Below are 144179 nucleotides of genomic sequence, written 5' to 3'. Positions count from 1 at the left end.
AAAGTAAAATTAACATAGAGTATTCATGACATAAAAATGGCAAAAGAAAGGAAATTACAAGAGAAATAAAGAAGAGAAAGACAAGAGAAGCATGAAAACATAAAGAAAACTACATTAAAACAATAATTAAAGAGAAATTAACTAAACCTAACTTATTTCTAGAGAGAGGGGGGAGCTTCTCTTTCTAGAGAAATAAAGCAAAAACATAGAAAACCTAAACCTAATTGCCCCCCCTTCATTCCTCTTCACTTTGGCCTTAAAATAGCTTCAGAAAATGAGTTGGACTGGGTTTTGGAGGCCCATAATTCGCCCCAAGCAATTTGCATTAATGAGCTCACGTGCATGCACGCGTGCGTACGCACGACCTACTGTGCGTACGCACGTTTGTGCGAAATTCCTATCATGCATACGCACGACATTTGGTGCGTACGCATCCTTGCACGATGTCACCGTTGTGCGTACACACGTATCACTGTGAGTACGGACCTTTGCTGCAGCTTCCAAACTCCATTTTCTTTATAATTTCTCCCTTTTTGGATGCTCTTTCCTCACTTCTTCAACCCAAACTTGCCTTAAAAACCTAAAATCACTCAACAAATACATCAAGGCATCAAATGGAATTAAAGTGAATTAAAATTGACTAAATTAAGCACAAAAGAGCATGTTTTCACTTTCAAGCACAATTTAGGAAGAAATCTCAAAAGCATACTATTTAGATGAATAAATGTGGGTTTGTGTGATGAAATCCCCTCAAATCAAACCAAAATATATCATAAAATATGGACTCATCACACGCCCATTGAAATTCTTCATGGGCTCTCTCTGGGAAGTAAAACTGGCGTGCCACGCCCATAATATTCCTTCAACTTTCCTTTCTAGAGATGATAGCTGGCGTGCCACGTCCAATAGTTGGCGTGCCATGCCCAGTCAAAGATAGTGGCGGTTGCATGAAGTGGCACGCCCAGCACACACGCCCAGCTCCTTTTCTTGCTTTCTTCCTCTTTTGTTGCTTTTTTCAGTTGCAATCAAAGCAAGACTCATTTCAAAGCAATGCCCTATAAATTTAGCATATAGTTCTTGTAAATGCATCAAATGAATGAGGAATAATCACCTCTATGACCCTTTTTGATGAGAAAAAGAGGTAGATGATGCAAGTCATCAGCTGTGCGTATGCACAAGTAGAAAAATCAGCAAGTGTGCGTACGCATACATCTGTGCATAGGCACAGGTGCCAGCACGTGACTTCATTAAAATGTCACTTGGCTTGCGATTTTGGGGGATCTCTTGGCCCAATTTTTGGAGTGCTGAGGCCTTTTGGGAGTGCTATATCAAAGGGGAATGAAGACATATCAAGGCATTAGTTTTTCTTAGGTAGCATTAGTTTAGAAAGCTTCCAAACATAGATAATTAGGAGTAGGAGCAGTGTAGAGTAGAGAATTCTCTCTTAAGGTTTATGTAGTTTTAATTTTAGCATTTTATAACAAGCTTTGATCTTGGATTTTACTCATCTTTTGTAAGTACTCTTTAATTTCACTACTTTTGCTTTTATTTCCTTATGGTTCAAGTTACTTTGTTTGTATATGCAATTTTGCTTTCTTGAAGTTTTGATTGATGCATTTAATGTTTTATGCTTTATAATTGCTTGATTGCTTGTTTATTGTTGATATTGTGAATATTTTGGTTATAGTTTTCATTTTCCTTTGCAATTTCTCATGTTTTGGTTATATGCCCACCAAGTGTTTGTGAAAATGCCACTTGGTAATTTTGAGTAGATTTTCCACAGCTTGGCTTGGGATTTGAGTTCCTAGGATACTAGAGTCATAATATCCGACATTTAGTGGTAATTCTTGGGTAGTTAGTTGACTCTTGTTTCCATTGACGCTAGCTTTTTACCAATTAATTTGGTAAGTTAGCTAGGACTTATGGATTAAGGTCAATTATGCTTGCTTGACTTACTCCTCGATGTTAGGGGTTGACAAAGCAAGATTGACTCATCATAGTTGCCATAGTTGTGGTTATGACGATGATAGAATTCCTTAATTCTCATTCCCAAGTCATGGCTCTTTTATGCATTTATAGCATTTTCACTAGTTTTGACCTTGTTTCCTTTTAATAGCATTAATTCCAATTTTGATAATCTCTTAGTTCTTTTATTTCTTGGTTCTTTGACATTTTCCATTTTATACTTTAAAACCCCTTTTCCTCACAACCGAACATGTGACATTTCAATTACATTCTGAGGGAGAACGACCCGAGATTTCATTACTCTCGGTATTATTTTTAATTTGAAAAATTAAACTTTGATGGTGGGAGTTGGTTATTGGTTTGGTCTATACTTGCAACGAAAGTTATTTTGAGTGGAAAAATCCAAACCGGTGTAATTCCTACCTATCACCTAGCCTCTCAGGACTAGTGGGTCCCACAGCATCTTTACCTACCCCATTTCTTCCCTCTTTCTTTCACGCTTTCCCATACACTCATCCTTATAAACCCTGGCCCAATCACATCAATATCACTTTCCTAAAACCATCATAACTCCCACCAACCCCCACCCACTTCAAAATCAAATTTCTCTCCCATTTACCCCACCCATGACCGAACCCAACCCTAGCCCACTCCTAAAAACACCCCTCATTCTAACACTTCATACACACACCATTCATACACCCTCCATCTCCATCTATTTTCTTCTTCTTCTACTCCATTCTTCTCTTTTCTTTATTATTGCTCGAGGACGAGCAAAGCTTTTAAGTTTGGTATGGGAAAGTGTTGCTTTTTACTTTCCATTACCACTTATGGCACCCAAGGTTGGAGAACCCTCTAGAAAGAGGAAAGGAAAGGTCATAGCCACCACCTCAAAATCTTGGGAGATGGAGAGATTCATCACCAAAGCCCACCAAGACCACTTCTATGAAGTAGTCGCAGAGAAGAAGGTGATCCCTGAGGTCCCTTTCAGGCTCAAGAAGAATGAGTATCCGGAAATTCAAAGAGGGATCCAGAGAAGAGGTTGGGAAGTCCTAACCAATTCCATCTAACAAGTTAGGATCTTAATGGTGCAAGAGTTCTATACTAATGCATGGGTCACGAAAAACTATGACACTAGTGTGAATCCAAATCCTAAGAATTGGAGCACCATGGTCTGAGGGAGAATCTTGGACTTTAGCCTGAAAAGTGTGAGGTTGGCATTCAACTTGCCCTTGATGCAAGGAGACCCACATCATTACACTAAGAGAGTCAACTTTGATTAGAGACTGGATCAAGTGCTCTCAGACATCTGTGTAGAAGGAGCACAGTGGAAAAGGGATTTCCAAGGCAAGCCTACTCAACTAAAAAGGCTTGATCTTAAGCCCGTAGCTAGAAGATGGTTGGAATTCATCTAACGCTCTATCATCCCTACTAGCAATCGGTCATAAGTGACCATTGACAGAGCCATCATGATTCATTGCATCATGATTGGAAGTGAGGTGGATGTACATGAGGTGATTCCTCAAGAATTGTACAAGATAGCTGAAAGCCCTCCACCAAAGCAAGGTTGGCACTCCCTCACCTTATTTGTCACCTATGCAATTCAGCTGGAATTGTCATAGAAGGAGACATCTTCATTGAGGAGGATAAGCCCATCACTAAGAAATGGATGGAGCAAACTAGATAGCATGCACAGGAGCCTGTGCAGCCACTTTAACATGAGATCCCTGAGATGCCTTAAGGGATGTATTTTTCTCCTCAAAGCTATTAGGATCAATGGCATGCCTCTGTGGAAGAATTAAGCTCTAACATGAATTATTTGAGGATGGAGCATCAAGAGCATTCCACCATCCTCAATGAAATTAGAGAAGATCAAAGGGCTATAAGGGAAGAACAACAAAGACAAAGGAGTGACATTGAAGAGATCAAGCACTACATTGGATCCTCAAGGAGAAGTAGTAGCCGCCACCATTAAGTGGATTCGTTCTCTTAATCCCCTTTTTTTATGTTATTTTTCTATTTTCTATATGTTTTATTGTCTGTTCTCTTGTTCTTGTTGCATTATCATCTATGTCTTTAAGTTATAAAATGTTTCATATGTCTCTCACCATTACTTAAAAGAAAATTTTATTTGGAAAGCAATGAGACATACATAAATTTCAAGTTTATAATAAGAAAAGTCAATTATTTTGATGTGGTGGCATTGTTTTTGTTTTCTGAATCTATGTATAAATAGCACATATTTGAAATTGAAATTAAGAATATTGGCTCTTGAAAGAATGATAAAAAAGGAAAAGTATTATTGGTAATCTAAAAAATCCAAAAAGTGATTCTTGAAGCCAGAAAAAACAGCAAAATGAAAAAGAAAAAGCATGTTGTAATAAAAGAAAAAAATGCATGCGAAAAAAAATGGCGAAAAAAAATAAATAGAAAAAGCAAGCAGAAAAAGCCAATAGCTCTTTAAACCAAAAGGCAAGATCAAGGATCTAAAGATCCAAAGAATATGCTTAAGAACTCTGGACACCTTTATCTGGGGATTCTAGCATAGCTGAATCAAAATCCGAAAGGGTTCACCCAGTTAAGTGTCTGTGGCATTTATGTATCCAGTGGTAATATTGGAAAACAAAGTGCTTAGGGCCACGGCCAAGACTCTAAAAGCTGTGTTCAAGAATAAAAAAGAACTAAACTAGGAGAGTTAATAATATCATCTGGATTCTAAGTTCCCAAAGAGACAAACACTTCCTAGTTTTAATGGATAGTGAGATTCCAAAACTATTCAGAAGCAAAAAGCTACTAAGTCCCGCTCATCTAATTGAAACTGAGCTTTATTGAAAACTCAGAGATTTATTGTATCTTACTCTTCTGTTTATCCTACTTTGTTTTTGGTTGCTTGGGGACAAGCAACAGTTTAAGTTTGGTGTCCTGATAAGCGGATATTTTATACGCTTTTTGGTATCATTTTCATATAGTTTTTGTATGTTTTGTTTAAGTTTTATTAAGTTTTCACAGGTTTTAGTGCAAAATTCACATTTTTGGATTATACTTTGTACAAAAACACACAAACTCATAGTAAAATCCAAAAATGTGAATTTACCACTAAAACCTATAAAAACTCAATAAAAACTAAACAAAACATACTAAAAACTATATGAAAATGATGCCAAAAAGCGTATAAAATATCCACAACAATGATAGCATTGGCAGTGGCTAGGAAAGGTCTTACAAGGATGAGAGAGTCATCTTCATCCTCTCCAATATCCAAGACTATGAAGTTTGCAGGGATGTAGTGGTTTTCAACTTTTACCAAGACATCCTCTACTAAGCCATATGGCTTCTTCATTGTCTTGTCTGCCATCTCTGGTGAGATGTTTGCAGCTTTCACCTCAATCATGCCCAACTTCTCCAATAAAGAGAGTAGCATGAGGTTCATGCTTGACCCTAGGTCACACAGAGCCTTCTCAAAGGTCATAGTGCCTATGGTGCAAGGAATCAGAAAGCGTCCAGGATCTGGAAGCTTCTGAGGTAGCTTCTGCTGAACCAAAGCTGGGAGTTCTTTGGAAAGTAGTGGAGGTTTGATAAACCCATATTTTATGATATATTTTGTGCTTAATCTGAGTGATTTATTCAATCCTTCACCCACTTATTCATATTAATTGCATGGTTTTACTTTTCCTTCCTTATTATGTGATGTATGTGAAAAACATGTTTCCTATGCTTTAAAAATTATTTTAATTACCTTTATTTCCATTCGATGTCCTGATTAGTGTGTTGAGTAGTTTCAGATCTTCTAAGGCAGGAATGACTTAAAGGATGGAAAGGAAACATACAATAATGGAAGGAAAGTACAAAACAGAGTTTTTGAAGAAACTGGCAGCCAAGCGACCGCATGGGCGACGCGGCCTCATGCCAGCGCGAAAAGGAATTGACGCGGCCGCATGACTGACGCGACAGCGCGCCTCAAGCGAAACATATATGACGCGGTCGCATGACTGACGCGACCGCGTGACAAGGAAAACTCCGAATGACGCGACCGCGTGACCCACGCGGACGCGTGACAGAGGCCACGTACCAGAAATTGCAGAAAATGCTCATAGCGAATTCTGAAGCCCTTTTTGGCCCAAATCCAAGTCCAGAAGGCATGGACTAGAGGTTATGAAGTGGGGGAATGCATCCATTCAAGGAGTCTCCACTTTAGTTAGTTTTCATAATTTAGATTTAGTTTAGAGAGAGGTTCTCTCCTCTCTCTCCTCTCTTTAGGATTAGTATTTAGAATTAGGATTTTATTAGCTTTCAGGATTATCTCTTTATCAGGTTCAATATTCCCTTTCAGTTACTTTTGCAATTTAATTTATGAATTCTTCCATGTTACAGATTACTCTTTTGAATTAATGTTAATTGAGGTATTTTCGTTTAATATTGCTTTCTTTTATTTACATTATTGTTATTCCCATCTGAAGACATTTTTATTCTAGTAGATTTACTTTTCACCTTTTGGTCTTGGTTAAGAAATCAGTAACTCAGGAGTTATCAAACTCAAACATGGTTGATAATTGTCATCTTTGTTAATTAAATTGAACTTCAATAATCCCAATCTTTTCTTAGGAAATAAATAGGATCCGAAGATCAAACCAATTAATCCCTTGACCTTCCTTTATCTTAGTAAAGGTTAACAAAGTAGAATTAAGATTCAATTATCATCATCATTGATAAGGATAATTAGGATAGGACCTCTAATTTCTCATACCTTGCCAAAACTTTATTTACAGTCATTTATTTATTTTACTTGCCATTTAAATTGCTTGTTCTTCATTTACTTTATTTACTAATTAAACCATTCGCTTCTCATTCTCAAAACCCCAATTTACAATCTCCATAACCAATAATAAGAACATACTTCTCTGCATTTCCTTGAGAAGACGACCCGAGGTTTGAATACTTCGGTTATCAATTTATTTAGGGGTTTGTTACTTGTGACAACCAAACGTTTGTACGAAGGGATTTCTGTTGGTTTAGAGACTATATCTATAACGCGACTCTTTTTATAAAGTTCTTTACTGGCAAAAATCTCAATGTCAAAATGGCGCCGTTGCCGGGGAACTGCAATCGTGTGCCTTATTATTGGTTATTGTAAATAGTTTTCTTTTACTTGTTTATTTGTTTTTATTTTCCCCTTTTTATTTCTATTAGCTACTATGAATTCTCACCCCTTTCACTTTGAGTTTGGTTCTAATGTTATTGAAAGGAATGGAAGTTATAATAGGAACATGCATCAAGGTCAGAACAATCAAAGATGGATGGAGCCAAGAGGATCTGATCAACCCTTTAGGCAACAACACCCTCCAAGATATCATGGACAAAGACCATTCTACAATGCATACCAAGCCAATAGACATGGTAGACAACCTTGTAATTACCCACAAGCCCCACCATGTGCTTATAGACCATCCTCTCAACATAACTTCAACCACCACACTCACAAGCTCCTTTTCACCATTCACCACCGTATGATCCTCATCTACCCCAATTCCAGTCCAATTACTCCCAAACATCACCACTTCCCCATGTACCATATCCAAATCTATCACCCCGAGAATCAGAGGTTCGCCTCAAGGAAACAGTAGATCAACTTCAAACAACCATCCATCAACTGGAGCAAGCAGTAAGTCTATTATCTTCTAGACGTTCGAATATTCAAGCACCTCCCACAACCCCATGTGGACAATCTAACGAAGAGCGTAGCATGAAGGAGATACTAGAAACTTCAGCGGATAAGACAGAGCATGGCTTCATCCTAGAACAAGTAGAGGAAGCTATCATTATTAAAGAAGAAGAGTTGGTTGAAGACTTAGGAGACGCTGAACCTCCATGGGAATCCAAATTTGTGGAGCATTCTGTCAAGAATGTTACAATTGATGCTAAGGAGGATTATGCGCAATCCCCAGAGCAAGTCTTTCATGAAGAACTAGACAGAATAACCCAAGAAGCAAGTCTCCTTGATAATGATAATCTCAAGTCAAGTTCTTCTAGTAATGAGCTTGCATCCGCAAGTGAATTCTCTGAGATCGAAGAATCTTCCCCGAGTGAATACGAAGATGATACGGAGGTAGATTTCTCTCAACCTCCAGTCTATGACTTAAGTGATGAGGAAGACATAGATGGCTTTGATCAGGACATGGATACATTTGAAGAATCTTTCAAAGAAGTGGAGAAATTCACAGAAGAGCACAAGGGAGTAGAACTCACAGAACCACTGGAACCACCTATCCCAAGGCCACTACCACCCAATACAAGTTTCAAGTGGGTACAATCCTTAACCTTTAACTGTGTTTTTCCACTTGAATATGGTTTGCTTGAAACAGATGGCCAGCTTAGAGCTTTTTGTGGCTTTAAGAATAAAAGGGAAATGGCTCGTACTCAGAGCTGGTGCATAAGGTTCAATAAGGTTCCACGCTTCGACTCGAAGTGCACGGATTGGCATCATGAGCAATCGGATGGATCTCAGAAAACGTTTGGTTATTCTGGTGAGAATCTAATTTCTAAACTGCCCGGATGGAAAAATATAGATCAAGCCGAAGGCGGATTTAAAAGCAAAGTTTGGGATCCTGGAATCTATGCTGACAATCATCACCCCGGGAGCCTGACAATCTGATTGAAGCTGCTCAGGAGCTTTACATGCCTAGTTTGGGACCCCGGAGGCTATTGGCATTCCAAGCATTAGTGGAGATTTCTGGATGAATTTAAGCATAAGCCGCCATAACAGGAAGCTCATCCAAGGTCCAACTTAAGGACTTTAACTAAATGTGCTAGGTGGGAGACAACCTACCATGGTATGATCGTTCCTTTTTCAAATTTTTTTAGTTTTATTTGTTTTCAAGTCTTATTTCATTTTATTATATTGAACCTGGAGTTTTGCATCTCATTCATATTAATCATTGCATTCTGCATACTGCATAAAAAAAAAAGGGGTGCGCGACGCGACCGCATCATTCATGCGATCGCATCAAGTTGCGAAAAATACTTCCCACGCGACCGCGTCATTCACGCGGCCGCGTGATCTGGAGATCGGCGTAAAGATCCAACGTCCAGAAAGTTAGGCTGGAATCGTGCGGCCATTGTGCGTTTCGCACAAATGACCCATGCGATCGTATCCCTGACACGATCACATTACTTGCACAACATCAATCCCACGCGACAGCGTGAGCGACGCGATCGCGTCGCATGGATTACACAACACCCCAAAAGGAGACAGAGAGTTGCGCTGAAACGACGCTGGATTCGTGCGTTTAGCACAATTTTCAGCGACACGATCGCATGCCCCAGGCGATCGCGTCATTCACTCTTTTAGCTATCCCATGCGATCGCGCCACTCACGTGATCGTGTCGACCCCCATTTCACTCCAACCACGCGACCGCGTGCCCCACGCGATCGCGTGCCCCACGCGATCGCGTGGATTCAAATTTATAACCCCCCAGTCACGCGAACCCTAACATTCACGCCCCCCCAAACCCCTCTCCTCCCTCTCTTCTTCTCCGATCACACCACCACCACCCATCCACTATCACCGAATGACCGCCACCCCGCCGACCACCCAGACCCCGCCGCCACCCACCCCCTTCCTTTCTTCCCCCCCTCTTTCTTCTTCTTCCTTCTTCCTCCTCCCTCCACCGCCACTGCCCTCCTCCGTGATCACCACCACCACGCCGCCGTCACCGCCCAGCGCCACCCATGCCCCCTTCCTTCCCCTATCCCCCTACCCCCATTACCCCTACCTTTCCCTCCCTGCCCCTGAACAGCAGCCACCGCCGCTGCGCCACCCTCCTTCGCCGCGCCAGACCCCACCGCCACCATCCCTATCCACCTCTCTGCCCCACTCTCCTTAATTCGCCTACCAGGTTTCGACGAATGCCGCCCTTCTATCCATTCGTAGTTAATTCATATTTTTTCTATTTATGTTCATATTTAGGCTAGTTAGATATGCATGTTGTAGTGGATTCTAGGTTGTTAGGTAGCCTAGAATGTGGTTAGTGGATTTAGGCCTGTTTAATTGCACTCTTCGTGTTTCTTGTTTTAACAATTTGTAATTCTGCTGTTGCTGTGAAGTTTCGTAATGTTCATATGCTGCTCTTCAAGTTCATGCTGCTATGCTCTTTCTTATTCATACTATTTAATTGCAGCTTTAATTTTGATTCATAAGAACTATTCTGTTGCTATTTATTTTCTGGGACAATCCAATTTTAGCCGGAATGCTGTCCAAATTTCTGTAAAATGTTTCCATTCATATCTTGGTTTTGGTATTTTCAGCTGTGCTTTCCTTAGATTTAACCAAACCAATTCATGAATGCAAGGGCACTTCAGTTCATATTTTAGCCATTTAGTTTAGTTGCAATTCTAACTTATTAGTTATAGAAATTGTGGATTAATTAGTATAGTTTACCCTTTTTAGCATAAGATAGCTTAGTTTAAATTGAAAAATATAAAAAGGGAGTAAACTAGAAACTTGAACATAATAGAAACAACCCACACCTTGTATATATAGTATTATATGTTAGTTAGTTAACAACATTTCATCAAGGAGAAACAAAAACTTTAAAGCCATTCAAAATAAATTTTACATTGAGAATAATGGGAACTTTTAATTTTACTTGCATGACATACATAACTGATAAATGATTTTTGAGCTAGAGAACACACAACCTGTGAGTTTTGAGCTTAATTGTATGGTTACATTCAAACCATAATTTTTATTCCTGTGTGTTCCGCCCTTCTTTTTTTCTAATGTTCTTTACTTTGTTTTAATCTATATGTCCGATTATAGAATAGAAATACATACCAAGAGAGTGATTGAGGCCATTGTTTAATTTTAGCTCACTTATCCCAAATTAGCCTACCATTTACATCACCCTTGTTAGCCCTCTTGAGCCTTTAAATCCCCTCTTATTCTATAAGCCACAATACTAGCCTTAAGCAGAAAAACAAAATAAAAATCCCAAGTTGAATCCTTGGTTAGCTTAAGATAGAAATTGTGTAATTGTTTAAGTGTGGGAAACCTATTCGGAACATGGATAATAAAAACAAAAGGTAGAAAAGTTGAAAAGAATAAAATTATTCAAATAAAAGTTTTGGGAAGTATGCTCATGTGAAATCAAAATAATTGAATTACCATGTGCATTAAAAAAAAGTGTTATTTTTTAGTATTGGAATAAAGGGGACACAAAAGAATTCCCCAAATGTGAAATAAAGCAATGCACATGGGATAAAAAAAATAATAAACATTGAAATATGAGCATGTAACATCAAAAGTGAGAAAATATAGGAAAATAGGTAAAGAAGCTTTGCTTTACAAAGTATGTATGTTAGGTGAGATCTTAGACTAATTAAAGATTCACTTATTAGCTCACTTAGCCTTATACATATACCTTTACCTTTACCTTGGCCCCATTACAACCTTAACTAAAGACCTCATGATTTTTGGTATGTCTATATTCTATAATTGTTGATTTGTTAGATGAAGAACAAAGTTATAGAAAGTAAGAATAAAAAGAAGAATAGAGTGATTAACCCAATAAACACTGAGTGACTAGAGAGTAAACACAAAATCCAGTGAGGGTTCAATAGCTTATTAACATATATCTCTGCTGAAATTATTAATTGTCTTGCAAGTTTATAAAATGTTTTTCTCTCCCATTTCAATTGTAAAGGCACTTAATCAACTATCTAAGGTTTGGCTATATATATATATATATATATATATATATATATATATATATATATATGACTCCTTGAGAATGTGAATTAATTCAACTACATGCAAGCTTTATATACAAGTGAATAAAAATTAGAATTGCATGATGCATCTAGGTAGTTGCATTTAAATTAGATTGCATTGCATGGCATTCCACCAATTTAACCTAACATTACTCTTGGACTTAGCATGAGGACATGCCATTGTTTAAGTGTGGAGAGGTTGATAAACCCATATTTTATGATATATTTTGTGCTTAATCAGAGTGATTTATTCAATCCTTCACCCACTTATTCATATTAATTGCATGGTTTTACTTTCCCTTCCTTATTATGTGATGTATGTGAAAAACATGTTTCCTATGCTTTAAAAATTATTTTAATTACCTTTATTTCCATTCGATGCCATGATTAGTGTGTTGAGTAGTTTTAAATCTTCTAAGGCAGGAATGACTTAAAGGATGGAAAGGAAACTTACAAAAATGGAAGGAAAGCACAAAACAGAGGTTTTGAAGAAACTGGCAGCCACGCGATCGCATGGGCAACGCGGCCGTATGCCAGCGCGAAAAGGAATTGATGCGGCCGCATGACTGACGCGACCGCGCGCCTCAAGCGAAACACATATGACGCGGCCGCATGACTAACGCGACCGCGTGACAAGGAAAACTCCGAATGACGCGATCGCGTGACCCACGCGGACGCGTGACAGAGGCCACGCACCAGAAATTACAGAAAATGCTCATAGCGAATTCTGAAGCCCTTTTTGGCCCAAATCCAAGTTCAGAAGGCATAGACCAGAGGTTATGAAGTGGGAGAATGCATCCATTCAAGGAGTCTCCACTTTAGTTAGTTTTCTCTCCTCTCTCTCCTCTCTTTAGGATTAGTATTTAGAATTAGGATTTTATTAGCTTTCAGGATTATCTCTTTATCAGGTTCAATATTCCCTTTCATTTACTTTTGCAATTTAATTTATGAATTCTTCCATGTTACAGATTACTCTTTTGAATTAATGTTAATTGAGGTATTTCAGTTTAATATTGCTTTCTTTTATTTACATTATTGTTATTCCCATCTGAAGACATTTTTATTCCAGTAGATTTACTTTTCTCCTTTTGGTCTTGGTTAAGAAATCATTAACTCAGGAGTTATCAAACTCAAACATGGTTGATAATTGTCATCTTTGTTAATTAAATTGAACTTCAATAATCCCAATCTTTTCTTAGGAAATAAATAGGATCCGAAGATCAAACTAATTAATCCCTTGATCTTCCTTTATCTTAGTAAAGGTTAACAAAGTAGAATTAAGATTCAATTATCATCATCATTGATAAGGATAATTAGGATATGACCTCTAATTTCTCATACCTTGCCAAAAGTTTATTTACAGTCATTTATTTATTTTACTTGCCATTTAAATTGCTTGTTCTTCATTTACTTTATTTGCTAATTAAACCATTCGCTCCTCATTCTCAAAACCCCAATTTACAATCTCCATAACCAATAATAAGAACATACTTCCCTGCAGTTCCTTGAGAAGACGACCCGAGGTTTGAATACTTCGGTTATCAATTTATTTAGGGGTTTGTTACTTGTGACAACCAAACGTTTGTACGAAGGGATTTCTGTTGGTTTAGAGACTATATCTACAATGCGACTGTTTTTATAAAATTCTTTACTGGTAAAAATTTCAACGTCAAGGTTCTTCCTTCAGAGGCTTTGTACCAAATAACTTGGCATTCAGCTTCATAAGAGCTCCTAGGTACTGAGGAACTTGCTCTTCTCTAGTGTCCTCATCCTCATCAGAGGATGAGTAGTCATCAGAACTCATACGCTGTAGAAGTCCATTCAAAGGAACCTCTATGGATTTTACATGAGCATGGGCTTCCTTGAGTTCAGGGATAGAGGATTCTTGAGTGGGACTTAAGCACTCAAAGGGTGTGCTTTTACTGGCGTTCAATGCCAGCTTTGATAGTTCTTTGGGCGTTGAACGCCCTTATTGGCATTAAACGCCAGTCCCTTTAGTATTTTGGGTTGGAAAACTCTAGATTCCAACTTTCCAATGCCATTGGAATCACCTCATTTGGAGCTTTGTAGCTCAAGTTATTCTTGTTTGAAGTAGACACGGTCAGGCTGCCATGTGCTAGCATTAGAGCTGGCGTTAGTGGGGCTAACGCTGCCATTTAATGCCATAAGTCCTTCCTTCAGCATTGTCACTGGCGTTAGTGTGCTAACGCTGCCACTAACGCTGCCTTGTTCTTGATGTTGGCGTTAATGTGGGCGTTAGTGTGTGAATGTTGCCACTAATGCCACAGCCTCCTTGCTTTCCTCTACTTCTTCTTTTCTCTGCTTCACCTTTCAAACTCCTTTCTTCTTTCATGCTTGTTTTGTGGTTTTTACTTCCATTTCCACCAATTTCCACAAATTCAAACCAAATCAAAGAATTGAAATTAATCTATGATTTAAGCACAAAAGTATTCAATAATTAAGCAAGATTAGTGAAAATTAAAGGTGAAAAAGAATAAAAAAATATAACATGATGTGCAATCATGATCTGGCTGGCGTTGAACGCCAGCTTGGGAATTCAACTTGGGAGGTTGGTCTTGTTTGGGCGTTGAACGACAGAAATGGAGTAAGTTGGGCGTTCAATGCCCATTTTGGGTAGTTCTTTCCAAAAACAGTATAAACTATTATATATTGATGGAAAGCTCTGAAAGTCAGCTTTCCAACGCCATTGAGAGTGCCTCAATTGGACCTCTGTTGCTCCAGATATGATCATTGGAATACACAGAGGTTCGGATCTGACAGCATCTGTTTTCCTTTCTTTGCCTCTGAATCAGACTTTGCGAAATTTGCCAAATTCACCGAAAAATCACCTAAAATAATAGAAAAACCACAAAATCTCATTGTAGCATCTAGAAAATGATTTTTGCACTAAAACCTACTAAAACATAGTAAAACTTAACAAAATATACTAAAAACACTAAGAAAATAGTACCAAAAAAGGTATAAAATATCTGCTCATCAGAACACCAAAAAGTGTATAAAACATAATTTAAACTGTTGCTTGTCCTCAAGCAACCAAAAACAAAGTAGGACTAAAGAGAATAGAAAAATATAATAAGTCTCAGAGTTGTCATTGAAGCTCGGTTCCAAATACTGAATGGTGCTATTAGCTCTTTACTTCTAAACAGTTTTGGCATCTCACTTTCCTTTGAAGCTCAGAAGTATTGGTATCCCTTGGAACTAGAATCCGGATGATATTATTGATTCTCTTTTTTTAGCACTTCTTCATTCTTGAACACAGCTTCTTTTGGTGCTTTGCACCTTTTGAGCCTAGCTGTGACTCTAAGTGTTTTGTTTTCCCGTATTACCACCAGCTACATAGACACCATAGTTACATAACTGGGATATCCCTTTGGATTCGAATTTAGCTTTGCTTAAATTTCCAGACAGTGGTGCCCAGAGTTCTTAAGCATATTCTTTAGCTTTGGATCATGACTTTAACTGTTCAGTCTCAAGCTTTTTACTTGACACCTTCACACCACAAGCATATAGTTAGGGATAGCAGCTCATTTGAGATTTTTAGGCCAATTTCTGACCCTCCTAAACATTGATGCTCAAAGCCTTGGATCCTTGCTCCTGTCTTTTTCTTTTTGTGCTTTTCTTCTTTTCTTTTTTTTTATTATTTTTTTCTTTTTGCTGCTTTTTCTTGCTTCAAGAATCAATATTTTTTATTTTTCAGATAACCAATAATACTTCTCTGAATCCTTTGTTCTTCAAGAATCAATACACTCCACTTCAATATCAAATATGAACAGTTAATTCATACATTCAAAAAATAAAGATAAGGCCACCACATCTTAAGTAATTGGAATAATTCGTGATATAACTCGAAATCTTATGCATTTTACTACGTCTTTTTCAAAAGTTTTCTTTTTAAGATTAGTAGGCAATTCATGAGACATCTTATACCAAAAAAAATTTAAAAATAAACTACTAAAGATAAATCATAAGAGTAATCATGCAAAAGCTAGAATAGAAAATAGAAAATAGAATAAAATACTGAAAACAAAAAGGAAGGGAGAATGAAACTCAACTACCTTAGTGCTGATGGTTAACTTTTCTATCTTTAAGGCTGTTGATAAACCACTATTTTATGGTTTATCTTGTGCTAATTTGAGTGGTTTTTATCAACTCTGTACTCACTTATTCATATGATTTGCATGATTTTACAATCCCTTCTTAGTTTTGTTCTATGGTTGAAAACTTGCTTCCTAAGCCTTTAATTTGTGTATTTTAATTCCCCTTTTATACCATTCGATGTCGTGATCCGTGTGTTAAGTGTTTCAGGCTTTACAGGGAAGGAATGGCTTAGAAGATGGAGAGGAAGCTTGCAAAAATGGAAGGAACACAAGAAACTAAGGAGATGACCAGCGAGCATCGACGCGCACGCATGGCTCATGCGTGCGCGCGATTTGGAGAAATTCACAGCGACGCGTGCGTGTACCTGACGCGTATGCGTGGAAGCGAATTTGCACAGTGACGCGTGCGCGTACCTGATGCGTACGCGTGACATGCTCAATCTGCAAAAATTTCAAAAAGCGCTGGGGGCGATTTCAGGCCGAGTTTGGACCCAGTTTTCAGCCTAGAAACACAGACTAGAGCCAGGGAACAGCAGAGACTCGAGAGACATTCACATTACGCATAGTTTTAGTTTAGTTTTTGAATCTTAGAGATAATTCTACTCCTTCCTCTAAGGTTCTTTACATTCATAGTTTTAGAGATTATTGCTTTTGCTTTTGGATATTGAGAAGAATCATTACCTCCGTTGAAGTTTCATTATTCTAGTTTTATTTTCTTATTCCTTTACTTTTTACTGCCCATTAACCCTGTTTGGATAAGTATGTTGCATTTTGGGATTTATTAATGCAATGAAGCTTTTTTACTTTTAATTGATTTTTAATTATTGTTTATCATGCCTTCCTTTTATCCCTTTTTAATTCTGTGAAAGTTATATTTATGTTAATGGAGTAGTTTCCTAACTTGATTGGGAGTTGATTAAAAGGAGAACCTTGAGTTGAAATACTCAAGTGTTAATCCTAATTGAAAGTTGATGACTGACAACTCTAGTCTCTAACTCTAATGCTTTCTTAGGAAAGGATTAGGACTTGTGATATAGTTGGTTAATTAGTTACTTGACTTTCCCTTATTAATTAAGGGATGACCAAGTAGAACAACAACCTTTTATTATTACACTTGGGAAAAATCCAACAAGGATAGAAATTTCAATTAATCATCTCCCGGTCAAGACCTTTACTTGAATTATATAAATTCTCTCGTTAATTTCCGTTGCTTAATTTTACAATTATTTATTTTTTTGTTTCTCAAACTCAAAATATCTGGGAAAACCTCTGACCAATAAGCTGCACTCTTTTGTCAACTCGTTGGGAGACGACCCGGGATTCATACTCCCAGTATTTTATTCTTAAATCTGTGATAACTCTTCTAAATTGATAAGCGGATTTTTGCTGGTTAAGAACTTTACTTGCAACGTATTTCTTATATTAATTTCTTAATCGGCCAATTTCTGCCACGTCAATTATTGGCACCGTTGTCGGGGAGTTACAATAGTATGCTAAATTATTGGTTGGAATTTATTTATTTGCATTTTATTTTATTTATTTTATTACCATAAGCTGTAGGTTTCTTTCGTTGAATGACGCGTTCACTGCCTGATCTGAGCTTAGCCGCATTTGACCCTGAAATTGAAATAACTCTTTCACATATTAGGCAAGCTCGGCATCAGTTAGCCTTTGAGGGTGGTGAAGTGATTGTTGTCAGTTCACCAAACTCATCTGAGGGCGAATCTGAACCGCCATTTGAGGAAGAAACAAGCTCCTTTTCTACTAATTCGGTTGATTTACGTGCAGGTAACATGGCAGCACCCAGGAGGATTACTCTCCAGGAGGCAGGAGCTTCAGACTTCACCCTACAACTGTATCACGCGCGTTACCCAAATCTGGCTGCAGATTTTGAACTGAAGACTGCGCTAATCAACTTGATACCTAAGTTTCATGGCTTACCTGCTCAGGAGCCTATAAAGCACCTCAGGGATTTTCAGACAGCCTGTTCTACTGTTAAGCATCATGGTGTAGATGAAACTTCTATTCCGCTAATTGCCTTTCCATTTTCTCTTGAGGGAAAGGCGAGGGAGTGGTATTACTCCCAACCTGAAGCAACTGTTACCAACTGGGACATGCTCAGGAGTGAATTTTTGGAAAAATAGTTTCCGGCTAAGGTTATAGATAGACTGAAGAAGGAGATCTCCTGTATTATCCAAGGTGAATCAGAAACCCTTTATGAGTATTGGGAGCGCTTCAAGAATCTTCTGGACGCATGCCCCCACCACATGATTGACAAGCTAGTGTTGATCAGCTACTTCACACAAGGCATGAAGCCTCAGGATAAGACTACATTGGATGGTGCTAGTAATGGTTCTCTGAAAAAGTACAAGATCGCAGATGAAGCGTGGCAACTGATCAGCGACCTAGCTGAGTCCACCCGAAATCACAGGCACAGGAACAACCACCCCAAGGCTGTTGCAGAGGTTTCCTCTAGCATTGAGACTACTGCTCTTACACAGAGTCTGTGTGAGATGACCAACCTACTGAAGCAGATACATCTGGGCCAACAACAATCTCAACCCCCTCACCATAACATAGTCAACAACCGGTCCCTCAGAGAGTATGCGAAATATGTACTGATTATAGTCATTACACTGATGAGTGTCCACAGCTCCAACAAGAGGACAACACCTTGGCAGCTACTCACAATTTTATGACGGCCCAAATCAAGGATACTATCAACAAGGTAGCAACTATAACCAAGGTGGGAACTATAACCAAGGTTGGCAAGACCACTCCAACCAGGGGTGGAGAGATAATCCCAACCAAGGCTGGAGGGACAACCATAATAGAAGAGGCAGAGACAACCTGGGAAATCAGAGTTGGAATAATAACAACAATCAGAATAACCAGTATCAGCAGAACCAAAACCAGCCTTACAAAACACCTCATCTAAGGCAGTCCCAAGGACCTCAGCACAACCAACAGCAGACCCCTCAGATTACTTATCACCCCTCTTCTTCTAATGATGAATTGCTTCAGTCTATTGAGCAAAGACAAAAGACCATGGAGAGCACGCTTAGCTCCACCTTAAACGGTCTGACCTCTGCTGTACAAGCTCTTACCTCACAGATTAGATCAATGAACAACTTCAACAACCAGCCTTCAAGCTCTAGTGGAATTCCTTCTCAACCCTTACCCAACCCCAAGGGTGGCATCAATGCCATCACTTTGAGGTCAGGAACCACACTGCAAGAGAGGAATCCTGAGGAGCCAAGCCTATCAGAATACGCCCCAGTTGAGGATATGGTAGAAGTGGAGGATGTTGAAGAGGAAGATGAAGTACAAGACATGGTTGAAGGAGAAACAGCTCAACCAAGGAATGGATTATCAAAGGAAGCTGAAGATGTAAGAGACACCATTCCTATCCCATTCCCACACCTTGTAAGGAAATCCAGAAAGCAGATGGAACTTGATCCCAAAATGGTAGAAATCTTCGAAAAGGTAGAGGTAACTGTTCCCCCTTTTGATGTTATTCAGCAAGTACCTAAATATGCGAAGTTTCTAAAGAATTTGTGCATACATAAGGATAAAATTAATGAATTAGAAACTATTCCTTTAGGTAGTTCCATATCTGCTTTAATGGGGAATATACCTGAAAAATGTAGTGACCCAGGTCCATGCATGGTTAACTGTACCATCGGGGGTGTAATATTTTCTGACTGCATGTGTGATTTAGGAGCGTGCGTGAGTATTATTCCTTTGTCTATATATGATGCTTTGAGGCTCCCTCCCTTAAAAAGGTTGGCAGCTCGTTTTGTATTAGCAGATAAAAGCATTATTACAGTGATCGGGGGTGTAATATTTTCTGACTGCATGTGTGATTTAGGAGCGTGCGTGAGTATTATTCCTTTGTCTATATATGATGCTTTGAGGCTCCCTCCCTTAAAAAGGTTGGCAGATCGTTTTGTATTAGCAGATAAAAGCGTTATTACAGTGGTTGGAATTGCTGAGGACGTGCTGGTAAGCATCAAGGGGCTTACATTTCCCATTGACTTCTATATCTTGGAGATGCCCCAAAATAACTCAGGAAGACCGTCATCCATCTTGCTTGGAAGACTATTCCTGAAGACCTCAAAATTTAAGTTGGATGCATTCTCAGGAACTTATTCCTTTGAGATAGACGGCCGAGCGGTGAGCTTCAACCTGAATGAAGCCATGAAGCACCCTCCGGAACACCATTCTATCTTTCAGTGCGACATCATTGATGAGACTGTAGCTGCAGTTCACCAAGAAGAACTGGAAGAGATGCACATAGAGCATGGTCCAAGTGTGGGAAAACCCTCTGAACACAATGAGGACGCTTTGCTATTATCATTAGCTCCAGAAGATCCAGTGCCCAGTCAGGAGCAGAGATTGGAGTTAAAGCCCCTTCCATCCCACCTCAAGTATGTTTACCTTGAGGATAATCAGAAGCTCCCAGTCATCAATGCAAGGGAACTTACTTCCCAACAAGAGGAGCAGTTGCTTGGTGTGCTGAGAAAACACAAGAAAGAAATTGGGTGGAGCTTGGTGGATATAGTAGGCATCAGCCCTCAAGTTTGTGAGCACAGAATATTTTTAGAAGAGGAAGTGATAAACCACTATTTTATGGTTTATCTTGTGCTCAATAGAGTAGTTTTTATCAAGTCTTTAGACACTTATTCATACAAAATGCATGGTTTTATAATTTCCTTCCTGATTTTGTGCTATGATTGAGAACATGCTTCTTTGGCCTTAAAAATTGCTAATTATTAATTTCCTCTTATTACCATTGGATGCCTTGATATGTGTGTTAAGTGATTTCAGAGTTTATAGGGCAGGAATGGCTTAGAGGATGGAAAGGAAGCATGTAAAAGTGGAAGGAATACAAGAAACTGAAGGAACTGCTAAAGCTGTCCAGCCTGACCTCTTAGTACTAAATCGACCATAACTTGAGCTACAGAGGTCCAAATGAGGCAGTTCTAGTTACGTTGGAAAGGTAACATCTGGGAATTTGCAACGATATATAATTTGCTATAGCTGCTCCGAAGATAGGCAACGCGCACGCATGGATCACGCGCACGCATGACCTGGAGAAAAATCAATCCACGCATATGCGTGGACGACGCGTACGCGTGACTTTGCCGCATGCTGGACGTATCAGAAATCGCTAGGGGCAATTTCTGGGCTACTTCTGACCCAGTTTTTGGCCCAGAAAATATATATTAGAGGCTATAACGTGGGGGAATCCATTCATTCATAAATACAACTTTCATATACATAATTTTAGGTTTTAGATGTAGTTTTCTAGAGAGAGATGCTCTCTCGTCTCTCTTAGGTTTTAGGATTTAGGATTCCAAGTTTTATGCTGTTGAGTTGGATATTACAAAGAGATACTACCTCCATTGAAGACTTTATCATTCTAGTTTGTTTTTTGTTTCCTTACTCTTTTAATCCCTATTTACTTTGTTCAGAGTTACAATTGGATTATTTTCATGGATTGTTAATGTAAAGAGTACTTTTCCATTTAAATCTATTATTTGTTTAATTGTTTCCAATTGAATTTTAATTACCATGTTCCCGTTTTACTCCCTTTATATGGTGTAATGGAATTCATGTTGGCTTTGGTTGAGTAATTGGTGACACTTGAGTTATCAAACTCCTTGTTGATTGAAAATTAAAATTTGCTGGTTGATTTGGATCTCTCTAAAGCTAGTCTTTCCTTAGGAGTTGACTAGGACTTGAGGAGTCCCATTAATTAGTCCACTTGACTTTCCTTTATTTAGTAAGGGTTAACTAAGTGGGAGCAATAAGCAATTCTCATCACAATTGATAAGGATAACTAGGATGGGATTTCCAGTTCTCATACCTTGCTAAGAGTTTTTCTAATTATTAATTCACTTTCTTGCTAATTTATTTCCTTGTTCCCTATTTTAAAAACCCAAAAAGATACTTTTCCATAACCAATAATAAATCATACTTCCTTGCAATTCCTTGAGAGACGACCAAACTTGTGACAACCAAACTTTTGCACGAAAGGATTCTCTATTGGTTTAGAAACTATACTTACAACGTGATTATTCTTATAAAATTCTTTACTAGCAAGAATCAGTTCGTCAAAATGGCACCGTTGCCGGGGAATTGCAAACGTGTGCCTTATTGTTGGTTATTGTAAATATTTGCTTTTTCGTTTCTTTGTTAGTGTTTCTAGTTTCAGGAGTTTATTTTTTTTAATTTTTATTAGTTTTTATTTCTTTAGCTACTATGAATTCTCACCCCTCTAGTTTCACGTTTGGTTCCAATGTTGTTGTAAGGAATGGAAGCTATAATGAGAACAGGCATCAAGGTTGGAAGAATCAAAGATGGGAGGAGCCACAAGGATTTGATCAACCCTCTTGGAAATAACCCCCTCCAATGCACTATAACCAACAACTATTCTGTGATGCATACCAAGACAATAGTTATGGTGGACCCTTTCGTGACAAACCACCTCCACCAAATTACTATGGTTAAGAGCCATTCCAGGGAGTGTACTAAGATGATGAATATGGTCCTTGTAGTTACCAACAAGCCCCACCATATGCTTATGAACCACCTCCCCAACACACCTTTGAACCACCATACTCGCAAGCCCCTTTACACCATTCACCTCCATATGACCCTAACCCATATCCACCATACCAACCACCCTATGAACCGTATGAACCATACATAGAGCCACCCCAATTCTAACTCAATTACTCCCAAGAACCACCACCTTCATATACACCATGATAGCCGAGCACAACAAGAATCAAAGGATCATCTCAAGGAAATAGTGGATCAATTTCATACAACCCTTCATCAATTGGAGCAAGCGATAATTCGATTAGCTTTCCAATATTCGGACACTCAAGGAACTCCCACGGCTTCATGTGGAGAATCTACTAAAGAACGCAGCATGAAGGAAAAGCTAGAAACTCCGGTAGATAGTGAGCAGCATAACTTTGTATTAGAATAATTGGAGGAAGCCGTAATCGTTGAAGAGGAAGAAGTGGTTGAAGACTTAGGAGATGCGGAACCTCCATGGGAAAGTCTAGTCATAGAGCCTCCTTCCAAGATGTTTGATGTTGATGCTGAGGAGGGTGTACAACCTCCAAGGAATATCATGGTTGAGGCCTTTGAAGAGGTTGATCAAGAGATGGAGATTAAAGAAAAAGAAGCACAACCCCCACACCCTTGGTAAGCCTTGAAAAAGAGAATGAATTGGAAGAAGGCTACCAAGAGGAAGATGTTGAAATTGAAGAAGCCTGCAAAGAGGTGGAAGTTGTTAAGGGAGAGGACAAGGGAATGGAGCTTGAAATCACCTTGCCAAAGCTGTTGGAGACCTCTTTTACAAAGCCATTACCATCTAATACAACATTCAAGTGGGTAAAATACTTATCCTTAACCTTTGCTTTCCCACTTGAATATGGGCTACTTGAAACAGATGGTCAGCTTAGAGCTCTTTGTGGCATTAAGCGTAAGAGGAAGATGGTTAGTGGTTGGAGTTGTCATGCAAGGTTCAATATGGTTGCATGCTCCAAACTGAAGTGTAGGGGTTGGTGTAGAGCTCGAATGAATGGGTCTAGGAAGCTATTTGGATGCCTTAGTGAGAATTCGGATTGCTTACCACCCGGATGGAATCATCATGTTCCACTTGAAGATGGGTGCTGATAAACCACTATTTTATGGTTTATCTTGTGCTCAATTGAGTGGTTTTTATCAACTTTTTACCCACTTATTCATACTATTTGCATGGTTTTACATTTGCCTTCCTAATTATGTGCTTTGATTGAAAACATGCTTCTTTGGCCTTAAGTTCCCTATGTTTAAATCCTCTCTTATTACCATTTGATACCTTGATATGTGTGTTAAGTGATTTTAGAGATTACAGGACAAGAATGACTCAGAGGATAGAAAGGAAGCATGCAAAAGTGGAAGGAATACTAGAAGTTGGAGAAATTGCTAAGCTGTCCAGCCTGACCTCTTCGCACTCAAACAGCTATAACTTTAGCCATAGAGGTCCAAACGGCGCGGTTCTAGTTGCGTTGGAAAGCTAATGTCTGGGGCTTCGATTTGATATATAATTTTCCATAGTTTCCCAGACGCTAGGTGACACGGTCGCGTGATCTATGCGGACATGTCGCAGTGGCGAAAAACCAGCGTGGCAGATTTCATCTCCAGCGATTTCTGGGCTATTTTCGACCCGGTTTGCGGCCCAGAAAACACAAATTAGAGGCTATAAAGTGGGAGAATGCATCCATATATGAAAAAAGCTTTCATAATACACAATTTTAGGATTAGATGTAGTTTTAGAGAGAGAGGTTCTCTCCTCTCTCTTAGGATTAGGATTAGGATTAGGATTTAGGATTTCTCTTAGTTTTAAGAGTGACTCTCAATCCCAGGTTCAATGTTCTTCTACTTTTATTTATTCTATTATTTTATTTTAGTTTGTTAATGTTGGTTTATGAACTCCAGGTTAGAGTTGATTTCTTTATTTAATATAATTTAAGGTATTTCAGACTTATGATTGCTCTCTTTAATTTATTAATGCTCTCGGTTTATCCAAATTATTTTCATTCAAGTAGACTTTCTTCCCTTTTGGCTTTGGTTGAGTCATTGGAGACACTTGAGTTATCAAACTCATTGTTGATTGAAAATTGGAATTCTTCAAGAATTAATTCGAGTTCCAATAACTATAGCCTTTCCCAAGGAAAGACTAGGACCTGAGGAATAAAAATTAATTCATCCACTTAACTTACCTTCATAGTTAGAGGTTAACAAAGTGGGAGAAAAATCCAATTCTTATTACAATTGATAAGGATAACCAGGATAGGAGTTCCTGTTTTCATACCTTGCCAAGAGTTTATTTTATAGTTATTTATTTATTTTATTCTTCTTATGCAACATACTGCTCCCTTACTTTCTAAAACCCCTAATTTACAAAACTCATAACCAATAATAAGAACATACCTCCCTGCAATTCCTTGAGAAGACGACCCGAGGTTTAAATACTCGGTTATCAATTTTAAAAGGGGTTTGCTACTTGTGACAACCAAAACGTTTGTATGAAAGGACTTTTTGAAGGTTTAGAAACTATACTTGCAACGATGATTTATCCGCAAATTTCTAGACCACGCAAAAGTTCTCTCATCAAAATGGCGCCGTTGCCGGGGAATTGCAAATGTGTGCCTTATTATTTGTTAATGTAAATATTTTCTTTTGCTTGTTTATTTGTTTTTATTTTTGTTTTTATTTTTTGCTTTTTCGTAAATTAAGAGGTTATTGGTTTTGATTTAGTTATTAACAATTTTTCAAAAAATTTTTTCTTGGTATTCATCTTGATCTTCAAGTTGTTCTTCATGTTCATCTTGACCTTCAAGTTGTTCTTAGTTGTTTTCTTCGTTTTGATCTAAAAATTTTAAGTTTGGTGTCATTTTATTATTTTTCTCTTTCCTCATTAAATTCAAAAATTCAAAATTTAAAACTCAAATTTCAAATTTCAAATTTCAATTTTCAAAATTCAAATTTAAAAATTTAAAATTCAAATTTCAAATTTCAAAAAATAAAAAAAATTTTCAGATTTCTATTTTAAAATTTTTATCTTATCTCATCGTAGTTTTAAATTTCAAAATTCAAATCTTTTTCAAAAATCATATCTTTTTCAAAATCTTATCTTATCTTATTTCAAAATCAAATTTCAAATTTCAATATTTAAATTCTAAAATTCAAAATCAAAATTTAAAATTTTAAAAATCAAACATTTTCAAAATTTAAATCTTTTTCAAATTTTTATCTTATATTGTTGACTTTTTCAAAATTCAATTTTCAAACTTTAAAAATTCAAATTTAAAAAATTTTCAAATTTCAAATTTCAAAATTCAAATTTCAAATTTCAAATTTCAAAATTCAAAATTTAATTTTCAAATTCAAAATTTAAATAACCTTTTAATTTAAATTTATTTTTATTTTCATTTTTAATATTTATTTGTTACTATGAACTCTCACCCCTTTGGCTATGAGTCTGGTTACAATTATGTTGCAGGAAGAGGAAACTATAATGAAAATAGACATCAAGGTTGGAAGAATCAAAGATGGGAGGAGCCACAAGGATTTGATCAACCCTCTTGGCAACAACCCCCTCCAATGTACTATAACCAACAACCATTCTGTGATGCATACCAAGATGATAGATATGATGGACCCCCATCATATGCCTATGAACCTCCTCAACACAACTTTAAACCACCACACTCACAAGTTAACTACAACCATTCACCTCCATATGACCCTAACCCGTATCCGCCATACCAACCACCTTATGAGCCAAATGAACCATACACAGAACCACCACCTTTCCGACACAACTACTCTCATGAACCACCAGCTCAATATTCACCATCTCCATATCATTATCAAGATGAACCACCTTCCTATTATGAACCCTCTCTCCCAACCAATGAATCCTCATATCCACCCCAACCTCTAATGGATGACAGACTTCGTGTTATTCTTCAAAGGCAAGAAAGGATGAATAAGAGTGTGCAAAATTTTGCGGCCACTTTAGGCGAGTTAGTAAATATAATAGCTTCCCAATATCTGAGTACTCAAAGAACTCCCATGGCTACATGTGGAAAATCAAAAGAAGAGCAAAGCATGAAGGAAACACTAGAAACTTCGGTGGACAATGAGAAACATGGCTTTGTATTGGAACAAGTGGAGGAAGCCATAATAGTTGCAGAGGAAGAAGTGGTTGAAGACTTAGGAGATGCTGAACCTCCATGGGAAAGTCAGGTTATAAAACCTCCTTCCAAGGCGATTGAAATTGATGCTGAGGAGGGTGTACAACCTCCAATGCATATCATGACTAAGGACTTATAAGAGGTCGATCAAGAGATGGAGATTAAAGAAGAAGAAGCACAGCCTCCCATGCCCTCGGTAAGCAATAAAGAAGAGATTAAATTGGAGAAAAGCTACCAAGAGGAAGAGGTTGAAATTAAAGAAGTTTGCAATGAGGTGGAAATTGTCAAAGAGCACAAGGGGGTGGAGCTTGAAATCACCTTGCCAAAGTTATTGCAGACCCCTCCCCCTAAGTTGCCATCATCCTTCACAACGTTCAAGTGGGTAAAATTCATATCCCTTAGCTTTCTAATCCCACTTGAATATGGGCTACTGGAGACGAATGGTCAACTTAGAGCTCTTTGTGGCATTAAGAGTAAGAGGAAGATGGCCAGTGGTAAGAATTGTCCTACAAGGTTCATTATGGTTGGAAGCTTTAAGTTTAAACGCAAAGGTTGGTATGAAGCTCAACTGAATGGGTCTAGGAAGCTGTTTGGATGTCTCAGTGAGAATTCCGACTGTTCACCACCCAAGTGGAAAAATGATGATCAACAAGAAAATGGGTGCAAAGGCAAGGTCTGGGACCCCGGAATTCAATCTAGAAATTAGCACTCTTTGGGCCTTGTCACTTGCTTTAACTTACTTGAAGGCTTTCTGCGCCTAGTTTGGGATCCCGGAGGCCATTGGCATTCCAAACACTGGTGGAGATTTTTGTATGAATTCAAGCATAAGCCACCATAACAGAAAGCTCACCAAATGTCCAACTTAAGGACTCTAACTAAAAGTGCTAGGTGGGAGACAACCCACCATGGTATGATCGTTCCTTTTTCATTTTTATTTAGTTTTATTTGTTTTCGAGTTTTATTTTATTTTATTGTGTTGAACCTGGAGTTGTGCATAACATTCATATTAGCATTGCATTCTGCATTTTTCATGTATAAAAAAAAAATCACGCGATGCGACCGCCTCATTGACGCGTCCGCGTCGCAAGGAGATGGGAGACAATAATAATATGAACAGAGAGTTACGCAGGAGCAGGGCTGGAGGCGTGCCAATGGCACAAATTGTCCCACGCGACCGTGTCGCCGACACGACCGCATCATATGGGAATAATGGCCTCCCACGTGACCGCGTGACCAGGATTTCGACGTCAAAGTGGAGCACACCCGAAAGTTGTGCTAGAGTGGTGCTGGACTGGCGCTGGACGCGCAGTCCCTCTCACGCGATCGCGTGCCCCACGCGACCGCGTCATATCCTTCTAAAAGCCCACTCACGCGATCGCATGCCCCATGCGATCGCGTCACCCAATATTTGGCAATTAATGGTTTTGAACAGAGAGTTGTGCGAGCGTGAGGCTGCCCTCGCGCCAGTAGCATAAACTGTGTCACGCGACCGCGTGACTGACGCAACCGCGTCAATCCGTATAAGTGCTAGTCACGTGACCGCGTGCCTCACGCGTCCGCGTCGCTTGTGCCGCACAGCTTATCCTAATTTGCCAAATATCTTATCTTTTCTTCCCCAATCCTAATTTTTCCTCCCTCCTCTCTTACTTACTTCTTCTTCCCTTCTTTCCCTTCTCATTCTTCTTATCTTTTATTTTATTTTACTTAATTTATTTGCATATTTCATTCATTGCATTTTAATTTAGTGCATATTTTTATTTTCTTTTCTAAATTTATTATTTTTCCTTTGGTGTTGAATTTTCTTATTTCACTGTTGCATCTTCTCTTGAAATATTTTGGGTGCCTAGTAACTTGTTTTATTCTGATTGGGTAACATTATTTAAATCAATGCTAATCTTTTATGATACTCGTACTTCTCTTGCATTGATATGAACTTATACTATCTTGCATTACCCACATTCTCCTCTCCTTTGTTGCAAATTCTGCACCACTGGTATGCCATGGCTTCTATTATTTTCTCACGTACATGTTGAAGCTTCCATGTAATTGAGACCCTTATCATTTGGCATTAACCCACCTATACTTCATTTATTTTCTTATCTTTACTTCTGGGTATTACTGTTCTTCTTTTTCTCTTCTTTCAGGCTGGCCACCGAAGACGAAAAAAGGGAGAAACTTCTAAAAAGGGAGACAGACAAGTCCATCTGCACAATCCTTGAAGAAAAGCATCAGTTGGAACAACCCGTCCACCTGCACATCTCAGCATGCACCGAGGACGGTGCAATCTTTAAGTATAGGGAGGTCGATACCGATCTCCATGGGTTAGTATTTTCTTATCAACACCAATATTTTAATTTCTTTATTAATTGCTGCATTTGCATATTTAATTGCATATTTGTTTGATTTTATGCATTTAGTCACTACTTGGTTAAAGTAATAAATTTCTTTTTAGGACTCTATTTTTGAAAAATTTCACTAATTTAAATTGAAAAAAAAATTATGTTAAAACTTGTTTGGAAGTTGTATTTGGAACATGATTTTTGAGCTAAAGAACACACAATCTGTGAGATTTGAGCTTATTTATATGGTTACACTATTTAACCATAAATATTTTATTCTTGTGTGTTTTCTTCCCTATGATTGTAATCTATATTTTGTTCCAATCTATATGTCCATTATTTAGTGTATTTACATGCTTGCATATGATTGAGGCCATTATTTAATTTTTACTCACTTATCCCAAATAAGCTTACCCTTTCAATCACCTTTGTTTGCCACCTTGAGCCTTTTTAACCCCATTTATTCTATATTTTACCACATCACTAGCCTTAAGCAGAAAAACAAATTAAATACCCCAATTGAATCTTTGGTTAGCTTAAGATAGAGATTGTGCATCAACTAAGTGTGGGAAAATTGTGGGAACATGGGTTAATAAGGGAATGTATCATGTTTCTGATTTATTTGAATATTGGGAATTTGGGAACCTACTCATGAAAAAAACCAAAATAGAAAAATAATGGAAAATCCATGTGCATTGATAAGTTATGTTTATTTCTCTATAAAAAAAAAAGAGAGAGAAAAATCCAAAAATATTCAATAAATAAGTAAATAAATAAGGGGACAAAAATTACCCCAATGCTAAGTTAATAAAAAGATCAATGCACATGTGATAAAAGTAAAGAAATATAAAAAATTTGGTACATGAGTATGGAAATCATACAAAAGTGGGAATTATGGGTAGTTAGGCATGAATTTAACAGTATATAGAGTATATGTATATTAGGTGAGAGCTTAGGTTAGTCTAAGATTCATATTATAGCTCACTTGGCCATACATGTACCCTTACCTTTACCTCAACCCCATTACAATCCTGAAAAGACCTCATGATGTTTGCATTAGTATGCTAAATATTTGTTGATTGGTTAGATGAAGAACAAAGTTTAGAAAGCATGATTAGAGAAGAGTAGAGTGAATTACCCTATACACTTGAGAGACTAGAGTGATATACACTACCAGTGAGGGTTCAATGCTTGATTCTATGTTCCCTGCTTTCATGAGCTATCTTCTTACAAGTTTACTTGTCCTTTATTGTATAAATTGAATTAGTGAAATCTGAATTATGTTTGTCTTGGAGAACTTATTTATTTTTTAACCAAGTAGGAAGAAACATTTTACATATAGTTGCATTCATATAGATAGGTTGCATTTCATATTAATTTACCATTCCTCTTCATCTTTATAGCTTCTCTTGAGCTTAGCATGAGGACATGCTAATGTTTAAGTGTGGGGAGGTTGATAAACCATTATTTTATGGTTTATCTTGCGCTCAATTGAGTGGTTTTTATCAACTCTTTACCCACTTATTCATACTATTTGCATGGTTTTACATTTGCCTTCCTAATTATGTGCTTTGATTGAAAACATGCTTCTTTGGCCTTAAGTTCCCTATGTTTAAATCCTCTCTTATTATCATTAGATGCCTTGATATGTGTGTTAAGTGATTTTAGAGATTACAGGGCAGGAATGGCTCAAAGGATGGAAAGGAAGCATGCAAAAGTGGAAGGAATACTAGAAGTTGGTGAAATTGCTAAGTTGTCCAGCCTGACCTCTTCGCACTCAAACGGCTATAACTTTAGCCATAGAGGTCCAAACGGTGCGGTTCCAGTTGCGTTGCAAAGCTAACGTCTGGGGCTTCAATTTGATATATAATGTTCCATAGTTGCCCTGACGCTAGGCAATGCGATCGCGTGATCCACACGGACGCGTCGCAGTAGCAAAAAACCAGCGTGGCAGATTTCATCTCCAGTGATTTCTGGGCTGTTTTTGACCCAGTTTGCGGCCCAGAAAACACAGATTAGAGATTATAAAGTGGAAAAATGCATCCATACATGAAAAAAGCTTTCATAATACACAATTTTAGGATTAGATGTAGTTTTAGAGAGAGAGGTTCTCTCCTCTCTCTTAGGATTAGGATTAGGATTAGGATTTAGGATTTCTCTTAGTTTTAGGAGTGACTCTCAATCCCAGGTTCAATGTTCTTCTACTTTTATTTATTTTATTATTTTATTTTAGTTTGTTAATGTTGGTTTATGAACTCCATGTTAGAGTTGATTTCTTTATTTAATATAATTTGAGGTATTTCAGACTTATGATTGCTCTCTTTAATTTATTAATGCTCTCAGTTTATCCAAATTATTTTCATTCAAGTAGACTTTCTTCCCTTTTGGCTTTGGTTGAGTCATTGGAGACACTTGAGTTATCAAACTCATTGTTGATTGAAAATTGGAATTCTTCAAGAATTAATTCGAGTTTCAATAACTCTAGCCTTTCCCAAGGAAAGACTAGGACTTGAGGAATAAAAATTAATTCATCCACTTAACTTACCTTCATAGTTAGAGGTTAACAAAGTGGGAAAAAAATCCAATTCTCATTACAATTGATAAGGATAACCAGGATAGGACTTCTTGTTTTCATCCCTTGCCAAGAGTTTATTTTATAGTTATTTATTTATTTTATTCTTCTTATGCAACATACTGCTCCCTTACTTTCTAAAACCTCTAATTTACAAAACTCATAACCAATAATAAGAACATACCTCCCTGCAATTCCTTGAGAAGACGACCCGAGGTTTAAATACTCGGTTATATATTTTAAAAGGGGTTTGTTACTTGTGACAACCAAAACGTTTGTATGAAAGGACTTTTTGAAGGTTTAGAAACTATACTTGCAACGAGGATTTATCCGCAAATTTCTAGACCACGCAAAGTTCTCTCATTAGGTGCAGAAACAAGATTTGGGATCCGGGCATACATGGGGATCCACTTTGGGAGCCCAAAGCTTGTGAAGAACTCCCTCAAGGCTTGGAAAATTCAGTTGAGAATGATGAAGATTATTGGAAGTCCAAGAATTGGTGGCAGTTTCAAGATGAGTTCAAGCACAAGCCTCCATGACAAAGAGCTTGCCAAATGTCTAACTTAAGGACTTTAACTAAAAGTGCTAGGTGGGAGACAACCCACCATGGTATATTCTTTTCTTTTTGTTCTTAGTTTTATTTTATTTTATTTTTATTCGTGTTCATTCATAATTTTTGCATAGTCATCTGCATTGTGCATTTTGCATTCTGCAAAAAAAAGGGGGGATCAACGCGCACGCGTTGTATGTGTCTGCGCAACTAGACAGAGAGTTGCGCGAGAGACGCACGGAGGGGTGCGTGGAGCACAAGTTACCCCACGCGTACGCATCCCCTGCAGAAAATTTAACCCATGCATAAGCATCGGCAACCCGTACTGGTGCACGAAATTGTGATCTCTGATAATGGCGCTGAAAACTTGGTATGCGCGATCGTGATTCACACTTTTATTCACAACTCCGATGCAACTAACCAGCAAGTGCACTGGGTCATCCAAGTAATACCTTACGTGAGTAAGGGTCAATCCCACGAAGATTGTCGGCTTGAAGCAAGCTATGGTCATCTTGTAAATCTCAGTCAGGCGAATTCAAATGGTTATGGAGAATTGATAATTAAAAGATAAATAAAACATAAAATAGGATAGAGGTACTTATGCAATTCATTGGTAGGAATTTCAGATAAGCATATGGAGATGCTTTGTTCCTCCTGAACTTCTGCTTTCCTATTGCCTTCATCCAATCATTCATCTCCTTTCCATGGCAAGCTGTATGTTGGGGGATCACCATTGTCAATGGCTACCATCCGTCCTCTCAGTGAAAATGGTCCAAAATGCGCTGTCACAGCACCGCTAATCATCTGTCGGTTCCCACTCATGCTGGAATAGGATCCATTGATCCTTTTGCGTCTGTCACTATGCCCAACACTCGTGAGTTTGAAGCTCGTCACAGTCATCCCATCCTAGATCCTACTCGAAATACCACAGATAAGGTTTAGACTTTCCACATCTGAAGAATGCTGCCCATGGAGTCTAGCCTATACCACGAAGACTCTAATATCTCAGACTCGGTCCCCTGTATTAGATATCTAAGAGATATGCATTCAAGCTTGTTTTCATGTAGAACGGAAGTGTTTGTCAAGCACGCATTCATAGGTGAGAATGGTGATGAGTGTCACATAATCATCACATTCATCATGTTTTTGGGTGCGAATGAATATCTTAGAACAAGAATAAGCATGAATTGAATAGAAAAACAGTTGTACTTTACATTAATTCATGAGGAACAGCAGAGCTCCACACCTTAATCTATGGGGTGTAGAAACTCCACCGTTGAAAATACATAAGTTAAAATAGTCTAGGCATGGCCGTGAGGCCAGCCTCCAATGTCTAAGAACTAAACGTTCCAAAGATGAACAAAAAGATGAAAATACAATAGCAAAAGGTCCTATTTATAATGAACTAGTGGCCTAGGGTTTATAGAAATGAGTAAATGATGCAGAAATCCACTTCCGGGCCCACTTGGTGTGTGCTTGGGCTGAGCATTGAAGCTTCCACGTGCATAGGCTTCTCTTGGAGTTAAACGCCATCTTTTGTGCCAGTTTGGGCGTTTAACTCCAGCTTTTCTGCCAGTTCTGGCGTTTTACGCCAGAAAAGGGTCTCTGACCGGCGTTTTGACGCCAATTTGGACCATCAAATCTCGGGCAAAGTATGGACTATTATATATTGCTGGAAAGCCCAAGATATCTACTTTACAACGCAATTGAGAGCGCACCAATTGGACTTCTGTAGCTCCAGAAAATCTACTTCGAATGCAGGGAGGTCAGAATCCAATAGCATCTACAGTCCTTTTTCAGCCTCTGAATCAGATTTTTGCTCAGGCCCCTCAATTTCAACCAGAAAATACCTAAAATCACAGAAAAACACACAAACTAATGTAAAGTCCAGAAATTTGATTTTTATTTAAAAACTAATAAAAATATAACAAAAAATAACTAAAACATACTAAAAACATACTAAAAACAATGCCAAAAAGCGTATAAATTATCCGCTCATCACGTACGCATGGGGATGAAAATCGACGTAAAGAGCACCTGAACAGAGAGTTGTGCTGCCCTTACGATGGAACTGTGCTAGGGGCACAAAATCACCCACGCGTGCGCGTCATTTTCCTTTCAGACCACCCACGCGTGCGCGTCGCATGACAAATACAGTTCTCACGCGCATGCGTGCCTTGAGCGTCCGCGTCGCGTCCCGCTTTTCATTCCCTTCTCCTTTCTTCCTTCATTCTTCTTATTGCATTTAATTACTTTTCTTTCTTCAAAATTTTTTTTTAGTTATTCCCATTTTTATTTCTTTTCTTTTTCTTCATGCATTTTTATGTTAGTGTTGCAGCTTTATTTGGGTCTTATATTATTATACTTGAGCTTGTGGATATCATCAAGAGTGATTTGACAATTAATATTAATTTTTGGATTGCATGCATGTTTGGAATTCGTGCTTTCGCTAACGTATTTTACATGCATACCTAGTATTTGTGAAAAGCCCGTATAGCATTATGAATTCTTAATTATTCTATCCTTTCACTCTAATGCCTGTTTTTAACAAAACTCTTACAAAATTTTATTAATTAAATATAATTGTCAATACAAATGTTATTGTTAGTTTGTTATGACTGATAATATATTTTGGCTTTTAATGCTTGATCTATGCTACTCATGCCTTTGCCACCATGCCAATAAACATCTTGCATTTAATTGCCTCAATATATCATGCAATATTTCCATTGATGTCCTAATTACATGGAGTCGCGACCATGTGTTAACGACATTCTTCTTTACCTTGGCATGATTATCACTCGTACTACTGGTACACGAAATCGTGATCGCACACTTTTCACATAACTCCGTGCAGCTGACCAGCAAGTGCACTGGGTCGTCCAAGTAATACCTTATGTGAGTAAGGGTCGATTCCACGGAGATTGTCGACTTGAAGCAAGCTATGGTCATCCTTGTAAATCTCAGTCAGGCAAATTCAAATAGTTTTGAGGTTTTGATGATTAAATTATAATTAAAACATAAAATAAGATAGAAATACTTATGTAATTCATTGGTAGGATTTTAGATAAGCGTATGGAGATGCTTATTGCTTCTGAACCTCTGCTTTCCTATTGCTTTCATCCAATCATTCATACTCATTTCCATGGCAAGCTTATGTTGGGGGATCACCGTTGTCAATGGCTACCATCCGTCCTCTCAGTGAAAATGGTCCAAATGCACTGTCACCGCACGGCTAATCATATGTCGGTTCTCACTCATGTTGGAATAGGATCCATTGATCCTTTTGCGTCTGTCACTACGCCCAACACTCGCGAGTTTGAAGCTCGTCACAGTCATCCCATCCCAAATCCTACTCGGAATACCATAGACAAGGTTTAGACTTTCTGGATCTCAGGAATGCTGCCAGTTTGGGCGTTTAACTCCAGCTTTTATGCCAGTTCTGGCGGTTAACGCCAGAATAGGGTAGAAAGTTGGCGTTTAGACGCCAGTTTGTGCTATCAAAAGTCTGGCAAAGTATGGACTATTACATATTGCTGGAAAGCCCAGGATGTCTACTTTCCAAAGCAATTGAGAGCGCGGAAATTGGGCTTTTGTAGCTCCAGAAAATCTATTTCGAGTGCAGGGAGGTCAGAATCCAACAGCATCTGCAGTCCTTTTTCAGCCTCTGAATCAGATTTTTGCTCAGGTCCCTCAATTTCAGCCAGAAAATACCTGAAATCACAGAAAAACACACAAACTCATAGTAAAGTCTAGAAATGTGAATTTTTCATAAAAACTAATAAAAATATACTAAAAAGTAACTAAAACATACTAAAAACTACTTAAAAACAATGCCAAAAAGCGTATAAATTATCCGCTCATCACAATACCAAACTTAAATTGTTGCTTGTCCTCAAGCAACTAAAAACAAAGTAGGATAAAAAGAAGAGAGTATACAATAAATTCCGAAAACATCTGTGAAGATCAGTCTTAATTAGATGAGCGGGGCTATTAGCTTTTTGCTTCTGAACAGTTTTGGCATCTCACTTTATCCTTTGAAGTTCAGAATGATTGGCATCTATAGGAACTCAGAATTCAGATAGTGTTATTGATTCTCCTAGTTTAGTATGTTGATTCTTGAACACAGCTACTTTATGAGTCTTGGCCGTGGCCCTAAGCATTTTGTTTTCTAGTATTACCACAGGATACATAAATACCAGAGACACATAACTGGGTGAACCTTTTCAGATTGTGGCTCAGCTTTGCTAGAGTCCCCAATTAGAGGTGTCCAGAGCTCCTAAGCACACTCTTTTTGCTTTGGACCACAGCTGTAACCGTTCAGTCTCAATCGTTTCACTTGACACCTTTACGCCACAAGCACATGGTTAGGGACAGCTTGGTTTAGCCGCTCAGGCCAGGATTTTAGTTTTTTAGGCCCTCCTATCCATTAATGCTCAAAGCCTTGGATCCTTTTTATTTTACCCTTGCCTTTTGGTTTAAAGGGTTACTGGCTTTTTCTGCTTGCTTTTTCTTTTTCTTTCTTTTTCTTTTATTTTTCGCCTTTTTTTTCGCAAACTTTGTATTCACTGCTTTTTCTTGCTTCAATAATCAATTTTATGATTTTTCAGATTATCAATAACATTTCTCCTTTTTCATTATTCTTTCAAGAGCTAACAAATTTAACATTCATAAACAACAATATAAAAAATATGCACTGTTCAAGCATTCATTCAGAAAACAAAAAGTATTGCCACCACATCAAAATAATTAAACTCTTTTAAAATTTGAAATTCATGTACCTCTTTTTCTTTTGCAATTAAAAACATTTTTCATTTAAGAAAGGTGATGGATTCATAGGACATTCATAGCTTTAAGGCATAGACACTTAGACACTAGTGATCATGTAATAAGACACAAACATAAATAAAACATAAAGCATAATTTTCGAAAAACAGAAAAATAAGAATAAGAAAATTGAAGAACGGGTCCACCTTAGTGATGGCGGCTTGTTCTTCCTCTTGAAGATCTTATGGAGTGCTTGAGCTCCTCAATGTCTCTTCCTTGCCTTTGTTGCTCCTCCCTCACGACTCTTTGGTCTCCTCAAATTTTATGGAGGAGGATGGAATGCTCTTGGTGCTCCACCCTTAGTTGTCCCATGTTGGAACTTAATTCTTCTAGGGAGGTGTTAATTTGCTCCCAATAGTTTTGTGGAGGAAAGTGCATTCCTTGAGGTATCTCAGGGATTTCATGATGAGGAATTTCCTCATGCTCTTGTTGAGGTCCATGAGTGGGCTCTCTTGCTTGCTCCATCCTTTTCTTAGTGATGGGCTTCTCCTCATCAATGAGGATGTCTTTCTCTATGTCAATTCCAGCTGAATTGCAGAGGTGACAAATGAGATGAGGGAAGGCTAACCTTGCCAAAGTAGAGGACTTATCCGCCACCTTGTAGAGTTCTAGGGATATAACCTCATGAACTTCTACTTCCTCTCTATTCATGATGCTATGGATTATGATAGCCCGGTCTATAGTAACTTCAGACCAGTTGCTAGTAGGAATGATTGAGCGTTGGATGAACTCCAACCATCCCCTAGCCACGGGCTTGAGGTCAAGCCTTCTTAGTTGAACCGGCTTGCCTCTTGAGTCTCTCTTCCATTGAGTGCCTTCCATACAAATGTCTCTAAGGACTTGGTCCAACCTTTGATTAAAGTTGACCCTTCTAGTGTAGGGGCATGCATCTCCTTGCATCATTGGCAAGTTGAATGCTAACCTTACATTTTTTGGACTGAAATCTAAGTATTTCCCTCGGACCATTGTAAGCCACTTCTTTGGGTCCGGGTTCACACTTTGATCATGGTTTTTGGTGATCGATGCATTGGCATAGAGCTCTTGAACCATTAAGATCCCGACTTGTTGAATGGGATTGGTGAGAATTTCCCAACCTCTTCTTCGAATCTCATGTCGGATCTCCGGATATTCACTCTTTTTGAGCTTGAAAGGGACCTCAGGGATCACCTTCTTCTTGGCCACAACTTCATAAAAGTGGTCTTGATGGACCTTTGAGATGAATCTCTCCATCTCCCATGACTCGGAGGTGGAAGCTTTTGCCTTCCTTTCCTCTTTCTAGAGGTTTCTCCAGCCTTTGGTGCCATAAATGATTATGGAAAAACAAAAACCAACGCTTTTACCACACCAAACTTAGAAGGTTTGCTCATCCTCGAGAAAAAGAAGAAAAAAGAGAGTAGAAGAAGAAGAAATAGAGGAGATAGAAGGGGTTTAGTGGTTCGGCCAAGGGGGAGAAGTAGTGTTTGTGATATGTGAAAATGAAGGAGTGAATAGGGGTTTATATAGGAGTGGAAAGAGAGGGTAGGTTTCGTGTATTAGGGGTTAGGTTTGGGAGGGAAATGGTTTAAATTTGAATTGTAAGGTTGGTGGGGTTTTTAGGGAAGAGTGGGTGGAGCTGATTGGTGAAGAAGTGATAAGAAAGAGAAATAGAGGTAATTAGTGAGGGGTATCTGGGGAAGGGTGTTTATGGGAAGGTGTGAAGAAGAGAGAAAGAGTTGAGGTAGGTGGGGATCCTGTGGGGTCCATAGATCCTGAGGTGTCAAGGACTTCTCATCCCTGCACCATTTTGGCATGTAAACGCCCCCTTGAGTGCCAATCATGGCGTTAAACGTCAGGTTGCAGCCCGTTTCTGGCGTTTAACGCCAGTCTAATGCCCTTTTCTGGTGTTAAATGCCAGCTTTGTGCTCTTTTCTGGCATTAAACGCCAGTCTGGTGCCCTTTTCTGGCGTTAAATGCCCAGAATAGTGCCAGACTTGGCGTTTAACGCCCATTCTGCTACCCTTACTGGCGTTTAAACGCCAGTAAGATCGTCCTCCAGGGTGTGCTGTTTTTAATGCTGTTTTTCATTCTATTTTTGCTTTTTCAGTTTTTTTGTGACTTCACATGATCATCAACCTAAAGAAAACATGAAATAATAATAGAAAATTTAACATAGATAAGTAAAAATTGGGTTGCCTCCCAACAAGTGCTTCTTTAATGTCAATAGCTTGACAGTGGGCTCTCATGGAGCCTCACAGATACTCAGAGCATGATGATGGCCTCCCAACACCAAACTTAGAGTTTGAATGTGGGGGATCTGTTTGACTCTGCATTGAGAGAAGCTTTTCATGCTTCCTCTCCATGGTTACAGAGGGAGATCCTTGAGCCTTAGACACAAGGTAGTCCTCATTCACTTGAATGACTAACTCTCCTCTGTCAACATCAGTCACAGCTTTTGCTGTGGCTAGGGAGGGTCTGCCAAGGATGATAGATTCATCCATATTCTTCCCAATGTCCAGGATTATGAAGTCAGCAGGGATGTAAAGGCCTTCAACCTTTACCAAGACATCCTCTACAAGTCCATAAGCCTGTTTCCTTGAATTGTCTGCCATCTCTAGTGAGATTCTTACAGCTTGCACTTCAAGGATACCTAGTTTCTCCATTACAGAGAGGGGCATGAGGTTTATACTTGACTCTAGGTCACACAGAGCCTTCTCAAAGGTCATGGTTCCTATGGTACAAGGTATTAAGAATTTTCGGGGTCCGGTTTCTTCTGAGGTAATTTCTGCCTAACCAAGGTATTCAGTTCATTGATGAGCAATGGAGGTTCATCCTCCCAAGTCTCATTACAAATAACTTGGCATTCAGCTTCATGATTGCTCCAAGGTACTTAGCAACTTGCTCTTTAGCAATATCTTCATCCTCTTCAGAGGAAGAATACTCATCAGAGCTCATGAATGGCAGAAGGAAGTTTAGTGGAATCTCTATGGTCTCTATATGAGCCTCAGATTCCTCTGGTTCCTCATTAGGGAACTCCTTGGAGGCCAGTGGACATCCATTGTGGTCTTCCTCAGTGGCAATCACTGCCTTTCCCTCCTCCATGCATTCGGCCATGTGGGATGTGTTTATGGCCTTGCACTCTCTCTTGGGATTATCTTCTGTATTGCTTGGGAGAGTACTAGGAGGTAGTTCAATAACTTTCTTACTCAGATGACCCACTTGTGCCTCCAAATTTCTAATGGAGGACTTTGTTTCAGTCATGAAACTTAGTGTGGTTTTAGATAGAGCAGAGACTATGGTTGCTAAGCTAGAGAGACTCTGCTCAAAATTCTCTGTCTGTTGCTGAGAAGATGATGGAATAGGTTTGCTGTTGCTAAACCTATTTCTTCCACCATTATTGTTGTTGAAGCCTTGTTGAGGCTTCTGTTGGTCCTTCCATGAGAGATTTGGATGATTTCTCCATGAAGGATTATAGGTGTTTCCATAGGGTTCTCCTATGTAATTCACCTCTTCCATTGCAGGATTCTCAGGATCATAAGCTTCTTCTTCAGAAGAAGGTTCCTTAGTACTACCGGATGTAGCTTGCATTCTAGACAGACTCTGAGAAATCATATTGACTTGTTTGAGTCAATATTTTATTTTGAGCCAATATGGCATTCAGAGTATCAATCTCAAGAACTCCCTTCTTCTGAGGCGTCTCATTATTCATAGGATTCCTTTCAGCAGTGTACATGAATTGGTTATTTACAACCATTTCAATGAGTTCCTAAGCTTCTTTAGGAGTCTTCTTTAGATGAAGAGATCTACCAGCAGAGTTGTCCAATGACATCTTGGACAGTTTAAATAGACCATCATAGAATATGCATATGATGCTCCATTCTGAAAGCATGCCAGAAGGACACCTTCTGATCAATTGTTTGTATCTTTCCCAAGCTTCATAGAGGGATTCGCCTTCCTTCTGTCTGAAGGTATGGATTTCTACTCTAAGACAGTGTTGAAGTTCCTCCAGAAACATATTTTCAGCAGGTTTGGTCTGCCTAGAGTACTAATCAGTGATGTGGCACTCATTTCTGCAATAAACAGCTTTACTCTGCTATGGTCCGATATAGAATTAGCCACAAAGTGGTAACTCCATATCATCCATAGACAAATGGGCAGGCTAAAGTCTCAAATAGAGAACTAAAACGAATCTTGGACTGGACTGTAAGTACCCGTAGAAAGGATTGGGCAAGCAGTCTGGATGATGCTCTATGGGGATACAGAACTACATTCAAAACTCCTATAGGGACCTCTCCATACCAGCTTGTGTATGGAAAATCCTGTCACCGACCAGTGGAACTGGAACACAAGGCCTACTGGACAACCAGATTCCTAAACCTTGATGCCAAGTTAGCTGGAGAAAAAAGATTGCTTTAGTTGAATGAGCTAGAGGAATTCAGACTCAATGCTTTCGAAAATGCAAAAACCTACAAGGAGAAAGCAAAAAAGTGGCATAACAAGAAGCTGTCATCTAGAGTCTTTGAGCTAGGACAGAAGGTTCTATTGTTCAACTCTAGGCTCAGATTATTCCCCGGGAAATTGAAATCCCGGTGGAGGGGACCATATATGATTACAGGTGTGTCACCATATGGATATGTAGAGCTTCATGATATTTACTCTGACAAAAAGTTCATTGTTAATGGGCAGAGAGTCAAACACTACCTTGAAGGCAATGTTGAGCAAGAATGCTCGAGACTGATACTAGATTAAAGCTCAGTAAAGGTCCAGCTAAAGACAATAAAGAAGCGCTTGCTGGGAGGCAACCCAGCCATTAGCAAAGTTTATTTGTTATTTAAATAATAATTATAGGAGTTTGATATAAATTATCTTCAAGGTTAATTGTCAATTGCAGGAGTTCACAGAGTTATAGAAGGATTCAGAGCATAAAGCAGAGAAAAGGAGCTCATTGGCACGAAAACGCCAGTAAGGGATATTTTGGGCGTTAAACGCCAGAATGGGCACCATTCTGGGCGTTTAATGCCAGAGATGTAGCATCCTGGGTGTTTAGAAAAATGCCCAGTGATAAAAGATTTCTGGCATTTAACGCCAGCCAGGGTACCTGGCTAGGCGTTAAACGCCCACAATGGCCATCAAATGGGCGTTAAACGCCAGAATGGATACCATTCTGGGCGTTTAACGGCAGAAAAGACAGGGGGAGGAGATTTTGTTTCCACTTCAAATTTTTTCAAACTTTCATGTTTTAATTCATAATTTTCTCCATAAACATGTTAAAAATTCTCATCACTCACATTCAATTTTCAAAAATTCAATAATCTTCTAAATCCTTTTCAATTATCTTCTCAATTCCTTTCCAAATCTTTTTCAACTCATCATATCTTCTTCTAATTCTTAGATGCATCAACAAATTTTCAGATTTAACTTCTTTATATCTTTTTCATATCTTTTGAATTTTAAAATCTCATCTTTTTCATATCATGATTCATTTTTTTACCAATCATATCTTTCTATCATATCTTTTTCAAAATTTTTGAAACCCCACCCCTCCACTCTTAAATACACGTTCGGCCATCCCCATCTCTCCACCATTCGAACTTGACTCTCCTCCTATTCCTCTCCTTTCCTTTCTTTTGCTTGAGGACAAGTAAACCTCTGAGTTTGGTGTGTTTTTCTGTGACCACTGAGCTAAGACTCATTAAGATCATGGCTCCTAAGGGAAAACAAACCACTTCAAGAGGCAAGAAAGAGAATACTCCAAAGCCACTTTGGAATCAAAAGAGGTTCTTAACCAAAGAACATGCAGACCATTACCACAAAATAATGGGTCTGAGGTCAGTGATCCCGGAAGTTAAATTCGATCTGAAAGAAGACGAATATCCGGAGATCCAAAAGCATATTCGAAACAGAGGCTGGGAAATTCTAGCTAATCCTAAAATAAAGGTGGGAAGAAACATGATTCAGGAATTCTACTCAAATCTGTGGCTGACTGTAAGTAGAGAATGACTGGAACCACCTTCCATACCTTTCGAACTATGGTTAGAGGGAGGATTATTTACTTCCACCTTGACAAAATAAGAGAGGTCTTCAAGCTATCTCAACTACAAGATGATCCAGAATCCTTTAATAGGAGAATGGTGAGAGTAGATAAAGGGTTGGACCAAGTTCTAGAGGACATATGCCTCCCTGGAACTAAGTGGATAACCAACACAAAAGGTGTCCCAAACCAACTCAAGAGAGGAGATCTCAAACCAGTCGCTAGGGGCTGGTTGGACTTTATTGGGCATTCTATACTGCCCACTAGCAACCGCTCTGAGGTCACTGTCAAAAGAGAAGTGATGATTCATTGCATTATGCTAGGGAATGAAATGGAGATTCATCATCTGATTTCTTGTGAGATCTACACAATTGCAGATAAGAACTCCACTGAAGCCAAATTGGCTTACCCAAGCTTAATCTCTCTGCTATGTAAAGATGCTGGGGTGAAGATGGTAGTAGATGAGTACATCCCAGTTGAGCACCCAATCACCAAGAAGTCAATGGAAGGACAACAAGTGCAAGATAACCCCATTAAAAGGAGGGCGCAAGAGTTCCTCCCAGAAATTCCTCAGATTGACTACTAGACCCGCCAAGAAGCATCTGTCACCAAGCTGCAAGAAGCTATGTATCAACTTAAGGAAGAACAGCAAAATCAAAATAGCATGCTCTGCAAACTGCTTAAGGAGCAAGAAAAGCAGGGGCGTGAGCTACAAGAGCTGAAGCGCCAGAAGCTCTCCCCTGAAGAGCCAGGCACCTCACAACTTGAAGGAATACTTGCCTCCCCCAATGCAGGTTGTTGAGTCCTAACTCTGTGATAACTTTTGTTATTAGAGATCTATTTTAAGAGTCATCTATTTTTATGTTTTTTTATTTTCTGTCTTCTATTATTATTGGTCTGCTTTTATGTTTATTTTAAGTCTTAATTTTAATTCATGATTAATAAAATTTAGAGTCTATGCCTTAAAGCTATGAATGTCCTATGAATCCTTCACCTTTTTTAAATGAAAAAATGGTTTTAATTACAAAAGAACAAGAAGTACATGATTTCGAATTATATCTTGAAATTAGTTTAATTATTTTGATGTGGTGACAATACCTTTTGTTTTCTGAATGAATGCTTAAACAGTGCATATTTTTGAATTTATTGTTTATGAATGTTAAAAATTATTGTCTCTTAAAAGAATAATGAAAAAGGAGAAATGTGATTGATAATCTGAAAAATCATAAAATTGATTTTTGAAGCAAGAAAAGGCAGTGAAAAAAAAGAGAGAGAGAAGAAAAAGAAAAAGCAAGCAGAAAAAGCCAATATCCCTTAAAACCAAAAGGCAAGGGTAAAAAGGATCCAAGGCTTTGAGCATTAATGGATAGGAGGGCCCAAGGAAACAAAATCCAGGCCTAAGCGGCTAAATCAAGTTGTCACTAACCATGTGCTTGTGTCATGAAGGTCCAAGTAAAAAGCTTGAGACTGAGTGGTTAAAGTCATGATCCATAGCAAAAAGAGTGTGCTTAAGAACTCTGGACACCTCTAACTGGGGACTTTAGCAAAGCTAAGTCACAATCTGAAAAGGTTTATCCAGTTATGTGTCTGTGGCATTTATGTATCCGGTGGTAATACTTGAAAACAAAGTGCTTAGGGTCACAGCCAAGACTCATAAAGTAACTGTGTTCAAGAATCAACATACTAAACTAAGATGATCAATAACACTATCTGAATTCTGAGTCCCTATAGATGCCAATCATTCTGAGCTTCAAAGGATAAAGTGAGATGCCAAAACTGTTCAGAAGCAAAAAGCTACTAGTCCCGCTCATCTAATTGGAACTAAGTTTCATTGATATTTTGGAATTTATAGTATATTCTCTTCTTTTTATCCTATTTGATTTTTAGTTGCTTGGGGACAAGCAACAATTTAAGTTTGGTGTTGTGATGAGCGGATAATTTATACGCTTTTTGGCATCGTTTTTAGGTAATTTTAATACGATTTAGCCACTTTTTAGTATATTTTTATTAGTTTTTAAGAAAAATTCACATTTCTAGACTTTACTATGAGTTTGTGTGTTTTTCTGTGATTTTAGGTATTTTCTGGCTGAAATTGAGAGACATGAGCAAAAATCTAATTCAGAGGCTGAAAAAGGACGGCAGATGCTGTTGGATTCTGACCTCCCTGCACTCGAAATGGATTTTCTGGAGTTACAGAAGCCAAATTGGCGCGCTCTCAAATGCGTTGGAAAGTTGACATCCTGGGATTTCCAGAAATATATAATAGTCCAAACTTTGCTCAAGATTTGGTAGCGCAAACTGGCGTTTAAACGCCAGCTCCTTACCCTTTTCTGGCGTTAAACGCCAGAACTGGCATAAAAGTTGGAGTTAAACGCCCAAACTGGCACAAAAGGTAGAGTTCAATGCCAGGAATAGCCTATGCACATGGAAGCTTCAGTGCTCAGCCCAAACACACACCAAGTAGGCCCCAGAAGTGGATTTCTGCACCATCTATCTTAGCTTACTCATTTTTTGTAAACCTAGGTCACTTGTTCATTATAAAAACTGCTTTTTGAGATTCATTTTGTACCTCATGACATTTTTTACATCTGAATTTTGTATCTTTTATGGCATGAGTCTCTAAACTCCATGGCTGGGGGTGAGGAGCTCTGTTGTGTCTTGACGGATTAATGCAATTACTACTGTTTTCCATTAAATCACGCTTGTTTCTATTCTAAGATATTCACTCGCACTTCAACATGATAAATGTGATGATCCGTGACACTCATCACCATTCTCAACTTATGAACGCGTGCCTGACAACCACTTCCATTCTACCTTAGATTGAGTGTGTATCTCTTGGGTTCCTGGTTCATGAGTTCGATTGCATCTCCTGACAACAGAGCATGTGAATCCATTAGACTAGAGTCTTTGTGGTATAAGCTAGAATCAATTGGCAGCATTCTTGAGATCCGGAAAGTCTAAACCTTGTCTGTGGTATTCCGAGTAGGATCCGGGAAGGGATGACTGTGACGAGCTTCAAACTCACAAATGTTGGGCGTAGTGACAGACGCAAAAGGATCAATGGATCCTATTCTGACATAAGTGAGAACCGACAGATGATTAGCCATGCGGTGACAGCGCATTTGGACCATTTTTACTGAGAGGATGGATGGTAGCCATTGACAACAGTGATCCACCAACATACAGCTTGCCATGGAAGGAGCCTTGCGTGCGTGAAGAAGAAGACAGTAGGAAAGTAGAGACTCAGAAGACTGAGCATCTCCAAAACCTCAACCTATTCTCCATTACTGCATAACAAGTATTATTTAATCCATGTTCTTTTACTCATTCCAATTGAAACTGAGAATTATTATTAGCATCCTGACTAAGTTTTACAAAATAACCATAGCCTGTTTCAAACCGACAATCTCCGTGGGATCGACCCTTACTCACGTAAGGTATTACTTAGACGACCCAGTGCACTTGCTGGTTAGTTGTGCGGAATTGCATAAGTGTGATTGTGATTTCGTGCACCAAGTTTTTGGCGCCGTTTCCGGGGATTGTTCGATTTTGGACAACTGACGGTTTATTTTGTTGCTTAGATTAGGAAAAATTTTTCTTTTTGGTTTAGAGTCTTCCGTTTGAGTTTAGCTTTATATTTTAAGTTTGGTGTCAATTGCATAAGTTTATTTTTATTTCATTTTTTTGAATTATTAGTATTCAAAGTATAAAAATTTTTAAGTTTGGTGTCCTCTGTGTTTTAGTTTTCTTAAAAATTTTTCAAAAGTTGCTTTTGGTGTTCATCTTAATATTCAAAGTTTTCCTGATTTTTTTCCTTGTTTTGATCTAAAAATTCTATGTTTGGTGTCATTTTATTGTTTTTCTCTTGCCTCATTAAATTCAAAAATATTTTTTCTCTTTATTTTAATTGATTTTCGAATTCTACCTTTAAAAATTCAGATTTTAATTTTAAAACTTCTTATTTTATCTTATCTTAGTTTTGGAATTTCAAAATTCAAATCTTTTTCAAAAATCATATCCAAGGTTTTTCAAATTTTCTTAATTAATCAATTATTCTAGTTGTCGAAATTTTTATTTTCCATTTATTTTATTTTATTTTATTCGGTTTCTTTTAATTAAATAAAATAAAAATATAAATATAATCTATTTTCAATTCATATCAATTCCCTTTTCTCCATCATGGACATAAGTGGAAATGAATAGTCCAGAAGGACTCTGGGGTCATATGCTAACCCCATTACCGCTGCATATGGGAGTAGTATCTGTATACCTCCCGTCAAAGCTAGCAGTTTTGAGCTAAATCCTCAGCTCATTGTCATGGTGCAGCAAAATTGCCAGTATTCCGGTCTTCCACAGGAAGAACCTACTGAGTTTCTGGCACAGTTCTTGTAAATTGCTGACACAGTACGTGACAAGAAAGTAGATCAGGATGTCTACAGATTATTACTGTTTCCATTTGCTGTAAAAGATCAAGCTAAGAGGTGGTTAAAAAACTAACCCACAGCAAGCATAAGAACATGGAAACAGTTATCAGACAAATTCCTGAAATAATATTTCCCTCCAAAAAAGGATGACACAGCTAAGGCTGGACATCCAAGGCTTTAAACAAGAGGATGATGAATCCCTTTATAATGCCTGGGAGAGGTACAGAGGGATGCTAAGGAAATGCCCCTCTGAAATATTTTCAGAGTGGGTGCAGTTAGACATCTTCTACTACGGGCTTATAGAAAAAGCTCAAATATCTCTAGATCACTCAGCTGGTAGATCTATACATATGAGAAAAACAATTGAAGAGACTCAAGAGCTCATTGATACAGTTGCTAGAAATCAGTATCGGTACTTAAGCAGTGAGTCCTCCCCGAAAGAAGAGGCTAAAACAGTATCCACTGAACTTAGTCCTCAAGAACAAGTTGCTGAACTCAATCAGCAATTGCTTTTTATAACAAAACAGTTCGCAAAATTCAAGGAGATGCTCCAAGATACTAAAAATGCTAACCACAATATGGAAGCACAATTGGATCAGGCAAGACAACATCTATCTAAATTGATAACAGAAGAATGCCAAGCTGTTCAATTAAGGAGTAGGAAGACATTGAATAATTCAACTCAAGGTAGCAGAAAGCCAAGAAAGGAACAACTAACAGAGGATGACCAAACCACTGCTCAAAATCCCTCTGAGGACAGTAAGAGCCCAGAGAGGAATACTTCTGGTGTTCAAACGCCAGAAAAGGGTGAAAAATTAGCGTCAAACGCCCAGTGGATACCCACTACTGGCGTTCAAATGCCAGAAAGGGGGTGAAAAACTGGCGTTAAACGCCTATTCCATGCCCAGTTTTGGCGTTCAAACACCAAAAAAGGGTGGAAATTTGCCTTTAAACGCCCATCCAACCCCTAATCCTGGTGTTCAAACGAAAATGAGGGATCAGACACCTGCAAGTGCTGATTGTAACCCTCCTAAGAAGGCTTCTCTAACCACCTCTGTAGGAAATAAACCTGCAACAACTAAGGGTGAGGAATACAAAGCCAATATGCCTTATCCTCAGAAACTCCGCCAAGCGGAATAGGATAAACAATTTGCCCGCTTTGTAGACTATCTCAGGACTCTTGAAATAAAGATCCCATTTGCAGAGGCACTTGAGCAAATACCCTCTTATGCTAAGTTCATGAAAGAGATCTTAAGTCATAAGAAGGATTGGAGAGAAACTGCAAAAGTTTTTCTCACTGAAGAATGCAGTGCAGTCATTCTAAAAAGCTTACCAGAGAAGGTTAAAGATCCCGAAAGCTTTATGATACCATGCACATTAGATGGTGCTTGTACTAAGACAGCTCTATGTGACCTTGGGGCAAGTATCAATCTAATACCTGCATCCACTATCAGAAAGCTTGGCTTGACTGAAGAAGTCAAACCAACCCGAATATGCCTCCAACTTGCTAATGGCTCAATTAAATATCCATCAGGCATAATTGAGGACATGATCTCAAACCAGTCGCTAGGGGCTGGTTGGACTTTATTGGGTATTCTATACTGCCCACTAGCAACCGCTCTGAGGTCACTGTCAAAAGAGAAGTGATGATTCATTGCATTATGCTAGGGAATGAAATGGAGATTCATCATCTGATTTCTTGTGAGATCTACACAATTGCAGATAAGAACTCCACTGAAGCCAAATTGGCTTACCCAAGCTTAATCTCTCTGCTATGTAAAGATGCTGGGGTGAAGATGGTAGTAGATGAGTACATCCCAGTTGAGCACCCAATCACCAAGAAGTCAATGGAAGGACAACAAGTGCAAGATAACCCCATTAAAAGGAGGGCACAAGAGTTCCTCCCAGAAACTCCTCAGATTGACTACTAGACCCGCCTAGAAGCATCTGTCACCAAGCTGCAAGAAGCTATGTATCAACTTAAGGAAGAACAGCAAAATCAAAATAGCATGCTCTGCAAACAGCTTAAGGAGCAAGAAAAGCAAGGGCGTGAGCTACAAGAGCTGAAGCGCCAGAAGCTCTCCCCTGAAGAGCCAGGCACCTCAGAACTTGAAGGAATACTTGCCTCCCCCAATGCAGGTTGTTGAGTCCTAACTCTGTGATAACTTTTGTTATTAGAGATCTATTTTAAGAGTCATCTATTTTTATGTTTTTTTATTTTCTGTCTTCTATTATTATTGGTCTGCTTTTATGTTTATTTTAAGTCTTAATTTTAATTCATGATTAATAAAATTTAGAGTCTATGCCTTAAAGCTATGAATGTCCTATGAATCCTTCACCTTTCTTAAATGAAAAAATGGTTTTAATTACAAAAGAACAAGAAGTACATGATTTCGAATTATATCTTGAAATTAGTTTAATTATTTTGATGTGGTGACAATACCTTTTGTTTTCTGAATGAATGCTTAAACAGTGCATATTTTTGAATTTATTGTTTATGAATGTTAAAAATTATTGTCTCTTAAAAGAATAATGAAAAAGGAGAAATGTTATTGATAATATGAAAAATCATAAAATTGATTTTTGAAGCAAGAAAAGGCAGTGAAAAAAAAGAGAGAGAGAAGAAAAAGAAAAAGCAAGCAGAAAAAGCCAATATCCCTTAAAACCAAAAGGCAAGGGTAAAAAGGATCCAAGGCTTTGAGCATTAATGGATAGGAGGGCCCAAGGAAACAAAATCCAGGCCTAAGCGGCTAAATCAAGTTGTCACTAACCATGTGCTTGTGTCATGAAGGTCCAAGTAAAAAGCTTGAGACTGAGTGGTTAAAGTCATGATCCATAGCAAAAAGAGTGTGCTTAAGAACTCTGGACACCTCTAACTGGGGACTTTAGCAAAGCTAAGTCACAAATTGAAAAGGTTTATCCAGTTATGTGTCTGTGGCATTTATGTATCCGGTGGTAATACTGGAAAACAAAGTGCTTAGGGTCACGGCTAAGACTCATAAAGTAACTGTGTTCAAGAATCAACATTCTAAACTAAGATAATCAATAACACTATCTGAATTCTGAGTCCCTATAGATGCCAATCATTCTGAGCTTCAAAGGATAAAGTGAGATGCCAAAACTGTTCAGAAGCAAAAAGCTACTAGTCCCGCTCATCTAATTGGAACTAAGTTTCATTGATATTTTGGAATTTATAGTATATTCTCTTCTTTTTATCCTATTTGATTTTTAGTTGCTTGGGGACAAGCAACAATTTAAGTTTGGTGTTGTGATGAGCGGATAATTTATACGCTTTTTGGCATCGTTTTTAGGTAGTTTTAATACGATTTAGCCACTTTTTAGTATATTTTTATTAGTTTTTAAGAAAAATTCACATTTCTGGACTTTACTATGAGTTTGTGTGTTTTTCTGTGATTTTAGGTATTTTCTGGATGAAATTGAGAGACATGAGCAAAAATCTAATTCAGAGGCTGAAAAAGGACGGCAGATGCTGTTGGATTCTGACCTCCCTGCACTCGAAATGGATTTTCTGGAGTTACAGAAGCCAAATTGGCGCGCTCTCAAATGCGTTGGAAAGTTGACATCCTGGGATTTCCAGCAATATATAATAGTCCAAACTTTGCTCAAGATTTGGTAGCGCAAACTGGCGTTTAAACGCCAGCTCCTTACCCTTTTCTGGCGTTAAACGCCAGAACTGGCATAAAAGTTGGAGTTAAACGCCCAAACTGGCACAAAAGGTAGAGTTCAATGCCAGGAATAGCCTATGCACATGGAAGCTTCAGTGCTCAGCCCAAACACACACCAAGTAGGCCCCAGAAGTGGATTTCTGCACCATCTATCTTAGCTTACTCATTTTTTGTAAACCTAGGTCACTTGTTCATTATAAAAACTGCTTTTTGAGATTCATTTTGTACCTCATGACATTTTTTACATCTAAATTTTGTATCTTTTATGGCATGAGTCTCTAAACTCCATGGTTGGGGGTGAGGAGCTCTGTTGTGTCTTGACGGATTAATGCAATTACTACTGTTTTCCATTAAATCACGCTTGTTTCTATTCTAAGATATTCACTCGCACTTCAACATGATAAATGTGATGATCCGTGACACTCATCACCATTCTCAACCTATGAACGCGTGCCTGACAACCACTTCCATTCTACCTTAGATTGAGTGTGTATCTCTTGGGTTCCTGGTTCATGAGTTCGATTGCATCTCCTGACAACAGAGCATGTGAATCCATTAGACTAGAGTCTTTGTGGTATAAGCTAGAATCAATTGGCAGCATTCTTGAGATCCGGAAAGTCTAAACCTTGTCTGTGGTATTCCGAGTAGGATCCGGGAAGGGATGACTGTGACGAGCTTCAAACTCACAAATGTTGGGCGTAGTGACAGACGGAAAAGGATCAATGGATCCTATTCTGACATAAGTGAGAACCGACAGATGATTAGCCATGCGGTGACAGCGCATTTGGACCATTTTCACTGAGAGGATGGATGGTAGCCATTGACAACAGTGATCCACCAACATACAGCTTGCCATGGAAGGAGCCTTGCGTGCGTGAAGAAGAAGACAGTAGGAAAGTAGAGACTCAGAAGACTGAGCATCTCCAAAACCTCAACCTATTCTCCATTACTGCATAACAAGTATTATTTAATCCATGTTCTTTTACTCATTCCAATTGAAACTGAGAATTATTATTAGCATCCTGACTAAGTTTTACAAAATAACCATAGCCTGTTTCAAACCGACAATCTCCGTGGGATCGACCCTTACTCACGTAAGGTATTACTTAGACGACCCAGTGCACTTGCTGGTTAGTTGTGCGGAATTGCATAAGTGTGATTGTGATTTCGTGCACCAAGTTTTTGGCGCCGTTGCCGGGGATTGTTCGAGTTTGGACAACTGACGGTTTATTTTGTTGCTTAGATTAGGAAAAATTTTTCTTTTTGGTTTAGAGTCTTCCGTTTGAGTTTAGCTTTATATTTTAAGTTTGGTGTCAATTGCATAAGTTTATTTTTATTTCATTTTTTTGAATTATTAGTGTTCAAAGTATAAAAATTTTTAAGTTTGGTGTCCTCTGTGTTTTAGTTTTCTTAAAAATTTTTCAAAAGTTGCTTTTGGTGTTCATCTTAATATTCAAAGTTTTCCTGATTGTTTTCTTTGTTTTGATCTAAAAATTCTATGTTTGGTGTCATTTTATTGTTTTTCTCTTGCCTCATTAAATTCAAAAATATTTTTTCTCTTTATTTTAATTGATTTTCGAATTCTACCTTTAAAAATTCAGATTTTAATTTTAAAACTTCTTATTTTATCTTATCTTAGTTTTGGAATTTCAAAATTCAAATCTTTTTCAAAAATCATATCCAAGGTTTTTCAAATTTTCTTAATTAATCAATTATTCTAGTTGTCGAAATTTTTATTTTCCATTTATTTTATTTTTTTTATTCGGTTTCTTTTAATTAAATAAAATAAAAATATAAATATAATATATTTTCAATTCATATCAATTCCCTTTTCTCCATCATGGACATAAGTGGAAATGAACAGTCCAGAAGGACTCTGGGGTCATATGCTAACCCCATTACCGCTGCATATGGGAGTAGTATCTGTATACCTCCCGTCAAAGCTAGCAGTTTTGAGCTAAATCCTCAGCTCATTGTCATGGTGCAGCAAAATTGCCAGTATTCCGGTCTTCCACAGGAAGAACCTACTGAGTTTCTGGCACAGTTCTTGTAAATTGCTGACACAGTACGTGACAAGAAAGTAGATCAGGATGTCTACAGATTATTACTGTTTCCATTTGCTGTAAAAGATCAAGCTAAGAGGTGGTTAAAAAACTAACCCACAGCAAGCATAAGAACATGGAAACAGTTATCAGACAAATTCCTGAAATAATATTTCCCTCCAAAAAAGGATGACACAGCTAAGGCTGGACATCCAAGGCTTTAAACAAGAGGATGATGAATCCCTTTATAACGCCTGGGAGAGGTACAGAGGGATGCTAAGGAAATGCCCCTCTGAAATATTTTCAGAGTGGGTGCAGTTAGACATCTTCTACTACGGGCTTATAGAAAAAGCTCAAATATCTCTAGATCACTCAGCTGGTAGATCTATACATATGAGAAAAACAATTGAAGAGACTCAAGAGCTCATTGATACAGTTGCTAGAAATCAGCATCGGTACTTAAGCAGTGAGTCCTCCCCGAAAGAAGAGGCTAAAACAGTATCCACTGAACTTAGTCCTCAAGAACAAGTTGTTGAACTCAATCAGCAATTGCTTATTATAACAAAACAGTTCGCAAAATTCAAGGAGATGCTCCAAGATACTAAAAATGCTAACCACAATATGGAAGCACAATTGGATCAGGCAAGACAACAGCTATCTAAATTGATAACTGAAGAATGCCAAGCTGTTCAATTAAGGAGTAGGAAGACATTGAATAATTCAACTCAAGGTAGCAGAAAGCCAAGAAAGGAACAACTAACAGAGGATGACCAAACCACTGCTCAAAATCCCTCTGAGGACAGTAAGAGCCCAGAGAGGAATACTTCTGGTGTTCAAACGCTAGAAAAGGGTGAAAAATTAGCGTCAAACGCCCAGTGGATACTCACTACTGGCGTTCAAATGCCGAAAAGGGGGTGAAAAACTGGCGTTAAACGCCTATTCCATGCCCAGTTTTGGCGTTCAAACGCCAAAAATGGGTGGAAATTTGGCTTTAAACGCCCATCCAACCCCTAATCCTGGTGTTCAAACGAAAATGAGGGATCAGACACCTGCAAGTGCTGATTGTAACCCTCCTAAGAAGGCTTCTCTAACCACCTCTGTAGGAAATAAACCTGCAGCAACTAAGGGTGAGGAATACAAAGCCAATATGCCTTATCCTCAGAAACTCCGCCAAGCGAAATAGGATAAACAATTTGCCCGCTTTGTAGACTATCTCAGGACTCTTGAAATAAAGATCCCATTTGCAGAGGCACTTGAGCAAATACCCTCTTATGCTAAGTTCATGAAAGAGATCTTAAGTCATAAGAAGGATTGGAGAGAAACTGCAAAAGTTTTTCTCACTGAAGAATGCAGTGCAGTCATTCTGAAAAGCTTACCAGAGAAGGTTAAAGATCCCGAAAGCTTTATGATACCATGCACATTAGATGGTGCTTGTACTAAGACAGCTCTATGTGACCTTGGGGCAAGTATCAATCTAATACCTGCATCCACTATCAGAAAGCTTGGCTTGACTGAAGAAGTCAAACCAACCCGAATATGCCTCCAACTTACTAATGGCTCAATTAAATATCCATCAGGCATAATTGAGGACATGATTGTCAAGGTTGGGCCATTTGCCTTTTCCACTGACTTTGTAGTGCTAGAAATAGAGTCGCACAAGAGTGCAACTCTCATTCTAGGAAGACCCTTCCTAGCAACTGGACGAACTCTCATTGATGTACAAAAAGGAAAAGTGACCCTGAGAGTCAATGAGGATGAGTTCAAGTTAAATGCTGTCAAAGCTATGCAACATCCAGACACATCAAATGACTGCATGAGCATTGATATTATGGACTCCTTGGTGGAAGAGATCAATATGACTGAGAGTCTTGAATCAGAGCTAGAGGACATCTTTAAAGATGTTCAGCCTGATCTGGAGGAACCAGAGGAAACAGAAGAACCTCTGAAAATTCCTCAGGAAGAGGAGAGACCTCCTAAACCCGAGCTCAAACCACTACCACCATCCCTGAAATATGCATTTCTGGGAGAGGATGACACTTTTCCTGTGATCATAAGCTCTGCCTTAGAGCCACAGGAAGAGAAAGCACTACTTCAGGTGCTAAGGACACACAAGACAACTCTTGGGTGGTCTATAAGTGACCTTAAGGGCATTAGCCCAGCCAGATGCATGCACAAGATCCTATTGGAGGATGATGCCAAGCCAGTGGTTCAACCACAGAGGTAGTTAAATCCGGGCATGAAGGAAGTGGTGTAGAAAGAGGTTACTCAATTACTAGAGGCTGGGATTATCTATCCTATTTCTGATAGCCCCTGGGTGACCCCTGTCCAAGTCGTCCCAAAGAAGGGAGGAATGACAGTGATTCATAATGAAAAAAATGAACTGGTTCCTACAAGAATAGTTACAGGGTGGCGTATGTGTATTGACTACAAAAGGCTCAATACAGCTACCAGAAAGGATCATTTTCCTTTACCATTCATAGACCAGATGCTAGAGCGACTAGCAGGTCATGAATACTAATGCTTTTTGGATGGCTATTCAGGTTACAACCAAATTGCAGTAGATCCTCAAGACCAAGAGAAAACAGCATTCACGTGTCCATCTGGAGTATTTGCCTATAGAAGGATGCCATTTGGTCTGTGCAATGCACCTGCAACATTTCAGAGATGCATGCTCTCTATCTTCCCTGATATGGTGGAGAAATTTCTGAAAGTCTTCATGGATGACTTCTCAGTTTTTGGAGATTCATTCAGCTCCTGTCTTGATCATCTAGCACTTGTTCTGAAAAGGTGCCAAGAGACTAACCTAGTTTTAAACTAGGAAAAATGCCACTTTATGGTGACTGAAGGAATTGTCCTTGGGCATAAAATTTCAAACAAGGGAATAGAGGTGGATCAAGCTAAGGTCGAGGTAATTGAAAAATTACCACCACCTACCAATGTTAAGGCAATCAGAAGCTTTCTAGGACATGCAGGATTCTACAGGAGGTTTATAAAGGATTTTTAAAAAACCGCAAAACCTCTGAGTAATCTGCTAACTGCTAATGCACCATTTGTCTTTGACACAGAGTTTTTGCAGGCCTTCGAGACTCTGAAGGCTAAGCTGGTCACATCACCTGTTATTTCTGCACCAAACTGGACATTACCATTCGAGTTAATGTGTGATGCCAGTGATCATGCTATTGGTATAGTATTAGGACAAAGGCATAACAAGCTTCTACACGTCATATACTATGCCAGCCATGTTCTAAATGACGCGCAGAAGAATTACACAACCACAGAAGAAGAGCTGCTTGCAGTGGTCTATGCCATTGACAAGTTTAGATCCTATTTAGTAGGATCAAAAGTGATTGTGTACACTGACCACGCTGCTCTTAAATATCTACTCATGAGGCAGGATTCAAAACCCGGGCTCATAAGATGGGTGTTGCTTCTACAAGAGTTTGATATAGAAATAAGAGACAGAAAAGGGACAGAGAACCAGGTAGCTGATCACCTGTTCCGGATAGAACCAGTAGCAGGGGCATCCTTCCCTCCTACTGAGATCTCTGAGACCTTTCCGGATGAGCAACTCTTTGCCATTCAGGAAGTACCATGGTTTGCAGACATTGCAAACTATAAAGCTGTGAGATTCATACCCAAGGAGTACAGCAGGCAGCAAACGAAAAAATCAATTTCTGACGCAAAGTACTACTTGTGGGATGAGCCATATCTATTTAAAGATGTGCAGACGGAGTAATCTATAGATGTGTACCTAAAGAAGAGGCACAGAAGATCCTATGGCACTACCATGGATCATAATATGGAGGACATTTCGGAGGTAAGCGAACAGCCACTAAAGTCCTCCAATGTGGCTTCTACTGGCCTACTCTCTATAGAGATTCTCGAGAGTTTGTGCGTAACTGTGACAGTTGCCAGAGAGCTGATAACCTGCCTCATGGTTATGCCATGCCTCAACAAGAGATCTTAGAGATTGAGTTGTTTGATGTATGGGGTATTGACTTTATGGGGCCTTTCCCACCATCATACTCAAACACTTATATTCTGGTGGCAGTAGACTATGTATCTAAATGGGTAGAGGCAATTGTAACACCCACTAATGATACTAAGACAGTGCTGAAGTTCCTCCATAAGCATATCTTCAGTAGGTGGTGCAAGAAATTGTGATCTCCAGGCTCGAACAAATCCTGGTAATGGCTCCAAAGCTTGGTGCTCTGATCTTAATTCATAATTGTCACAACTTCGATACAACTAACCAGCAAGTGCACTGGGTCGTCCAAGTAATACCTTACGTGAGTAAGGGTCGAATCCCACGGAGATTGTTGGTATGAAGCAAGCTATGGTCACCTTGTAAATCTCAGTTAGGTAGATATAAATTGATAATGGAGTTTTTGAATAATAATTAATAAAATAGGGATAGAGGCACTTATGTAATTCATTGGTGAGAATTTCAGATAAGCGAATGGAGATGCTTTTCGTTCCTCTGAACCTCTGCTTTCCTGCTATCTTCATCCAGTCAGTCTTACTCCTTTCCATGGCTGGCTTTATGCAAGGGCATCACCGTTGTTAGTGGCTACATCCCCTCCTCTCAGTGAAAGATATGCTCACATGCTCTGTCACAGCACGGCCAATCATCTGTCGGTTCTCGATCATGCTGGAATAGGATTCACCCTCCTTTTGCGTCTGTCACTAACGCCCAGCACTCGCGAGTTTGAAGCTCGTCACAGTCATTCAATCATTGAATCCTACTCAGAATACCACAGACAAGGTTTAGACCTTCCGGATTCTCTTGAATGCCGCCATCATTCTAGCTTACGCCACGAAGATTCTGGTTAGGAGATCTAAGAGATATTCATTCTAGCTTTATTCATGTAGAACGGAAGTGTTTGTCAGGCACGCGTTCATAAGGGAGAAGGATGATGAGCGTCACACATAATCATCACCTTCATCACGTTCTTGGGTGCGAATGGATATCTTAGAAGAGAAATAAGAAGAATTGAATAGAAAACAGTAGTACTTTGCATTAATCTTTGAGGAACAGCAGAGCTCCACACCTTAATCTATGGAGTGTAGAAACTCTACCGTTGAAAATACATAAGTGAAAGGTCCAGGCATGGCCGAGATGGCCAGCCCCCTAAAACGTGATCAAAGGATCATAAGGTAATCCAAAGATGCCTAATACAATAGTAAGAGGTCCTATTTATAATAAACTAGCTACTAGGGTTTACATGAGTAAGTATTTGATGTATAAATCCACTTCCGGGGCCCACTTGGTGTGTGTTTGGGCTGAGCTTAAGTGTTGCACGTGCAGAGGCCATTTGTGGAGTTGAACGCCAGTTTTTGTGCCAGTTTGGGCGTTCAACTCTGGTTTTGGATCCTTTTCTGGCGCTGGACGCCAGATTTGGGTAGAAAGCTGGCGTTGAACGCCAGTTTACGTCGTCTATTCTTGGCCAAAGTATGGACTATTATATATTTCTGGAAAGCCCTAGATGTCTACTTTCCAACGCAATTGGAAGCGCGCCATTTCGAGTTCTGTAGCTCCAGAAAATCCACTTTGAGTGCAGGGAGGTCAGAATCCAACAGCATCAGCAGTCCTTTTTCAACCTCTGAATCTGATTTTTGCTCAAGTCCCTCAATTTCAGCCAGAAAATACCTGAAATCACAGAAAAACACACAAACTCATAGTAAAGTCCAGAAATGTGAATTTAACACAAAATCTATTAAAAACATCCCTAAAAGTAACTAGATCCTACTAAAAACATACTAAAAACAATGTCAAAAAGCGTATAAATTATCCGCTCATCACAACACCAAACTTAAATTGTTGCTTGTCCCCAAGCAACTGAAAATCAAAATAGGATAAAAAGAATAGAATATACTATAAATTCCAAACTATCAATGAAACAGAGCTTCAATCATATGAGCGGGACTTATAGCTTTTTGCCTCTTGAATAGTTTTGGCATCTCACTTTATCCATTGAGGTTCAGAATGATTGGCATCTATAGGAACTCAGAGTTCAGATAGTGTTATTGATTCTCCTAGTTCAGTATGATGATTCTTGAACACAGCTATTTTATGAGTCTTGGCCGTGGCCCTAAGCACTTTGTTTTCCAGTATTACCACCGGATACATAAATGCCACAGACACATAATTGGGTGAACCTTTTCAGATTGTGACTCAGCTTTGCTAAAGTCCCCAATTAGAGGTGTCCAAGGTTCTTAAGCACACTCTTTTTTTTGCTTTGGACCTTGACTTTAACCGCTCAGTCTCAAGTTTTCACTTGACACCTACACGCCACAAGCACATGGTTAGGGACAACTTGGTTTAGCCGCTTAGACCAGGATTTTATTCCTTTAGGCCCTCCTATCCACTGATGCTCAAAGCCTTGGGATCCTTTTTATTTGCCCTTGCCTTTTGGTTTTAAGGGTTATTGGCTTTTTGCTCTTGCCTCTTGGTTTTTAGAGCTTTTGGCTTTTTCTGCTTGCTTTTTCTTTCTATTTTTTTTTTCGCCTATTTTTTTTTTCTGCAAGCTTTGCTCTTTGCTGCTTTTTCTTGCTTCAAGAATCATTTTTATGATTTTTCAGATTATCAAATAACATGTCTCCTAGTCATCATTCTTTCAAGAGCCAACATATTTAACATTCTTAAACAACAACTTCAAAAGACATATGCACTGTTCAAGCATACATTCAGAAAACAAGAAGCATTATCACCACATCAATACAATTAAACTAAGTTCAAGGATAAATTCAAAACTCATGTACTTCTTGTTCTTTTGAATTAAAACAGTTTTTATTTTAAGAGAGGTGATGGATTCATAGGACATTCATAACTTTAAGACAGAGTTACTAACTACTAATGATCATGTAATGAAGACACAAACATAGATAAGCACATAACATAGAAAATGAAAAACAGAGAAAGTAAGAACAAGGAATGAGTCCACCTTAGTGATGTCCTTGAGCTCTTCTATGTCTCTTCCTTGCCTTGGCTGCTCCTCCTTCATTGCTTTTAGATCTTCTCTGATTTCATGAAGGATGATGGAGTGCTCTTGATGTTCCACCCTTAGTTGCTTCCAATAATTGTGTGGAAGAAAATGTATCCCCTGAGGTATCTCAGGGATCTCTTGATTTGCAGTCAAATGTTCTACCACTGAGCTATAGACCCTTGATGGAAGCTTTTGTCTTCCCTTTCCTCTTTCTAGAGGTTTCTCTGGCCTTAGGTGCCATCAATGGTTATGGAAAAAACAAAAGAGCTATGCTTTTACCACACCAAACTTAGAATGTTGCTCGCCCTCGAGCAAAAGAAGAAAGAATAGAAGAAGAAGAAGAGGATATGGAGGAGATGGATGGAGGTGTGTATTCGGCCATATGGGTGGGATTGGGTGGGAGAGAGATGTTGAATTTTGAAGGTAGTGGTTGTATGGATGTGAGTGGTAAATGGAAAAAAAGAAGGGATGATCATGAATGGAAAGAGAGATGATGAGGTAGGTGGGGATTCTGTGGGGTCCACAGATCTTGAGGTGTCAAGGCATTTACATCCCTGCACCAATTTAGGCATGCAAAATGCCCTTGCACACAACTCTGGGCGTTCAGCGCCAGGTTGGTGCCCATTTTGGGCGTTCAACGCCCCTTTGCTGCCATTTCTGGCGTTGAACGCCAGAACCATGCTTGTTCTGGGCGTTCAGCGCCAGGATGCTCCCATTTTGGGCGTTCAGCGCCAGAACTATGCTCTGTTCTGGCGTTTGAACGCCAGACAGATGCTCCTCCAGGGTGTGATTTTTCTTCTGCTGTTTTTGATTCCGTTTTCAATTTTTATATTTATTTTGTGACTCCACATGATCATGAACCTAAGAAAACATGAAAAACAATAAAAATAAGAATTAGATAAACATTGGGTTGCCTCCCAACAAGCGCTTCTTTAATGTCAATAGCTTGAAGTGAGCTCTCATGGAGCCTCACAGATGTGCAGAGCTTTGTTGAGACTCTCCAACACCAAACTTAGAGTTTGGATATGGGAGTTCAACACCAAACTTAGAGTTTGGTTGTGGCCTCCCAACACCAAACTTAGAGTTTGACTGTGGGGGCTCTAGTTGACTCTGCTTGGAGAGAAGCTTTTTCTGCTTCCTCCCCATGGTTGCAGAGGGAGATCCTTGAGTTTCAAACACAAGGGAGTTCTCATTCCATTGAAGGAATATTTCACCTCTGTCAACATCAATCACAGCTCTTGCTGTGGCCAGGAAAGGTCTTCCTAGGATGATGGATTCATCCTCTTCCTTTCCAGTATCCAGGACTATGAAATCAGCAGGGATGTAAAGGCCTTCAACCTTTACTAACACGTCCTCTACTTGTCCATAAGCCTGTTTTCTAGAGCTGTCTGCCATCTCTAATGAGATTTTAGCAGCTTGCACCCCATAGATTCCCAGTTTCTCTATTACAGAGAGGGGCATGAGGTTTATTCCTGAACCAAGGTCACACAGAGCCTTAAAGATCATGGTGCCTATGGTACAGGGTATTATGAACTTTCCAGGATCCTGTCTCTTCTGAGGCAATGTCAGTTGATCCAGATCACTTAGTTCATTGATGAACAAGGGAGGTTCAACTTCCCAAGTATCAATGCCAAATAATTTGGCATTTAGCTTCATGATTGCACCAAGAAACTTGGCAGTTTTCTCTTCAGTAACATCCTCATTCTCTTCAGAAGAGGAATACTCATCAGAGCTCATGAAGGGCATAAGGAGGTTCAATGGGATCTCTATGGTCTCTAGATGGGCCCCAGAGTCCTTTGGTTCCTCAGAAGGAAGCTCCTTATTGATCACTGGACGTCCCAGGAGGTCTTCCTCCTTGGGATTCACGTCCTCTCCTCTCCTCACAGGTTTGGCCATGGCGCTTATGTCAATGGCCTTGCACTCTCCTTTTGGGTTCTCTTCTGTATTGCTTGGGAGAGTACTAGGAGGGATTTCAGTGATCCTTTTACTCAACTGGCCCACTTGTGCTTCCAGATTTCTAATGGAAGATCTTGTTTCATTCATGAAACTTACAGTGGCCTTAGATAGATCAGAGACTAGATTTGCTAAATTAGAAGCATTTTGTTCAGAGTTCTCTGTCTGTTGCTGAGTGGATGATGGAAAAGGCTTGCTATTGCTAAACCTGTTTCTTCCACCATTATTAAAGCCTTGTTGGGGCTTTTGATCCTTCCATGAGAAATTTGGATGATTTCTCCATGTTGAGTTATAGGTGTTTCCATAAGGTTCACCTAAGTAATTTAACTCTGCTATTGCAGGGTTCTCAGGATCATAGGCTTCTTCTTCAGAAGATGCCTCTTGAGTACTGTTGGATGCAGCTTGCATTCCATGCAGACTCTGAGAAATCATATTGACTTGCTGAGTCAATATTTTGTTCTGAGCCAATATGGCATTCAGAGTATCAACTTCAAGAACTCCCTTCTTCATAGGCGTCCCATTGTTCACAGGATTCTTTTCAGAAGTATACATGAACTGGTTATTTGCAACCATGTCAATGAGTTCTTGAGCTTCTGCAGGCGTTTTCTTTAGGTGAATGGATCCACCTGCAGAAGTGTCCAATGACATCTTTGATAGCTCAGATAAACCATCATAGAATATATCCAGGATGGTCCATTCTGAAAGCATGTCAGAAGGACACTTTTTGGTCAACTGTTTGTATCTTTCCCAAGCTTCATAGAGGGATTCACCTTCTTTCTGTCTGAAGGTTTGAACATCAGCTCTAAGCTTGCTCAGCTTTTGAGGAGGAAAGTACTTGGCTAAGAAAGCTGTGACCAGCTTATCCCAAGAGTTCAGGCTGTCTTTGGGTTGAGAATCCAACCATAATCTAGCTCTGTCTCTTACAGCAAAAGGGAAAAGCATGAGCCTGTAGACTTCAGGATCTACTCCATTAGTCTTAACAGTATCACATATCTGCAAGAATTCAGTTAAGAACTGAAAAGGATCTTCAGATGGAAGTCCATGAAACTTGCAGTTCTGCTGCATCAGAGAAACTAACTGAGGTTTCAGCTCAAAATTGTTTGCTCCAATGGCAGGAATGGAGATGCTTCTTCCATGTAAATTGGAATTAGGTGCAGTAAAGTCACCAAGCATCTTCCTTACATTATTATTATTTTTGGCTGCCATCTCCTTTTCCTGTTTGAAAATTTCTGAAAGGTTATCTCTGGATTGTTGTATTTTGGCTTCTCTTAATTTTCTCTTCAGAGTCCTTTCAGGTTTTGGATCTGCTTCCACAAGAATGTTCTTATCCTTGCTCCTGCTCATATGACAAAGAAGAAGGCACAGAAAAGTAATAATAATAATGGAGATCCTTTATACCACAGTATAGGGATTCCTGTGTGAGTGGAAGAAGAGGGGGAGACAAAGAATGTAATATAATGGAAGAAACACAACTGTGAGGATGGAGGAGAGGTGAGATGAGATGTTAGGATATGAATGAATAAATAGAATTAGATGGGGGAGGGATAATTTTCGAAAATTATTTTGAAAAAGAGTTAGTGATTTTCGAAAATGATTTTTGAAAAATGTTAGTAATTTTTCGAAAATTTTTGAAATCAAAAATGAAAAATAGAAATAATTAGTTAATTAAAAAGAAATTTTTGAAAAAGAGGGAAGATATTTTCGAAAATGAGAGAGAGAGAGTTAGTTAGGTGGTTTTGAAAAAGTTAAGAAACAAACAAAAAGTTAGTTAGTTAGTTGAAACAAATTTTGAAAAGATAAGAAGTTAGGAAGTTAGAAAAGATATTTGAAAAGATATTTTTGAAAAAGATAAGATAAGAAGATATTTTTGAAAAGATATGATTGAAATTAGTTTTTGAAAAAAGAGTTGATTTTTAAAATCACAATTAATGACTTGATTCACAAGAAATCACAAGATATGATTCTAGAACTCAAAGTTTGAATCTTTCTTAACAAGCAAGTAACAAACTTCAAATTTTTGAATCAAAACATTAATTGATTATGTTATTTTCGAAAATTTGATTTAAAAATAAGAAAAAGATTTTTGAAAAATATTTTTAGAATTTTCGAAAATAACTAAGAAATTTGAAAAAGATTTGATTTTTGAAAAAGATTTTCAAAAAGATAAGATTTTCAAATTGAAAATTTGATTTGACTCATGAGAAACAACTTGATTTTAAAAATTTTTTAAAAAGTCAACTCAAATTTTCGAATTTGATGAGAGAAAAAGGGAAAGATATTTCTTTGATTTTTTGAATTTTTATGAAAACATGAAAAATATGCAATGCATGAAATTTTTAGATCAAAACAATGAATGCATGCAAGAATGCTATGAATGTCAAGATGAACACCAAGAACACTTTGAATGTCATGATGAACATCAAGAACATATTTTTGAAAAATTTTTAATGCAAAGAAAACATGCAAGACACCAAACTTAGAATTCTTTAATGCTTAGACACTAAGAATTCAAGAATGCATATGATAAACATGAAAAGACACAAAACAAAAATTCATCAAGATCAAACGAGAAGACTTACCAAGAACAACTTGAAGATCATGAAGAACACTATGAATGCATGATATTTTCGAAAAAATGCAAGATGCATATGCAAGTGACACCAAACTTATGATATGACTCAAGACTCAAACAAGAAACAGAAAATATTTTTGATTTTTATGATTTTCTAAATTTTTTGTATTTTTATTTATTATTTTTTTTTTCGAAAATTATTGTGAAAAATAAAAATAAGGATTTCAAAATTTTTAATATGAGTTCCAGGAATCTTGCCATGTTAGTTTTAAAGCTCCAATCAAAGGGTCAGGCATGGCTTAATAGCCAGCCAAGCTTTAGCATATAATTACATGGACTGGAGTGATTAGTTGGATGCCAATCCCAAAGTAGTTTGGGTATGGCTTTACAGCCAGATAGGCTTCAACATGCTTCATGAAACACTAGAATTCATTCTTAAAAATTCTGAAGAAAAATAATATTTTTGAAAACATTTTTTTTTTTTAAAAACAAGTGAGAAAATTTTGAAATATTTTTGAAAAATTTTTGAAAAGAAAACAAAAAGAAAATTACCTAATCTGAGCAACAAGATGAACCGTCAGTTGTCCAAACTCAAACAATCCCCGGCAACGGCGCCAAAAACTTGGTGCACGAAATTGTGATCTCCAGGCTCGAACAAATCCTGGTAATGGCTCCAAAGCTTGGTGCTCTGATCTTAATTCATAATTGTCACAACTTCGATACAACTAACCAGCAAGTGCACTGGGTCGTCCAAGTAATACCTTACGTGAGTAAGGGTCGAATCCCACGGAGATTGTTGGTATGAAGCAAGTTATGGTCACCTTGTAAATCTCAGTTAGGCAGATATAAATTGATAATGGAGTTTTTGAATAATAATTAATAAAATAGGGATAGAGGCACTTATGTAATTCATTGGTGAGAATTTTAGATAAGCGAATGGAGATGCTTTTCGTTCCTCTGAACCTCTGCTTTCCTGCTATCTTCATCCAGTCAGTCTTACTCCTTTCCATGGCTGGCTTTATGCAAGGGCATCACCGTTGTCAGTGGCTACATCCCCTCCTCTCAGTGAAAGATATGCTCACATGCTCTGTCACAGCACGGCCAATCATCTGTCGGTTCTCGATCATGCTGGAATAGGATTCACCCTCCTTTTGCGTCTGTCACTAACGCCCAGCACTCGCGAGTTTGAAGCTCGTCACAGTCATTCAATCATTGAATCCTACTCAGAATACCACAGACAAGGTTTAGACCTTCCGGATTCTCTTGAATGCCGCCATCATTCTAGCTTACGCCACGAAGATTCTGGTTAGGAGATCTAAGAGATATTCATTCTAGCTTTATTCATGTAGAACGGAAGTGTTTGTCAGGCACGCGTTCATAAGGGAGAAGGATGATGAGCGTCACACATAATCATCACCTTCATCACGTTCTTGGGTGCGAATGGATATCTTAGAAGAGAAATAAGAAGAATTGAATAGAAAACAGTAGTACTTTGCATTAATCTTTGAGGAACAGCAGAGCTCCACACCTTAATCTATGGAGTGTAGAAACTCTACCGTTGAAAATACATAAGTGAAAGGTCCAGGCATGGCCGAGATGGCCAGCCCCCTAAAACGTGATCAAAGGATCATAAGGTAATCCAAAGATGCCTAATACAATAGTAAGATGTCCTATTTATAATAAACTAGCTACTAGGGTTTACATGAGTAAGTATTTGATGTATAAATCCACTTCCGGGGCCCACTTGGTGTGTGTTTGGGCTGAGCTTAAGTGTTGCACGTGCAGAGGCCATTTGTGGAGTTGAACGCCAGTTTTTGTGCCAGTTTGGGCGTTCAACTCTGGTTTTGGATCCTTTTCTGGCGCTGGACGCCAGATTTGGGTAGAAAGCTGGCGTTGAACGCCAGTTTACGTCGTCTATTCTTGGCCAAAGTATGGACTATTATATATTGCTGGAAAGCCCTGGATGTCTACTTTCCAACGCAATTGGAAGCGCGCCATTTCGAGTTCTGTAGCTCCAGAAAATCCACTTTGAGTGCAGGAAGGTCAGAATCCAACAGCATCAGCAGTCCTTTTTCAACCTCTGAATCTGATTTTTGCTCAAGTCCCTCAATTTCAGCCAGAAAATACCTGAAATCACAGAAAAACACACAAACTCATAGTAAAGTCCAGAAATGTGAATTTAACACAAAATCTATTAAAAACATCCCTAAAAATAACTAGATCCTACTAAAAACATACTAAAAACAATGTCAAAAAGCGTATAAATTATCCGCTCATCAGTAGGTTTGGTGTGCCTAGAGTACTAATTAGTGATGGGGGCACTCATTTCTGCAATAAACAGCTTTACTCTGCTTTGGTCCGATATGGAATTAGCCACAAAGTGGCAACTCCATATCATCCACAAACAAATGGACAGGCTGAAGTCTCAAATAGAGAACTAAAATGAATCCTGGAACGGACTGTAAGTACCCATAGAAAGGATTGGGCAAGGAGTCTGGATGATGCTCTATGGGCATACAGAACTGCATTCATAATTCCTATAGAGACCTCTCCATACTAGCTTGTGTATGGAAAAGCATGTCACCTGCCAGTGGAACTGGAACACAAGGCCTACTGGGCAACCAGATTCCTAAACCTTGATACCAAGTTAGCTGGAGAAGAAAGATTGCTCTAGTTGAATGAGCTAGAGGAAAAGACTATGGGAGACGACCTAGGATTTATACTCCCAGTATTTTATTCTTAAATCTATGATAACTCTTCTAAATTGATAAGCGGATTTTTGCTGGTTAAGAACTGTACTTGCAACGTATTTCTTATATTAATTTCTTAATCGGCCAATTTTTGCCACGTCAGCTGTGTTCTTCTATGAAGATGATTCACCTCCCTTTGGTGCTATTGATAATACTATACACCTAGAGCTTGCTCTACATCCCCAAACCTAAAAAGTTTGCTTGTCCCTAAGCAAAGAAAACTTGGTCCCCTCTTGGCGTTGAACGCCAGAACTGCTTCCCTTACGGCGTTGAACGCCCAAGCTTTCTTCTCCCTTTTGGCGTTGAACGCCAGTAAGGGGCATCCTCCAGGGTGTTTTGTTTCTCTCCTATGTGTTCCTATTTCTGTTCTAATGGCTACATATGATCACAAACGTTAGAAAAACTAAGAGAATTATGAAAAATAAGAGAAAATAAAATAATATGAAATCAAACTAAAATAACTGAAAGAAAGAAGAAAAGACTATGGGATACTTATGGTTGGGTTGCCTCCCAAAAAGTGTTTCTTTAATGTCATTAGCTTGACACTTGATTGTTGAATTTCTTCCTCTTCTTCCAGTTGGTTAAAAGACATGACTCTATGGGAGAAGAGGAGAAGATTAATCCCTTCAGATTTGAATTCCTCCTAACAAGGTTTCTGGTATTGTTATCAGCTTGATTCTCTTTGTGTGTTAGGGTAGGGGTTGTATTGTTTCTCCATCTCCTATGCAACTTTCTCTTGGGACCTTCCTCCTTGGTGGGTAGTGATTTCCCAATACCAAACGTAGGGTTGATGTCTGGGGAAACTGTATGAGTTTCCACCAAGGGAGGAGGATTCAGTATTGTACTCTGCATGCAAGTACCTCCTTTGTCAGGGGGTCTTGGAGATTTAAAGACCTTGAAAACCATGTGATCCTTATGTAACCTCAGCACCAATTCGCCTCTCTCAGCATCAATGAGATTTCGTCTAATAGAGAGAGACGTTTGCTCCAAAACCTCAGTAAAAGGAACACTGATTTGTAGCTTTTGAAAGACTTCCAAGATATGTGAACAGTGCTCGTCCTTGGTCTCCTTTTAGGGCTTCTGAGGGTGTGGTGCTTCAAGCTCTTGAATAGGTGTCATAGAGAAGGCATGTGACAGTGTAACCTCGGGCTTTTCTGGAGCTTTTCTCTCTTCTGACACTTTAGTAGCTTGTACTTCCTCTATTATGATGGCCTTGCATTCTATGCTTGGGGTAGGCACTGTGTCACTAGGAAGAGTGAGAGGTCTCTTAAGTTTCTTGGGAAGGTTCCTCTGAATAACTACACTGCACTCCTTAGTAAGCACCACTGTATCTACTTCTTTCCAATCCCTCTTGTTATTCAGTATTTCCTTCATGAACATAGCATATGAAGGCATTATTCAGAGCCTCTACAAAGGAGATTTTGATCTCCAGCTTCTTGAAAACTTCTAAGAACTTGGCGAATTAATTAGCTTTTTCTGCTTTTTGGAGTCTTTGAGGGCGTGGTAACTTGGCCTTGTACTCAAGGGCCATGAGTGGTGCAGGGTAAGCACCCCTAGGGACTGAGGAAGGGTGGTCAAACTATCTAGGGGAGGTGTCTCCCGAATTGATGTGTCTGTTGTCCCCCCTTTCTGGGCGTTGAACGCCCTTGGTGATTCCTTATTGGCATTCAACGCCAGGGTTTCTCCCTTCTGGGCGTTGGACACCCTTGTTATCCCTATATGGTGTTCAGGGCCCTTAATGGTGCTTTGAGTTGTAGCTTGTTCATCTTCTGCCATTTCCTCTTCCCCCTGCTTCCCACTGTTCTGGGGCTGGTTGTTCAGGTTCCTTCCACTCCTCAATTGGATGGCTTAGCACTCTTCTCTTATCTATTCAAACAAATGCTATTTAGTCTGGTTTAATCGTGCTTCTATATTCTTGTTGGAGGTTTGGGTCTCCTGCAACACTTCTTTCAAACTTAGTAACTATTGTGTGAGGGAATGTTGCTGTTGGGTTAATGATTCACTTTGTTCCGGAGGGTTAGATTCATTAGACACTGTCTTGACCTCTCCTTTCATTGAAGTCTCACCAGATGAGTATAGATGCTGGTTGTTAGCGACTGTCTCAATGAGTTCTTGAGCTTCTTCAATTGTCTTCTTCATGTGTTTTGAACCACCAGCAAAGTTATCCAGGGACATCTTGGCATGTCTGTGAGTCCATAATAGAAAATATCCAACTTAACCCAATCTAAAAACATTTCCGTCGGGCATTTTCTAAGCATCAGCTTGTACCTCTCCTAAGCATCATAGAGGGACTCGCTTTCTCCTTGCTTAAAGGTCTGGATATCTATCCCAAGTGTTCAAACTCCCCTTGGACTGGTTGCAAAGCCAATTCTTTGCTTGGTCCCTTACAGCAAATGGGAAAAGCATCAGCCAGTAGACTTCAAGATTTACTCCATTGGTCTTTACAGTATCACAGATCTACAGGAAGTTAGAGACGAATTTATTGGGGTCTTCCTGTGGGAGTCCATGAAACTGACAATTTTGTTGCACTAGGAAGATCAGCTCTGGGTTGAGCTCAAAAGGATATACTCCAATAGGAGGTATACTAATGCTGCTTCCATAGAGATCAGGGTTGAGAGTTGAGAAAAATCCTAGGGTTCTTCTGAGTTGCGCACCTCCATCTAGATACATAGTGATTCTAGTGTTCCTGCACAGTCAAGAAACAAAGAAAGGTGGGGAGTCTCTATGTCAAAATCTAGAGAACTCCCAGTGAGATACCCAAAAGATAATTTTTTTTAAAAGAAATTCTGAATATAAATAAATAAGAAAAAATAGAAAAATAATAATTAGAAATTTCGAAAATTAAAAAGAAAAAGTCAATTAAAGATTTTGAATTTCAAAATTAAAGAAGGAAAAACTAACAAAATGCTAAACTTTTAAAATTTGAATTTTAAAATAAAGATAGGATATAAAAATTTAAGAATCAAGGGAAAAAGATAAGATAAAGATCAAAGATTAAGATAAGATATGATTTAAAAAAATTTTAGAAAGAAAATTAATTAAAAAGAAAAAGAGAAAATTTGAAACTTTTATAATTTAAAAAGAAGAACGAAATATTAAAAGACATTAGACTTTTAAAATTGAAATAAGATAAAGTAAGATTTGATTTTGAAAATTTTTGAAAATTAAAAAGAAAGAGTCAATCAAAGATTTTAAAATTTAAATTCGGAAAGAAAAAGTCAAACAAGATAAGATTAGATTTTAAAAATTTAAGACAGAATATTTGATTTGAAAAATTTTGAAATTAATAAGAGAAAGTCAAAGAAAGATTTTGAAATTCAAATTTTAAAGAAAGAAAAATTGTAACACCCTACCATAGAGAGTCTTATACTTAAGTCATAATTCAGAGACGATAAGGTATTACGACCTCTAAAAATTAAAATTTAGTACATATAGTAGTGTGAATAAAGATTATAACTAGGAGACTTTGAAGAGAAGAGGTAAAACAAAATCGCAACTCGAAAGCGCAACACTCCGATCGAAAACGTGATGAACAAGGATAAACCAACGCAAGATTATATATACAAAGGAGTGCCAAAAATAGGAATATCAAAACTCAAAATCTGGTTGCAAAGTTAACCAGTCCGAGCATAGCAATATATACAAGTAAATAAAATAGGAAACCCCAAAGGAAACCCAAAGGGACATAAATACAAGAAAACCTATCCTCCAAAATTCCCTCTAAGAGGAGTCATCACAGTTTGTATTATTTAATGAAGATAAAAGTATCCAAGCAAAACATATAAACCAAAATAGAGTCCGAAGAACAAAGGATCTTTGCTAATCCAGAAGTCTCCAGTATGCCTCAGTGAGAAACCTCACGTCCTACATCTGAAAACCACAAAATCCGCTTGGGTGAGAACCAGAGGTTCTTAGCATGGTAACAGTTCCCACATATTTAACATGTAATATCAGAGGAAAGCCGAAGGCAATCCTAGAACTTCCATCAGATAAATCAGAGCTTATAAACAAACTAAACCAAAAATGGCAACTGACTAAAGATTCTTCAATCTAACTAATACTTCCCGTTCCAAATCCTTCAAACCTCCCAACCACCAACAGGAGTATAATATGGCAAACACAGTTATATCAGACAAGAGATATACAAATAGGAACAGATAAGGCATTTAGACAATTCGCAGGTAATATACAGTCAAATAGGCAATCTCAAACAATTCACATAATATCCATATGATGAATGTCTGTCCCTAATGGCTGATGATATCATCTGTCGGTTATATAGCCAACCCGACAAGTCCTGGTAGCTAACCATTGGACTGTCCCTCTATCGCGCATCCCCAACTCGAGTTATACTTGATCATCATCGTGATCATAAACATAATCCATATCCAACACCCTCACTGGTGTATATTCACGGGGGAGAGCTCATCCGGAACTTTCACAGTGTCCGGCCACCCTTACGACATAGGGTCAATAGAGTATCGAGTCTCCACCTGGAGCACATGGTGGCTAGCCACTACTTTCTTCCAGAAAAACTCGTGTCTCAAATAGTGGAATTGCAACATTCACATTTCATTCAATAGCATATATGCATTTCATACTCAGCCATAATTCAATAATGGCACCGCCATAACACGGCAATAACTCAGCCATCCGGCTCATGGTTAAATCCATAACCAGCCAATTCATAACAATTACAGCCCTTAGGCTCATGGCACATACAACACTTCTACTGCCATCCTCCGCATCTCATATAGTCATCTTTAATCCTCATTAATCATTCATTTTTCCTTTGCTTCACTCGTAAGTTATCACATTCCATACCTCCTTTTCTTATTGCTAGGCATATCATAATGATTTAAGACATAAGTGGTGAGATCGGAGGCTTAGAAGTATGAAATTTGGCTTTGCAAACTCAAAAATAAACTTTGGGATGAAAACAGGGCCACGCGTACGCGTCCTCCACGCCCACGTGTGGGTGGCCAAAAAGTTCATCGACGCGTATGTGTCCCCCACGCGTACACGTGCATGGGAAAACAGTCACGGGATGCCTACGCATCAGCCACGCATACGCGTGGGTGCATTTGTGCCCCACGCACAAATATGGCGCACTGTTCACGCAACTCTCGGGAATTTTGGCTGGGCAATCATTTTAGCACATCGATGTGTACGCGTGAGCCACGTGCACGCGTAGATGGCGTTTTTCTGAAAAATGACACATACGCGTCAAGCACGCCTACGCGTAGGGGGTCATTCTACCAAAAATTTTTCAAAGTTAAAAGCTGCAGAATTCACACATTAAACCCCCAATCTTCCAAGGTACATAACTCCTCCATTTTAAATCATTTTTCGCCCGTTCTTTGAACGGTATAACCACCCCGAATCCAATTTTAGTTTTAAATAGATTTGGCACAAAACGGATATTCAGAGTTCAAGTTACATCCCATCAAAGTATGCCCAAAAACCACATTTGTATTCGAAACCACAGTGCCATTTTCAAAACATCCCAATTCCAACCCTTTTCAAAATCAAGGAAAGTATGCCAAAAATCAACTCAAGCCTCTTCAACTCATACATTAGCATATTTGACACATTACAAGCCAACCTCTCACCATTTCATTCCATCTCAAATAATTAGCCTAATATTAAATACATTAACATGACATATACCCTTCCTCATCACAATTTCTAATCACATCATTACCAATTAACCAACATTACACATAATCACTACCATGCTCACTCTCACATGGTTCCATCCATAATTCAACCTCAATCATTCATCAAGCATATATCATAACATGCATTTTTCTCATATATCACACCATCAAGGCATCAATATTCATAATCACATATATGACTACATCATATATCTCAAGCATTCAACAACATCAACAATTCAATGCCTATCTTAGGGCCTCTAGCCTAAGTTTTTCCTACCACATTACATTTTAGATACGAGAAACCGAGACAATACCTTAGCCGATTTCCCAAGCTCAACCGGAGCACTTCCAAATCACTTGTCTACAAGCTCTCAAGGTCTCAACACCTCCAAGAACAAATTTTTACACACCAAGCCCTTTCTTAAGCTTTCCAAAAATCTCAATGAAGCTCCAATATTCACAAACACACTACCTAAGCCACGATATCACACCAAAATACAATAGCTCAATACCCACAACCACAAATTCAATATTTTCACTAGAGTTTGGAATTTCTTACCTTATCCAAGGACCAAGGGAGCTAGAACAAGCCTTCCCCTCAATCTAATGTGATCCTATAACACAAAGGAGCTCAAAACCTCAACATTTTTGCCCATGAAACTCGAAAATAGGGGCTGAGATTCGAAGGAGAAAACTTGACTTACCTCAAGATTGATTGTATGAGTTTTGTAGAGCTCTCTGCGATGAACGCGTGGCCGCAAACAGTGCGGCAATCGGCTCTAGATCAAAAGTTATGGTGGTTTGAAGATCAACCAAGGGAGAGAACTTGAGAGAGTGTTCTTCCCCCCTCTACCACCATTTTCAGCGTGAGAGTGTTGTGAGGAGAGAGAGTGCTGAAAATTAGGATTTTGGTTTAGTTAGGCTGGGCCAAGGGCCCACTATGATTTTGGTTGGCCCGGTTTGGCCCGTTCGGTCTAATCTTGGTCCGATTTCTGCAAAATTGGTACCGAAATTCTCGTCTTAATCTCCTCTATCATGTTTAGCCATAAAAATCACATTTTTGGCTTTCTAGAATAAATTCTCATTTACGGGTTCATTAGCTGTTAATTAACCGGGTTTTCATTCTACCCACCTAATTAGGAATTTTGCCCACAAAATTCAAATTCAATTACCTGAGAATAAGTGCGGATAATCCATTTGCATCTCTGACTCAAGCTCCCAAGTGTGTTCCTCAACACCACCTCGACTCCATGCCACTTTGACTAATGAAACCTCTTTTCCACGCAACCGTTTGATACTAGTGTCATCAATTCTGACTGGAGTCACTGGAAGCGTCAAATCTTCTCTTAACTGAACCAATCCAGGTTCTAACACATGGCAAGTATCAGGAGTGTACTTTCGAAGCTGCGACACGTGAAACACGTCGTGCATGTTCGAAAGATGAGGTGGTAGAGTCACCCGATACGCCACCGGTCCAACACTCTTCAGGATCTGAAATGGGCCAATGTATCGAGGATTCAACTTCTTTGCTTTAATCACCCTACCTACTCCCTTGGTTGGAGTAACTTTAAGGAAAACATGGTCTCCTTCCTCAAATTCCAAGGGCTTTCGCCTCTGATCGGCGTAACTCTTTCGGCGACTCTGCTCCGTAAGCATCCTATCTTGGAGTTTCTTGACTTGTTCAGTAGTCTCAGCTATCATCTTCGGTCCCAACAAGCCTTTCTCTCCCGCTTCATACCAGCACAGCGGAGATTGACATTTCCTCCCATATAAAGCCTCATACGGAGCCATTCCGATGCTCGCATGGTAGCTATTATTGAATGCAAATTCCACTAACGGCATATATCGATCCCAACTTGCCGGTTGGTCCAAAACACAAGCCCTCAACATATTCTCCAGTATTTGGATCGTCCTCTCAGATTGACCATCTGTCTGAGGATGGTAAGCCGTACTCAAGCTTAGTCGGGTTCCGAAAGCTTTCTGAAATGCACCCCAAAACCTCGAAGTGAAGCGAGGATCTCTATCAGAGATTATAGTAGCCGGTACACCATGAAGTCTCACAATCTCTTTTTATGTACAACCGTGCGAGCTCCTCAAGGGTGTAAGTCATCCGAATGGGTAAAAAGTGAGCTGACTTCGTTAGTCGGTCCACAATTACCCAGACAGCATCAAAACCGGCCCTAGTCCTTGGCAATCCCGACATAAAGTCCATCGCAATGCTTTCCCATTTCCATTGTGGAACCTCTAAAGGTTGCAACGTCCCGGAAGGTCTTTGATGTTCAATCTTTACCTTTTGACAAGTTAAGCACTTCGAGACATACTCCGCCACGTCATTCTTCATACCCGGCCACCAAAACATTACCTTTAAATCATGGTACATCTTAGTACTTCCCGGGTGAAAAGAAAATCCGCTCTTGTGTGCTTCTTTTAGGATATCTTGCCTCAAAGTGCCAACATCCGGTACAATGATCCTATCCTTGAATCTCCATAGTCCATCCTTATCCTTCGACACTCTCCACCGTTTCCCTTGCTCAATAGCTGGTAACACCTTCCATAACGCATCATCATCTTCATGAGCCTTTAGGAGTTCGGATTTAAAGTCACTTGAGATCTCTAATCGACTCAAACATAGGGTTCCAGATACTTCCTGAGCACCAATTTTTAGGCTCGAGAATCCCTTGAGTAACTTCTCTTCTTGAAGCATCATCCAAGCCGCATACAACGACTTCCGACTTAACGCATCCGCCACTACATTCGCTTTTCCCGGATGGTAATTCAACTCAAATTCGTAGTCCTTCAATAATTCCATCCACCTTCTCTGTCGCATATTGAGCTCTTTCTGATCAAAGAGGTATTTCAAGCTCTTGTGATCAGAGAAAACTTGGAACTTAACCCCATAGAGATAATGCCTCCACACCTTCAAGGCAAATACAACCGCAGCAAGTTCCAAATCGTGCGTAGGGTAGTTAACTTCGTGTGGTCTCAACTGCCGTGAGGCATATGCCACTACATTATGATGCTGCATTAGCATGCACCCCAGACCCTTTAGTGAGGCATCACAGTACACCTCAAATGGTTCGTTCGTCTCAGGTAACACCAACACAGATGCGGTGGTCAACTTTTTCTTCAACGCCTGAAAGCTTTCCTCACACTCAGGAGTCCAAACAAATTGCGCATCCTTGCGGGTTAACTTTGTCAATGGCAAAGCTATTTGCGAAAAGCCCTTGATAAATCTCTGGTAGTAGCCAGCTAAGCCTAGAAAACTCCTCATCTCAGTTACCGTGGTTGGTTGCTTCTATTCCATCACTGCCTCCACCTTGGATGGATCAACTATTATCCCCTGTTTACTCACTACATGCCCCAAAAACTTCACCTCACTCTTCCAGAATTCATATTTAGACAGTTTCGCATAAAGTTTCTTTTCTTCAATATCTACAACACGGTCCTCAAGTGTTCCGCATGCTCCTCTTTGGTCTTGGAATAAATTGGTATGTCATCAATGAAGACAACAACGAATTTATCCAGAAATGGACGGAAGACTCTATTCATATAATCCATAAACACCGCAGGAGTGTTTGTCAACCCAAAAGACATTACAGTGTACTCGTAATGACCATAACGTGTCCTAAAAGAGGTCTTAGGGATATCCTCTCCCCTCACCCTTATCTGGTGATAACCGGATCGTAAATCGATCTTGGAAAAAACCCCAGCTCCTTGTAACTGATCCATGAGATCATCAATTCTCGGCAACGGGTACTTATTCTTTATTATGACCTTATTCAGCTGCTTGTAATCCACACAGAGTTGCATACTCCCCTCATTCTTCTTTACCAGTAGCATTGGTGCACCCCACGGAGAAACACTTGGTCGGATAAAGTTATTACATAGCAGATCCTCCAACTGAGACTTTAGCCCGGCCATTTCCAGTGGTGACATCCTATAAGGAGCACTCGAGATTGGTCCAGCCCCAGGCACCAACTCGATAGCAAACTCAACCTCTCGGTTAGGTGGAAATTCATCAATATCATCGGGAAACACTTCTGGAAACTCACACACCACTGGAATTTGTTCCAATCTTTTATCATCACCCGAAACACCCGCGGTCAACAACAGAATACCCTAACATTCGGTCCCAGAGCAATTCACCATCATAGAATTCAAGTAGTAACTATTCGCCACAACCGGCCCTTCCGTATCTTCTGGCACGAAACACACTATTTTTGTAGAACAGTCGAGCAGGACATGGTTCTTAGATAACCAGTCCAATCCTAAGATGAGATCAAGACTGATCATCGGCAAGCAGATTAAATTATGGACAAAATCACGCTGCTTGAACCGAAAGAAAACTTGCGGGCATCCTAGCCTAGTTATCATGGCTTCATGAGTGGCATTGTACACTTTTAGGTCATAACCTAAGACTATAATCTTCAATCCTAACTCATAAGCTTTTTCAAATGCAATGAATGAGTGCGATGCTCCCAAATCAAATAAAGCATTTAAAGTTTGACCAGCCATTTTACAGTTACCTCGAATAAGTGCCTCAGATCCCTCAGCACCTATAGCTGAAGTGGTGAACACCCAACCAGTCTGCTGTGCTTTTCCTGCACCTTGCTTTTGCTTCTCTAGGCAGTTTGGGGCCTTATGTCCTGCCTTGCCACAAGAATAGCACAAACCCCACCCGGCCTTTCACGGGGCTCCCAGAGGGTGACTTCTGCACTTAGCACATGCTTGCTCACTCTGAGGCTGCTTCCCAAATCTCTTTCCTTGGGAGTTGTTGTTGTTGGACTTCGTGAATGAGCCTCCCCGCTTGAAAAGCGGACCTCTAGGTGCAAGGTTCTTCCTTCGGTTCTGTGGGAATGATCCCTTGTGACTTCCTCTCTCAGCAGCCGCCTTCTTAACACACTCTTCATCAACCCTACACTTGTTCACCAACTCGGAGAAAGTTCGGATCTCCACTGGTCCCCGAACTCCATTTCCGTTGTTGCCATGGTTGTTCATCTGTTGCCCAAGAGCTTGGGCAGTGGCCTGCATAGCAGCAGCTATATTCTCCAATGCCGCCATAAAGTTCACCGGGTTATTAGGGTTAACCTTCGGCACACGAGCATTAGTACGACCACTCCCACGGCCTCTACCGCGTCCACGAGGTGCCATCTGGTTCCTATACACACCAAACAATCGATATTAAGTTGATCAATCTCAATATCGGAAGTCTAGTGCTTCAAAGTCCCAAATGCATGCTCATGAATGTTTATGCCAGTTATATCAAGCAGATATACTAATAGCACATAACACACATACAGAAAATGCACAGAAGCATAGTCAGTCAATCCCTCAGACTCTATAGGAACGAACTGCTCTGATACCATAATGTAACAACCTACCATACAGAGTCTTATGCTTAAGTCATAATTCAGAGATGACAAGGTATTACGACCTCTAAAAATTAAAATTTAGTACATATAGTAGTGTGAATAAAGATTATAACTAGGAGCCTTTGAAGAAAAGGCGTAAAACAAAATCGCAACTCGAAAGCGCAACACTCCGATCGAAAACGTGACGAACAAGGATAAAGCAACGCGAGATTATATATACAAAGGAGTGCCAAAAACAGGAATATCAAAACTCAAAATCTGGTTGCAAAGTTAACCAGTCCAAGCATAGGAATATATACAAGTAAATAAAATAGAAAACCCTAAAGGAAACCCAAAGGGACATAAATACAAGAAAACCTATCCTCCAAAATCCCCTCTAAGAGGAGTAATCATAGTTTGTATTATTTAATGGAGATAAAAGTATCTAAGCAAAACATATAAACCAAAATAGAGTCCCAAGAACAAAGGATCTTCGCTAATCCAGAAGTCTCCAGCATGCCTCAGCGAGAAACCTCACGTCCTGTATCTAAAAACCACAAAATCCGCATGGGTGAGAACCAGAGGTTCCCAGCATGGTAACAGTTCCCACATATTTAACATGTAATATAAGAGGAAAGCCGAAGGCAATCCTAGAACTTCCACCAGATAAATCAAAGCTTATAAACAAACTAAACCAAAAATGGCAACTGACTAAAGATTCTTCAGTCTAACTAATACGTCCCGTTCCGAATCCTTCAAACCTCCCAACCACCAACAGGAGTATAATATGGCGAACACAGTTATATCAGACAAGAGATATACAAATAGGAACAGATAAGGCATCTAGACAATTAGCAGGTAATATGCAGTCAAATAGGCAATCTCAAACAATTCACATAATATGCATATGATGAATGCCTGTCCCTAATGGCTGATGATATCATCTGTCGGTTATATAGCCAACCCGACAAGTCCTGGTAGCTAACCATTGGAATGTCCCTCTGTCGCGCATCCCCAACTCGAGTTATACTTGATCATCATCGTGACCATAAACATAATCCATATCCAACACCCTCACTGGTGTAAATTCATGGGGGCGAGCTCATCCGGAACTTTCACAGTGTCCGGCTACCCTTATTATATAGGGTCAACAGAGTCTCGAGTCTCCACCTGGAGCACGTGGTGGCTAGCCACTGCTTTCTTCCAGGAAAACTCGTGTCTCAGATAGTGGAAGTACAACATTCACATTTCATTCAATAGCATATATGCATTTCATACTCAGCCATAATTCAATAATGGCACCACCGTAACACGGCAATAACTCTGCCATCCGGCTCATGGTTAAATCCATAACCAGTCAATTCATAACAATTACAGCCCTTAGGCTCATGGCACATAGCACTTCCACCGCCATCCTCCGCATCTCATATAGTCATCTCTGATCCTCATTGATCATTCATTTTTCCCTTGCTTCACTCGCAAGTTACCACATCCCCTAGCTCCTTTTCTCATTGCTAGGCATATCATAATGATTTAAGACATAAGTGGTGATATCGGAGGCTTAGAAGTATGAAATTTGGCTTTTAAAACTCAAAAATCAACTTTGGGATGAAAACAAGGCCACAGGTACGCGTCCTCCACGCGCACGCGTGGGTGGCCAAAAAGTTCATCGACGCGTATGCGTCGCCCACGTGCACGCGTGCATGGGAAAGTAGTCAAGGGACGCCTACGCGTCAGCCATGCGTACGCGTGGGTGCATTGGTGCCCCACTGATAAACCACTAATTTATGGTTTATCTTGTGTTTAATTGAATGGTTTTATTAAGTCTTTGCCCACTTATTCAAACTAATTGCATGGTTTTACATTTTCCTTCCTAATCTTGTTTTATAATTGGAAACTTGCTTCTCAAGCCTCTAAATTACCAAATATTAATCCTCTCTTATTACCATTCGATGCCTTGATATGTGTGTTAAGTGTTTTCAGAGATTACAGGGCAGGAATGGCTTAGAGGATGGAAAGAAAGCATGCAAAAGTGGAAGGAATACAAGAAATTGAAGGAACTGCTAAGCTGTCCAGCCTGACCTCTTCACACTCAAACGGTCATAACTTGAGCTACAGAGGTCCAAATGAGGTGGTTCTAGTTGCATTGGAAAGCTAACATCTGGGGCTTCGAAATGATATATAACTCGTTATAGTTTCCGTACATAAAAATGACACGCACGCGTGAATCACGTGGATGCATCGTTCTGCAGAAAATTCAGCGTGGCAGATTTCGTCCCCATCGATTTCTGGGCTGTTTTTAACCCAGTTCTCAGCCTAGAAAACACAGATTAGAGGCTATAAAGTGGGGGAATACATTCATTCATTCATACAACATTCATAATTCATAATTTTAGGTTTTAGATGTAGTTTTAGAGAGAGAGAGAGGCTCTCTCCTCTCTCTTAGGATTTAGGATTTAGGATTTCTCTTAATTTTAGGATTGCTTCTTCTCAATTCCAGGTTCAATGTTCCTTTAATTTAGAATTCTTATATTTTCATTTATTCCATAGTACTTTTTCATTTAAATCTATTATTTGTTTAATTGTTTCCAATTGAATTTTAATTACCATGTTCCCTTTTATTGTCTTCAAGGCATTTTTATTCTAGTAGATTTTCCCCTTTTGGCTTTAGTTGAGTAATTGGTGACACTTGAGTTGTCAAACTCAGCTGTTGATTGATTATTAGAAATTACTGATTGATTTGGATCCCTCTAAAGCTAGTCTTTCCATAGGAGTTGACAAGGACTTGAGGAATCAGATTGATTAGTCCACTTGACTTTCCTTTATTTAGTAAGGGTTAACTAAGTGGGAGCAATAACAATTCTCATTACACCTGATAAGGATAACTGGGATAGGATTTCCAGTTCTCATACCTTGCCAAGAGTTTTTATAATTATTTTGTTTCCATTTCCATTTACTATTGTTGCTTTTTATCTTATACATTAAAAACCCCAAAAATATACCTTTCCATAACCAATAATAAATACACCTCCCTATAATTCCTTGAGAGACGACCTGAGGTTTAAATACTTCAGTTATAAATTTTATTGGGTTTGCTTAAGTGACAAACAAAATTTTTGTACGAAAGGATTCTCTGTTGGTTTAGAAACTATACTTACAACGCGATTATATTTGTGAATTTCTTTACTGGTAGAAATCCGATCGTCACCCACGCACAAAACTGGAACAATGCTCACGTAACTCTCAGGAATTTTGGTTGGGCAACCATTTTAGCACATCGACACGTACGAGTGAGCCACGCGCACGCGTGGATGGCATTTTTCTGAAAAACGACGCATACGCGTCAAGCACACCTACGTGTGGGGGGTTATTCTACCAAAAATTTTTCTAAGTTAAAAGCTACAGAATTCACACATTAAACCCCCAATCTTCTAAGGGATATAACTCCTCCATTTTAAATCATTTTTAACCCGTTCTTCGAACGGTATAACCACCCTGGATCCAATTTCAGTTTTAAACAGATTTTGCACAAAACGGAGATCCGGAGTTCAAGTTACGTCCCATCAAAGTATGCCCAAAAATCACATTTTCATTCAAAATCACAAAGTGCCATTTTCAAAACATCCCAATTCCAACCCTTTTCAAAATCAAGGAAAGTATGTCAAAAATCAACTCAAGCCTCTTCAACTCATACATTAGCATATTTGACACATTACAAGCCAATCTCTCACCATTTCATTCCATCTCAAACAATTAGCCTAATATTAAATACATTAACATGGCATATACCCTTCCTCATCACAATTTCCAATCACATCATTACCAATTAACCAACATTACACATAATCACTACCATGCTCACTTTCACATGGTTCCATCCACAATTCAACCTCAATCATTCATCAAGCATATATCATAACATGCATTTTTCTCATATATCACACCATCAAGGCATCAATATTCATAATCACATATATGACCACATCATTTATCTCAACCATTCAACAACATCAACAATTCAATGTCTATCTTAAGGCCTCTAGCCTAAGTATTTCCTACCACATTACATTTTAGATACGAGAAACCGAGACAATACCTTAGCCGATTTTCTAAGCTCAACCGGAGCACTTCCAAATCACTTATCCACAAGCTTTAAAGGTCTCAACACCTTCCTGAACAGATTTTTACACACCAAGCTATTTCTCAAGCTTTCCAAAAATCTCAATCAAGCTCCAATATTCACAAACAGACTACCTAAGCCACAATATCACACCAAAATACAATAGCTCAATACCCACAACCACAAATTCAACATTTTCACTAGGGTTTGGGATATCTTACCTTATCCAAGGACCAAGATAGCTAGAACAAGCCTTCCCCTCAAGCTAATATGATCCTATAACACAAAGGAGCTCAAAACCTCAATATTTTTGCCCATGAAACTCGAAAATAGGGGCTGAGATTCGAAGGAGAAAATGTAGCTTACCTCAAGATTGATTGTATGGGTTTTGTAGAGCTCTCTACGGTGAATGCGTAGCTACAAACGGTGCGGCAATCGGAACTCTAGATCAAAAGTTATGGTTGTTTGAAGATCAACCAAGGGAGAGAACTTGAGAGATTGTTCTTCCCCCCTCTACCACCATTTTTAGCGTGAATTAGGGTGTTGTGAGGAGAGAGAGTACTGAAAATTAGGGTTTTGGTTTAGTTAGGTTGGGCCAAGGGCCCACTATGGGTCCGGTTGGCCCAGTTTGGCCCGTTCGATCCAATCTTGGTCCGATTTCTACAAAATTGGTACCGAAATTCTCATCTCAATCTCCTCTATCATGTTTAGCCATAAAAATCACATTTTTTACTTTATAGAATAAATTCTCATTTATGGGTTAATTAGCCGTTAATTAACCGGGTTTTACAAAAACTAACCAAATACTAAATTTTTAAAATTTGAATTTAATAAGAAAGATAAGATAACAAAATTTTAAAAATCAAATAAAAAAGATAAGATAAAGATTTTAAAGATATAAAAGTTAAACAAGAAAAACAAGATTACTAATTAAGACACCAAACTTAAAATTTTTGAATCAAGAAAGAAAAAGATTACAAGATTTTCGAATATTTAAAGAAAAAGGGTTTTAAAAAAATTTTTGAAGTTCAAAAAGATAGAAAAAGATAACACCAAACTTAAAATTTGAAATTAAATCTTAAAGATTTTCGAATATATATATATATATATATAATTTTTTGAAATTAAAAAGAAAAGAAAAATACTAAACAGACACTAAACTTAAAGATTTTGATATCAAACAACATAAATTTCGAAAAAAATAGAGAGAGAAACACTAAAAGACACCAAACTTAAAAGTTTTGAAATCAAACAAGGGAAAGCAACCAAAAAGTTCGAACACACAGAGAAAGAAATAAGAGGTAAAACAAGATGGAAATAAAAAATTCAAGAAAGCAAATATGAAATTTTCGAAAATTAATATAAAGAAAAATAATTGACCAAGACTACCAAGGAACACCAAACTTAAAAATTACAAATAAGAGAAAATTAATAATGAAATTTTTTGAAAAAATAGAGAAATAAGTAGGACTCGAAATAAGAAAATCAAAAGGAAATAAATGGTCAAAAGCTAATAAAAGTACCTAAACCGGTAGCTTGTCAATCTTGAACAATCCCCGGCAACGGCACCAAAAACTTGGTGCGCGAATTTTTGAGTCGCACAACTGAACCGGCAAGTGCACCGGGTCGTCCAAGTAATATCTCAGGTGAGTGAGGGTCGAATCCCACAAGGATTGCTGAATTGAGCAAGCTGTTGTTGTCCTGCAGATCTTAGTCAGGCTAATAGAAAATATGGTTGTTATTGAATGCGCATAAAATAAATAAAGAAAGCAATAAAGAAATAACAAAGAAATAATGATGAGAAACCAGTTAAGGCTTCAGAGATGCTTTATCTTTCTTGATTAACTTTTCTTACTGTTTACTTCAATAATGAATGATTCGTTCAATGGCAAAGCTGTAAGTGATTAACTCATGTCCTCTCATCAAGTTAATCTCCCCTAAACCATAGCTTGACACCGTATTTGAGTAACTCATGTCCTCTCATCAAGTTAGCTCGTAGTGCTTCACTATAGCCGAAGATAAAGCCTGTGCAATCTACTCTCCTTTTGTTGATCGTACTCAAAATGCCACATACAAGGTTGGATCTTCCGGATCGGAGAATGATGCTTTATGGTTCTAGCCTTAGCGCCACAGAGACCTCATTTACCCATGACTAATGGGATTATATGTCACGTATCCCAATTAGCCTAGATACTCTCTTGGAACCTGTGATGCACTCTCAAATTGTAGCTCAATACTATCCAGGTCAGGACTCACATGAGGTCTTGTAGAATAAGGGGCCATACTTCTGTTTCACCCTAGATTCATAAGGATGAAGGACGAAAATGCATCATAGAATATAATTAAATGTATATTGAAATAAAACAGTAATATCATTAATCCATAGGAATCAGCAGAGCTCCTAACCTTAACCTAGGAGGTTTAGTTGCTCATGCTTTACAAAGAAAGTGCAAGGTAATATGTCTGTGCTTCTCCCCTCCTGGGAGGCATAATCCTCATGAGGAAGGAAGTCCTTTATTTATAATAAAAACTCTAAGACTAAACCTAAAAGATATTATTTTTAATTAAAAATTACAAAAAGAGAAATAAAATAAGCTAAGAAGAGCTAAAATCCACTTTGGGGCCCACTTGATGAGTGTTTGAGCTGATGCCTAGCACTCAAATCAAGTTCTGGGCGTTTTCTGCTCCTTGGCTGGCGTTGAACGCCAGTTTGGGCGTTCAACTTGGGAGGTTGGTCCTGTTTGGGCGTTGAACGCCAGAAAGGGAGTAAGTTGGGCGTTCAACGCCCATTTTGGACAGTCCTTTCCAAAGAGAAGTATAGACGATTATATATTGCTCGAAAGATCTAGAAGTTAGCTTTTCAACGCCATTGAGAGAGCATCAATTAGACCTCTATAGCACCAGATATGCTCATTGAATTGCACGGAGGTCAGGATCTGACAACATCTGTTATCCTTTCTTCGCCTCTGAATCAGACTTTGCCAAAATTTGCCAAATTCACAAAAAAATCACCTAAATCATAGGAAAACCACAAAAACTCAAAGTAGCATCCAAAAAGTGATTTTTGCACTAAAATCTACTAACACATAATAAAACTTAACAAAATATACTAAAAACACTAAGAAAATACTACCAAAAAGTGTATAAAATATCCGCTCATCAATACTCCTTAGCATGGACATCTGGATTCTGAGAACCCTCCGCACCCTCTACATCCTCCTTACTAATTGTACTATCTAAACTACCTATATGACAACAATAACAACAACGACAAGAATAAATCTACTATGAACAAGTAGCTACAACTATTATAAATTTGAACTAGTTCAGCAACACCAATAACAACAATAATAAATCCACTATTAGGAGTGGCAAATAAGCTGAACTCGCTGGGCTCTCCTGCCTAACTCGCCAAAAAAGATGGGTTGAGTTGGAAATTTGAAACCGTCAAACATAAAAAGCCTGCCTAAGCCGCCTATCCTAATCTGTGGGCTTTGGCGTGACGGGGCAGACTTTTTCGGCGGGCTAGGCATTTTTATGGTCAGGGCTATTTTTTTAAAAAATTTCTATGATGTTATTGATCAACAAGAGGATGAAGATGATAATTGAAGATGTTCTAAGTTATATTTTGAATTATGTTTTATGTTTGATTGATTATAAACTTGAAGATGTTGAATTATATGTTTTGGACAATGTTTGTTTTGTTTTGGACAATGTTAGTTTTATTATTTTGTTTCAGAAAACTTAGTTTATGATTATGTTTATTACATATTTATAATTGTAAAGACTTTAATGTTTGTGAGTTTAGAAATTAAAATTTTTTTATGTCTTTAGAAATTATTAATTTATTTAAATAGTTGTGAAATTATATATATTGTTTAACATTAAATTATTTATAAAAAAATGGTGGGCTTGGCCTGCAAACATGCCAGATGGCGGACTTTTGGCGGGTGGGGCGGGGCAGGCTTCCCCGTTTTCCATCCCTATCCAATATAAACAAGTATCTAAAACAGTAAATTGACATAAATAGATTACTTGCAGTGGGGGCAATGTCATCATCATTGCTCTCATGATTATCATTCCCTTGAGTTATTGACGCTTAAAATTAAGGGGAACCAACAACATCATGTTAACCAATCCCTCTACCATGATCACTTCGGATAAAATCACTTTGTCTTGAATCAAAAAACACTATTTTCCTAGAGTGCTTAGAAGTGCTACGATGTGGTTATCTCTATCCATAGACAACAGGCCTGAAACAACTTGAGGTGGTTATTGACTAGTTTATAGCATGTGCTTCGTAGCTTCAAGTCATTGTTGTTAGGCTTGTTGATGCAGATTTTACAAACCACAAAACACTGGCAAGTACACCGGGTCGTACCAAGTAATAAACTCACAGTGAGTGAGTGTCGATCCTACGAGGATTAATGGATTAAGCAAGCAATAGTCAACCGATTAATCTAGTTATACAATCAAATTAGGGTTTCAGAGCTTTAAACATAAACAACAATTAAACAAAAGCAAACAGTGAATGTTGAAAGGTAATATGATTAAAAGAATTAAGGTTTTAGATATGTTAAATCTTCCGAATCAATACTTTTTGCTTTCCACCTTGATCACACAAAGACACTCCTATGGAAAATCATTAGAAATTAAACCCCAATCCCTTGGCGATTCAATTTCTCTTTAACCTAATTAATCACTAATTTCTTAGTCAATTACTTAAGAAAAGAGTTGAAGAACGTTCACTGATTTATAAAGCCACACAATTCATAAGAATCTCCCCTAATTGATTTTATGTCACTGATCAAGTCTAATTTCAAAACTTAAGAGTTATGAGAATCGGTTTTCAAGCTTAATTCAATTAATCAACTTTTCCAAGAAGTTAAGGGAATTCAAGTAAGAGAATAATTGTTTCCCAATAGATTCAAACACCTTAAGATGAAGAATGAAAACCTTTTCTTGAGAAGAAATCTGTGCATAAATCAAAGGTAGCAAAGCTAATGTATTAATCCATAGAATTAACAGAGCTCTTAACCTTAACCAGGGAGAATTAGTTGCTCATGTTCTTCAGAGAAATCCTTATAAAACCAAAACTGCCGAAGGAGAAGAGAGGTTAGTGCCCTCTTCCCCTATATATTAACCCTAAACAAACATAGAATTCAAAAATCAAGCAGAATCTAAATTCAAAATAAAATCAAATCATCTTCATAACTGGTTTTTTTCTCTGCTAAGATATCTTCCTTATCTGCTTGCAATCCTCAAATAATTCCATCGTTGTTGGGCTTTTTGATTAACCCACAAATGTTGAAGAATTGGATATGGGATGGCTTTGTTTGAAGCTCTGGAAGGTGAACTTGATTCTACGTCCCACGTGAAGAGTGCTGCGTGCCATGTGAAGTCCAACCTTGAGTTGATTTGCTCTTTGTGAAGCCCACACACCACGTGAAGGAGCCCATGTTGTACGTGGCTTAAACTTGTTCAATTGTTTCCTTTCACGTTGTATGTGGTGAGATCTACGTCCCACGTGATCTAAGGGTCTTGCGTACGCATCCACCATGCATACATACGATAGGCCAAATGTCCACTTATTGTGCGTACGAATGCTACATGCGTACGCACGGGTCCTTTTTATTCCTAATGTGATACGTGGTGAACCCCACGTTGCACTTCCATTGCTTTATGTTTCTAGAGAGATTTCTGTTTATCATAGAGAGTATTCTGTATGGTACAAAGGCATTCTTCTTGATGATTTTTATCCTCTTTTCTTCTCTATTTCTTGCTGCTTTCCCTCTAAAGTTTTCTGTAATCAATGTAATTCAACTAATCAAAGTAATGTTTCTTTTAACCTTAGAAAATCAATTCAAATTGAGGAAGAAAAATACGAAAAATGCAGATGCATCACTTGTTGCATTTACGTATGATGGTCTAGGGTGAAAAACAAATCATTCACCTACTGCGATGTGTAGGCACCCACTGATACAACTGGCAATTTGAGGATTGCTCAGTTTGTCCCTCTATTGTGACTTAGAAGGTTGGTAATATGGTTGGTACTGTAGTATGTATAGTGAGTGTGAGTCAAGGAATAACTATGTAAAGAATGATTGACCTAGCTTAGTATATGCTTGTGTGTGCATGGGTGTGATTATGGTTATGGGTGCTAGAAGGGTTCTGATTGTGAGTATGATTTTGGAAAGGGATGTGGCAGTTGGTATAGGTGCAAGAAAGGCTACGACTGTAGGTATGGATCCAAGAAGGACTATAATTATGGATATAGGTCCAGGATGGACTATGCCAGTGGTTGCAATTATGCTGTGGATGTGGCTATGACTGTAGCTGTGGAACATGACCAGTCAACCAGTAGGTCAACACCATATGTATCACTGTATCATTGCATTTATGTACATATCACAATTTGTCCACATCATAATATATATAGAATACTTAGCTCTCTAATCTTTATTCTTTGGTCTAGTTAAGACCATGTTGTGAGAACCTTTAAGACGAGTAAATTGTCCATGACTTCCTACTATAGACTAAATTATCTCTTTACCCTATCAGATGCATGCCACTCAATACACTTAAAAGATATGAGTGGCATGGTTGCACTCCATGTTGTGTGACGCTGTAGGATTCATGTGAAATTACAATGGGCCTAAAATGATCATGACTGTCTAGGTTCCACATAAGCTACGCAAACATAACAAAACAAAAATGTACAAATATAATTTAAAAATAGTGCATAGTAATATAAACCTGGTTAATATAAAATAATCCTACCCCGTCCATAGGAATATCATCCAATAATTCCCTAGCATTAGAGATGCTCCACTTTTTGTATCCAATAATTCTTTGTCACAAAATAAATTTATCCCAAATAGCAACAATATGTGAAGCATCACATACATCTGTTAGATGAAAGTGGTATCCAATGACATGCATCACTTTAGGGTGAAAAGTCATGTAGGCTTGATATTGCTTTCTTTATGATCACCTATCGTAGGTACAGTGTCAAACCATAACATACATTCATTTTTTAGGCTGGCAGTGCTGCTGTCTATTTTTTCAAACACTGATAGACCATATGTTGTGAGTCCAAAAATCATTGCAACATCCTCTAAGGTGATGATACATTCACCGTGTGAAATATGGAATGTGGAATCCCTGACACGCTATAATTATAATAGAGTCTAGATAATAAATTATTATTATTATCAAACCCGATATTTGCCTATATAAGTAATTATTGGTATTTCCTGATGAACTTAGAGTTGCTAATATTTCATCAAATATCTTTCATCCTTAAGTTACTAATGTCATTTAAATTAATAGCTCATATATATTAAACCATATATATATATATATATATATATATATATATATATATATATATATATATATATATATATATGGCCTTCACAACCCTCTCCCTTCTGTCCTTATGTTGTAGTAAGGTAGGGTGGTTTGCTTGAGTAGCTTTGGTTGCCGCTAAAATCGGATGTGATTTTTGTAGTGGTGAATTCCAGAACCACGAGTTTTGAAAGGAGAGGACCTTTGGAAGCAAGTTGGGAGAGGGTTGTGAAGGTGGCCTCGTTATCCACACCTCCGGTCAGATGAATGGAGGCCCTTAGAAAAATGGTTGGTGCCACCAAGTCTCTTGCTCCTATTAAGCTCAGTGCTAAGTGGTAACACGATGTATAGAGTCTGACACCTGCCCGGAGCAACCTGTTCTTCTTCGATCACGAGTGAACCATAGCCTTTTCTCCTTCTTGGCTAAAAGAGATTCCTATTACTCCGGTTGGGTTCTAGTGGCGGGCTCTTGGGTTTTCCGGACCCATATCAGTCTTCCGCACTGCTCAAGTAAGTGTGCATGTGTGGTAAGCTTGAAAACAAACTAGACTATCCAGCCGAGCCAGCCCCGCCGGAAACGTTTGTTCAGTTCATTCAGCTCATCCCGGGAATACCCGTCAGAGAGCAGAGCTTTCTCAATCAGCCTGAGTTCAATTAGTCCCAGCGTTATATATATTACTTGTGTTTTAATATATTCAATTTTCATAATTATTCGTTTAGAGATATTTATAACTTGAACTGCTGACTCAGTAGCTCCAGAACTTGACACCTAGCCACAAAATTACCAATAATCTTTATTATTACCATTAGTTCCATTCACTATCATTACCATTAATCATATTTATTGCTTAGTTATTTTCCCATTGGGCCGAAGCCATTAAGGGAACAAAGAAAGAAATGAAACATGGCTTGAGGAAGATCATGAGCGGATAATTTATATTTTACCATTAGTTACTTTTTATTATATTTTTATTAGTTTTTATGCAAAAATCATATTTCTCGACTTTACTATGAGTTTGTGTATTTTTCTGTGATTTCAGGTATTTTCTGACCGAAATTGAGGGACCTGAGCAAAAATCTGATTCAGAGGCTGAAAAAGGACTACAGATGTTGTTAGATTCTGAACCTCCTGCACTCGAAGTAGATTTTCTGGAGCTACAGAAGCCCAATTGGTGCGCTCTCAATTGCGTTGGAAAGTAGAAATCTTGGGCTTTCCAGAAATATATAATAGTTCATACTTTTCCTGAGATTTGATGGCCCAAACTGGCGTTCAAACGCCCACTAGAGACCCTTTTCTGGAGTAAAACGCCAGAACTGGCTCCAGAACTGGAGTTAAACGCCCAAACTGGCACCCAAGCTGGCATTTAACTCCAAGAATGGCCTATGCACGTCTAAATCTCAATGTTCAGCCCAAGCACACACCAAGTGGGCCCCCAGAAGTGGATTTCTACACTATCTGCACTTAGTTACTCATTTTTTATAAACCTAAGTTATTAGTTAAGTATAAATAGTACTTTTTACTATTCTATTTGCATACTATCATACTTGGAATGTCTTTGGGAGGCTGGCCATTCGGCCATGCCTAGACCTATTTCACTTATGTATTTTCTACGGTGAAGTTTCTGCACCCCATAGATTAAGGTGTGGAGCTCTGCTGTTCTTCATGAATTAATGCAAGTACTATTGTTTTTCTTTCAATTCACGCCTACTTCTTCTCCAAGATATACTCTTGTACTTAATTCAGTTAAGTCAGAATGAAGGGGTGACCCGTGACAATCACCCACTATCTTCGTTACTCGCTTAGCCAAGATCCGCGTGCCTGACAACCACAAGCAGTCTACATGATGTTCAACGTAGTCATTGGATGACAGCCGGAGTATAATCTCTTGGGTCTCTAATCCATGATTTGCATCGCCTCTCCTGACAATAAAGCATCCTAATCCGTAAGATTAGAACCTTCGTGGTATAGGCTAGAACCAATTGATAGCATTCTTGAGATCCGGAAAGTCTAAACCTTGTATGTGGTATTCCGAGTAAGATCTGGGAAGGGATGACTGTGACGAGCTTCAAACTTGCGAATGTTGGGCGCGGTGACAGTGTGCAAAAGGATAGAGAGATCCTATTACGACGCTAGTAAGAACCGACAGATGATTAGCCGTGCGGTAGCTATACCTGGTATTTTTCATCCGAGACGAGAAATCTGATAGTTGATTAGCCGTGCAGAGATCGTACCTGGTATTTTTCATCCGAAAGGATCATACAGCTTGCCATGGAAGGGAGCACGCATGATTGGAAGAAGACAATAGGAAAGTAGAGGTTCAGAAGCAACAAAGCATCTCCAAACGCTTATCTGAAATTCCCACCAATGAATTACATAAGTATCTTTATCTTATTTTATGTTTTATTTATCTTTTAATTATCAAAACCTCATAACCATTTGAATCCGCCTGACTAAGATTTATAGGATGACCATAGCTTGCTTCAAGCCGACAATCTCCGTGGGATCGACCCTTACTCACGTAAGGTATTACTTGGACATCCCAGTGCACTTACTGGTTAGTTGTGTGGAGTTGTGAATAGTGTGAATCACAATTTCGTGCACCAAGTTTTTGGCACCGTTGCCGGGGATTGTTTGAGTTTGGACAACTGACGGTTCATCTTGTTGCTTAGATTGCGTAATTTTATTTTATGTTTAAGCTTTTTATTTTTATTTTCGAAAAAAAAAATACAAAAAAATTTAATAAAATAAAAAAAACCAAAAAAATTTTGTGTTTCTTGTTTGAGTCTAGTGTCAAATTTTAAGTTTGGTGTCAATTGCATGTTTTAATTTTTCTTAAATTTTCAAAAATATATGCATTTTGTTCTTCTTGATCTTCAAGTTGTTCTTGATGATTTTCTTTGTTTGATCTCTAATTTTTCTTGTTTTGTTTCTTTTCTTGTTTTTCATATGCATTTTCGAATTCATAGTGTCTAAACATTAAAAATGTCTAAGTTTGGTGTCTTGCATGTATTTCTTTTCTTAAAAATTTTCAAAAATATGTTCTTGATGTTCATCATGATCTTCAAAGTATTCTTGGTGTTCATCTTGACATTCAAAGTGTTTTTGCATATTTTTCTTGTTTTGATCTTAAATTTATATGTCTTGTGTCATTTTGTTGTTTTTCTCTTTCTTCATTAATTCAAAAAATCAAAAATAATATATTTTCCTTATTTTACTCATAAATTTTGAAATTTTGGGTTGACTTAGTAAAAAATTTTTAAAATTTAGTTGTTTCTTATTAGTCAAGTCAAAATTTCAATTTAAAAATTCTATCTTTTCAAATCTTTTTCAAAATCAAATCTTTTTAATTTTTCTTTCATGTTTTTCGAAAATTCTTCAAAATAAATTTTCAAAATCTTTTTCATTTTTTTTAATGTTTTCGAAAATCTTTAAATAAATTTCAAAATCTTTTTCTTAATTTTATTTCATATTTTCGAAATTATTGCTAACATTTAATGTTTTGATTCAAAAATTCAAGTTTGTGACTTTCTTGTTAAGAAAGGTTCAATCTTTAAATTCTAGAATCATATCTTTTAGTATCTTGTTAGTCAAGTTATCAACTTTAATTTTAAAAATCAAATCTTTTTAATTTCCTTTTCAAATCTTTTTCAAAATAAATTTCAATCATATCTTTTTAAAAATTTTAATTTCAAAATCTTTTTCTAACTTCTTATCTTTTCAAAGTTTATTTTTAAATCGTTGTCAATTAACTACTTGACTTGTTTGTTTTAATTTTAAAAATTTACTATTTCTTATCTTTTTCAAAACCACCTAACTACTTTTATCTCTCTAATTTTCGAAAACAACTAACAACTTTTTCAAAAATCTTTTTAATTAACTAATTATTTTAAATTTTAATTTTCTTCTATTTTTTTAATAAATTCGAATACTAACCAATAATTAAAATAAAAACAAAAATATTTTTTTTCTTTTAAATTAATATTCGAATACTCCATCTCTCATCTCTTTCTATTTATTTATTTATTTACTAACACTTCTATTCTACTCATAATTCGAACCCTCTCCCTCTCTCTGTGTTCAAATTCTTCTTATTCTCTCTCTACCTCATTCTTCTATTCTTCTATTCTTCTACTCACATAAAAGAATCTCAATACTGTGACATAGATGATTCCTCTTCTTTTCTGTTCTCTTCTTTTTCATATGAGCAGGAACAGGGATAAAGACATCCTTGTTGAAGCTGATCCTGAACCTGAAAGGACTCTGAAGAGGAAGCTAAGAGAAGCTAAAGCACAACACTCTATAGAGGACCTTACAGAAATTTTCAAAAAAGAAGCAGACATGGCAGCCGAACCCAACAACAATGCTAGAGATGCAAGAAAGATTCTTGGTGACTTTACTGCACCAACTTCCAACTTCTATGGAAGAGGTGAATTACATGGGAGAATTCTATGGAAACACCTATAATCCTTCATGGAGAAATCATCCAAATTTCTCGTGGAAGGATCAACAAAAGCCTCAACAAGGCTTCAAAAATAATAATAGTGGGAGAAATAGGTTTGGCAATAGCAAACCTTTTCCATCATCTTCTAAGCAACAGATAGAGAATTCTAGGTAGAGCCTCTCTGAACCATAGTCTCTGATCTAACTAAGATCACTCACAGTTTCATGACTGAAACAAGGTCCTCCATTAGAAATCAGGAGGTACAAGTGGGTCAGCTGAGTAAAAGAGTTACTGAAACTCCTCCTAGTACTCTCCCAAGCAATACAGAAGAGAATCTCAAAAAGGAGTGCAAGGCCATAACTATATCCAAAGTGGCCGAACTTGGAGAGAGTAAAAAGGCAGTGATTTCCAGTGAGAAAGACCTTTCTGGACGTCCACTGACCAATAAGGAGTTCCATATTGAGGAACCAAAGGAATCTGAGGCTCATATAGAGACCATAGAGATTCCATGGAACTTAATGCTGCAGTTCATGAGTTCTGATGAAGATTCTTCCTCTAAAGAGGATGAAGATATTGTTGAAGAGTAAGTTGCTCGGTATCATAGAGCAATCATGAAGTTGAATGCCAAGTTATTTGGTAATGAGAATTAGGAGGATGAACCTCCATTGCTCATCAATGAACTGAATTCCTTGGTTTAGCAGGAATTACCTCAAAAGAAACCGAATCCTAGAAAATTCTTAATGCATTGTACCATAGGCACCATGACCTTTTAGAAGGCTCTGTGTGACCTGGGGTCAGGTATAAACCTCATGCCACTCTTTGTAATGGAGAAACTGGGGATCTTTGAGATACAAGCTGTAAGAATCTCACTATAGATGGCAGGAAAATCAATAAAACAGGCTTATGGACTTGTAGAGGATGTCTTAGTGAAGGTTTAAGGCCTCTACAGCCCTGCTGACTTTATAATCCTAGATACTGGGAAGGATGAGGATGAATGCATCATCCTTGGAAGGCCCTTCCTAGCCACAACAAGATTTGTGATTGATGTGGACAGAGGAGAGTTAGTCTTTCAATTGAATGAGGACTACCTTGTGTTTAAGGCTCAAGGATCTTCTTCTGTAACCATGGAGAGGAAGCATGAAAAGCTTCTCTCAATACAGAGTCAAACAGAGCCCCCACACTCAACTTCTAAGTTTGGTGTTGGGAGGCCACCATTAAGCTCTGAGTCTCTGTGAAGCTCTCTAAGAGCTCACTCTCAAGCTATTGACATTAAAGAAGCGCTTATTGGGAGGCAACCCAATGTTATTTAATTATTTTTTTATATAGACATTTGTTTTCCATTGCCATGTTATGTTTTCTTTAGGATGATGATCATGTGGAATCATAAAAACAGCTGCAGAATTAAAGCAAAATCAAAAACAGCATCAAAAATAGCACACCCTGGAGGACAGGAGCAGAATGGGCGTTAAACGCCCATGCACGCAGCATTCTGGGTGTTAAACGCTAGAATGGGCAGCATTCTGGGCGTTCAGGAAAACGCACAGTAAAGAAGGATTCCTGGTGTTTAATGCCAGCTAGGGTATCGGGCTAGGCGTTAAACGCCCAAAGAGCCAGTCAAGTGGGCGTTAAACACCAGAATGGATAGCATTCTGGGCGTTTAACGCCAGGATGACACAAGGGAGGTAATTTTGTTTCCAAATCCAATTTTTTTTCAATTTTTCATGTTTTAATTCATAATTTTTTGCATCAAACATATTTTAAACGTTCATCTTTCAATTTCTATTTTCAAATATTAATAATCTTTCCAATCCTTTTTAATTCTTTTTTTTTATTTCTTTTCAATTCCTTCCAAAACGTTTTCAAAACTTACATATCTTTTCAAATTCTTTTCAACTCTTTTTAATTTCTCTTGTATACATTAATAAGTTTTCAAAATTAATTGCATCATTCTTCTTCTACTCCTTTCTATCTTATTTTGCTCGAGGACGAGAAAACCTTTTAAGTTTGGTGTAGAAAAAGCTCTGCTTTTTGTTTTTTCATAACCATTAATGGCACCTAAAGCCGGAGAAACCTCTAGGAATAGGAAAGGAAAGGCAGTTGCTTCCAACTCCGAGTCATGGGAGATGGAGAGATTCATCTCAAAAGCCCGTCACTAGAAAGAGGATGGAGCAAACAAGAGAGCCCACTCATAGACCTCAACGAGAGCACTCCATTATCCTCCATGAAATCAGAGAGGACCAAAAGGCCATGAGAGAGGAGCAACAAAGGCAAGGAAGAGACATAGAGGAGCTCAAGAACTCCATTGGTTCTTCAAGAGGAAGAAGAAGCCACCATCACTAAGGTGGACCCGTTCCTTAATCTCCTTGTTATTTGTTTTTCTGTTTTTGGTTTCTATGCTTTCTATTTTGTCTATGTTTTTGTCTTTATTACATGATCATTAGTGTTTAGTGTCTATGTCTTAAAGCAATGAATGTTCCATGAATCTTTCACCTTTCTTAAATGAAAAATATTTTCTGAAAAAGAAAAAGAAGTACATGAATTTCGAATTTTATCTTGAAAATAGTTTAATTATTTTGATGTGGTGGCAATACTTTTTGTTTTCTGAATGAATGCTTGAACAGTGTGATGAGCGGATAATTTATACGCTTTTTGGCATTGTTTTTAGTATGTTTTTAGTATATTTTAGTTAGTTTTTATTATATTTTTGTTAGTTTTTAAATAAAATTCACTTTTCTGGACTTTACTATGAGTTTGTGTGTTTTTCTATGTTTCAGGTATTTTCTGGCTGAAATTGAGGGACCTGAGCAAAAATCTGATTCAAAGGTTGAAAAAGAACTGCAGATGCTGTTGGATTCTGACCTTCCTGCACTCAAAGTGGATTTTCTGGAGCTACAGAAGCCCAATTGGCGCGCTCCCAATTGCGTTTGAACGTAGACATTCTGGGCTTTCCAGCAATATATAATAGTCTATACTTTGCCCGAGATTTGATGGCCCAAACTAGCGTTCCAAGTCAGCTCAAGAATTCTGGCGTTTAACTCCAGAACTGGCACAAAAGCTGGAGTTAAACGCCCAAACTGGCACAAAAGCTGGCGTTTAACTCCAAGAAAAGTCTCTACACATGAAAGCTTCAATGCTCAGCCCAAGCACACACCAAGTGGGCCCGGAAGAAGATTTCTGCATTAATTACTTATTTCTATAAACCCTAGGCTACTAGTTCTCTATAAATAGGACATTTTACTATTGTATTTTCATCTTGGTTCTTCTGGTTCCCTCTCTGGGGCCGAAGCCAATGACCTCGATTATCACTTTTGTATTTTTAATGGTGGAGTTTCTACACACCATATATTAAGGTGTGGAGCTCTACTGTTCTTCATGAATTAATACAAGTACTATTATTTTTCTATTCAACTCAAGTCTATTTCTTCTCCAAGATATTCATTCGCACCCAAGAACATGATGAATGTGATGATTATGTGACACTCATCACCATTCTCACCTATGACCACGTGACTGACAACCACTTCCGTTCTACATGCAAACAAGCTTGAATGTGTATCTCTGGGGTTTCTAATCTAAGATTGGAACCTTCGTGGTATAGGCTAGAATTATTGGCGGCCATTCCTGAGATCCGGAATGTCTAAACCTTGTCTGTGGTATTTTGAGTAGGATCTAGGAAGGGATGACTGTGACGAGCTTCAAACTCGCGAGTGTTGGGCGTGTGACAGACGCAAAAGGATCAATGGATCCTATCCCAACATGATCGAGAACCGACAGATGATTAGCCGTGCAGTGACAGCGCATTTGGAACGTTTTCACTGAGAGGACAGGAAGTAGCCATTGACAACGGTGATGCCCAACATAAAGCTTGCCATGGAAAGGAGTATGAATGATTGGAAGAAGGCAATAGGAAAGCAGAGGTTCAGGAGGAACAAAGCATCTTCATACGCTTATCTGAAATTCCAACCAAAGAATTACATAAGTATCTCTATCTTTATTTTATGTTTTATTTATCTTTTAATTATCAATCCTCCATAACCATTTGAATCCACCTGACTGAGATTTACAAGATGACCATAGCTTGCTTCAAGCCGACAGTCTCCGTGGGATCGACCCTTACTCACGTAAGGTATTACTTGGACGACCCAGTGCACTTGCTGGTTAGTTGTGCGGAATTGTGACAAAGTGTGATTCACGTTTGAGAGCTCCAAGTCTTTGGCGCCATTATTGATGATCACAATTTCGTGCACCAAGTTTTTGGCGCCGTTGCCGGGGATTGTTCGAGTTTGGACAACTGATGGTTCATCTTGTTGCTTAGATTAGGTAATTTTACTTTTTATTTTTTATTTTCGAAATTTTTTTTTAAAAAATACAAAAATTTTCTATTTTGTTCTTCAGAGTTTTTAAGAATAAATTCTAGAGTTTCATGATGATTTGTTGAAGTCTGGCTGGCTGTGAAGCCATGTCTAATCTTATTGGACCAAGGTTTCAACTTATCATCACAAGAGCTTGTTGATTTCTATCAATTCTGCTGTTGTTAGCAATGATCTGCTAAAGCTTGGCTGGCCATTGGCCATGTCTAGTGTTTTAGACCGGAGCTTTCATTGAAAGCTTGGCTAGCTAGTAAACCATGTCTAATTCCTGGACCGGAGTCTTAGACTAGCATTGCAATGATTCCTGGAACTCTTATTAAAAATTTTGAACCCCTTTATTTTCTTCTCCACTCAATTTTCGAAAAATCACAAAAAAATTTATAAAATTATAAAAATAAAAAATATTTTATGTTTCTTGTTTAAGTCTAGTATCTAATTTTAAGTTTGGTGTAAATTGCATACCTATAATTTTCGAAAATTATATGCATTATGTTCTTCATTAATCTTCAAGTTGTTCTTGATGATTTCATTGCTCTGATCTTTAAATTCTCTTGTTTTGTGTGTTTTGTTGTTTCTCATATGCATTCTCAATTTGTTAGTGTCCCTTATATGAAAATTTTTAAGTTTGGTGTCCTGCATGCATTGTTTGTTTGATTTGAGTTTCCTAAGATTAGTTGTATTTTGATTGTTTCTCATCATTGAAAATTTCAAAAAAAATTTCAAAACTATGTCTTTTTAAGTCAATAATACAGAGAATTAAAGATTCAGAACATTCAGCAGAGGAATCAAACAGAAAAAGCTGGGCGTTCAAAACGCCAACTGAAGAAGGAAAACTGGCGTTTAAACGCCCAGCCAGGTAACGCCCAAAAAGGTAGCACTTTGGGCGTTAAATGCCAGAATGGATACCATTCTGGGCGTTTAACGCCAGGATGACACTAGAGGGAAGATTTTGTTTTTAATTCAAATCTTTTTCAAATTTTCATAATTTTTCAAAATCAAATCTTTTTCAAATCATATATTTTCAATCATATCTCTTCAAAATCAATTTCTTTCCATTTTTTATTATTTTCAAAAATCCTTGCTACTATTAATAATTTACTTCAAAATTTTTAAGTTGTTACTTGCCTATTAAGAAAGGATCAAATTTTAAATTTTAAGAATCATATCTTTTAATTTCTTGTTAGTCAAGTAATCAACTTTAATTTTAAAAACTTTCCTTTTAAAATTGATTTTCAATCATATCTTCTCAATCATATCTTTTCAATCACATCTTTTTCAAAATTAACTCTCAATCATATCTTTTTGATTTCTAATTTCAAAATCTTTTTCAAAAATCACTTAATTTCTTTTCTAATCTTAATTTTCGAAAATCTCAATCAAATTTTCAAATTTCTTTTTATTATTTCAAAATCTTTTTAATTAATTTTCGAAAATTCTTCCGCTCTTCTCACATCCTTCTATTTAAGGGACTAACACTCCTCCTCAAGGTGCAATTCGAACTCTATCTCCCTTGATAAGTTCGAATTCTCTCTTCTCTACCTCCTCCTTCTATTCTTCTTTTCCTCTGACACCTCAAGGAATCTCTATACTGAGACATAGAGGATTCCATATTTTCTTTTCCTCTCTTTTCATATGAGCATGAGAAAGGACAAAGGCATACTTGTTCAAGCTGATCCTGAACCTGAAAGGACCTTGAAGAGAAAGCTAAGAGAAGCTAAAGCACAATTCTCTCTAGAGGGCCTAACAGAGCTTTTCAAGGAAGAAGAAGCCATGGCAGCCGAAAACAATAATGCCAACAATGCAAGGAAGGTGCTTGGTGACTTTACTGCACCTACTCCCGACTTCTATGGGAGAAGCATCTCAATCCCTGCCATTGGAGCAAACAACTTTGAGCTTAAGCCTCAATTAGTTTCTCTAATGCAACAGAATTGCAAGTTTCATGGACTTCCATTGGAAGATCCTCATCAGTTTTTAGCTGAATTCTTGCAAATCTATGACACTGTCAAGACCAATGGGATTGATCCTGAGGCCTACAAGCTTATGCTTTTTCCCTTTGCTGTAAGAGACAGAGCTAGGACATGGTTGGACTCACAACCTAAAGAAAGCCTGAACTCTTGGGAAAAGCTAGTCAATGCCTTCTTGACAAAGTTCTTTCCACCTCAAAAACTGAGTAAGCTTAGAGTGGAAGTCCAAACCTTCAGACAGAAGGAAGGTGAATCCCTCTATGAAGCTTGGGAAAGATACAAGCAATTGATCAGAAGGTGCCCTTCTAACATGCTTTCAGAATGGAGCATCATAGGTATATTCTATGATGGTCTGTCTGAACTATCCAAGATGTCATTGGATAACTCTGCTGGAGGATCTCTTCATCTGAAGAAGACGCCTGCAGAAGCTCAGGAACTCATTGAAATGGTTGCAAATAACCAATTCATGTACACTTTTGAAAGGAATCCTGTGAATAATGGGACAACTCAGAAGAAGGGAGTTCTTGATATTGATACTCTGAATGCCATATTAGCTCAGAATAAAATATTGACCCAACAAGTCAATATGATTTCTCAGAGTCTGTCTGGAATGCAAGCAGCAGCAACAGGCAGTACTAAGGAAGCTTCCTCTGAAGAAGAAGCTTATGATCCTGAGAACCCAGAAATAGAAGAGGTGAATTACATGGGAGAACCCTATGGAACACCTACAATTCTTCATGGAAAAATCATTCAAATCTCTCATGGAAGGATCAACAGAGACCTCAACAAGGTTTCAATAACAATAATGGTGGAAGAAACAGGTTTAGCAATAGCAAGCCTTTTCCATCATCTTCTCAGTAACAGATAGAGAATTATAAGCAAAGCCACTCTGACTTAGCAACCATTATCTCTGATCTAATCAAAACCACTCAAAGTTTCATGACTGAAACAAGGTCCTCTATTAGAAATTTGGAGGCACAAGTGGGTCAGCTGAGTAAGAAAATTACTGAACTCCTTCCTAGTACTCTCCCAAGCAATACAGAAGAGAATCCAAAGAGAGAGTGCAAGGCCATAAACACGTCTCACATGGCCGAACTTGGAGAGGAGGAAGAGGCAGTGATCTCCACTGAGGAAGACCTCAATGGATGTCCACTGGCCTCCATGGAGTTCCTTGATGAGGAACCATGGGAATCTGAGGCTCACACAAAGGCCATAGAGATTCCATTGAATTTACTTCTACCATTCATGAGCTCTGATGAGTATTCTTCCTCTGAAGAGGATGAAGATGTTACTGAAGAGCAAGTTGCTAAGTACCTTGGAGCAATCATGAAGCTAAATGCCAAGTTGTTTGGTAATGAGACTTGGGAGGATGAACCTCCATTTCTCATCAAAGAACTGGATGACTTGACTAGGAAGAAATTACCTCTGAAGAGACAAGACCCTGGAAAATTCTTAATCCCTTGTATCATAGGCACCATGCCCTTTGAGAAGGCTCTGTGTGACCTAGGGTCAAGTATAAACATTATGCCTCTCTCTGTAATGGAGAAGCTAGGGATTATTGAGGTACAAGCTGCTAGAATCTTACTAGAGATGGCAGACAATTCAAAGAAACAGGCTTATGGACTTGTAGAGGATGTCTTGGTAAAGGTTGAAGACCATTACATCCCTACTGATTTCATAATCCTAGAGACTGGGAAGTGTATGGATGAATTCATCATCCTTGGCAGACCCTTCCTAGCCACAGTAAAAGCTGTGATTGATGTTGACAGAGGAGAATTGATCATTCAAGTGAATAAAACTCCCTTGTGTTTAAAGCTCAAGGATATCCCTCTGTAACTATGGAGAGGAAGCATGAAGAGCTTCTCTCAATACGGAGTCAAACAGAGCCGCCACAGTCAAACTCTAAGTTTGGTGTTGGGAGGCCACAACCAAACCTTAAGTTTTGTGTTGAACCCCCACATTCAAACTCTAAGTTTGGTGTTGGGAGGTTCCGACATTGCTCTGAACATCTGTGAGGCTCCATGAGAGCCCACTGTCAAGCTATTGACATTAAAGAAGCGCTTGTTGGAAGGCAACCCAATCTTTACTGTTCTATGTTAAATTTATATTTTCTTTTGTTATTTCATGTTTTCTTAGGTTGATGATCATGTGAAGTCACAAAAATAATTGAAAAAGCAAAAACAGAAGGAAAAATAGTATTAAAAATAGAACACCCTGGAGGAGAAACTTACTGGCGTTTAAACGCTAGTAAGGGTAGCAGAATAGGCGTTAAACGCCCAGTTTGGAACCATTCTGGGCGTTTAACGCTAGAAATAGGCAACAGACTGGCATTTAACGCCAGGAATAGGCAAGAAGCTGGTGTTAAACACCAGAAATGGGCAGCAGCCTGGCGTTTAACACCAGGATTGGCAGAAAGGGGCATTTTTGCACGCCACTTGGTGCAGGGATGAAATATCCTTGACATCTCAGGATCTGTGGACCCACAGGATCCCCACCTACCCCACCTCTCTCTCTCTTCTTCACCCATTCACCAATCACCTCAATACCTCTTCCCCAAAAACCGCTCACCTATCAAATCCCACCATTCTCTTCACCACTCACATCCATCCTTCAATAAACCCCACCTACCTCACCATTCAAATTCAAACCACTTTCCCACCCAAACCCACCCCTACATGGCCGAACCATACCCCCCTCTCCACTCCTATATAAACCCATATTCACTCCTTCATTTTCTCACAACCTAAACACTACTTCTCCCCCTTGGCCGAAACACAAAGCCCCCTCCATCTCCTCTATTTCTTCTTCTTCTACTCTCTTCTTTCTTCTTTTGCTCGAGGACGAGCAAACCTTCTAAGTTTGGTGTGGTAAAAGCTAAAGATTTTTGTTTTTCCATAACCATTTATGGCACCAAAGGCCGGAGAAACCTCTAGAAAGAGGAAAGGGAAAGCAAAAGCTTCCACCTCTGTGTCGTGGGAGATGGAGAGATTCCTCTCAAGGGTGCATTAAGACCACTTCTATGAAGTTGTGGCCAAGAAGAAGGTGATTCCCGAGGTCACTTTTAAGCTAAAAAAGGGCGAATATCCGGAGATCCGACATGAGATCCGAAGAAGAGGTTGGAAAGTTTTCACCAATCCCATTCAACAAGTCGGAATCTTAATGGTTCAAGAGTTCTATGCAAATGCATGGATCACCAAGAACCATGATCAAAGTGTGAACATGGACCCTAAGAATTGGCTTACAATGGTCCGAGGAAAATACTTGGATTTTAGTTCGGAAAATGTAAGGTTGGCATTCAACTTGCCCATGATGCAAGGAGATGCACACCCCTACACTAGAAGGGTCAACTTTGATCAAAGGTTGGACCAAGTCCTCATAGACATCTGTGAAGAGGGCACTCAATGGAAGAAAGATTCAAGAGGGAAGCCGGTTCAACTAAGAAGGCATGACCTCAAGCCCATGGCTAGGGGATGGTTGGAGTTTATCCAACGCTCAATCATTCCCACTAGCAACCGGTCTGAATTTACTATAGACCGAGCCATCATTATTCATAGCATCATGATTAGAGAGGAAGTAGAAGTTTATGAGGTTATATCCCAAGAACTCTACAAAGTGGCGGACAAGTCCTCTACTGTGGCAAGGTTAGCCTTCCCTCACCTCATTTGTCACCTCTCCAATTCAGTTGGAATTGACATAGAGGGAGACATTCTCATTGATGAGGACAAGCCCATCACTATGAAAAGGATGGAGCAAATAAGAGAACCTCACCAAGAGCATGAGGAATTTCCTCATTATAAAATCCCTGAGATGCCTCAAGGGATGCATTTTCCTCCACAAAACTATTGGGAGCAAATCAATACCTCCCTAGGAGAATTAAACTCCAACATGGGACAACTAAGGGTGGAGCACCAAGAGCATTCCATCCTCCTAACATTCCAACATTCCAACAACTTTTGAATTTGTTGTTTAAAGAATGTTAAAATTGTTGGCTCTTGAAAGAATAATGAAAAAGGAGAAATGTTGTTGATGATCTGAAAAATCATAAAAATGATTCTTGAAGCAAGAAAAAGCAGTGAATAGCAAAGCTTGCAGAAAAAAAAGAGTAAAAAAAATGCGAAAAAAAAGAGAGAGAAAGAAAAAGCAAGCAGAAAAAGCCAATAGCCCTTAAAACCAAAAGGCAAGGGTAAAATAAAAAAGGGATCCAAGGCTTTGAGCATCAGTGGATAGGAGGTCCCACATGAATAAAATCCTGGCCTAAGCGGCTAAACCAAGTTGTCCCTAACCATGTGCTTGTGGCGTGAAGGTGTCAAGTGAAAACTTGAGACTGAGCGGTTAAAGTCGTGGTCCAAAAGCAAAAAGAGTGTGCTTAAGAGCTCTGGACACCTGTAATTGGGGACTCTAGCAAAGCTGAGTCACAATCTGAAAAGGTTCACCCAGTTATGTGTCTGTGGCATTTATGTATCCGGTGGTAATACTGGAAAACAAAATGCTTTGGGTCACGGCCAAGACTCATAAAGTAGCTGTGTTCAAGAATCAACATACTTAACTAGGAGAATCAATAACACTATCTGGATTCTAAGTTTCTATAGATGCCAATCATTATGAACTTCAAAGGATAAAGTGAGATGCCAAAACTGTTTAGAAGCAAAAAGCTAAAAGCCCCGCTCATCTAATTAATATTGATCTTCATAGATGTTTTTGGAATTCATTGTATATTCTATTCTTTTTATCTTATATGATTTTCAGTTGCTTAGGGACAAGCAACAATTTAAGTTTGGTGTTGTGATGAGCGGATAATTTATACACTTTTTGGCATTATTTTTAGTATGTTTTTAGTATATTTTAGTTAGTTTTTATTATATTTTTATTAGTTTTTAAATAAAATTCACTTTTCTGGACTTTACTATGAGTTTGTGTATTTTTCTGTGATTTCAGGTATTTTCTGGCTAAAATTGAGGGACCTGAGCAAAAATCTGGCTGAAAAAGGACTGCAGATGCTGTTGGATTCTGACCTCCCTGCACTCGAAGTGGATTTTCTTGAGCTAGAGAAGCCCAATTCACGCGCTCCTAATTTCGCTGGAAAGTAGACATCCTGGGCTTTCCCGCAATATATAATAGTTCATACTTTGCCCGCGATTTGATGGCCCAAACCGGCGTTGCAAGTCAGCTCAAGAATTCTGGCGTTTAACTCCAAAACTGGCACAAAAGCTGGAGTTAAACGCCCAAACTAGCACAAAAGCTGGTGTTTAACTCCAAGAAAAGTCTTTACACATGAAAGCTTCAATGCTCAGCCCAAGCACACACCAAGTGGGCCCGGAAGAAGATTTCTGCATTAATTACTTATTTCTGTAAACCCTAGGCTACTAGTTCTCTATAAATAGGACCTTTTACTATTGTATTTTCATCTTGGTTCTTCTGGTTCCTTCTCTGGGGCCGAAGCCAATGACCTCGATTATCACTTTTGTATTTTCGATGGTGGAGTTTCTACACAACATAGATTAAGGTGTGGAGCTCTGCTGTTCTTCATGAATTAATACAAGTACTATTGTTTTTCTATTCAACTCAAGTCTATTTCTTCTCCAAGATATTCATTCACACCCAAGAATATGATGAATGTGATGATTATGTGACACTCATCACCATTCTCACCTATGAACGCGTGACTGACAACCACTTTCATTCTACATGCAAACAAGCTTGAATGTGTATCTCTTGGGTTTCTAATCTAAGATTGGAACCTTCGTGGTATAGGCTACAATTATTGGCGGCCATTCCTGAGATCCGGAATGTCTAAACCTTGTCAGTGGTATTCTGAGTAGGATCTAGGAAGGGATGACTGTGACGAGCTTCAAACTCGCGAGTGTTGGGCGTGTGACAGACGCAAAAGGATCAATGGATCCTATTCCAACATGATCAAGAACCGACAGATGATTAGTCGTGCGGTGACAGCGCATTTGGAACATTTTCACTGAGAGGACGGGAAGTAGCCATTGACAACGGTGATGCCCAACATAAAGCTTGCCACGGAAAGGAGTATGAATGATTGGAAGAAGGCAATAGGAAAGTGGAGGTTCAGGAGGAATAAAGCATCTTCATACGCTTATCTGAAATTCCAACCAAAGAATTACATAAGTATCTCTATCTTTATTTTATGTTTTATTTATCTTTTAATTATCAATCCTCCATAACCATTTGAATCCACCTGACTGAGATTTACAAGATGACCATAGCTTGCTTCAAGCCGACAGTCTCCGTGGGATCGACCCTTACTCACGTAAGGTATTACTTGGACGACCCAATGCACTTGCTGGTTAGTTGTGTGGAATTGTGACAAAGTGTGATTCACGTTTGAGAGCTCCAAGTCTTTGGCGCCATTATTGATGATCACAATTTCGTGCACTACAGTGCATATTTTTTATAGTGAAGTTTATGAATATTAAAATTGTTGGCTCTTGAAAGAATAATGAAAAAAGAGAAATGTTATTGATAATCTGAAAAATTATAATTGATTCTTGAAGCAAGAAAAAGCAATAAAAAAAACAAAAGCTTGCGAAAGATAAAGAAAAAAAAAGAAGGAGAAAGAAAAAAGCAAGCAGAAAAAGCCTATAGCTCTTTAAACCAAAAGGCAAGAGCAAAAAGCCAGTAAACCTTTAAACTAAAAGACAAGGATAAAAAGGATCCAAAGCTTTGAGCATTAATGAATAGGATGGCCCAAAGGAATAAAATCCTGGGCTAAGCGGCTAAATCAAGCTGTCCCTAACCATGTGCTTGTGGCGTGAAGGTGTCAACTGAAAAGCTTGAGACTGAGCGGTTAAAGTCATGGTCCAAAGTAAAAAAAGTGTGCTTAAGAACTCTGGGCACCTCTAACTGGGGACTCTAGCAAAGTTGAGTCACAATCTGAAAAGGTTCACCCAGTTATGTGTCTGTGGCATTTATGTATCTGGTGGTAATACTGGAAAACAAAATGCTTAGGGTCATGGCCAAGACTCATAAAGTAGCTATGTTCAAGAATCAACATACTGAACTAGGAGAATCAATAACACTATCTGAATTCTGAGTTCCTATGGATGCCAATCATTCTGAACTTCAAAGGATAAAGTGAGATGCCAAAACTATTCAGAAGTAAAAAGCTACTAGTCCCGCTCATCTAATTGGAACTAAGCTTCATTGATATTTTGAAATTTATTGTATATTCTCTTCTTTTTATCCTATTTTGTTTTTAGTTGCTTGGGGACAAGCAACAATTTAAGTTTGGTGTTGTGATGAGCGGATAATTTATACCCTTTTTGGCATTGTTTTTACATAATTTTTAGTATATTTTAGTTACTTTTTATTATATTTTTATTAGTTTTTATGCAAAAATCACATTTCTGGACTTTACTATGAGTTTATGTGTTTTTCTGTGATTTCAGGTATTTTCTTGCTGAAATTGAGGGACCTGAGCAAAAATCTGATTTGGAGGCTGAAAAAAGACTGCAGATGCTGTTGGATTCTAACCCTCCTGCACTCAAAGTGCATTTTCTATAGCTACAGAAGCCCAATTGGCACGCTCTTAATTATGTTGGAAAGTAGACATCTTGGGCTTTCCAGAAATATATAATAGTTCATACTTTTCCCAAGATTTTATGGCCCAAACTGGCGTTCAAACACCCACTAGAGACCCTTTTCTGGAGTAAAACGCCAGAACTGGCACCAGAACTGGCGTTAAACGCCCAAACTGGCACCCAAGCTGGCGTTTAACTCCAAGAATGGCCTATGTACGTCTAAAGCTCAATGCTCAGCCCAAGCACACACCAAGTGGGCCCCGGAAGTGGATTTCTACACTATCTGCACTTAGTTACTCATTTTCTGTAAACCTAAGTTATTAGTTTAGTATAAATAGCATTTTTTACTATTCTATTCGCATACTATCATACTTGGAATGTCTTTGGGAGGCTGGCCATTTGGCCATGCCTAGACCTATTTCACTTATGTATTTTCTTCGGTGGAGTTTCTGCACCCCATAGATTAAGGTGTGGAGCTCTGCTGTTCTTCATGAATTAATGCAAGTACTATTGTTTTTCTTTCAATTCACGCCTACTTCTTCTCCAATATATACTCTTATACTTAATTCAGTTAAGTCAGAATGAAGGGGTAATGCTGCCAGGGCATTTTGGCCAGTTTCACTGACCTTTTCTTTGCTGTTTTTAGGTTAGTTTCATGCATTTCTTTAGGAAATAAGTTAGTTTTGGGTAAATATTCACTTATGCCTTCACTCAAGCATACATTGTGCATGTTACATGATTTCATGAGGATTTTGCATAAGTTTAGTGACAAATATTATGTTGCATTACTCATGACTTGGACTAGAGCTTTGATGCACTTTGTTGCTTGATTTCAGGACCAAAAAGGAGCAAGAAAAGGGGAGGTAACTTGCAAAGATTAATGAGAAAAGTGATTGCCAATAACACTCTCAAATAGCCATCAATGCCCACGTTAACCAAGTTAACGTGAACTCTAACGTGGAGAAAAGAAGTTGAGCCAACGTTAGTGACACTCAACATTGTCACTAACGTTGGCCTATGGTGCTAAGTACCACGTTAACTCCCACGTTAACTTGGTTAACGTGGGAACTAACGTAGAAGATGAAGAGTTGTCGACAACGTTAGTGACACTCAACATTGTCACTAACGTTGAAGCAACCACACAACCCCCAAGAGTCACGTTAACTTCCACGTTAACTTGGTTAACGTGGAAGCTAACGATGAGAAATGAAGGATGAGCCAACGTTAGTGACACTCAACATTGTCACTAACGTTGGGATGGCTAAAAGATGGCCACGTTAGAAGCCACGTTAACCTAGTTAACGTGGACTCTAACGTGAGACCTAGGGGCACATTGGAACGTTAGTGACAATGTTGAATGTCACTAACATTCTCGAAGGATGGCAAAGGCCACGTTAGAAGCCTAGTTAACCTAGTTAACGTGAGCTTTAACGTGAAGCAAGAAGGTGCACACTGGAACGTTAGTGACAATGTTGAGTGTCACTAATGTTCTTGAAGGTTGACAAGGCAACGTTAAAAGCCACGTTAACCTAGTTAACGTGGGTTTTAACGTGAGGCAAAAGGGGTGCATTGGAACGTTAGTGACAATGTTAAGTGTCACTAACGTTCCCGAACTTGGACTTTCACTAAATGATTAACACTCCTTACGCCCTGAGCTTAAGTCTCTGCCCACTCTGCACTTTCTCTCTGCAAGTAAAGCCAAGACCAAATAAAGAAAGGAACTGCTTCAAACTCAAGATCCAAAGGCCCAAGACTTGAAGAGTGAACTAGAAGCTGAGAAGAGTAGTATATATAGGAGTAGCTTTGAATTGTAAAGGAGTTCGGGAGGCTGAAGAACCACTCTCTGTATTTTACTTTCTTTGCAATTTCTAGTTTTATGATGTATTCTCCATCTTTGTTTTCATCTTCAAGAGCTATGAACAACTAAACCCCTTTCATTGGGTTAGGGAGCTTTGTTGTAATTTGATGGATCAATACTAATTTTCATTGTTCTTCTTCTATCTTTCCTCTTGATTTTACTTGAAAGCTTTCGGTCTTCATCCAATTGAGTAGTTATCTTGGAAGAGAAGCTATTCAAACTTGGATCTCTTTTGAACCTTGGAAGAGGAATGAAGAGATCAAGCTAGAAATGCTTTCTCATGCTGGACCAAATTGGGTTTGGATGGGTATGTGACTGTAACCCTCTCAATACTTGGTTTGGGAAATGCATGTGGTATAATCAGTGACCATACTTCATCTCTTCTCATGAGCAATTGACCAAGGAATTGGCTATTGATCAAGATTTGAGAGATTGAATTGCAAGAAATTGCAATTCAATCACTTAAGATTGCCAAGGAGATCAATGAGTGCATTGATTGAGGAAGAGATGAAAATGAACTTGATCCAGAGAATTGCAATATCTCCTAAGCCCAATGAACTCCCCATCTCTAATCTTACCCATTCTCTTTAATTTCTGCCATTTACTTTTATGAGCAAATCCCCCATTCCCATTTACAATTCTGCAATTTATTTTCAGTCATTTACTTCCAGTCCTTTAATTTTAGCATTTACTTTTCTGTTATTTACATTCCCGCCATTTTATTTTCTGTAACTCTCAACCCAAATTCTGGATTTGCTCAACTAGAACATTCTTCTAATTAAAGTTGCTTGATCAATCAATCCCTGTGGGATTCGACCTCACTCTATTGTGAGTTTTTACTTGACGACAACTTCAGTACACTTGCCGAAGGGAGATTTATTGAGAGACAAGTTTTCCGTGCATCAGGTCACCCATGACAATCACCCACTATCTTCGTTACTCGCTTAGCCAAGATCCGCGTGCCTGACAACCGCAAGCGGTCTACATGATGTTCAACGTAGTCATTGGACGACAGCCAGAGTATAATCTCTTGGGTCTCTAATCCATGATTTGCATCACCTCTCCTGACAATAGAGCATCCAAATCCGTGAGATTAGAACCTTCGTGGTATAGGCTAGAACCAATTGATAGCATTCTTGAGATCCGGAAAGTCTAAACCTTGTATGTGGTATTCCGAATAGGATCTAGGAAGGGATGACTGTGACGAGCTTCAAACTTGTGAATGTTGGGCGCAGTGTAAGTGTGCAAAAGGATAGAGAGATCTATTCCGACGCTAGTGAGAACCGACAGATGATTAGCCGTGCGGTAGCTATACCTGGTTGTTTTTATCCGAGACGAGAAATCCGACAGTAGATTAGCCATACAGAGATCGTACCTGGTATTTTCCATCCGAGAGGATCATACAGCTTGCCATGGAAGGGAGCACGCATGATTGGAAGAAGACAATAGGAAAGCAGAGGTTCAGAAGCAACAAAGCATCTCCAAACGCTTATCTGAAATTCCCAGCAATGAATTACATAAGTATCTTTATCTTATTTTATGTTTTATTTATCTTTTAATTATAAAAGCCTCATAACTATTTGAATCCGCCTGACTAAGATTTACAGGATGACTATAGCTTGCTTCAAGCCGACAATCTCTGTGGGATCGACCCTTACTCACGTAAGGTATTACTTGGACGACCCAGTGCACTTGCTGGTTAGTTGTGCGGAGTTGTGAAAAGTGTGAATCACAATTTCGTGCACTAGAAGGCTTAACACCACAAATAATCTAATCTTCTTGCCTCATCTCATAACCTAATTGAAGTTGAAAGAAAAAGAAAGAGAGAAAGACCAAGAGTGTGCTTGAGAAGAACTGTGACATCCTATGAGCTTTCTGGCTTCAATTTCTTGTGATTCGTAACTCCAATAAAAAATCTAATCTGACGGTGACGTAGCTCACCTTCCCCTTGAGTTTGGCCAATTGGAGTTCTAAGAGTCACAGACGATTTCTGACATTTTCTTCTTCAGCAACTCAAACAAAAAGCTTCTCTGGAGTTTCCGTTGTTTTGATTTTGTACGGGGGTATGCTTTGGTAATTTTGTACCGATTAAATGTTAATGTGATAAATGAATGTTGGTTTGGTTGATTACTGTTTGGGTTTGATTGAGTTTATGTTGAATTTTGTTAATCCTATTGAATTTTGTTGAATTCTTATTAAGAATAGCCCAGCTGGAATATTTTGACGATTTTTCGGGCTGTTGAGATGATATTAATTGATAAGATTTTAATGTTTATTTTCAAAAGAAAATAAGAAGGGTTTCGGTTCTTTGTGAAGAAAAGAACACTACAAGAAAAAAGGCCTGTCGACACCCTTTTTTCTTGCCACGCTTTTAAAGCGTGCCCAAAAGTGGTCTATGGGCACGCTTTTGCGAGGGTGGCCACTGATTTGTGATTTTGCCACGCTTTTTGAGAGAAATCGGCACGCTTTTACGAGGGTGGCTACTTATTTGAAATTTGGCCACGCTTTTTTATTGCCACGCTTAAAAAGCGTGGCCATAGAGGGAAATTGGCACGCTTTTACGAGGGTGGCCACTGATTTGAAATTTGGCCACACTTTTTTTTGGCATGCTTAAAAAGCGTGGCCATAGAAGGAAATCGGCATGCTTTATAAGCGTGGCTATAGTGTGTTTATTTTGGCACCGTAAAAAAAACGTACCGATAGAGTTCCCTCCCCTAAAATTTAGTTTCCCACTAAATTTTTTTCACACTTAACTTTTTTTTCCTAAGTTTTCAAATTTTAACCCTAAATGATAAGTTTTAAAATTTTCACACTTGACTTATTTTAAACCCTAAATTTTAAGATGACTTGTGATTTTATTTTTTTTCACCATTCAATATTTTTTTCTTCTTTTTCCAGTATCTTTTTTTCCATTACAAAATGTGTATTTTTTTATAATTTGTTTATTTTTAAATCATATAACTTTGTTAGAGTACACCTAATTCTTATGTTACCAAATTATACTTAACAAAATTAGTTTGAGATAATTTGATTAATTTTATAGTTTGTACATTGTATTAATAATTAGTTATTTAGTATTCTTAAAAAATATAACAAATTATAATTTAGAATTAAAAGTATTTAATGTAAACTCAATATTCATATTTAAACTAAATTTGATATCAAAGTATGAATTAAAACTTAAAATGTTATCATTTGAATTTCTTGGTTTCTTTAGTTTTGATAAAAGTTAGAACAGAGTTAAAGAATTCCCTTTCAAACCCTAAAATCTTTTTAACCCTAAAATTCCCTTTCAAACCCTATTGCGCCATCACTTCATCTTCACTCTCGAACTTAGCAGCTTTCTCAAGCCTTCGTCGTTGTAATCGTTCAGCCTATTGCGTTCATCACTGCCCTTCATCTTACCTAGCCTGCATCGCCTTCGTCGCACCCAGCCTTCATCGCTTGTAATCGTCATCTTCATCGAGCAGTCATTGTCTCGAGCTTGTCGTTGCCATCACCATGGTCTTCCTCGAGCTTGCCGTCATCGTCATGTTCGTCGAGCAGTCGTTGTCTTCCTCGATGCTGCTTTGAATGGCTTTTCCTTGAATGGTTTAGAAAACCCTAACCTCCATCATGGCGCCATCTATCTCACCGTTGCCACCTTTGGCGCTCAAGATCACAACCAGGTTCGTCCTTGCTGTTTTGCTTGTAGTCCATCTCGCCGTTCTGCTCAGAAAGCTACTCGCCTCTGTCTCATGGTTCTGCTCGCCTCTGTCTCGCGGTTCTTCTTGCCTCTGTCTCGCGGTTCTGCTCGCCAGGTCTCGCAGTTCTGCTCGCCGTGCTGCTCGAAGGTTAGTGCTCAGTTATGCTGTTTTACTACTAACATGATTTTTATTTTGAAAAACTTATTACATGTTCCTATTCTTGTGTTTTACATACTTATTTTGAAGTCTTAATGTGGTACATATAAGGTTTGATAACCTAAATAAGACTTGCTTAGTTGCTTATCTTGGTGGAGTACATGATGCAAATATGCAATGATGCCTGATTTTGTTGAGTTCTTGGACTTTCTTTCTTTATTAGATTAAAGCTGCTGTTTCTGCGCTATGGAACACACAAGGCTTGAACTGGCCTAGTTCTTTCGAGCAACAAAGACAGAGAACAGGAGACTTAGACATGCTTGATTGGCTTAAAGCCATGTTTGGTTTCCAGGCATGTATTTTGACCAACACACAATGCTAGAGGAGAATGATTTATGATTTATTACATTTTTTTGTATAATCTGCTTAAATTGTTAATGCATATGGTAAATTGTTATTGCATATGGGAATGTGTAGTGCTATGTGTGATGAAATTGCGAGAACTGAAGATAATTGTTGTAAGAAAAATAAGTAGCTTATTTTCTCTGTAAGTCTCATATGCTGCTGCTTCTTCTGCTTCAGAGCAGCAACAGAAGAAGAAGAAAGAGAAAAAGGTGTATGATTTACCTGGCCAGAAATAAGATCCACCGGAGGAGGTAGATATACAATTATATACATTATACATGTATGCTTTATTCTCTTATTCCTTATAGCTTTTTCAGTTTTTTGTAATCAGTGTGTTGCATGTGTTTGTTTCCTTGTGAAATTTCAGAAAGATCCTCTCAGGATTTTCTATGAGAGTTTATATGAGCAAGTTCCCACAAGCGAAATGTCACAAGTCTAGTGAGTTTTTCTTTCCTTACCAAGATTTGTTAAGGGTGGGAGACACATTACTGTTTATATGCAACTTTGAGACACTACTGATAGTGTAGTTTTTCCTTTAAGCAACTTTGAGACCCTTGCCAACCAACTAGAGTTTGTATTAGTAGCACCATGCTCTTTAATATTGTTATAATTTTCATCAAAGTGTTATTCCCAAACAAGGTGGATATACTTTTGCGTATGGCCTTTACTCACTGTTATTTTGCTGGATTTACATGACGTGAACAATTTTGTTGCTTCGAGATTTTTATGCTTAAGTATTTAATGTGAACTAATAATCTTCTTGTGTCAGTGTGTTCTGAAGGGTCAAGTAAAGAGTGATCACTGAACATAATTTTATACATGTTTCAACAGTATTTAGAACTACAATTTTTTTTCTTTTTGATGTTAAAAAAATAGTGGATATTTGTGTAACACTAAGTAATTATTCTGCAGAGTTTATATAAGTAAGAGAAAGGTAGTTATCTTGTTGGTGAATAATAATGCATTCTTTCCTTATTGGGTGGTAGTTGAAAATGTGGTCTAGGTTGTCTGGTGCTATTTGTTTGGTTGTTTTTTAACTATATTGTAAAATGTGCTACTTCTTTTTCTTGCTTCCATTTCAGCTTTTAGATTCAAGTGCAGTATTCAAATGATTTTGACAAGAGATATGTTTTTCTATTAATTATTTTGGATACTGATGTGTGAATAGTTTTAAAAGAAATATATTAATTAGACTAGGTTTTTGTCATCCTTTTTTGTTTAATATATAAAACTACTAATTTAACTTAGCATTACTCTCGCTAATATTATTTTATATCTAAGGTTAACATGGGCACACTTGATGCTATTGCTACGTGATGACATGTCATCATGTCATATTTTTCTATGCCTTTTTCCTTTGGTTTCAATAGGTTTTATGCACTTTCTTGATCCATAAGCAAGCCAATTGGGTAGATTTTCATGTTTCCTTTGATTTAATCAACCATGTATGAATTCATGCTATTTCATGAGGTTTTATGCTATAATTGTCACATATTATGAAAGAATGAATATCTCATGATTTTGAGCATAGCTTTGATGTGTTTGGTTGATTAATGATAGGTGAAGAAAGGTTGAAGCAAGAAGGAATGGCTAGGAGTAAAGAGAGGACAATGGAATAAGTGAAAATGAACCAGGAAGCAAAAAGTTGGACCTAAAGTTAACCTCAAACTTTTGCACAAACTTTTGGGTGAAAAGTTAGCCTTAAAGTTAGACCCCTAACTTTGAAGCTAACGTTAGAACTTGAAAATTACTCCCTGGGCACCAAAAGTTTGCGCCAACGTTAGACCCCTAACTTTTGGGCTAACGTTGGCATGAGAAAAACCTCCCTGGCCACCAAAAGTTTGCGCCAACGTTAGACCCCAAACTTTTGGGCTAACGTTGGCACATGAAAAATACAAAGGAAGGAGCAAAAGTTTGTGCCAACGTTAGACCCCTAACTTTTGGGCTAACGTTGGCGCCACACACCACAACAGCTTGAAGGGGTATACTTCCAACAAGAATAACTTGAGCTACAGAGCTCCAAATGAGGTGATTCAAGAAGCATTAGAAAGTAGGAATCAAGAGCTTTCCAAGCATATATGGCACTGCATGGTGGACACTAAAATTGAGGGAGAAAACTGCCCCGCAATGTGCATAAATGAACATGGTGGCAACCTGCAGTGAGGCCACTTGACCTCTGCACCTTCGATGGAGTATAACTCGAGCTGTAGAGCCCCAATTGATGTGATTCCAAAGGCATTGGAAAGTAGACATTCAGGGCTTTCCAATAATGTATAATAGTATGGGGTGGACAATACGTTTGAGCCTCCAGAACTGGCGTTTTCGCCAACGTTTGAGGCAAACTTTACCTCAAACGCTGCACACCAAAGCCAGCAACCATGCCCTCTTCAAATGATCATAACTTGAGTTGTAGATGTCCAATTGAAGTGATTCCAAGTGGGTTAGAAAGCTGACATTCAGAGCTTTCCAACCATATATGATAGTTTATATTGGGCATAAAATTGGCAACATGACAAGAGGACAAAGTTGGCGCCATAAATGTGCATAAGGGAGGCCAACGTTGGAGCAAAAGTTAGACCCCTAACTTTGGCACCAACGTTGGTATCAGCAAATCATGGTGGCTGATATGAAAAGTTGGAGCAAAAACTTTTGGTCCAACTTTTGCAAACTCAACCCGGTTCAATTCGGTTCCTCCTCAAACTCCAAGAGCAATCAACCAAGGCCTCTATCATCCCAATTCCATCAAGAGCAAGGGCCCATGATCATTACTCAAAGGCACAAGAAATAGATACAATAGGAATTTCATTTAATTGTAATTTGTTTTTAATTTCATTTTCATTTCCATTTTGTAAAGCCTATATAAGGCATCATTTTCATATTTGTGAAGAGGCTGGCTCCACGAGGGAGCACAAGGATTTGAGAGCTCTCTTTAATTTTCTTTTCTTTGTTTTTGAGTCTTGGGTGGAGAATTGAAGGTGTTCTGTTTCATTCTCCCTCTGAGATTTCTCTCTGCTTTCTTTACTGCTTAATTAAATCGAAGTTTCTGTTAATTGCTCTTCATCTACTTTCTCTGCAATTTACATTTCCTTTGCAATTGTTCTTGTTGGATCTAGGAAGGCATTGAGATCTAGACTTGGTTATCTAGTCTCTTGGGTCCTGAGATCTTAATTCCAATTTTACATTCTCTGTTTATTGCTTTTTCATGTTTATTTACATTTCTGTTTTGGTTCCGAATCAATCAAATCCATCTTCTACTTCTCTGCTTGTTGCAATTTAACTTTTCCTTGTTTAATTTCTGCAAATCCAATTCCCAATTCCCTTTACATTTAATGCAATTTATATTTCTTGTCATTTAAGATTCTTGCAATTTTAATTTCTTGCTCTTTAAGTTACTTGCCAATTTACATTCTGCAACTTTAAATTCATTGTCATTTACTTTCTGTTGGCTACAATTTCACACAATTCACTAAATGTCAGCTTGACTAAACTAATCATCCACTAAAATTGCTTGATCCATCAATCCCTGTGGGATCGACCTCACTCCTGTGAGTTATTATTACTTGATGCGACCCAGTACACTTGCCGGTTAGATTTGTGTGTTTTGGGAGAAATTTATTTTTCACCAAAATACTCATCACTACGTGTCAAATGGCCTTGAGACTTTAATGTTTGTGATTAGCTTGTGGTACACAAAATCATGATTGCACACTTTTCACACAACTCCATGCAGCTGACCAGCAAGTGCACTGGGTCGTCCAAGTAATACCTTACGTGAGTAAGGGTCGATCCCACGGAGATTGTCAGCTTGAAGCAAGCTATGGTCATCCTTGTAAATCTCAGTCAGGCGAATTCAAATAGTTTTGAGGTTTTGATGATTAAATTATTATTAAAATATAAAATAAGATAGAAAAACTTATGTAATTCATTGGTAGGATTTCAGATAAGCGTATGGAGATGCTTATTGCTTCTAAACCTCTGCTTTCCTATTGCTTTCATCCAATCATTCATACTCCTTTCCATGGCAAGCTTACGTTGGAGGATCATCGTTGTCAATGGCTACCGTCCGTCCTCTCAGTGAAAATGGTCCAAATGCGCTGTCACTACACGGCTAATCATTTGTCGGTTCTCACTCATGTTGGAATAGGATCCATTGATCCTTTTGTGTCTATCACTACGCCCAACACTCGCGAGTTTGAAGTTCGTCACAGTCATCCCATCCCAGATCCTACTCAGAATACCACAGACAAGGTTTAGACTTTCCGGATCTCAAGAATGCTGCCAATTGATTCTAACCTATACCACGAAGACTCTGATCGCACGGAATGGAGGGCTCTATTGTCAGGAGAGGCAACCATGTGTCGTGAACCAGGAAGCTAAGAGATACACACTCAAGCTATTGCAGATAGAACGGAAGTGGTTGTCAGGCACGCGTTCATAGGTGAGAATGATGATGAGTGTTACGGATCATCACATTCATCAGGTTGAAGTGCGAGTGAATATCTTAGAATAAGAATAAGCTTGAATTGAATAGAAAAATAATAGTACTTTACATTAATTCATGAAGAACAGCAGAGCTCCACACCTTAATCTATGGGGTGTAGAAACTCCACCGTTGAAAATACATAAGTGATAATGGTGTTCATTGGCTTCGGCCCCAGAGGAGGAACCAGAATAACCTCCCCTAAAATACAATAGTAAAAGGTCCTATTTATAATGAACTAGTAACCTAGGGTTTACAGAAATGAGTAAATGATGCAGAAATCCACTTCTAGGCTCACTTGGTGTGTGCTTGGGCTGAGCATTGAAGCTTTCACATGTAGAGACTTTTCTTGGAGTTAAACACCAGCTCTGGTGCCAGTTTAGGCGTTTAACTCCAGCTTTTATGCCAGTTCTGGCGTTTAACGCCAGAATATGGTAGAAAGTTGGCATTTAGATGCCAGTTTGCGCTATTAAAACTCGGGCAAAGTATGGACTATTATATATTGCTGGAAAGCCCAGGATGTCTACTTTCCAACGCAATTAAGAGCGTGCCAACTAGAATTCTGTAGCTCCAAAAAATCCATTTCGAGTGCAGGGAGGTCAGAATCCAACAGCATCTGCAGTCCTTTTTCAGCCTCTGAATCAGATTTTTCCTCAGGTCCCTCAATTTCAGCCAGAAAATACCTGAAATCACAGAAAAACACACAAACTCATAGAAAATTCTAGAAATGTGAATTTTTCATAAAAACTAATAAAAATATACTAAAAAGTAACTAAAACATACTAAAAACTACCTAAAAACAATGCCAAAAAGCGTATAAATTATCCGCTCATCACAACACCAAACTTAAATTATTGCTTGTCCCCAAGCAACTAAAAACAAAGTAAGATAAAAAGAAGAGAGTATATAATAAACTCCAAAAACATCTGTGAAGATCAGTCTTAATTAGATGAGCGGGGCTATTAGCTTTTTGCTTCTGAACAGTTTTGGCATCTCACTTTATCCTTTGAAGTTCAGAATGATTGGCATCTATAGGAACTCAGAATTCAGATAGTGTTATTGATTCTCCTAGTTCATTATGTTTATTCTTGAACACAGCTACTTTATGAGTCTTGGCCGTGGCCCTAAGCATTTTGTTTTCCAGTATTACCACCGGATACATAAATTCCACAGACACATAACTGGGTGAACCTTTTCAGATTATGACTCAGCTTTGCTAGAGTCCCCAATTAGAGGTGTCCAGAGCTCTTAAGCACACTCTTTTTTTGCTTTAGACCATGACTTTAACCGCTCAATCTCAAGCTTTTCACTTGACACATTCACGCCACAAGCACATGGTTAGGGACAGCTTGGTTTAGCCGCTCAGGCCAGGATTTTAGTCTTTTGGCCTTCCTATCCATTAATGCTCAAAGCCTTGGATCCTTTTTATTTTACCCTTGCCTTTTGGTTTAAAGGATTACTGGCTTTTTCTGCTCGATTTTTCTTTTTTCTTTCTTTTTTCTTTTATTTTTCGCCATTTTTTTTTCGCAAGCTTTGTATTCACTGTTTTTTCTTGCTTTAAGAATCAATTTTATGATTTTTTAAATTATCAATAACATTTCTCCTTTTTCGTTATTCTTTCAAGAGCCAACAAAATTTAACATTCATAAACAACAATATCAAAAATATGCACTGTTCAAGCATTCATTCAGAAAACAAAAAGTATTGCCACCACATCAAAATAATTAAACTCTTTTAAAAATTCAAAATTCATGTACCTCTTTTTATTTTGCAATTAAAACATTTTTCATTTAAGAAAGGTGATGGATTCATAGGACATTCATAGCTTTAAGGCATAGACACTTAGACACTAGTGATCATGTAATAAGACACAAACATAAATAAAACATAAAGCATAATTTTCAAAAAACAGAAAAATAAGAATAAGGAAATTAAAGAACGGGTCCACCTTAGTGATGGCGGCTTGTTCTTCCTCTTGAAGATCTTATGGAGTGCTTGAGCTCCTCAATATCTCTTCCTTGCCTTTGTTGCTCCTCCCTCTTGTCCCTTTGGTCTTCTCTAATTTTATGGAGGAGGATGGAATGCTCTTGGTGCTCCACCCTTAGTTGTCCCATGTTGGAACTTAATTCTCCTAGGGAGGTGTTAATTTGCTCCCAATAGTTTTATGGAGAAAAGTGCATCCCTTGAGGTATCTCAGGGATTTCATGATGAGGAATTTCCTCATGCTCTTGTTGAGGTCCATGAGTGGACTCTCTTGCTTGCTCCATCCTTTTCTTAGTTATGGGCTTCTCCTCATCAATGAGGATGTCTTCCTCTATGTCAATTCCAGCTGAATTGCAGAGGTGACAAATGAGATGAGGGAAGGCTAACCTTGCCAAGTAGAGGACTTGTCCACCACCTTGTAGAGTTCTAGGGATATAACCTCATGAACTTCTACTTCCTCTCCATTCATGATGCTATGGATCATGATAGCCTGGTCTATAGTAACTTCAGATCGGTTGCTAGTAGGAATGATTGAGCGTTGGATGAACTCCAACCATCCCCTAGCCACGGGCTTGAGGTCAAGCCTTCTTAGTTGAACCGGCTTGCCTCTTGAGTCTCTCTTCCATTGAGCGCCTTCCATACAAATGTCCCTAAGGACTTGGTCCAACCTTTGATCAAAGTTGACCCTTCTAGTGTAGGGGCGTGCATCTTCTTGCATCATTGGCAAGTTGAATGCCAACCTTACATTTTCCGGACTGAAATCTAATTATTTCCCCCGGACCATTGTAAGCCACTTCTTTGGGTCTGGGTTCACACTTTGATCATGGTTTTTGGTGATCCATGCATTGGCATAGAACTCTTGAACCATTAAGATTCCGACTTGTTGAATGGGGTTGGTGAGAATTTCCCAACCTCTTCTTCGAATCTCATGTCAGATCTCCAGATATTCACTCTTTTTGAGCTTGAAAGGGACCTCAGGGATCACCTTCTTCTTGGCCACAACTTCATAGAAGTGGTCTTGATGGACCTTTGAGATGAATCTCTCCATCTCCCATGACTCGGAGGTGGAAGCTTTTGCCTTCCCTTTCCTCTTTCTAGAGGTTTCTCCGGCCTTTGGTGCCATAAATGATTATGGAAAAACAAAAAGCAACGCTTTTACCACACCAAACTTAGAAGTTTTGCTCGTCCTCGAGTAAAAGAAGAAAGAAGAGAGTAGAAGAAGAAGAAATAGAGGAGATGGAAGGGGTTTAGTGGTTCGGCCAAGAGGGAGAAGTAGTGTTTGTGATATATGGAAATGAAGGAGTGAAAAGGGGTTTATATAGGAGTGGAAAGAGAGGGTAGGTTTCGTGTATTAGGGGTTGGGTTTGGGAGAGAAATGGTTTGAATTTGAATTGTGAGGTTTGTGGGGGTTTTTGGGGAAGAATGGGTGGAGGTGATTGGTGAAGAGGTGATAGGGAAGAGAAATGGAGGTGATTGGTGAGGGGTATTTGGGGAAGGGTGTTTATGGGAAGGTGTGAAGAAGAGAGAAAGAGTTGAGGTAGGTGGGGATCCTATGGGGTTCACATATCCTGAGGTGTCAAGGACTTCTCATCCCTGCACCATTTTGGCGTGTAAACGCCCCCTTGAGTGTCAATCATGGAGTTAAACGCCAGGTTGCTGCCTATTTCTGGCGTTTAACGCCAGTCTGATGCCATTTTCTGGCATTAAACACTAGCTTTGTGCCCTTTTCTAGCGTTAAATGCCAGTCTGGTGCCCTTTTCTGGCGTTAAACGCCCAGAATGGTGCCAGACTGGGCATTTAACGCCCATTCTGCTACCCTTACTGGCGTTTAAACGCCAGTAAGATCGTCCTCCAGGGTGTGCTATTTTTAATGCTATTTTTCATTCTATTTTTGCTTTTTCAATTGCTTTTGTGACTTCACATGATCATCAACCTAAAGAAAACATGAAATAACAATAGAAAATTTAACATAGATAAGTAAAAATTGGGTTGCCACCCAACAAGCGCTTCTTTAATGTCAATAGCTTGACAGTGGGCTCTCATGGAGCCTCACAGATACTCAGAGCATGATGATGGCCTCCCAACACCAAACTTAGAGTTTGAATGTGGGGGCTCTGTTTGACTCTGCATTGAGAGAAGCTTTTCATGCTTCCTCTCCATGGTTACAGAGGGAGATCCTTGAGCCTTAAACACAAGGTAGTCCTTATTCGCTTGAATGACCAACTCTCCTCTGTCAACATCAATCACAGCTTTTGCTGTGGCTAGGAAGGGTCTGCCAAGGATGATGGATTCATCCATATTCTTTCCAGTGTCCAGGATTATGAAGTTAGCAGGGATGTAAAGGCCTTCAACCTTTACCAAGACATCCTCTACAAGTCCATAAGCCTGTTTCCTTGAATTGTCTGCCATCTCTAGTGAGATTCTTGTAGCTTGTACTTCAAGAATCTCTAGTTTTTCCATTACAGAGAGGGGCATGAGATTTATACTTGACCCTAGTTCACACAGAGCCTTCTCAAAGGTCATGGTGCTTATGGTACAAAGTATTAAGAATTTTTCGGGGTCTGGTTTCTTCTGAGGTAATTTCTGCCTAACCAAGGTATTCAGTTCATTGATGAGCAATAGAGGTTCATCCTCCCAAGTCTCATTACCAAATAACTTGGCATTCAGCTTCATGATTGCTCCAAGGTACTTAGCAACTTGCTCTTCAGCAATATCTTCATCCTCTTCAGAGGAAGAATACTCATCAGAGCTCATCAATGGCAGAAGGAGGTTTAGTAGAATCTCTATGGTCTTTATACGAGCCTTAGATTCCTGTAATTCCTCATTAGGGAACTCCTTGGAGGCCAGTGGACGTCCATTGAGGTCTTCCTCCAAGGAAATCACTTCCTTTCCCTCCTCCATGCATTCGGCCATGTGGGACGTGTTTATGGCCTTGCACTCTCTCTTGGGATTCTCTTCTGTATTGCTTGGGAGAGTACTAGGAGGGAGTTCAGTAACTTTCTTACTCAGTTGACCCACTTGTGCCTCCAAATTTCTAATGGAGAACCTTGTTTCAGTCATGAAACTTAGTGTGGTTTTAGATAGATCAGAGACTATGGTTGCTAAGCTAGAGAGACTCTACTCAGAATTCTCTGTCTGTTGCTGAGAAGATGATGAAAAAGGTTTGCTATTGCTAAACCTATTTCTTCCACCATTATTGTTGTTGAAGCCTTGTTGACGCTTCTGTTGGTCCTTCCATGAGAGATTTGGATGATTTCTCCATGAAGGATTATGGGTGTTTCCATAGGGTTCTCCCATGTAATTCACCTCTTCCATTACAGGATTCTCAGGATCATAAGCTTCCTCTTTAGAGGAAGCTTCCTTAGTACTGCCGGATGCAGCTTACATTCCAGATAGACTCTGAGAAATCATATTGACTTGTTGAGTCAATATTTTATTCTGAGCCAATATGGCATTCAGAGTATCAATCTCAAGAACTCTCTTCTTCTGAGGCGTCCCATTATTCACAGGATTCCTTTCAACAGTGTACATTAATTGGTTATTTGCAACCATTTCAATGAGTTCCTGAGCTTCTTCAGGCGTCTTCTTCAGATGAAGAGATCCACCAGCAGAGTTGTCCAATGACATCTTGGACAGTTCAGACAGACCATCATAGAATATACATATGATGCTCCATTCTGAAAGCATGCCAGAAGGACACCTTCTGATCAATTGTTTGTATCTTTCCCAAGCTTCATAGAGAGATTCGCCTTCCTTCTGTCTGAAGGTCTAGACTTCTACTCTAAGCTTACTCAATTTTTGAGGTGGAAAGAACTTTGCCAAGAAGGCATTGATCAGCTTTTCCCAAGAGTTCAGGCTTTCTTTAGGTTGGGAGTCCAACCATGTCCTAGCTCTGTCTCTTACAATAAAAGGGAAGAGCATAAGTCTGTAGACCTCAGGGTTAACCCTATGGGTCTTGACAGTGTCACAAATTTGCAAGAATTCAGCTAAAAACTAATGAGGATCTTCCAATGGAAGTCCATGATACTTGCAATTCTGTTGCATCAGAGAAACTAATTGAGGCTTAAGCTCAAAGTTGTTTGCTCCAATTGCAGAAATTGAGATGCTCCTTCCACAGAAGTCAGAAGAAGGTGCAATGAAGTCACCAAGCATCTTCCTTGCATTGTTGCCATGTCTGCTTCTTTTTCGAAAATTTCTGTCAGGTCCTCTCCAGAGAGTTGTGCTTTAGCTTCTCTTAGCTTTCTCTTCAAGGTCCTTTCAGGTTCAGGATCAGCTTCAACAGGAATTCCTTTGTCTTTGTTCCTGCTCATATGAAAGAGAAGAGAAGAAGAAAGTATGGAATCCTCTATGTCACAGTATAGAGATTCCTTGAGGTGTCAGAGGAGAAGAAGAATGGAGGAATGAGGTAGAGAGGAGAATTTGAACTTATAGAGCGGGAGTGAGTCCGAATTGCTAAAAGAGGGGGAGTGTTAGTCCTTAAATAGAAAAATGTGAGGAGGGAGAAGAATTTTCAAAAACAAATTTTTAAGTAAAACTAGAATTTTAAAATAATTAAAGAGAATTTTGAAAAAAGTGGTTGATGGTTTTTCGAAAATAAAAAGTGAGAAAGTGGTTAGGTGATTTTGAAAAATATTTTGAAATCAGTAATTAAAAGGATGTGATTGAAACTTATTTTGAAAAGATGTGATTGAGAAGATATGATTGAAAAACAATTTTTAAAGATTTGATTTTGAAAATTAAAGTTGATTACTTGACTAACAAGAAACCAAAAGATATGATTTTAAAATTTAAAGATTGAACCTTTCTTACTAAGCAAGTAACAACTTGAGAGTTTTGAATCAATCACATTAATTATTAGCATTAATTTTTAAAATATGAAATAAAAATAAGAAATAAATTTTGAAAATCAATTTGGAATTTTCTAAAATATTAAAAAGAAAATTGAAAAAGAATTGATTTTTGAAAAAGATATGATTTGGAAAAGATATGATTTGAAAAAGAATTGAATTAAAAACTAACTTATCTCCCTTGTGTTTTCCTGGCGTTAAACACCCAGAATGGTATTGATGAGAGAACTTTTGCGTGGTCTAGAAATTTGCAGATAAATCCTCGTTGCAAATATAGCTTCTAAACCAACAAAAGTCCTTTCATACAAACGTGTTGGGTGTCACAAGTAACAAACCCCTTTAAAAATTGTTAACCGAGTATTCAAACCTCGGGTCGTCTTCTCAAGGAACTGCGAGGAAGTATGTTCTTATTATTAGCTATAAAGGTTGTAATAGAGGATTAGAAGATGAGAAGCAAGTAATTTAAATGACAAGTAAAGTAAATGGCAATTAAAATAAATAAATACTGTAAAGCAGACTTTTGGTAAGGTAAGAGAAGTTGGAGGTCCAACGTAGTTATTTCTCTCAACTATAATGAAAGTTGAATCTAAACTCCACTTGATCAACCTGTACTAGGGCAACGGAAAGTCAAGGGACTAATTAAATTGACCTTCGAATCCTATTTATTTCCTAAACCAACAAAAGTCCTTTCATACAAACGTGTTGGGTGTCACAAGTAACAAACCCCTTTAAAAATTGTTAACAGAGTATTCAAACCTCGGGTCGTCTTCTCAAGGAACTGCGAGGAAGTATGTTCTTATTATTGGCTATAAAGGTTGTAATAGGGGTTTAGAAGATGAGAAGCAAGTAATTTAAATGACAAGTAAAGTAAATGGCAATTAAAATAAATAAATACTGTAAAGCAGACTTTTGGTAAGGTAAGAGAAGTTGGAGGTCCAACGTAGTTATTTCTCTCAACTATAATGAAAGTTGAATCTAAACTCCACTGGATCAACCTGTACTAGGGCAACGGAAAGTCAAGGGACTAATTAAATTGACCTTTGAATCCTATTTATTTCCTAAGAAAAGGTTGGGATTACTTAAGTTCAGCTCAATTAGCAAGATAACGATTATCAATTATGTTGAGTTTAATAACTGTTGAGTTACTAAATTCTTAACTAGGACCAAAAGGGGAAAAAGTAAAATTGCTGGAATAATAAAAATATCCTTAGATGGGAAGCAATGGTAACTTAAATCAAAGAGAACAATCATAAACTGAAAATACCTCAATTATTATTAATTCAGATAACAATCTATAACATGGAAGAAATTCATAAATTCACCGATCAATTCAAGTGCTGGAATAAATAAAAGTAAAAGGAAGCTAAAACAAAGGAACGTAAAACCTGGATTGAGAGTCACTCTTAAAGCAAGAAGAAATCCTAAATCCTAATCCTAAAAGAGAGAGAGGAGAAGATCTCCCTCTCAACTAAATCTAAATCATTGAAAAGTAAAATATATGCGAGCTCCCCTCGAATGGGTGCATTCCCAAACTTTATAACCTCTGGTCTATGCTGTCTGTACTTGGATCTGGGCCAAAAAGGGCTTCAGAAATCGCTATGAGTGTTTTCTGCAAATTCTGATACGTGGTCTCTATCACGCGTCCGCGTGGGTCACGCGGTCGCGTCATTCAGAGCTTTTCCTTGCCACGCGATCGGGTTAGTCATGCGACCGCGTCATGTGTGTTCTGCTTAAGGCGCGCGGTCGCGTCAGTCATGCGGCCGCGTCGCTGCATCTTCGCTTCTGGCACGCGATCGCGTCGTCCATGCGATCGCGTGAATACCAGTTTCCTTAAAGCTCCGTTTTGCCTTCTCCTTCCATTTTTGTATGTTTCCTTTTCCGTCCTTTAAGTCATTCTGCCTTAGAAAATCTGAAACTACTTCAACACACTAATCACGACATCGAATGGAAATAAAGGTAATTAAAATAATTAATTTTTAAAGCTTAGGAAACATGTTTTTCACAATATGACATAATAAGGAAGGAAAAGTAAAACCATGCAATTAATGTGAATAAGTAGGTGAAGGATTGTATAAATCACTCAAATTAAGCACAAAAGAACTCATGAAATATGGGTTTATCAACCTCCCCACACTTAAACACTAGCATGTCCTCATGCTAAATCCAAGGTAAATCATTAAGGTTAAAGTGATGGAATGTCATGCAATGCAACCTAATTTAAATGCAACTACCTAAATGAATGATGCATCATGCAACTCTAATTTATTCACTCATATATAAAGCTTACATGTAGCCAAGTTAATTCACATTCTCAAGGAGTCATGTATATATATATTGCCAACCCTTAAATAATAAAGCATTTTAGCAAATGAGATGGGAAAGAAAACATTGTACAAACTTGCAAAACAATTAGTAAATTAAGTACAGATACATGTTGATGAGTTATTGAGCCCTCACTGGATTTTGTGTTTACTCTCTAGTCACTCAGTGTTTATTGGGTTTATTCACTCTATTTTTCTTTTTATTCTTGTTTTCTATAGCTTTGTTCTTCATCTAACCAATCAACAATTATAGAATATAGTCATACCAAAAAGTCATGAGGTCTTCAATTGAGGTTGTAATGTGGTCAAGGTAAAGGTAAGGATTTATGTATAGGGTCAAGTGAGCTAACAAGTGAATCCTTAATTAGACTAAGATCTCACCTAACATACATATTTAGTAAAACAAAATCTCTTTACCTATTTTCCCATATTATCCCACTTATTGTTACATGCTTATGTTTCACTTTTTATTTTATTTTTTTATTCCATGTGCATTGCTTTTATTTTGCATTGGGGAATTTCTTTTGTATCCCCTTTTATTAAATGCTGAAAAAAAAAATTTTTCCAAGGCACATGGCAATTAAATCACTTTGATTTTCTCATGAGCATGCTTCCCAAATTTATTTTATTTCTTTTAACTTCTCTACCTTTTTGTTTCTATCATTCATGTTCCCAAAAGGTTTCCCACATTTAACTCTATTCATGATTTTCTATCTTAAGCTAACCAAGGATTTACTTGGGATTTTCTTTTGTTTTTCTGCTTAAGGCTAGTAATTTGGCTAAATAGAATAAAGGGGTTTTAAAAGGCTCAAGGGGGCTAACAAGGGTGATGTAAAAGGTAGGCTAATTTGGGGTAAGTGAGCTAAAATCAAATGATGGCCTCAATCATTCTCTTGGTATGTATCTACTCTATATTCTATAATTAGACATATAGATTAAAGTAAAGGAAAGAACATCAGAATAAAAAGAAATAAAACACACAGAAATGAAATTATGGTTTGAATGCAACCATACAATTAAGCTCAAGACTCACAGGCTGTGTGTTCTCTAACTCAAGCATCATATATCATTCATATATGTTATGCAGGTTTAGTTAAAAATTCCCATTATCCTCAAAAAAAATATTATTTAGGGTAGCTTTTAAAGTTTTAATGTTCCTCATTGATGAAATATTGTCAGCTTAACTACATCATGTAATGCTATATACAAGGTTTATGGATTTAAATCTGATATGTTCAATTTCCTAGCTTACTTCCTTTTTATATTTTTCAATTTAAACTATACTATCTTATGCTAAAAAAAGGGTAAACTATGCTAATTAATCCACTAATAAATCAGAATTGCAAACTAAACTAAATAACTAAAATAAACTAAATGGCTAAAATATGAACTAAAGATGCAAAATGCAGAAAATAGAGTAAAAATACATAAAAGCAATGTATAAGTACTCAGAAAATAACAGTAAGAAGAAAAATACAGAAAAATATCCAAAATAAAAGAAAAAAGATGTAGTGGTTCACCAAAATAAACGCCAGAGATGGCGACCTCCCCACACTTAAAAGGAAGCATCGTCCCCGATGCTCAATCAAGCCGGGTGTGAAGGAGTGTCATCACTGGGAGGGATGGTAGCTGGAGTCTCAGTGGTGGTGGTGGGCTGAGGGTCTGGCTGTTGTGGAGGAGGTGCTGACTGGATCGGGATCTCAAGATCCGCAGCCTCAATCTGATGTGGGACCGCTGCCTGTGGTGCGGCTGGCACTGCCTCTCCCTGGGGATGGATCTCTGCCTCGGGCGCATTCGTCTCCTCCTTAGATGCCTCGGATGGTGTGTCAGGCTCGGAGGGGATGTCGCCGGATCGTATCATCAGCTTTAGGTGCTCATAACGTCGCTTGTTGTGACGCTCCATCTGGTCAAGTCGTCGAAACAAGCGGTGCACCAGATGATAGACGGGCTCTGTGGCAGGTGGAGGTGCAGTGGTGGTAGCAGGGGTAGGTGGTGCAGCAGTGGAGAAAGAGGGTCCAGCAGACGGTGGGGCTGTCTCATCAGTTGCAGTGAATGGTGGTGGTCTGTGGCCCAGGGCTAAGAAGTTCCGGCTGTGTGGAATGATCTTCCTGCAATTCGCCGCTGGTGGTCTCTCATCGGCAGCCTCCCATGACACGTCAACTCGACGGCCAAGCTGTGTAACTAGATATGAAAAAGGGAGGGTGATCATAGCACACACCAAAAGAGGGTGATCATAGCAGCCGGGATCTCCGTCTCGTGAGTACTCGGCATCACATAATTACTCAAGATCTGATGCCATACCCGAGCCTCAGCGTTTAAGTATGCTCTCTTGATCCCTCTAGGCATGGTAGTGTCCTGACCCATCTCCCAAGGGACTGTCGGGTCGAGAGCTATCCGTGTCTTTACAGCATCCCAATCAAACTGCATCTGACGCATGTCCTCCTCAGCCTTTGAATAACCATCAGGCTGATCGGACTTGGCTGGGAGCCGGAGAATGTCCTCTAAGACCTCCTCAGTGACCAGAATTTGTTTTCCTCTCAGGTTCACTGCATCTAGGGTAGTGAGATAGTAGTTGCAGTAGAATTTCCGTACCCAAGATGAATTGACCTCTGTCAGTGTTCTTTCCAGAAAGAACCAGCCCCTTTGCTTGATTTGCTCAGTGGTGTACTGCTGGAGTGCTTCTGGAATCCTCAGAGTTTGCTCCAAGTATAGATTTCTGGAGTTTGCAAAAGTCGGGTACTTCAGCTCACAGTACCGGTTTGCAAATTTTATAGGATCATGCGCAGGGAGCAGCTGGCCAGCTTTTTCCTGCTGTGTGAAATTCTTCTCCCGCCATGAAGAATCGTGCATTAGATCAATGATGGACTGGGAGGAATCTCCTCTCTTGCGCTTGCCAGTAGCCTTGCCTTTTCCTTTCCTTTGTGAGGCAGACATCTTGAAAAATAGAAAACCAGGATATGGATAAAATAGGAAAGCAAATAGGCCATTAAACAAAGGAAACTCAAAGCGGCAAGGGAGAAATAGAATAAGGAAAATGAGTAAATGAAATGTGATTGAATTTATGTTAAATGGAAAAATAATCAATATGCCATGGTGAGAAAGTTAGAGGAAAGTGAAAATAATCAGAAAAGAGATTAAAAGGGTTAGTATTGTTAGAATTTGAAAAAGAAATTAGTAAATTAAAATTAGTGAGTTAGTAAGGTGCGGGTTAAAGTAAGTGGCATAGAAAAATTCCATATAACAAGGATTCACAGGTAAGAATAGAAGTACTCATAATCGAACAAGGAAAACAGGGTGATGCTAATTCGAATAGAAATAAAGAAAGCAAAAATTGGAATCAGTGAATCACAAATGCAGTTTATGAACCAGGAAATCAAAGAGGATAAGAAAGTCTGCCATAGCATTCATGAAATGGTTTGGATAAAGTAGAGTAAAACAGAGTTCAAAAATGCCAAACTAAAACATGAATGAAAATAATTTACAAAAAATTTTGGCTGCATTCCGGCTAAAATTGGATTGTCCCGGAAAATAAATAGCAATCATAGCAGTTCATATGAATTAAAAACTTGCTGCAGTTACCAGTAATGAATAGAAACAGGAAAATTTAGAGTAACAAGCAACAATTGCAAGAAATCACAGCATATGAACGAGGTCACAAGAACAGCAGAATTGCAGTTATGATAAAATATAAGCAGGAACAGTGCAAGTAAACAGACCTAGATCCACTAACCACAGCCTAAGCTACCTAACAACCTAAAAATCCACTACAGCATGCATATCTATCTATCCTAATGATGAACAGAAACGGAAAAAATTACAGAAAAATAACGAACGGATAAAAGGGGGGTTGCGTTTTGTGGAACCTGGTAGGTGGGAGGGGTGAAACGGGGAAGAAGGTGGCTGCGGCGGCGTCCGGCACGGTGGCGGGGCATGGCGTCGCGGTGGCGGCTGAGGGGGGCAGTGGCGGAGAGAGGGTTTAGGGTTAGTGATAGAAGAAGGGGGGGTTTGCGGGTGGGTGGCGGAGAGAGGGGGGCGCGGCTGGATGGCCGGCGGTGGTGGGCGGTGGTCGCGGAGGGCAGTGGTGGAGAGGGGAGGAGAGAGGAAGAAGGGAGAAGAAGGGAGGGGAGGGGGTTGCGGCGGCGGTGTCTGGACGGCGGCGGCGTCTGGGTGGTGGCTGGAGGAAGAAGAAGCAGAGAGGGAGAAGGGGGTTGGGGGTGGGGCTGCGCGACTGATAGGGTTCGCGTGGCTGGGGGGTTATATTTTCGAATCCACGCGGCCGCGTAGGGTATGCGGTCGCGTGGTTGGGGTGAAAATGGGAATGACGCGATCGCGTGGGGCGCGCGATCGCATGAGAGGGGGAAAGAAGGGTGACGCGATCGCGTGGGTCACGCGATCGCGTCGCTGGAATTCGTGCTAAACGCACGACTCCAGCGCCGTTTTAGCGCAACTCTCTATCTCCTTTTGGGGTGATGTGCAATCCATGCGCGCAATTGCGTCCCTCACGCGGTCGCGTGGGATTGGTATTGTGCAAGTGACGCGATCGCATGGGGCATGCGATCGCGTGGGCCAATTTGTGCGAAACGCACAAGGGCCGCACGATTCCAGCCTAACTTTCTGTTCGTTGGATCCTTATGCCGATATATATCACGCGGCCGCGTGGGTCAAGCGGTCGCGTGGGTGGTGTTTCTCGCAATATGACGAGATCGCATGGGGCATGCGGTCGCGTCGTGCATCCCTTTTTTTATATATGTGCATAAAAAATGCAGAATGCAATGATTAACATGAATGCTATGCATGATTCCAGGTTTAATAAGTTAAAATGAAAAAGGAAAAAAATGAAAGCAATTAACAAGAAATAAATTGAAAAAGAAGCGACCATACCATGGTGGGTTGTCTCCTACCTAGCACTTTTAGTTAAAGTCCTTAAGTTGGACATTGGAGGAGTATCCTGTTATGGCGGCTTATGTTTAAATTCGTCTAAAAATCTCCACCAGTGCTTGGAATGCCAATAGCCTCCGGGGTCCCAAACCATGCATGCAAAGCTTCTGAGCAGCTCCAAACAGATTTTCAGGCTCCCGGGACGACGAATGTCAGGATAGAGTCCAGGATTCCAAGCCTTGCTTTTAAATCTGCCTCTGTCTTGATCTACATGTTTCCATTCGGGCGGGTTAAAAAGTAGAATCTCACCTTGGTAACCAAACATTTTCCGTGATCCATGTAATTGAGCATGATACCAATCTGTGTACTTCGAGGTAAAGCGTGGAACCTTATTGAACCTTGTGCACCAGCTCTGAGTACGAGCCATTTCCCTCTTACTCTTAAAGCCGCAGAGAGCTCTAAGCTGGCCATCTGTTTCAAGCAAACCATATTCAAGTGAATAAGTAAAATTATAAGTTAAGGATTGTACCCACTTGAAGCTTGTATTAGGTGGTAATGGCCTTGGGATAGGTGTTTTTGGTGGTTCTGCAAGTTTTGTTTCCTTGTGCTCTTCTGTGAATTCCTCCACTTCTTTGCAAAGATCTTCAATTGTGTCTGTGTCCTGGTCAAAGTCTTCTATGTCTTCCTCATCACTTGAGTCATAAATTGGAGGTTGAGAGAAATCTACCTCCGCATCATCTTCATATTCACTTGGGGAAGATTCTTCGATCTTAGAGAATTCACTTGCGGATGCAAGTTCATCACTAAGAGAGCTGGACTTGTGACTATCATCATCAAGGGAATTTGCTTCTTGGATTATTCCGTCTGATTTCTCATAAACGACTTGCCTTGGAGATTGTACAGTATCCTCCTTAGCATCAACTGTAGCATTCTGGATGGAGTTTTCCTCAATTCTGGATTCCCATGGAAGTTCAGCATCTCCTAGGTCTTCAACCAACTCTTCTTCTTGAACAATGACAGCTTCTTCTAATTGTTCTAGTACAAATTCATGCACTGTCTTGTCCATTGGAGTTTCTGGCAATTCCTTCATGCTCTGCTCTTCATTGGGCTGTCCACATGGGGCTGTGGCTAATCCTTGTGTATTTGAGCACCTAGAAACCCATTGAATTATCGCTTGCTCCAGTTGTTGAATGGTTGTTTGAAATTTATGTACTGTTTCCTTTAGGCGATCCTCTGCTTCTCGGGTTGCTAGACTTGGACATGATACAAAGGAAAGTGGTGGTGATTGGGAACGATCGGACTGGTATTGGGGTAAGGAAGGATCATATGGTGGCGAATGGTGAAGAGAAGCTTGTGAGTGTGGTGGTTCGAGGTTATGTTGAAAGGATGGTTTATATGCATGGGGTGGGGCTTGTTGGTAGCTACAAGGTTGTCCACCATGTCTTTCAGTTGGGTATGCACTGTAGAATGGTCTTTGTCCAGGATATCTCAGAGGGTGTTGCTGCCAAAAGGGTTGATTAGATCCTCTTGGTTTCATCCATCCTTGATTGGTCTGACCTTGGTACACATTCCTACTGTAACTTCTATTTCCTTTAACAATATTAGAACCAAACTCAAAGCAAGAGGGGTGAGAGTTCATAGTAGCAAATAAAGATAAAAAGGAAAAACAAAAATAAATAAACAAGCAAAAGAAAAATATTTACAATAACCAATAATAAGGCACACGTTAGCAGTTCCCTGGCAACACCGCCATTTTGATGAGAGAACTTTTGCGTGGTCTAGAAATTTGCGGATAAATCCTCGTTGCAAGTATAGCTTCTAAACCAACAAAAGTCCTTTCATACAAACATGTTGGGTGTCACAAGTAACAAACCCCTTTAAAAATTGTTAACCGAGTATTCAAACCTCGAGTCGTCTTCTCAAGGAACTGCGAGGAAGTATGTTCTTATTATTGGCTATAAAGGTTGTAATAGGGGTTTAGAAGATGAGAAGCAAGTAATTTAAATGACAAGTAAAGTAAATGGCAATTAAAATAAATAAATACTGTAAAGCAGACTTTTGGTAAGGTAAGAGAAGTTGGAGGTCCAACGTAGTTATTTCTCTCAACTATAATGAAAGTTGAATCTAAACTCCACTGGATCAACCTGTACTAGGGCAACGGAAAGTCAAGGGACTAATTAAATTGACCTTTGAGTCCTATTTATTTCCTAAGAAAAGGTTGGGATTACTTAAGTTCAGCTCAATTAGCAAGATAACGATTATCAATTATGTTGAGTTTAATAACTGTTGAGTTACTGAATTCTTAACCAGGACCAAAAGGGGAAAAAGTAAAATTGCTGGAATAATAAAAATATCCTTAGATGGGAAGCAATGGTAACTTAAATCAAAGAGAACAATCGTAAACTGAAAATACCTCAATTATTATTAATTCAGATAACAATCTATAACATGGAAGAAATTCATAAACTCACCGATCAATTCAAGTTCTGGAATAAATAAAAGTAAAAGGAAGCTAAAACAAAGGAACGTAAAACCTGGATTGAGAGTCACTCTTAAAGCAAGAAGAAATCCTAAATCCTAATCCTAAAAGAGAGAGATGAGAAGATCTCCCTCTCAACTAAATCTAAATCATTGAAAAGTAAAATATATGCGAGCTCCCCTCGAATGGGTGCATTCCCACACTTTATAACCTCTGGTCTATGTTGTCTGTACTTGGATCTGGGCCAAAAAGGGCTTCAGAAATCGCTATGAGCGTTTTCTGCAAATTCTGATATGTGGTCTCTGTCACGCATCTGCGTGGGTCACGCGGTCGCGTCATTCGGAGCTTTTCCTTGCCATGCGGGCGCGTTAGTCATGCGACCGCGTCATATGTGTTCTGCTTAAGGCGCGCGGTCGCGTCAGTCATGCGGCCGCGTCGCTGCATCTTCGCTTCTGGTACGCGATCGCGTCGTCCATGCGATCGCGTGAATACCAGTTTCCTTAAAGCTCCGTTTTGCCTTCTCCTTCCATTTTTGTATGTTTCCTTTTCCGTCCTTTAAGTCATTCTACCTTAGAAAATCTGAAACTACTTCAACACACTAATCACGGCATCGAATGGAAATAAAGGTAATTAAAATAATTAATTTTTAAAGCTTAGGAAACATGTTTTTCACAATATGACATAATAAGGAAGGGAAAGTAAAACCATGCAATTAATGTGAATAAGTAGGTGAAGGATTATATAAATCACTCAAATTAAGCACAAAAGAACTCATGAAATTAGAGACACTAACAAATTGAGAATGCACATGAGAAACAACAAAATACACAAAACAAGAGAATTTAAAGATTAGACCCAAGAAAATCATCAAGAACAACTTGAAGATCAATGAAGAACATAATGCATATATTCGAAAAATGCAAGAAAATTAAAAATATGCAAGACACCAAACATAAAAATAGACACTAGACTCAAACAAGGAACACAAAATGGTTTTTATGATTTTATAATTTTTTTTTTGTATTTTTTGAAAATTATTTGAAAAAGAAAACAAGGAATTCAAAATTCTTAATGAAAATTTCAGGAATCATGCAATGTTAGTCTAAAACTCCGGTCCAGGAATTAGACATGGCTTACTAGCCAGCCAAGCTTTCAGTGAAAGCTTCAGTCCAAAACACTAGACATGGGCAATGGCCAGCCAAGCTTTAGCAGATCATTACATTCAACAGCAAGATTGATAGAAATCAACAAGCTCTTGTGATGATAAGTTGAAACCTCGGTCCAAAAGATTAGACATGGCTTCACAGCTAGCCAGGCTTCAACAGATCATCATGAAACTCTAGAATTCATTCTTAAAAATTCTGAAGAACAAAAGAGAAAATTTTTTTGAAATTTTTTTTTCGAAAATAAAAAGCATAAAAAGCTTAAAAGTAAAATAAAGTTACCTAATCTGAGCAACAAGATGAACCGTTAGTTGTCCAAACTCAAACAATCCCCGGCAACGGTGACAAAAACTTGGTACACGAAATCGTGATTGCACACTTTTCACACAACTCCGTGCAGCTGACCAGCAAGTGCACTAGGTCGTCCAAGTAATACCTTACATGAGTAAGGGTCGATCCCACGGAGATTGTCGGCTTGAAGCAAGCTACGGTTATCCTTGTAAATCTCAGTCAAGCGAATTCAAATAGTTTTGAAGTTTTGATGATTAAATTATAATTAAAACATAAAATAAGATAGAAATACTTATGTAATTCATTGGTAGGATTTCAGATAAGCGTATGGAGATGCTTATTGCTTCTGAACCTCTGCTTTCCTATTGTTTTCATCCAATCATTCATACTCCTTTCCATGGCAAGCTTATGTTGGGGGATCACCGTTGTCAATGGCTACTGTCCGTCCTCTCACTACAAGAAAAATACCCATTCAGCCACACTTTTTTAAGCTACATTTGAAAAGCGTAGCCTATTCATAGAATAGGCTACGCTTTTCTCCGTGTTGCCTTTATATAAGAGAAAAGGATACACAAATGTGGCATCATTTAAAAAGCGTAGCCTTAGGTATTATAGAAATCACTTATAAAGCGTAGCCGTAGGTTGATATCTATAGGTTCATTTTTCTTATCAAAGGAGACGCTTTTAAAGGGTAGTGATGTGCGGAAAACGATTCGACACAAAACTCACCGGCAAGTGCACCGGGTCGCATCAAGTAATAATAACTCACGGGAGTGAGGTCGATCCCACAGGGATTGAAGGATTGAGCAATTTTAGTTTCGTGGTTGATTTAGTCAAGCGAATCAAGATTTGGTTGAGAGATTTGTGATTTGCAGAATTTAAATTGCATAGAAAGTAAAGGGAATGGGTAAATTGCATGAAATTAAAGAGAACTGAAATTTAAAGTGTTGAATCTTAAAGAACAAGAAATTAAATGGCAGAAACTTAGAACGCAAGAAATGTAAATTGCAGAATCTTAAAGTGCAAGAAATGTAAATGGCTTGAATTGTAAAGGGAATTGGGAATTGGATTTGCAGAAATTAAACAAGGAACAGTAAAATTGCAACAAACATAAGAGTGGAAGATGAATTGGATTGAATCGGATCTTGAAACAGAAATGTAAATGAGCTTTAAAGCAGTAAACAGAGAATGTAAAATGATAATTCAGATCTCAGGACCCAAGATACTAGATAACCAAGTCTAGATCTCAATGCCTTCCTAGATCCAACAAGAACAATTGCAAAGGAAATGTAAATTGCAGAGAAAGTAGATGAAGAAGCAATTAACAGAAATTTAAATTCAATTGTGCAGCAAAGAAACAGAGAGGTCTCAGGATGAGATTGAAACAGAATTCCTTCAATTCTCCAACCCAAGATCCAAGACAATTGTAATTGAAATTGAAAGCAAGAAAACTAAGAGGAAGGGAATTCAATTCTCCTTCCCCGAGACTTAGAAATTAAAATTCACTCCACACCAAAAGCTCTCCGAAAACTCTCTATGAAAACTAAAAGGAAAGCTCCTGAAGAACTTAAATCCTAAGCTATTTATACACTTTCTTCAAATGGTCTTCAAGCCTTCAATTGGGCCTTTGCTCTTGATGGAATTGGGTTGATAGAGGCCTTGGTTGATTGCTCTTGGAGTTTGGAGAAGAACCGAATTGAACCGGGTTTGGAATCATGTAAGCTTGAGTAAAAGTTTGAGGCAAACTTTTACTCAAACTTTTCATATCAGCCACCCCATCCTTGCTGCTACCAACGTTTGAGCCAAAGTTTGGGGTCAAACTTTTGCTCAAACGTTGGCTCCCCCTTGCACACTCATGGCGCCAACGTTTGCCAAAAAGTTTGAGGCAAACGTTGGCGCATGCTTTTGCTCTCCAGGGTGTGTTGTTCATGGCGCCAACGTTTGCCAAAAAGTTTGAGGCAAACGTTGGCGCAAACTTTTGCTCTCCAGGGTGTTGATTTGTGATGCCAAAAGTTTGCCAAAAAGTTTGAGGCAAACTTTTGCTCAAGCTTTTTGCCCAAAAGTTTGCACAAAAGTTTGAGGCAAACTTTTGGTCAAGCTTTTTACTCCCTGGTTCGTTTTCACTTATTCCAAAAGTTTGAGCTAAAGTTTGAGGCAAACTTTTGCTCAAACTTTTTGTCCTCTCTTCCTCCTAGCCATTCCTTCTTTCTTCAACCTTTCTCCAAGCTTTCTTCACCTATCATTAATAAACCAAATACATCAAAGCTATGCTCAAAATCATGAGATATTCATTCTTTCATAATATGTGACAATTATAGCATAAAACCTCATGAAATTGCATTAATTCATCTACGGTTGATTAAATCAAAGGAAGCATGAAAATCCACCCAATTGGCTTGTTTATGGCTCAAGAAAGTGCATAATGCATTTGAAAACAAAAGAAAAAGACTAGTGAAACTAGGCTAAGATGACTTGTCATCACAACACCAAACTTAAAGCTTGCTTGTCCCCAAGCAAGAAAAGATTTATTGAGAAGAAAGAATGAAATGGAAGAGGATGTTCATGCTAGTAGAGTGTTATTGGTGGTTCATGGGGTTTTATGTGGATATGTAAACACTCACTTTTTATTGACTCTTAAGCCTAGAAAGTCTCCTTCAAGCTTCAAGTAACATACTGCTATGACCTCTCATTATTCCTTTATCCTTGGCTATTATTTTGTTCATAAGCTTTATTTGAGTGTCATGTGTAGCAAGTTCATTTTCTTTTCTTTATACTTGACACATTATTCACTATAGACACTTGGCTCACATTCCTTCTTAAAACATTGATGCCCAGCACCTCTTTGGGCTACTAAATGCCTTGTAGTTAGGTTGCTCTTGATAGTGGACTTTCAGCTGATGATCCCGGGTTAGTTAACCCAAGTCACCGAGTGTTGATGCACTCCAAAGAACTTAGTAGTCCAAGCAGATCCTAATACAAAGACACCACAGGCATATATTCTAAGGTTCAAGCTATTGGTGTCCAGCTTTGTTTCTTTTTGTTTTCTTTTGTTCTGCCACTCTGGCTATTTCTTTTTCTCCCCTTTTTTTCTTTCTTTTTATTTTTCTTTCTAACGAAGGATTTTTTATTTGATTGAGATTCATAGACAGTAGGCCACTTTATACTTAGAGGAAGACATCCTAGTTCTCTTATTCACTAAAAATGAGCTATCATACAATCACACATACATACCACCACTTACTTTTATTGTACTTCTGTCTAACAGAGAACTATCTCACTTCACATTCAAACATTTCTTTTATTGAATTAAAGATGCAGGGGACAAAACATGCTTTTTGTTCAGTGAAAGTAAACACACAAGCACACACATAGACTAGCTTACTTATTTTAAGAGTGATTCTACTTGTATTAGATGAACACTTTAACAAAACACAAGTCAAAACATTTTTCAACAGCAAGAGTTAAGTGTAAATACAATCTATTGGTTTGCAGTTCCTTTGTCCTTCCTTCTGTTGTGCCCTTTTGAGTTATGATGCATAGTGTCTTCAAATGGTGGTGAATTCCCTGCACAATTCTCAAAAGTTGCTTGCTTCTCAAGCCCTTAGATGACCAGTTAGTATGCATGAATTGAGTGTGGCTTGTGGATTTAATTTGGTGTGGGAACACCAAACTTAATTTCTTGCCACTTCTCTGGATACAGCAGGTTAACTCTAGGCAGAATCTTGTATCCTTGCTAAAGGTTATGAAGTTAAGACTAAAAAGCAGTTAAGTGGTTGAATAATCTGTTTGATTGCTTGGAACTAGCAATGTGCAGGAAGTTAGAATGTGCTTTTGAATGAGGTTTTGGTGGAACACCAAACTTAGAATCCTCCATTCTCCCTTAAGTTGTTTTTGGTGTGCAACACCAAACTTAGCTCCTTGCAATACATATCAATTATTCAACATTTTTATTGAAAAAGCTATGAAAAGAAAACTACCTCAGGTTGGGTTGCCTCCCAACAAGCGTTCTTTTATTGTCACTAGCTTGACATCCTTCAATTCCTTTCAAGAAGGCTGTAGGTTCTGGACCTCTTTTTCCTTATCCCATTGTCCTCCCAAGTACAGCTTTGCTCTGTGACCGTTTGCTGTAAATTGACTCTTTGTTACTTCATCTAGCAATTCAATACTCCCATAAGGAAAAACCTTTGTCACCAAGTACGGGCCAGTCCACTTAGACTTAAGTTTGCCAGGGAAGATCTTAAGCCTTGAGTTATACAGGAGCACTTGTTGTCCTGGCTTGAACTCCTTCTTTGTGATCTTCTTATCATGCCACCTCTTAGCTCTTTCCTTGTATATTTTAGCACTCTCATAGGCTTCTAGCCTGAATTCATCTAACTCATTTAGTTGTAACAACCTTTTCTCTCTTGCAGCTTGGGAATCAAGGTTGAGGAGTTTAGTGGCCCAAAAAGCTCTGTGTTCCAGCTCTACAGGGAGGTGACAGGATTTGCCATATAATAACTGAAAGGGTGACTTGCCAATAGGGGTTTTGTAAGCTGTCCTATATGCCCATAAGGCATCTTCTAACTTCCTAGCCCAATCCTTTCTCGTGCTTCCCACTGTTTTCTCTAGGATCTTCTTCAGTTCCCTATTTGCGAGTTCAGCCTGGCCATTAGTCTGAGGGTGGTAAGGTGTGGCTACTTTATAGATTACTCCATATTTATGGAGGAGTTTCTCCATCTGTTTGTTGCAAAAGTGACCACCACCATCACTAACCAGCCCCTTGGGTACTCCATATCTTGTGAAATGTGCTTTTTAAGGAATTGGAGGACAATCTGTGCATCACAGGTGGTTGTGGCTATTGCTTCCACCCACTTTGATACATACTCTACTGCCACCAGGATATATCTGAAAGAGTAAGAAGGAGGAAAAGGTCCCATGAAATCAATGCCCCATAAGTCAAACACCTCCACTTCCAGGATGAAATTTTAAGGCATCTCATTTCTCTTTGTCAATCCTCCAGTTCTTTGACATTCATTGCATTGGCGAACAAACTCTCTGGCATCCTTGAAGATGGTTGGCCAATAAAACCCACTCTGTAATACCTTTGCAGCTGTTCTCTCTGGTCCAAAGTGTCCACCATATGCTGAGCCATGGCAATGCCATAGTATGTCCTTCATTTCACTTTCAGGGACACACCTCCTAATCATTCCATCAAAGCATCTCTTGAATAGAAAAGGTTCATCCCACAAGAACTTCCTTGCTTCATTGAGTAATTTCTTCATTTGTTGCTTGGAAAATTCTTGAGGTATCTTCCTTCCTACCTTGTAGTTTGCTATGTCAGCAAACCAAGGTGTTTGTTGAATTTGGAAAAGATGTTCATCAGGGAAGTTCTCATTTACTTGATGTGGTTTGTCTTGCTTAGCTTCTTGTGGCACTCTTGATAGATGATCTGCTACTTGATTTTCACTTCCCTTCCCATCCCTCACTTCAATATCAAATTCTTGTAGCAGCAACACCCACCTGATAAGCCTTGGCTTTGAATCCTGTTTAGACATTAAATACTTGAGAGCAGAATGGTCAGTGTATACTATAACTCTTGAGCCGATCAAGTATTGTCTAAACTTATCAAATGCATATACAATTGCTAAAAGTTCTTTTTCAGTGGTGGTATAATTTTTCTGTGTTTCATTCAACACTTTGCTAGCATAATATATGACATGATGCAATTTGTCCTTCTTTTGCCCCAGTACAGCACCGATAGCAAGGTTGCTTGCATCACACATAAGTTCAAAAGGTAAATTCCAATCAGGGGGTGTGATGATTGGTGCTGTAATGAGCTTTCTCTTGAGAGTTTCAAAGGCATGTCTACAGTTGTCATCAAAAATGAAGGGAACATCATTCATTAGCAAATTGCTCAATGGTTTTGCTATTTTTGAAAAGTCCTTGATGAACCTTCTGAAGAAGCCCGCATGCCCAAGAAAACTTCTTACTGCTTTCACATTAACAGGTATAGGGAGTTTTTCAATAATTTCTATTTTAGCTTTATCAACTTCTATACCTCTACATGACACTTTATGCCCAAGAACTATTCCTTCCGGAACCATGAAATGGCATTTTTCCCAATTCAACACCAAATTAGTTTCTTGGCATCTTTTCAAAACAAGAGTTAAGTTATGCAAGCAAGTGTTAAATGAATTGCCAAAAACAGAAAAATCATCCATGAAGACTTCTATAAATTTTTCCACCATATCAGAAAAAATAGAAAGCATACACCTTTGAAAAGTGGCTGGGGCGTTGCATGATGTGTATTTTCGGAAAACGAATTCCAAACACACAACTCACCGGCAAGTGCACCGGGTCACATCAAGTAATAATAACTCACGAGGTGAGGTCGATCCCACAGGGATTGAAGGATTGAGCAATTTTAGTTTAGTGGTTGATTTAGTCAAGCGAATCAAGATTTGGTTGAGTGAATTGTGATTTGCATAATTTAAATTGCATGAGAAGTAAAGGGAATGGGTAAATTGCATGAAATTAAAGAGAACTGAAATTTAAAGTGCTAAATCTTAAAGAACAAGAAATTAAATGGTAGAAACTTAGAACACAAGAAATGTAAATTGCAGAATCTTAAAGTGCAAGAAATGTAAATGGCTTGGATTGTAAAGGGAATTGGGAATTGGATTTGCAGAAATTTAACAAGGAAAAGTAAAATTCAACAAGCAGAGGAGTAGAAGATAACTTGGATTGAACCGGATCTAAAAACAGAATTGTAAATGAGCATGAAAAGCATTAAACAGAGGATGTAAAATTGGAATTTAGATCTCAGGACCCAAGAGACTAGATAACCAAGTCTAGATCTCAATGCCTTCCTAGATCCAACAAGAACAATTGCAAAGGAAATGTAAATTGCAAAGAAGGTAGATGAAGAAGCAATTAACCGAAACTGAAATTCAATTAAGCAGAGAATTAAACAAGATCCCAAGGTGAGATTGAAACAGATTTCCTTCAATTCTCTAACCCAAGATCCAAGACAATTGTAATTGAAATTGAAAGCAAGAAAACTAAGAGGAAGGGAATTCAATTCTCCTTCCCCGAGACTTAGAAATTAAAATTCACTCAATACCAAAAGCTCTCCGAAAACTCTCTATGAAAACTAAAAGGAAAGCTCCCCGAAAAACTTAAATCCTATGCTATTTATACACTTTCTTCAAATGGTCTTCAAGCCTTCAATTGGGCCTTTGCTCTTGATGGAATTGGGTTGATAGAGGCCTTGGTTGATTGCTCTTGGAGTTTGGAGAAGAACCGAATTGAACCGGGTTTGGAATCATGAAAGCTTGAGTAAAAGTTTGAGTAAAAGTTTGAGGCAAACTTTTACTCCAACTTTTCACATCAGCCACCCTCTTTTGCTGATACCAACGTTGGGGCAAAAGTTTGGGGTCAAACTTTTGCTCAAACGTTGGCTTCCCCTTGCACACTCATGGCGCCAATATTTGCCAAAAAGTTAGAGGCAAACGTTGGCGCAA

The 144179-nt window shown here is 38.6% G+C and overlaps 3 non-coding genes and 1 pseudogene across 3 annotated transcripts; 3 read left to right on the top strand and 1 right to left on the bottom strand.

Moving 5' to 3' along the window:
* The first annotated feature begins 54008 nt into the window (after positions 1–54008).
* Positions 54009–114674, top strand: LOC148564433 (uncharacterized; annotated as a pseudogene).
* Positions 62707–62814, top strand: LOC148564435 (small nucleolar RNA R71). The gene has a single exon (XR_015884175.1). It is a non-coding gene; the product is annotated as a small nucleolar RNA R71 (small nucleolar RNA).
* On the bottom strand, positions 100795–100902 carry LOC148564434 (small nucleolar RNA R71). Its single transcript, XR_015884044.1, has one exon. It is a non-coding gene; the product is annotated as a small nucleolar RNA R71 (small nucleolar RNA).
* Positions 114675–124383: 9709 nt separating the features above from the next.
* Positions 124384–124487, top strand: LOC148564432 (small nucleolar RNA R71). Its single transcript, XR_015885145.1, has one exon. It is a non-coding gene; the product is annotated as a small nucleolar RNA R71 (small nucleolar RNA).
* The last annotated feature ends 19692 nt before the right edge of the window (positions 124488–144179 follow it).

This window comes from Arachis ipaensis, chromosome B5 (genome assembly GCF_059453495.1).
Source record: "Arachis ipaensis isolate K30076 ecotype BB chromosome B5, ASM5945349v1, whole genome shotgun sequence".
Lineage (NCBI taxonomy): Eukaryota > Viridiplantae > Streptophyta > Magnoliopsida > Fabales > Fabaceae > Arachis > Arachis ipaensis.
This window is presented reverse-complemented; position numbering and strand designations above follow the sequence as displayed.